Source organism: Xenia sp. Carnegie-2017, unplaced genomic scaffold (genome assembly GCF_021976095.1).
Source record: "Xenia sp. Carnegie-2017 unplaced genomic scaffold, XeniaSp_v1 HiC_scaffold_6, whole genome shotgun sequence".
NCBI classification, from domain to species: domain Eukaryota; kingdom Metazoa; phylum Cnidaria; class Anthozoa; order Malacalcyonacea; family Xeniidae; genus Xenia; species Xenia sp. Carnegie-2017.
In genome coordinates, this window is record NW_025813526.1 from 14,839,137 (window position 1) to 14,972,313 (window position 133,177).

General features: G+C 33.7%; 8 protein-coding genes and 1 long non-coding RNA gene across 12 annotated transcripts in view; 2 read left to right on the plus strand and 7 right to left on the minus strand.

Annotated features, from left to right (window-relative positions):
* Window positions 1-10,652, plus strand: part of LOC124457855 — a 13,772-nt gene extending 3,120 nt beyond the window's left edge. The window contains exon 3 of the long non-coding RNA XR_006952839.1: window positions 10,640-10,652. This is a non-coding gene — a long non-coding RNA (uncharacterized LOC124457855). The remainder of the gene's footprint in view (window positions 1-10,639) is intronic.
* Window positions 5,440-13,530, minus strand: LOC124457854. Its single transcript, XM_047008028.1, has 2 exons — window positions 13,237-13,530; window positions 5,440-6,610 (listed from the first exon to the last, which is right to left on the minus strand). Exons 1-2 carry the CDS (start codon window positions 13,528-13,530, stop codon window positions 5,804-5,806), a joined length of 1,101 nt encoding a protein of 366 aa, XP_046863984.1. The 3' UTR covers window positions 5,440-5,803.
* A 29,542-nt stretch (window positions 13,531-43,072) lies between these two features.
* Window positions 43,073-48,158, minus strand: LOC124457543. 2 transcript variants are annotated; one of them, XM_047007771.1, is made up of 3 exons: window positions 48,056-48,158; window positions 45,910-46,221; window positions 43,073-44,122 (listed from the first exon to the last, which is right to left on the minus strand). In XM_047007771.1, exons 2-3 carry the CDS (start codon window positions 46,201-46,203, stop codon window positions 43,325-43,327), a joined length of 1,092 nt encoding a protein of 363 aa, XP_046863727.1. In that variant the 5' UTR covers window positions 46,204-46,221; window positions 48,056-48,158; the 3' UTR covers window positions 43,073-43,324. The 2 variants fall into 2 exon arrangements, with proteins under 2 accessions (XP_046863727.1, XP_046863725.1); XM_047007769.1 differs by lacking the exon at window positions 48,056-48,158 and adding an exon at window positions 47,404-48,041.
* Window positions 48,159-57,311: 9,153 nt separating this feature from the next.
* On the minus strand, window positions 57,312-61,836 carry LOC124458196. Of its 2 annotated transcripts, none has more exons than XM_047008254.1 (3): window positions 61,705-61,836; window positions 59,216-59,525; window positions 57,312-58,349 (listed from the first exon to the last, which is right to left on the minus strand). In XM_047008254.1, exons 1-3 carry the CDS (start codon window positions 61,722-61,724, stop codon window positions 57,525-57,527), a joined length of 1,155 nt encoding a protein of 384 aa, XP_046864210.1. In that variant the 5' UTR covers window positions 61,725-61,836; the 3' UTR covers window positions 57,312-57,524. The 2 variants fall into 2 exon arrangements, with proteins under 2 accessions (XP_046864210.1, XP_046864211.1); XM_047008255.1 differs by having other exon boundaries at window positions 59,216-59,529.
* Window positions 61,837-68,601: 6,765 nt separating this feature from the next.
* LOC124457157 lies at window positions 68,602-69,315 on the minus strand. Its single transcript, XM_047007440.1, has one exon. The coding sequence runs from the start codon at window positions 69,313-69,315 to the stop codon at window positions 68,602-68,604; it is 714 nt and encodes a 237-aa protein (XP_046863396.1).
* A 10,415-nt stretch (window positions 69,316-79,730) lies between these two features.
* Window positions 79,731-84,310, minus strand: LOC124457558. Of its 2 annotated transcripts, none has more exons than XM_047007791.1 (3): window positions 84,246-84,310; window positions 81,625-81,934; window positions 79,731-80,762 (listed from the first exon to the last, which is right to left on the minus strand). In XM_047007791.1, exons 1-3 carry the CDS (start codon window positions 84,263-84,265, stop codon window positions 79,944-79,946), a joined length of 1,149 nt encoding a protein of 382 aa, XP_046863747.1. In that variant the 5' UTR covers window positions 84,266-84,310; the 3' UTR covers window positions 79,731-79,943. The 2 variants fall into 2 exon arrangements, with proteins under 2 accessions (XP_046863747.1, XP_046863748.1); XM_047007792.1 differs by having other exon boundaries at window positions 81,625-81,938; window positions 84,246-84,301.
* A 10,773-nt stretch (window positions 84,311-95,083) lies between these two features.
* Window positions 95,084-97,021, minus strand: LOC124457643. The gene is made up of 3 exons (XM_047007862.1): window positions 96,965-97,021; window positions 96,706-96,874; window positions 95,084-96,419 (listed from the first exon to the last, which is right to left on the minus strand). The coding sequence occupies exons 2-3, from the start codon at window positions 96,847-96,849 to the stop codon at window positions 95,451-95,453; spliced, it is 1,113 nt and encodes a 370-aa protein (XP_046863818.1). The 5' UTR covers window positions 96,850-96,874; window positions 96,965-97,021; the 3' UTR covers window positions 95,084-95,450.
* A 6,122-nt stretch (window positions 97,022-103,143) lies between these two features.
* Window positions 103,144-108,351, plus strand: LOC124457987. Its single transcript, XM_047008113.1, has 5 exons — window positions 103,144-103,354; window positions 105,235-105,291; window positions 105,357-105,471; window positions 107,332-107,474; window positions 108,020-108,351. Exons 1-5 carry the CDS (start codon window positions 103,205-103,207, stop codon window positions 108,134-108,136), a joined length of 582 nt encoding a protein of 193 aa, XP_046864069.1. The 5' UTR covers window positions 103,144-103,204; the 3' UTR covers window positions 108,137-108,351.
* Window positions 108,352-115,907: 7,556 nt separating this feature from the next.
* Window positions 115,908-123,699, minus strand: LOC124457986. Its single transcript, XM_047008112.1, has 5 exons — window positions 123,460-123,699; window positions 120,756-120,812; window positions 120,433-120,556; window positions 118,939-119,072; window positions 115,908-116,302 (listed from the first exon to the last, which is right to left on the minus strand). The coding sequence occupies exons 1-5, from the start codon at window positions 123,607-123,609 to the stop codon at window positions 116,135-116,137; spliced, it is 633 nt and encodes a 210-aa protein (XP_046864068.1). The 5' UTR covers window positions 123,610-123,699; the 3' UTR covers window positions 115,908-116,134.
* Window positions 123,700-133,177: the final 9,478 nt, after the last annotated feature.

Genomic DNA, 133,177 nt, shown 5'->3' on the forward strand with positions numbered 1-133,177 from the left:
TTGCGGAAGTTTGAAAAGCTTCAAACCAAACAACGGAAAGCAGAATTAGATGTTAAGTTTCTTAAAGATTGTCTTTCACTCGGCGTTTATCCAAAGTTTCTCTGCTTTCCACTACCAAATGTCAACAACCAAGATAGCTTTGCGATACGCAGACGACTATTACGCAGCGCAATCAAAAAGCGAACAAAGGAAGAAAGGAAGTTATCGAATGAAGTAACAAAAAATATCAGAAAAATTAAAGAATAATCTATCCTCTCTCGACTGGAATATTATAAACAAAGCTCTAGAAAAAAATATTACCAAATACCTACAAAAGGCAATTGCCACACACCGGAAAAAACTAAGTAATCTCACGAGGAACAGAACCCTATTATTCACACACAATGAGACGATAACCAATTTATCATCACACCAATTAAAAGACGAAGAACTAGAACTCCTGAAAAATGGCCTTGGCTTCAGCATTAAACCACTGCGACTCAACTCAACCGACATTCTGGCAACATTCGAAAAAATCCACCAAACTATAAAACACAACATTCGCAATCAAGAAGACTACACGCATCTCAAAACAGAGCTGGCACACATCGCTCACTCGTACATCTCATCTTATCACCCGACATCAGCTGACTTCAAAAAACATCACATTCTTAAAAACATTCGCAACAATCCAAACATTATCATTCTCAAACCGGACAAAGGCAACGGCGTTGTAATCATGGATCGTCAAATGTACCGTAACTCCTGCCTTAAAATCATTAACACTACAGCAAAGTTTACCCCACTCAAAGAAGACGTCACACTACCACGTGAAGCCAAACTACAACGACTGTTAAGGAAGCTTCTAAAGAAAGACTCTATTAGCAACAAAGTTTATAATGATATCTTCCCCAGAGGTTCTCAACCCTCACGCTTCTATGGCTTACCGAAACTTCACAAGAAACGAGAACCAGAACAATCGCCTCCACTACGACCGATAGTTTCATCAATCAACGCATACAATTATAATTTAGCTAAGTATCTTAGTTCTCTACTAACACCACTCATACCAGATGACCACTCCACTAAAGATTCTTTCACTTTCCTCGACGACTTCTCATCTTTCAACTCATCAACTTCTTGTCACGAATTCTTCATCTCCTACGACGTTGAAAGCCTATTTACTAACATACCACTTACTGAAACCATTAACCTAGCAATCGACTTAATATTCACTCACAACCCCACGTTCAGTATAAACAGGACTGACCTCACACAACTGTTTTTAATAGCAACAGCACAGACGCATTTTTTATTTAATGGAAAATTTTATGACCAGACGGACGGTGTTGCGATGGGCTCCCTTAGCACCCATACTTGCTAACATTTTCATGGGCTCACATGAACGAAACTGGCTAAACAACTACAACGACACTAAACCACTATTTTACCGCAGATACGTTGACGATATTTTTGTGTTTTACTAACGAAACTGAGGCCATGAAGTTTTATAATTACATTAACACACAGCACGCAAACATTAGATTTTCTTTCGAAACTGAACAACAAGATCAACTGCCATTTCTTGACATTTTACTAACAAAATCTCACGACAGCTGTACAACATCTACATACCACAAACCAACGTACACAGGACTTCTGACGAACTATTTTAGTTTCACACCACTTTCATACAAAACCGGACTTATACGCACACTAATCGACAGAGCATACAAACTTAACAATACGAACAATGGCTTTCAACGAGACATAAAAAACATCACATCCACTCTCTTACGAAACTCTTTCCCACTTCACTTTATTAACAGAACCGTAAAACGATATCTCGACAACAAACATAGCAACAACCTCAACCTAGACACCAAAACTCCTGACACGACGATCACAACCAACACAAATGAAAATTCCAAAATAACAACTCTATACTTCAAACTACCATACATCGGACATTACTCACGACACACACAACGCAGACTTACAAACATTATGAAACGCTTCTGTACAGATATTGACATTCGACTGATTTTCACATCATTCAAAATCAAAAACCTCTTTTTTCATTTAAAGACCCGATCCCTGATTCAATTAAATCTATGGTGGTATATGAATTCAATTGCGCGGGATGTAATTCCCGATACATTGGCGAAACTTCGCGCCATTTATCCACCAGAATCAGGGAACATACCACAACAGACAAAAACTCTCACATCTACCGACACCTTCTTAAATCACACTCATGCAAAACCAACTATTCACCCTCTTGTTTCAAAATCATCGACACTGCCGACACCTCATTCACCCTTAAAATCAAAGAAGCACTCCATATTAACAAAACTAACCCTGACCTCAATGTTCAAGTTTTTAAATTCAATACAATATTTAGTTTATAATACGCTCGGACGCTCCTCATTATATTATCTTATTTCCTTTTTATTGTTCTAATTTATGTATCATATTACTTTTATATAAACCCTGTATCACCTATTATTTCATTCATACTGAAGATGGCATCATGAGATGTCGAAACATGTTTATTTTCAAAAAAGTTGTCGTGTATATTAAATGTGTATTGGCAATAGTGCTTTTACGGAATAATAATGTTTAGTTACTCTCAAAAATTGTTATTTTAGCGTCATAAATATATGTAATCTTTCATTTTTTTACACAATGTAAGAATCTTCATTGTAAAAATCATCTAGTAATAATCTTCTCAAAGGGAATTCTAGTCGTACATTTTTACAATTACTTATGTAAACACTTTGTAATTTGATCTTTTATTGCGGCAAAGTGTAACTATACTATTAATAATGATAATGAAAATTTATTTAGTTTTTGTTTACATTATATACAATTGCAAGTCTCTCTTTTAAAGATAACGTGCATATGGCTATATGATTATATTGTAGTAATTAAAGTAAGTCTTCAGTATATACGTGTTTAATAAAAGTGTTTATTAAAATCTGATAAGATCTGCCATTGTCCATTCTTTTTTTGACAGCTAAAATGTAATACGTTTATCTTATGGGAATATTTTTCTCACACATTTACTTACATATTTTTCATGATTTTTATCAAAGCTCAAGCTATCGAGCAATTGCATAAAGTATTAAAATCCTTGTGGAAAACCCCAAATGACTGATAGAAAGGTTGACAAATATCAGTTTAAAAAAATTCTTATAACGAAGCTATTAAACATCTATGGAAATCTACAAACATGCACTCCATCATCCAATACGATCAATTTCCATTAACCAAAGAACCTACAATAATTGTGTATAGAGCTATAACATTTCTGTATAAAGCTATAATATTTGTGTATAAAACTAAATTTCTTTTTAAAATTAGTTGTAAGGCTTGTATATTTCTGGGCTTTACTGTTTATATTTTCTCTAAGGTTTGTCTCGTACCCAACATTAGTTTCGTAATATATATAAGTGATTGTCAGTGGTTAAGCCAAAGTCATCCGGACAAAAGTCTTTTCCTGAAATTAAATGAATTGGATATGATGGAAATCTCCATAAAATTTTGCACTAACTTAGAAGAAAGATTATTAACAAAAAAATTTGGTATTGAGTCATGTCTCCAGATAAATCAATCAATTAAGATATAAACTGCAGCCAGCAAATATTTGAAGTAATTATTCCGTGTGCAGACAAATCGGTCAGTCTAAGGTCGAAATCCCCCCATTTATTCATATTTTTACAGTTGAGAAAGAGTTGTTTATGTATCGTATGACAAAATTAAAATGTTTTTTGGTAGTTTAGATTGAGAAATACATCATTTTTCATTTGTTTGTGAATATTAAAACTTCGGTTTTCCGGCTTCGCGGTTTTGAAAAACTTTTATTGTTAAAATTTAAAATTTTAGAATTTCGTAGGGCTAAAACTCGCCTAAAACTTTGTGAAATTTATCTGCGACAGCTGTTGTTGCTATGTATAGTATCATAAAGATTCAGAATACGCAAAATCTTTTTTTGTGTTAATGGCACTTTAACAAGAAATACAGTGAGCTTTCATCAACAGCTGATTCCAAAAGGCTCTCGTATAATACAATTTAAAAATAGAAACATAAATCTGTTAAGTACAACGTAAGACAAAAATGTGTGTAAAGCGCGGGCCACACTACCGTCGAAATGCAACGAATTTCGTGACGAGTCGCTCGTCAACGAGCCGTCGTGACGAGTACATGTGCCACATTGTAAGGATTTTCCGTACAAGCATGGACGATTATCAGCGCAAAAAGAAACTTCTATTATTGAAGAGAAAAATTCTACTGCTTCTAATTTCTGCAAAACGACGTACATACAAAAGAAGGTACTGGGTACATCCCATAAATAAAAGGCAAGAAGAGAAGGGCTTGTATGACACGTTGTTGCAAGAGCTTCGTCAAGCTCAATTGGTCGCAACTTTCAGTTCCCGAGCAACATCCTTCCAATTATTTTTCTTTATATTGCGTGTATCTTTATAGTCAGGATAAATTTGTCCCACAAACATCGCCTCTCTCTCACTAGCTCAATTAAAATTTCTTGCCAATCCGCCATTTTGCCACAGCAAAGTGAAAGCAAACATTAGTCATGTGATTTTTTTTGTCCAATCAGAGTAGATATGCAACAATTACTCGTCACTCGTCGACGATTTCGGTGTGCATGCTCAACGGCGACGAATTCGTCCATATCGTCATATTTTCTCGTTGACGAGCGACTCGTCACGAAATTCGTTGCATTTCGACGATAGTGTGGCCCGCGCTTAAACTGTTATCATAAATTATGGATGAATTCATATCAGTCATAGCTGCAATGCAAATAGGTAAGGTAGTTCAAAATTGCTTTATTAGCTATCGTAGCTTAACTTCAATATCATGTTGCTTTTGGAATCTTTTATCTGCAATTCTTTGGACATGCGTGCTGTCACCATTACCTCAGAAAACAATTAATTGTTGTGCTGTCGCATTATCTGAGGATGAGCAAGGATGTTCTTCGTTATAACATATATAATATATAAAATTATTTTCTCCTCCATAACACCATCACTGCCAAAATCAGAATTTTAAAAATTGAGGGGTTATACGATTTTCCCGTACAACTTCATTCATATATAGTATACATTATATGTCCTACACTTTCTAATATGTAATTGGGTTGTTATTTTACAAACATGAAGAGCATCAAAAGTCCTTCTTTGACAAAGAGGATCTTTTAAAGAGCAGTCTAATCTTTTTCTACCAATAACCCTAGCACTTAGTTCTAAAGGCATATTATATGTTGTCCAAAACCTCTATGAATGAAGAACAATTTTGAGAAATTTCATATTTGATTTATGCGCTTCCTCTGATAAAAGGTGCTGGTTGAAAAAGTTTTGTGATTTAAACATACCGCTTACTCATGTTAAAAAATAAAATTGTGGGTTGTGACATTTTATGCACCTCTATATTAAATAACTGTGCAATTAGAGAGAATTTATTTGAAAAGGAAAGGATAAAATTATAGTGTTTTACTCTAAAGGTAATATATTTTTATTTTTGCAGATTTGCCTGTTTTTCTATCCCTATGTAGTTTATGAAATATTTATGTGTACATTGTAAATTAACACTAGCAACGATAAACTGACTATATGAAATCCTGGTATGAAATATAATTGATTAAACATTTAAAATGAATTTTCCTTAGTAAGTAGTTTTAACTCTTTCACGTTTTTATGTAAACAAAGTTTAGTTTGGTAAGCTCCTTGAAAAGGAAGTCATCATTTCTATTCATCAATATACTTCATTTTTTTTTGTAAGTTCTTTGAAAAGGAAGTCATCGTTTCTATTCATCAATATACTTCATTTGTTGGCCAAACCACAGTTGTGTTGTGGCATTATTTGATGATGAGCAACGCTGTTTTGCGTTATAACATTTATAATATCCAAAATTATCTTCTCCTCCTTCACCTGTACAGGAAGTTGATTTAAAATCTTTCTTATTGCAGTAATTTAAAGCTGATGAACTATCTAAATGGAGAATTTCGACATCATATTGCCAAAAAGGAACGCTACAGTCTTTGCAGTTGTAGCCTCTAATATTAATATAACTGACATTCAGGCAAACTGGTGGTGGTGTAATGAACGTTTGGAAAATTGGTGCATTTTTATGGGTTGCAATAACTAAATCTGTTTCATTCCAGCCGTTCTCACCATATGAGCACGTGACACGCCATAACGTGTTTCCGTCTTCTTTTATACTCTTCATTGCGTTGAAAGAAAGTCTGTGATCTTCCCATGTTTCATTCATTTCGTTACGAGGAAAATTTTTATAATAGGGACGATCTCTATACTGAGCACGGAACTTAAAGCTATGGGACATAACCAATGTCCAAACATTCATGGAATCAAACTGACAATAAACTTTGGCCATTTTAGTTTTATTTGTAAATATTGTATACCAGCCATCAGAAGGACCATGAAAATTTTGACAAGACATCGCTTTCTTTTCACAGCGTTTACCAACAAATCCTTCTTTACATTCACAATAGTTACATGTCTTAGGGTACGGAGCATCTGATTTTTGACACGTACCATTATTAGAGCAGTACGATGAAAACTGGAAGCTTTCTGTACAATATTTTGACTTGAACTAGCAAGAGAAACAAAAACATAAAACGACAATCTTACTTTAAAAGTAATTAATTTTTGTGTTTTGTTAAACATAAAACAAAGAAAAATCTAAAAGGGGAAATACCTGGAAAAAAGTACCTTTTTACTATAAATTTTCATGCGGCTGGTTAATTGCGATTACAAATCATGATAAAATTTTAAAAAATCTACGTTAACAACTACGTTTTTAGGTATGGTGATGTGTATTTACGTTGAAGTACATTGTCTCGGCTATATAATTGCCACAATTTATCACTAATATGTATAAATCAATTGTTTAACTTTGTTGATATTTTGAAATTTCAACGTAAATAACAAAATGCAGAATTTCAAAAAAGACTAGCATTTCTTCATAAATACAAGGTGTTAAAAACATGTTGATGAAATATGTGAATTTTGCATTAAGACGTTTGCAGCTTAGATATTTATTTGATTTTTTGGCGTCTTTCCTCTAATTCAGAAAGATAAAGGCTTTGCTACGTACAAGACAATAGCTCATCAACTTTACACTCGTCAAGGGTTGAATTTGCTTTTTCCATAATGCAAACGCACAATATTTGTTCTAACTGACTGACAAATTTTTTCCTATTCATTGTAATCGAGATATTTGTCGAACTAAGCTTACTACAGTTGGTTTTTCTACGTTAGAAAATCTTTGTTGCAGTAGACGCCACGCTTTTGCTCCGTCTCCGACACCATCTGGCGACAAGCAGTCATGTCGAATGTATAAAAGGCTGTTGTTGTCAAGAGCTAATGCAATATGACACCACACCGTGTTGTTCCTTTCTTTGATTTCGTCAATTTGTTGATTTCTCAATCGTACTTTCGTCTCCCATTCGGCCCTTTGCTCACTTGTAGCGTCGACTGTTAACGGTGTAACTTCTTGAGGTAAGATTTCTCTCCCAATGAGAGCTTTGTACAAACCTTTCGTTTGCATGTATGCAGTAAATCTTGTGCTCCATGCCGGGTAGTTCTCGGCTGTTCCATCGAACACAAGCCACCTAATTGTTTGACTATCCATAAATACGGTCTTGTACTATTTCTGTACTATTTCGGAGCTTTTTCTGGGCTATTCCTTTGCTATCTGGGCTACTTCTGAGCTTCCTGGGCCCATAACCTGTTAGATTATGAACTTTATTCAAAAAGAGGAGTCGTATTGATTTTACAACAACAATATATATATGTACATGTGTAGGAAGTATGTAAGATCGTACGATTGTCACGTGTCCACTGGTCTGTATCTAATGAACTGAATTGACATTAACTTTAACAAATGAAATACTTTATGTTATATTGTATCATGTTAACACCCCCACTCAGACTCAGCTTGCTCATGATGAGTCTGCTATGTGGTTAACTAAATTCCTAAAAGTGTTGCTCGATGTTTTTCTACTTTGACTCGAGATAATGACTTTGTAAGAATGTCTGCTGTCATTTCTTCGGTTGGAACGTAACTGATCTTTATTTCCTTGCTTTGTACTCTTTCTCGAATGAAATGTAGTTTCGTATCGATGTGCTTTGATCGTTTATGCATTACGGGATTGTGACACATCTTTATACAAGATTGGTTATCTTCTCCAATGTTGGTTGGTTTCTTCATTGGGTAACCTAAATCTTTCATTAGTGCTCGTAGATATATTGCTTCTTGTACAGCTGCCGCCATAGCTTGATATTCGGCTTCTGTTGACGAAAGTGCTACAGTTGCCTGTTTCTTCACTTCCCAGCTGATTGCACCTCCGTTCCCTTCAAATTTGAAGTAATATCCTGTAGTTGATTTTCGATCATTGAGATCACCACTCCAATCTGCGTCTGAATCACCAACGATATCGAGATTGGAATTCTTCAAGAATGTTAATTGTAAATCGATAGTTCCTTTAAGATATCTTAATACGTGCTTTGCTGCTTTCCAATGTGAAATATCTGGTTTATCTAGGAATCTCGATAGCTGATTAACAATGTGAAGGATATCTGGACGGGTTTGTTTACCAATAAATAGTAATGATCCAACTAAACTTCTGTATAACTTCGCATCGACTAACTTCTGATCGTCGTTGCTTTTGATTAGCTTCAGATTTACTTCTCCAGGCGTTGCTGCTGCTTTACAATCACTCATATTGAATTGTTGAAGAACAGATTCGATGTATTTCTTTTGGTCAACGGTAATCTTGTCGTGAGATCGTAGAATTCGCATTCCTAAGAACCAGTGCAGTTTGCCACGGTCGTCCATCTTGAAATTTTTGCTTAACATTGCTTTGATGTGATTAACTGCTTTTTCACTCGTACCAGCCACTATAATATCGTCTACCCAAACTAATACGTATGAGTATGTTCCATCTTCTTCTTTTCTCACAAATAAACAATAATCGTTGCAGCTACGTTTGAATTTTTCTTTAATAAGTAGACTAGCCAGTGCTTCATACCAATTCTTTGCCGCTTGTTTCAATCCATAGATTGATTTGTTTAGCTTGCAAACTTGCTTTCGTCCTGATTTTGCTTTCTTGGTAAAACCTTCTGGTTGTTCTAGATAAATTTCTTCTTCTATGTTGGAGTGAAGGTATGCTGATTTAACATCCATCTGGCCAATATGTAGACCTTTTTGTGCTGTCATTGCGAGCAGTATTCGAAAAGTTTCGGGTTTACATGTTGGAGCGTAAGTATCGAAAAAGTCTAAGCCTTCGACTTGAGCATAACCCTTGGCTACATATCTTGCTTTGTATTTGTCGATTTGACCATCTGCTCCATACTTTACTTTATATACCCATTTTCCTGGTAAGACTTGTACATTCTCTGGTTCGTTGACTATTGTCCATGTGTTATTGTCCATTAGTGAATCATATTCTGCTTTCATCGCTTTTCTCCAGTTTTCAGCATGCGGTGTATTAATTGCTTCATGATAAGGCTTGGGTTCTTGTACACTTTCTTCATTAGTTGTGTTGAACGTATAGTATAATCCATACCTTTCTGGTGGTCGCCGATTTCTGCTTTCTCTAGGAAGCCAAATTTCTTCCTCTGGATTTTCTTCATCTTCTTGCTGATGTTGAACAGCAGGTATCGGTGCATTATTTTCCCCCACTTCATCTTGAATCGGTTCCTTCGTTTTCTCATCTTTCGAACGATCATCGTCGAAATCCATGTTGGGGCTCATAAGATTTGGTTGTTCTGGATTTATCGTATCTTTTGCTGAAAAAGGTTGAATTTCACTTTCTTTGAAGACAACATTGCGTGCTTTGATGACTTTCATCGATTCGAATTCTTGCAGGATGTAAGCTGTGCTTTTGTCATCGTAACCAATAAATTTTGCTTTCACAGATCTTGAATCCAATTTCTTTAGGTTGATCTTCCGTTTCATGACGTATGCTGTGCAGCCAAAAGTGCGTAGATGATTTAATCTTGGCGTTTTTTCTGTGAATAGCTCGAAAGGACTTTTACCTTGTTCACTGTTGGCAGTAACGGTGAGATTTCTGATATGAGATGCTGTGGATAAGGCTCTTACCCAATAACGTTTTGGTAACTGTGCTTGGATTAATAGACATCGTCCCATTTCAACTAGAGTTCGATTATAGCGTTCGGCAACTCCATTTTGTTGCGGGGTTTCGGGTACTGTAAATTCCTGCTTTATTTTTGATTCTATGCAGTAAGCTTTGAATTGCTTCGATGTATACTCTGCTCCATTATCGCTTCTCAATTTTCGAGGTAATCCTGATTCTGCTACGTACTCTTTAAATTTTTCGAATGCTTGTGCTTTCTTGCTCATGAATTTAACGATTGCATACTTTGAGTATTCGTCTACAAAGGTAATTGCATATCTGCATCCACTGAGGCTAGGCACTTCAAATGGACCAAGAATATCTGTGTATACCAATTCCCGTGGTTTCTGGGACTTATTGTGGGCTTCTTTAGGTACAGGTTTGCATGATTGCTTTCCAAGTGCGCATGTTTCACACATTTTCTTTAATTTGTCTTCGCAGTTAACTGTGCGTTTGACATCATCTTTGTTCAAATGTCCGAGGCGTTGATGCCACAGTTGAAAATCTCCTTTCATTTCTCTTTTATTCTGGTTGCTTGTAATGGAATTACAGGAACTGGATCTTTGGAATACGATCTCTAGATAAAATAAACCTGCATTTTTGGTTAGGGCAATTTCTGGACCATGATTTAACATCAACTTTGCTTCACACTCTTTGAATACGAACTTATGTCCAAATTTGACAGCTCGGTTGACAGAGTAGGTTGACTTCATAATTTGGCACATAAAGGACGTTTCGCAGTACCATCTCTACTTCTTCTCCATCGTTCAATAAAGCTTTACTGGTACGTCACCAATACCTTCGATAGGTGTTAATTTTTCCTTTGGATCCTTAACATTTTAGTATTGCATGGTTTTAAGTTGTCGAATAGTTCCTTTTTTGTAATGATGTGATCTGTGCAACCGGTATCAATGATGATATAATTCAATCTTCTACTGTCACTATTTATTTCAGTGCCACTGTTCATGCATTGAGAGTATGATGAGAATGAATTTGGTCCTCTTGTTGGAGGTTCTTCGGTTTTATTCTGACTCCTACATGCTCTTGGTAGATGTCCCTTTTTCTTGCACTTTGAACAGAAAGCTGAACTTCTTTTACTACATTGCTTGGCAAAATGACCAGGAGTCCACAAACATAACAAGTTCCTTTTGCTTGATTGGGGCTTTGTTTTGCCTGATGCATTTCCAGAATGCATTGCTATTGCGCTATCTTCTCCTTGGTTTCTTTGGATCCGACTATCCTCGTAATTCTGTAGTCGAGTTCTCAGTTCTGAGAAGTTAGCTGCTGGGTTGAAACTTTCTTGAACCACGAAGTGTTCAAATTTTCTGGAAGTCCATTAATGACTAGAGCATTAAATAATGTTTCTGATATATTTTCTCCGGCTTCAGTGAGTCGAGACATTAATTCTTGTGATCGTATGAAATATTCGGATAACTTTTCACTTTCACCTAATTGTAATCGAGATATTTGTCGAACTAAGCTTACTACAGTTGGTTTTTCTACGTTAGAAAATCTTTGTTGCAGTAGACGCCACGCTTTTGCTCCGTCTCCGACACCATCTGGCGACAAGCAGTCATGTCGAATGTATAAAAGGCTGTTGTTGTCAAGAGCTAATGCAATATGACACCACACCGTGTTGTTCCTTTCTTTGATTTCGTCAATTCAGTTCATTAGATACAGACCAGTGGACACGTGACAATCGTACGATCTTACATACTTCCTACACATGTACATATATATATTGTTGTTGTAAAATCAATACGACTCCTCTTTTTGAATAAAGTTCATAATCTAACACATTCAACACTCAACCTCAATGCAATAGAAGTTAGTTGTAGTACTTTGCATAAATAAAGTCTGGAATATCATCAGCCCTATAAGAATGTTGAGGGAAACAGTGTAAAATTTAAGTACATGTCTACTGCTATAGCTATTAGCACTTGTGAAATTTTTCACATGTAAAGTGTATACATATGGGAATGTGTTTATACAAAAATTATGTTCATATGTGAAATATATTTGTTAGTAAAACAAGTTATATATGAACTCATTTCACGTAGAACGTGTTTCAATTTCATATATGAACTTGTTTCACGTGTGAACTTTTCTCTTGAGACATTAAATATTACGAAGTTGAACAGAATTCATTACGAAATTTAAATATACGTAAATGTAAATAAGTATGCCCATTATTTAAGGAGTCTTTGCATTAAGCCCCAGCAGTGTTGTGTAAAACCTCCTTAGGTTAGTATATAGAAGAGATAATAAATATTTAATAAAACTTTTACAACAGAAGTAAAAGTAAAAGTTTAAAGATATTTTCTTAAGAAAGCAACAAACGCACAAAACAGTATTTTACGTCAACGTTCGTTTATCCTAGTATCAATATTTTGTTAAGCAATATATTTGTTCACAAGATTTATATACATATCAGTGCCATGGCTAGATCACTAATCGGGGAGGTGTTTCTTCATATGTTTAATAATGCCTCTTGTTTTTTAGAAAGCCTAGTGGATTGCAAATGAAATCAATCCTTGCATTTCCTAAAATAATATACATACCCTAAAACCCAATCAACGTTCTACCGACGGTCCTATTAATATGACAAAAAAATCTAAAAAATAGCAACGCGAAATTCCTAAATTAAGGCTTGCAATGTTTGTAAGGACTTGTGGAACAAAAGTTGGGAATATTTTTTTCTAAAGAGTATATTTTTGTTTCCGAATGAACATTTTAAATTAATTCATGCATGCACATAAACAACATTACTAACAAGAAATTTTAACAAATAAAGCTAAAAAAATGAAAAATTTTGTTCAACTTAACAAAATTTTGGGATATTTGGCAGAGTAAGATACGCAAGTTTAAGCATCCAATATCATTGCAATTGCCTTTGAAAGTTTGAAAAGAAAAATTTTTCATTATCAGTCCCTTAATTAGATAGAAATATGAAGACGAATACTTAGAGTGATTTGATTTTCTACCATAATGGAAATATTATTAGAGAAATTGCTGAGTAACGTCGATTTTTTATTTTCAAAATGCCAGACGTAATAATATTTTTACCTCAAAAACTCACCTCGATACTAGACATGTTCATGGTAAAATGAATACATTGATCATCTTCTTCTAAAGATCTTTCATTTGTGTTAGTGGAAAGAAGTTGACAGGCTGTACCACAAATTTGAAAAGATAAACAGGAACTTTCTTCGAAACAGTTGTGCAGACACTGATGAATGCTGGAAGTACTGATATTTCTTAAAATGAAGTGAGATGACAGCCTTCCTAGGCGATTTTTTATATCCACTAGGTAGTTAGTAGAAATAAAGGGAAGAACGCAAAATAGTTGGAGTACAGCAATCCAATGATGCATTGTTACATAAATTTCAACCTAGAAATAAAAAGTTTATAAATGCTCAGTTATTATGAAATGAAAGACTGATTCCGATTTTTGACGTGTCATCAACGATTTTCATTTATATACTTTAAATGTTTTAAAAATGTGAACGGAATTTTTTTAATGAAATATTCATTAGCTACTTATGTTATACTTGCTTGTAGATTTATTAACCCAAAACAAATATTGATCATTTTTTTCAAGTTCATACTCTTTAACAGCATATAGATTTACTGTCACAGCAAAAATTTGCAAATAAACAATGTTTTATATTTCTGCAAAGACTTACAAACAATGTTCATGGTATTATGATTAACGTTTTCGGATTAAAAACTTAAATGAAACAAAATTTCAATTCTGATTGGTTAAGAGCAATGCACTTTCGTTAAATACTAGTGCTAAGATATGAAAACACCGGTGAAAAAACGAATGCAAATTATATATTAAAAAAATGCGCTCAACTGTTTTTCAAACAACCAATGATCTAAGAGCCCATCAAAATAAAACATTTGAAATGCGGGAGCGTTACTTCATTGTAAACAAAGCAATTTTAATGGCTTTAAGTATATTTTCTTTTTACGTTTATCCGTTGTAAGACGTTTCTGGACGAAAATATGAACACTGCTAAAAATAGATATCTTGTTCTAGCTGTGTGTGTATGGAAGCTGTGGTGTTGTGAAAAATAATATTGGGCGAATTGAAAAAATACGTGCCGGCCGATAACTTGCCGCTTGAAATGTACCTGCGCTGAAGTTAAAAATCCCTTAAATAAGCAGTCATATTTCTTTGAAAATATTAATAGTCTTTGTAAAACTTACTCGTGCATGTTTTTCCCAAATTGCACTCAAAACCATGCCATTAGGTATACAGACTAGTTTTAGTCACTTATGAGGCTCTCAAGCGGAGAAAACTGCTATAATGCAAATATTCATGCTAAGTGAAAAAATTCATGGTAAGTGCGAAATTCACGCTTTTTAAAATTCACAGGGTACCCGCAACAGACCTGTTGACTAGAAACTGATCTGACTGGGTATAGCTTCCATAGGTGTCAAAAGTGAAGCGTAATTATTCCTGGTACGCCAAGGGTATGCGGAGTTTTAAACTCGCCAGGGCTTTTTATTCGGTGTCGCAAGAGGGTAATACCACAGGGAGCCCACAGGTCGAGCATAACAAATATCTACATTAGCTATCCAGTACTGCTAAATTGCTATATTATATTAAAACATGTATTAAAATTACAGCATCATTGCGCTAAAAGCAGTAGATAGCTGTCAGATGTGTAATTTCTTTATCGAGTCAGGTACGAAGCAACAAAATAGACCATTGTGACAGCGAGATATCAATATAAATATAAAGTAATGTCAGAATTGGCCACTTCTTGTTGTCATACGATGAGCATGTGTGCTGCATTTTACAATATTGGAAAATTCACTAAATTTTGGCAAACATATTATGTTGATTTTTTAAAGACAATAAAAAATTTGCAATACAACAAAAGTGCCTATGACATGTTTTCAAGGAGACAATATTATAGTAGTTTATACGATTTAAACAAAATTTGCAACATATTTTATAAATGAAAAATTTTATGTTGATGGAGTATGAGCACCTTAAATTTGCAGGTTTTAAAGATATCTTCATATGGACCGCGAGTATAAAAAGACTGGTGATTAACGAAGAAAATGGCTTGCGTGAAGTCACATCGGGAGGGCATTTGTTATGGTCGATAACGTTTTTATTATAGCAACCCAAAGTTAAAATTTTTTAAACGTTTGCTAAAAATTTTTTTTGATAAGGTGCCACACAGATGTGTCGCGTTTACATGTAAAAACCCAATAAATTCGAAGAAAGACTTTGCTCTCCGTAGAATCCCATAGGCAAATGACACAGACCAGAAGCTAGTAAACGTAAAAATGCTTGGGTTGATTATGTAAAAAAAAAACGCAAAAAAATTGGGAACCTTCTGCGACTTTTCAAATTGCTTTAAGCATTTTATAAGGATGACTTTGTGTGCCACTTTACTTGTGAGATTAAAGTGGGTAATTTGGACAGCCCACTGCTTGTAGCTTCCAAACTTAAAAGGGTTATTTAATTAAATAGAAAAAGCGGTTAAGCTGGCTTTGAACACATTTAAAACCACATTAAACAAGATGAATTTGAATAAACGCGTCTGACAAAAACAAATTAGCAAAGGTTGGAAAAATGTTTTGTATTGATATGTTTTCATAATACTTCAATGAATAAAAAAAAACTATTGAATTCGTTTTTCGCATTATATCAAGAATTATTCAGACTTCGGACAATGTTATCCGCCTCAGTTTCGCTTCGAAAGATAACAATGACTTCGATCTGAATAATTCTAGACCGAAGTCATTGTTATCTTCATAAAATAATTGCTTATTAACCCTTTTATGAAAACTTCAAATTAAAAGACTCCCTAATATGTTATAGAATTGAAAAATGAGAGACATTTTAACTGACAATCACGTCGGTAATACTAATTAAATTTGCTGGAGATGAAACAACTATTAAAAAAAACAGATAGTAACACAGTGACAAACAAAATTAACGCATTCGTAGGTGGTTTGATAGTGGTTTCGCAGAAATATGAGAAAAAAATTTCACAATTTACAGATGAATCATGCACTAAATATTTTCTAAAATCAATCAGCAATTTTACACATACTAGTGCAATATTGGGCAGTGAAAAATATATTTGTGTAAATGATATTACCTTTGTACGTTTAATATCATATGCAATGCCTTCTTGATATGTTGTCTCCGTCTTCTCTTACTTTTCAATTGTTTCATGTCCTCACTGCCATTTTTATAAGCATCAGTGCGCTTATGTAAACAAACTTTTCTTTCCACCTGCGAATTGGGAATGTCTTAAATTTTGCTAATGGCCTTTTATTAAAAAATACGTGTCGCAAGTTACCACTCAAAAGCGGAAATGAAAAAGTAAAACATACGTGTGTTATTGTTGATAAGTTTTATTTCGTTTATGAGACATCATTTTAGAACTTTTGTGGATGACTATGCATAAGCTTTATAGAAGGATATTATTTAGCCAATGTCTTTATAGCAAAGATTGCATCACAGAATAAATGTATTAATATGTAGAGTGATATTGATCTATTTAAAATTAATTTGCTCTGACGCAGACGCTCCTTTATGACTTAAAAAGTCACTTATCTAAATGCAAATTTCTTTTTTCAATTAACGCGACAGTTCTATTAAAAGTTTATAGGTTATAGGCCCAGGATATTGAAAATGGACAGTCGAACAATTAAGTGGCTTAGTTTCAATGGGAATGCTAAACATTATACAGCATGGATCACAAAATTTCGTAACTAGTTACAACTCCAAACTTACGTTTTTTATTTATTCTTCGTTTTTTAAACATCTTGTATTAACCAACGAGTGGGAAATTTGGAAGAATTGAAAAAAAACAAAGCAGAGGCAGTTGTAACAATAAAACTCTCTGTTAAAACTTTGTTAGATAGTAAAATTGTCATTTATTGTTTAAAAAGCTCTCTCCAGGTCTATGCATTTAAAGCTATCTTTTTAATTTCGCTCAGTGCAATACAAAAAACATGTTTCCTTTTATTGGCGATGCATGCAAGGTTAAACAATCGATTTTCCTTCGATGTGCTACGCATATAGTTTTGACACGTTTTAAACAACTAAATGTCCTTTCGTTGGATGCGGAAAAAACAGACAAGGCTAAAATAAGCCTTTGCACGTATAGCTATTTATTACTGAACGCTTACACATTTGTGAGTTTGTTCTATTTACACTAGCAGGTGCAGTTAATGAAAGACGTACAAAGTTTAAACTTAAGTACATTAACATAACTATATATTGAGAAATGCGTAACTTCTGAAATGTGCAGCAGTCCAACAGAAAAGCTGGTCTGATTTTTGTAATCTTCATACACATGACATTAAAATCCGTAATTTTGAGGTTCTCGCATCAATTATGGCCATTTAAATTTCCGACAAACAATTTTTAATGAATAACTTTTATGAATAAATTTGCGTTACATTCCGACTTCTTTGTTATTAGTTTTTCTTTTGTTTAACATGACAAAGAGGTGAAAGATAGGTTCAAAGACTTATGTGCTGATTAAAGGTGAAGTTGTCTTGTTAATGAAAAATTTTACTTAAATTTCTAATGACAAACAATCACTATACAATTTATGTTAAATTAGCTTTAACAGGAATATTGGGTTTCTTTTTTGTTAATTGAACTTAATACTAAATGAAGATATGATCTTCGCACTTTGCTGGACTATTTAAGCAAAGTGCGAAGATCATATCTTCATTTAATTTCAAACACCGCACTGCATATTACATTCTTTATATGAACTTAATACGTTAATCAAACCATAGTTCTGGTTCTGTTGTTGCATTTCCTGACAGTGAGCAACGATGTTTTCTGTTACAACATTTAGATCACAATCACATTCTCAGTGGGGTAGCTAGCGAAAAACATTTGGTCGGGCTCACGAGGCCCACCATGGTTGGCGCCGAGCGAGAAAATTTTCCGAATTTAGACTCCCTAGAACGTCGGAAACGGCTATCTTAGAAAGCAAATGCGTGTTATTTATGCAGGAAATAGAAACATTTTGGTTAATTTAAATTGCCGAAGGATCTTATAGTAAAGCAAAGAGACAGTTCAAAAATAGTTGCAGATATGTGATTTACTTTCTCAACACCACATACATAAATAGATACCTATGTACATCTTGTAAAGAAACTTTGTCAAAAGAACCGAAAAAGGCTCTTTTCGATTTGTCATCAACAACTATCAAAAGTTGTGATGCCGTTGATTGTCGTGCTGAAATGACAATCATCATTACCTTAAAATGTTCCCGGAAAAATTCTCACATGCCATGGACGTAAGACATCATCGCTTGCTATCAGCCATATATGAATACCTATTTGTATAAGAAAGCAAGTCTTCGTGGTTTTTCAATGAACTTCTTTACTACCTCATCATGCAATGTGTTAGTGTCTTCTTTCTCTGACAGTATGTCTTTGTGAATGGAAATCCTGCAAAGAGAACTAAAACGTCCTTGGCTCATAGTATTTCTAAGATAATTTCTTACCGTCTTCAAACAAGAAAATGACCTCTCAAATGAAGCACTTGTAATTAAAAAAACCCCATTTATCTTTAACAGTTTTACAACTTCTGGAATACTAGATTGAAGATGGAACTGAAAAATATATTTCAATAGTTCATCGCATGAATCACGGTGAAATTCTTTATCTCTGTAAATAAAACAAAGTTGGCCAACTAGCATTGGTATGTCAAACATATCACCCTAACCTCGTTTAGAAGATTTATCTTTTCTGAGGGCAATTCAACTTTTCACATCTTAAACACCCTAGGGTTAACAAGGTCTAAAACTCTAAAACGTTCCATATCCTGAAATCGCTCAGTCAGCATAGTCACAATTGTGTCAAGAATTTCAAAATACATTTGTTTGTAATTATGCCGTTGGTCAAACCTGGTTACTGGTAGTCCCACTTTCTCAACAGCCAGGTTGTACACCTGACAATATTCTGTATCATTTCTCAGAGAAGCAACAAAGGCCTTGAATCTCTCAAGCCTACTCATTCCATAATGAAAGTCAGTGTCCTTGTCTTGCAAGATAGAATAAAGTATGGTTGACTGCTCAAGAATTCTCTGGAAAACAAGTACCAAGAAACAAAACAAGAAGCCATTAAGGTAGCCAAGTAAACCAGTAACCTTACTTAACGTTTCATCATCCCAACCTATTGTATTATCAGTAAGATTTTCAAATATGTCTATCAGTTTCTCATAGTTGGAATGCAAGACATTGATGGCATGAGCCCTATAATACCATCTTGTGTCACCAGGACTAGGAAACTCAAGCCTATGGGATGATAGTAAAGCTTTTCGTTTGGGGGAATTGCTAGTAAAGGTGCAGAAAGCACTAACATTAACAAAGAAAATCTTAACAGGTGAAATGGAGGATGCAGCTTGACATAATACTAGATTTAGTCTATTGGCAGCACAGTGAACAAATTGAGCATAAGGATAATCCTGCTGAACTTGAGCTTGAACACCATTGAGATGACCAGACATAACAGATGCACCATCATAAGTCTGTCCAATAAATTTCTCTTTCACATTATTATATTGACTTAACTTACCCTTAACCACTGATCATATTGCAGTTGCAGTCCTATAACAACTAACATCGACAAACCCAAGCTGTCTTTCATTGACACTTTCCCCTTTGTCCATTCGAACAATTACACTCAATTGTTCTTTGGTAGAAACATCAGTTGCCTCATCAACCTGTATACTTAAGAAAGTGCAGCAATCTATTTCCTTTAAAATCTCATCCTCTATTATCTTATAAAGACAATCAATCAAATCATTCTTAATATCAGGAGAGACTCCAGTAAGCTGCCCTCCCCCAGCAAGGTGGGTTTCAGCAAGCCTTCCATGTAATCGCCTTTCATAAACAGAATCCATCTTGGCAAAACTTTCAAGTAGCTCTCTATAATTTCCTCTATTCATGCTGCGACTAGATTCATCATGCCCCCTAAATGCAAGCTCTTGCCTAGACAAGTATAAAACAGCATCTGTTATGGTTTTCAACATTTCCCTAGTTTGCATTACCTCCTCGTTATGACGCTGAATCTCTTCACGTCTGGCTTGTGACATGAGACAGTCGACACGAGGCTGAAAAACATAGGTCTTTCAGGTCTTGTAAGCACCCATGTGCGATTTTGCCTTCTCATGCTTCTTGCAATCGGATAGGAAATTCGTTATGTTTTTGAATCTCGTCCGTTTTTGAATCGGGCCCGACCAGCCAGACCGCTAGCTACGCCACTGCACATTCTGTTTTATATATGATGTCCAAAATTATCTTCTTCTCCATAAACCCCATCATTGTTATAACCAGATTATTAAAATTGTTCAGATTCTCTCCATTTAAGCCATGGCTATTGTCTGTATAAAAAATATATTGGTTATTTTCAATAAATGGAATGATGTAATCTTTACAGTTGTAGTCTTGGATATCGACATAACTGAAATTTAGGCAAACTGGTACTGCAGTAAATTCTTTCAAAACTGGTGTATTTTCATCGTTTTCAATTACCAAATCTCTTTCATTCCAGCCTTTCTTACCGTATGAGCACGCGATAGGCCAGAACATGTTTCCATAATTTTTTTACAGATTATTGCATGAAATGAGACTCTGTGATCTTCCCATGTTTCGCACGATTTCATTTCGAGGGAATCTTTTATAGTATGGTTTGTATCTATGGTAAGAAGGGAATTTTAAGTTATACGGCGTAACCAATGTTCAAGCAATCACAAAATCAAACTGACAGGAGACTTTGACAATTTTGTTTTCTTTTCTAAATGATTTATTCCAGCCCTTGGAGCAAACGTAATAATTTTGACAAGATATTCTTTCTTTTGACAACGTTGACCAACGAATCAATCTTTACATTCAAAAAAGGAACAAGTCTTACTGTACGATGTGCTTGATTCTTGGCACGTACCATTATTTTAGCTATACGATGACCTCTGACAGTAATCCGTTTTCATATGGAAGCTTTCTATACAATAATTTGAATTTAACTAGCATGTGAAAGAAAATATATTTCCATAAAAGTGACATTCTCACGTTTAAAAGAATATAGTTTTTATTTCTGTATATAAATGTAAATGTATAGATAAAATGTTTAAATCCGTCGATTATTAATAAAATTTCAAATGGTGTTAAACATAAATTAATGAAAAATTGAAATATTGTTTTGAAAAACAAGCTGTTTAGTAATTTATTTGATTTTCTGGCGTTTGTCACCAATTCAGGGACATAAATATCTTGCCACAAGACCATAGTTCATAAATTTTTTACAGATAAAGAAGATAAAGCCAATTTTGCAGTAATGGACTTATATATTATTATAATATGTTCAGCTTAGTAATAATTTAGTATTAAAACTAGTTGAACTCATATTTTTGATAAAAAATTTGTGCATGTTTTTAGGTGTAAGAGTTCTTTATATAAAATTTATAAACTGATTTAGGGTATTTTATATAGTTGTGACTTCCAAAACCTTTTACATTGGTGTTTGTTTGATAACTCTCTTTTTACCACTTTGAGGTCAATGACCGCGCAATTGAGCTGTTTGCAATTGCTGATTGTCACTGTAGACATCTATGTCTTATTTTAATTTACGATATAGTCATGAAATTTTTCTTTTAGATCTATGTTTGCATCATTGATGTGAGTATCATTTAAGACTATAGACTCCCGATAATGGGCGTTTTTCTAAGTTTCTGCATGACAAACCTGTAGTTAGCTGTAGTGGTAATAGGCTGTGTAGTTTTAGTTGCTTATGGCATTAGGTTTTGTAACATCCAGCACCCTATATTTGTACTATTTGGACTTTAATTCCTGTTCAGATTAATTTAAGCTGTTATTTATCAAAAGGTTAAACAATAATCTACAATGTCAGCAGTGGCGTAGCTAGCGGTCCCGCTACTCCCGCCCGGCGGGAGTAGAAATTTCCAAAAAAAATAATAAATATTCTATTTGAACATAAGATATACATTATTTCACGAGCAATTTGTAATATTATGTTTTATTCGTTCATATTTACGCTTTTATTAGGTGGTTCGTAATCGTATAACAGCAAAATCTTAAGATTTGTTATGTAACCTAGCAACTGCCTTTTCTCGCACATTGCATACTCGCGCGATTCTCCACGTATTCCGCCCATCTTCAGAGGGCGGAACATACAATATAATTCTATATAAGAAGTTTTGAATTCTGGTTGGCTAAGGGACTTGACGCATGCTCAAATCTGCTGTTTTTATAGTCGAACTCCCGCTATTTTAAATTGGCGGAGGTTGTAATTAATTGACCTTTTAATACGAGTACAGCGATTAGTGATTATCAAATTACGTGTCATTGTCGGTATTAATTTTCCATTGTGTTTACTCTCAAATTGCTATTTTGTATTTGTGTATGACACAATGGCTTCAAGTGCGACTGCGATTTGCTCAACAGATGTTGATTTAGTAAATAGCTTATTAGCTAAACCGTTCTCTGCTCGATCGTCGGTCGAACAGAATGTTATCGTTCATGAACGGCCTACTCCTGATTTAACTATCCAAAATAAGGGAAGAGCATTTCAGAGAGATTGGTATGAGGCGAAGGACTGGCTGTGTGGCAGTACAACCTTGCAGAAAGTGTTTTGTTGGCCATGTCTAATGTTTCCCCCCAAAACATCGCCATCATGGACTAAGAATGGCTACAACGATATGCGGAGTATTATGTCTGATGCTAAGAAGCATGAAAAATCTAAATCGCATTTGACTGCATTTAAGACATGGAAAACGTATGGAGGTAGTGAACGAATTGATTGTCTTATGTCCCTCGCTAGAAGAAATGAGATTCAGCGTCACAATGAGGAGGTAAGACAAAATCGAGAAATTTTAAAAACTGTTACTGAGGCCGTGCTGTATTTGTCAAAGCAAGAGTTGCCATTTAGAGGTCACAATGAGTCCGAAGGTAGCTTGAACAAAGGTAATTATAGAGAGTTGCTCGAATGTTTTGCTAAGTTTGATTCTGTATTTGAGCGTCGACTGCACAGTAGACTAGCAGAATCTGATACAGTTGGTGACAGAAGATTTACTGGAGTCTCCCCAGAAATTCAAAATGGTCTTATCAGCTGTCTTGATTCAATTATTGAAGATGAAATCAGAAAGGAAATAAATGATTGCACATTTATGAGTATTCAGGTTGATGAAGCATCTGATGTCTCCACCAAAGAGCAGCTAAGTGTTATTGCTTGGTTTGACAAAGCAAGTGAAATTATGGAGAGGCAATTAGGATTTGTGGATGTAAGTATGAACAGAAATGCCACAGCAATATCACAAGTTGTCAAAGATAAACTTGGTGAGTATTCTAATATAAAAGAAAAACTGGTTTTACAAACATATGATGGTGCTTCTGTCATGTCTGGCCATATCAATGGTGTTCAAGCATTGGTTCGACAAGAGTATCCTTTTGCTCATTTTGTTCATTGTGCAGCTTATAGATTGAACCTGGTCCTATGCCAGTCAGCCTCATCAATTTCTCCTGTTAAAATCTTTTTTATTAATATAGCTACATTCAGCACATTTACAAGCAATGCCCCAAAAGAAAAGCTTTTCTCACATCTAACAACCTTGAGTTTCCTGCCCTGGTGAAACAAGATGGTATTATCGCTCTAGATTAATCAATGTATTGCACAAAACTATGAAAAACTTTTAGATATTTTTGAGGGGGTACTTGAACAACCAGCTGGGTGGGATGATGAGTCATTAAGTAAAATAAGTGGCTTACTGCAATATCTTGATAGCTTTCTCTTTTGTTTTCTAGTGTGCGTTTTTTACAGGATTTTAGAACAGTCTACAATTTTGTATTCCATTCTTCAAAATAGGGAAACCCATTTTAACTATGGCATAAGCAAGATTGACAATTTCAAGCAGTTTATTGTGTCACTTCGCACAGATCAAGCTTTCACCGAGTTTTACCAAACTGCACTAGAAAAAGTAGGCCCACCAGCAACCAGAGCAGATAGTAGATACAATTACAAACAGCTTTATTTTGAGATTATTGATTCCATTAAAGGCATGTTAAGTGAACGATTTCAAGATATTAATCAGTTCGAGTTTTAGACCTTGTAAATCCTAAACTATTTACTACATGGAAGGGCATAGTTCCACAGGAGAAGATCAATCTTCTCAAAGATAAGTATAGTCCTCTTTTGACATCCAAACTTTGGAGAGTCAACTTTCCTTCATTTACAACGACAAGGACTTTCACAAAGAGTGCAGTAATGAGGTTCTTAAATACATCTTCAAATATAATCTCCAGTCGAGTTTAGGTCAAGTGGTAAATTTGTTAAAATTGAATGGTGTGTTGGCAGTGGCAAGTGCTTCAGTAGAGATCGTTTTCTTGCTTAAAAGGGTAAAAGCTATTTAAGAAATAGAATGGGTCAAGGTCGGCTTAGCTCTTTGTGTAGAATATCTATTCACAAAGATATCATTGAAAAGAAAGAGGAATCAGAGGTGTTGCATAACGAGGTGGTTGAAAAATTTGTAGAAAAACCCAGGAGGCTGGCCTTTCTTTATAAATGATGAGCATAGTATGTGTTTTGATATTTTTTCGTATAATACATGGTACTTCATTGAGAAAATTAAGCATAACTTTAAAGAATAAAGCAATCCCTGTCTACTTGCCCCAATCTAAACAAGTTTAAACTAACAAGTAGAATGCTAAGAAAAATCTCTCTCTATGCACTTTAGAAGTGTCGTATACTATATTATTTTTTGTGCTAATACAAATTTCTTCTGTTTATGCAGGGGCAGTGATGAGTAAATTATGTTTTAGGGGACAATTGTCTCCTGCGTAACGTTTCTCTGAGCCACCTTTAGTACCTTTTTAACTAGTTGCAGTTTCAACGATTGCCACATTAAGAATGCAGCTAACAAAAATGGGTTTTTATAAATTATTGTACAACAAATAATTCGCCCTCAAAATCGCAGGAAATGCTTTTTCCAAGGCTCTGGATTTCAAAATTTTCCGGGGGAGCATGCCCCCGGACCCCCCTAGTGAGGTCGCGCCTCCGGCGAGAGATGGATTGGCGGGATTGACAATTTTTCCTAGCTACGCCACTGAATGTCAGCAGTAATAATTTCAGCTTGGTTAACAATTTTACTTTGTTATGAATGTTTACTAACTTTATTTTTTATCATTTAAGCACGAGATTAAGTGCATTGTTCTCTGTATTAAAAGATGTTAAGAGAAAATGTAGTCTCCAAATTTTTTAAAACATTTATAGCTGGGACTTGGTGCAAACTATTATTTTTACATTTTACTTATGTTTCTTTAATTACTCATCCAGGTTCTTCAAATGTAACCAGGAATGAAAAGTTCAATATGAACTATGCTACTGGCTATTGAGTTTCCTTGGCTCGTTGTATGGTCAATAAAGCTTATTCGCATTCTTAAAAGACAGATTTGGACATTTTTGTAAAGCCTATTAAGAAACTTCCAGTCGTAAAAGAATGTTGGCAGTCACTTGCTTCAAAACCATGCAATTTATTTGACTGGTGCCTTAAGCAAGCACTTAAGACCACTCGGCCACACTACCTTACTGTCAATCGCGATTTGATTGTAAAAAATTCGCCTATTTATTTTGGTCTAAACATGTGAATGCAAAAAATTTTCCTGCAGGTCTTGGTTTTTCATAATTAGGATGCTAGGTACTGCAAAAAAGTGCCAGCAGCTTATGCATTTACTACAGAATGACGAAAATCAACTTTGATGGCAGCATTATTGACAATATTCTGCAATGTCTTCCTTAAAAAAACATATAGAAACCACATGTATTTTACAGTACTGTTTTATGTGGACTTATACAGCTTATGTGTTATTACATGCTTCTTGAATGTATGGATATTTATATGCCACATGGTGTTCTGTGTGAAATAAAAAGTCACATGTATTTCATCTGAGTATTGATGTTTTACATGGGAAATATATTTGAGAAAATACAACCGACATGTTTCCACATAGTTTCATATGTGCGAAATTTCAATCATGTACAGTAAACATCTGAGTGTATGTTTTACACGCAGATCACATGTGAGAAAATACAGAACACATTTCTTCGATTCTCTATGTTAATATAAATATTACATAACCTGATTGTATTTTAAATAAAATATATCATTCGAGAACTGTTGGTATTGTAACAATAAGATATTGAGCTTTAAGATAGTTCATTAAAGAACTTGGAAACAACATCGATCTTTTACACGCTACTCGCATATGTAGAAAAAAACGAAAAAACCTCTTTTATTATTTGGCGAGCGTCACTTCCTGGATAATCGCTCCCTTTTATTACCTTGAAATTGATTTAGCCCCTCCATTAGTTTTCCGTAATGGACCACGGTCAAAAACGTGTTATTTTACAGTTAAATGTAAAAATACTTTGTAAAGAAAACAGAAAAGATAAAAAAAAACCCAAAAAAACTCATTTATGAATGCAAGTGGAAAGTAAAACACTAGAAAAAAAGTATAATTAACTAGACCATACAAAGTAAAACGACTTATTTTTATTGAGGAAAATTTAAAAGGAGAAAGCCAACCCATACAAAACAGAAAGGACGGGAAAAAAAAACAAGTTTTGTTCTTTGCTCTATGTTCTCGGTTTGTACAAAAATAATTCTGTTCGATATTTCTCAATAATAACCTCGTGCTGGTTTAATAAGGACATAATAATAAATTAACTTGTTTTTTGTAAATGCTTCTTATAATTTTAAAAGTTCATCAAAATTTATAATACACGCTTGTTATAAAAAATAATTAATGATTTATATGGCATTTAAAGAAGTTCGTTCAAAAAACCTGCAATTTAAATTTTTATTTAGTTTTTCATAAGAAAATAAATTGCGAAATTGGAATATTAATGGAAACTAACGCTAAAACATTTGACAAATTACGGGTACTATATAAAACAGAAAAATTAACAATTATATTTTTCTGACGGACAACTAACAAAAAGCTTACAGGCAATGTACTATGTAAAACAAAAAAAAAAAAAATTAAAAAGTCCGTGTTCCCAATGGAAAATTTAAAAAAATGCAACTTTTTTGAAATGAAACCTGATCTTTTCTACAAGAACCAGATCAAATCATTGGTAAGCAACTGTTTCCTGCACTTATTTTTTTCGGAAAATCTACCCAGTTTGCAAACTATATCACTGTTACATACGTCTACACAAGGTGAGTTATTTTGCTCATGATTTTGTCATTCAAGCTTATTTTCATACCTAAACAAGTTAGTTAAATATTTTTGCAAACCTAAATACAAAGCTTATATTTTTGACACGGATTTTTGTAGTTTGGGTTATTTTTGTAAATCTGAATAAAAAAATCGTAATCGGTTGAGGTTCTGGCAGTGATGGGATTCGAACCAATGCCAATTATATGACTGGTGCCTATAACCAGCGCCTTAGACCACTCGCCCACACTACCTTACTATGAATTTAGATTTTCACGATTTTCATTAGTAGGATGCTAGGTACTGCAAAAAAATTTGCAAGCAGATTATGCTTTTACTAACAAAATGACTAAAATCAACTTTGACTGCAGCATTATAGAAAATTGTCTGGAATAACTTCCATGAAAAAAAACATAAAGAAACCTCGTGTGTTTCACAAGTGGGTTTTACGTGGACATATGCTATTTATGTGTTATTACATGTGTTTTAACTATGGATACTTATCTCACAAATGATTCGATGTGTAAAATAGAAATTCACATGTAGTTCATAAGAGGATTAATCGTTGACATGCGAATTACACATGAGAAAATACAACCCGCATGAATCCACATTGTGTCACATGTGTGAAATAAATGTATGTTTTAAATGCAGATCACTTGTGAGAAATAACAGGTCTCCTGTTTTCTCTATGTGAACATAAATCTGATATACCTTGATCACATTTTTAAATAAAATACATCATTGGAAAACTGTTGGTACTGTTGGTACTGTAACCTTAAGAGACGAATCCTTAAGATGACGCATTAAAGAACGTGGAAACAAAACCCATCTCCAACTCGCTACACTTTTATTTAGAAAAAAACCCGAAAAAACTTATTCAAAACTTTATATTAGTTCCTAAATTTGTAAAACCTTCTGATATTGCATATTTATTTTGCAATGGCAGTTCACAATCACAAAATTTTGTCAAAACATTATGCCATAATTGTCATCCTTTTTATTCACGTAAATTTCCCACATTTGCCTAAGGTTTATTGCAATTTACGGAATAAAATCTTAAATTTAAGACTTGCTGGAAGCAATGGGATTAGAACCCATGCCACTTACATGACTGGTGCTTAAAACCAGCGCCTTAGACCACTCGGCCACGCTACCCCTTTGACCCCGAAGATGACTACCGCTAAGGTGTCGAAACGTCAGTCAACAACAACAAAAACAGTCCTTTTCAGGTCTATACCAACCTGGACGATCTACATTTACAAACATGTAACGATACTCCCGTGTTCAAACCATTTACTTTAATTAACAATATCTTGTGAAAAAAGCCCTCAAAATATAAAAAGCCTTTTAAAGACAATCAATCACGAACCAAAGTTTTGAAATAATCTTTTTTATTATATGGCTAGCTTCACTTCTAGCAAAATGGTGTGCTCTTATTGCCTCAGAAACGTTTTTGCTTGTCCATTATTTTCCGTTGTAGACCCACGTCAAAAACGCGAAAATTTACGTTCAAATGTAAACACATTTTGTAAATAAAACATAAAAAATAAAAAAAGACAAAAATCAATTATGAATTTAAGTCCAAGAAAAAGAACTAGGAATACAGTTTATTGATTCTGGCTATATATATTAAAAAGATTAATTTTTACATGCAAAAACTGGAAAAGGGAAAGCCAAGCAGTAAAAAAAAGCAAGGAAGACAAAGAAAACAAGCTTTGTCGCTCTTTCTACGCGCTCTGTTTTTACAGAAGTATCTCCTTGTGATATTTCTCGGTAACGAATTATTAAGTAATGAGTCATTTAATTATGTTACATTTTAAACGTGCAATATGCATTTTTGCTTAGTTATAAGAAAAAAATTTAACCCAATATTTGAATATTAGATAAGGTTGGAATAAACGATAAAAAATTTTATAATCTATCTTTTAAAACGACAATTAATAATAGTTTTAGAGGTCATATGTACTTTGTAAAACGAAAAAAATTCACCAGTCTGTTTTTACAAGAGATAGTTTTCAAAAAAATTGAACTTTTTTAAATTGAAATCTGATCGTTTGCAAGGCTTACATCACTATACAAAAGATATTTTTGTTTGTGCAAGGTGAGTATTTTGCTCGTGGTTTTGACTATTCTCATTTATAAACAAATCAGTTTTATATTTTTGTAAAGCTGATTAAAAAAATTCCATTTTGAAAGGATTTTTGGCAGTGATGGGATTCGAACCCATGCCATTTACAAGAATAGGGCCTTAAACCAGTGCCTTAGACCACTCGGCCACACTACCTTACATACTATGTGGATTTGTTAGTTAAAAAGATATCCTGATTATTTAATTCTAACTGGGGAATTAAAAAAAAATTGTCAGCAGATAATGTTTTTTTCAAGGTAAATTTTTAGGTACTATAGAAATGTGCAAGACACTTCTGCTTTTTCATAACAGATGGCAAAAATTATCTTTGATTGAAGCTTCATGGACAATATTTTAGAATGTTAGCCCTGGTGGAAAAAATTCATAGAGTCAGCATGTGCTTCACAAGTGGGGTTTTTGTGAATCTATGGGATTTACTTGTCGTTACATGCGTTTTGCGTTTGGATAATTATTTAACACTTATAGCAATAATTCCAAGTCATTTTCACTTTCACTACTTGTGTCTTCTAAGCTCGTCATATGATTCAACATAAGGTCAAAATTTGATTGAAGTCTTCTCTAAAAAACTGTTCGTAATAAATAAAGAACTTACTCACATGCTAACATTAAGTGTGTTTAAATAAAAACATAGAGAACAATTAAAAAATACAATTTATTTTAAGTAATGTCAAAGATGTTTGCTTTTTGGCCTCATTTATTATTTTTGTGCCAGGACAATACGTAGTTTGCGGTAAACATCAAACTAAACTATTTTTACATTTAGATGTCAAACTTCAAACTCTAATCTATAACTGTGGCTTGTGGTTTGAGGATTGACAACTGAACCCCAATCTGTAACTCTGTATTATTATATTTAAGATATGTTATTTTTTAAAATTGAATTGTGTACCCGTTTTGAGACGACTTCGTCATCAATTGAAAGTTTAAAAGAAACTAGCGTAACGCTTTCTTAGAATTGCCTAAATATATGTGATAAAGAGAGCATATTATGTAATAAATCACCCAACGTGGGTTTCGAACACACGACCATGAGGTTAAAAGTCTCATGCTTCACCGACTGAGCTAGCCGGGCTCTGTGAAAATGAAGGACAATCAAATAGTTAATACTTGTTGAGACAAATTTGAAAGAGAACTAAATCATCAAATTCATAATAGGAATAAAATGCAGCGATATCTTTTGTGACCTCTGTTCATAATTCGTTAACTTCGTATGGTTGTCTGAATTCATAGTGTTACGTCATCTATAAAACCTCGACATTGCTCAATTGGAGCGTCTCCGTTGTCGATTGCATGTGAGAAGATTTCCTGGTCCATGGAAAGATGATCTAAGGATGATGGCACATGGCTGTAAAAGTTCTAAATGTCATATGTAAGTTGCAGAAAAAATGGGTTGTTATTAAATATGCCTTGATGAGAGATCGCTTTTTATGGCTTTTTGTAAAGCAACTAGCAAAATTAATCACCTCGGCAAAAATATACTTAGTTCTTGTTCAGTCATTCCAAATAATATATCCAGATCACAAAATCTGCTTATATAAGTCATTCTTCTCAACATAATTATCAGAGCTTCAAAGTTCCTTGAACAACAATTAATAACACAAGCCGCCATTTTCGCGTCTCAGAAAATGGCCGCCACGCCGTGATCAACGCGCAATGCATCTTGGTTGACACACCTTCTTTAATGGTGAAATCAACGGTAAAACATTTGACAAATTATGGGTACTATATAAAAAACAACAACAAACTAACAGTTATATATCTCTGACGGACAATTAACAAAAAGCTCACATATCAATGCACTTGTAAAACAAAAAAAATTAATTAAAAAGTCAGTGTTTCCGATAGACAAATTAAAAAAATGCAACTTTTTTGAATTAAAACCTAATCTTTTCTGCAAGAATTACATCAGATCATTAGCAAGCAACTGTTATTCCTTTATTTATTTTTTTTCGGACAAAGTACCTGCTTTGTGAACTATTTCACTGATACCTACGTTTTCGCAAGGTGAGTTTATTTTGCTCGTTGTTTTGTCAGTCATGCTTTTTCTCTTTCTTATAAAAGACAGTTTTGGTTATTTTTGTAAATCTAAATACATTAATAATACCTGGTTTTGGTAGCGATGGTATTCAAACCCATGCCAATTACATGACTGGTGCCTAAAACCAGCGCCTTACACCGCTCGGCCACACTACCTTACTATCAATTTTGATTTGTTGTAAAGTAAATGCTTTGAACCCGGGAGTATCGTTACATGTTTGTAAATGTCGATTGTCCATGTTGGTATACCCATGGGAAGGACTGTTTTGTTGTTGTTGACTGACGTTTCGACAACCTTAGGGCTTGGTTCTGTCGGTAATGGCAGTACGTCCGTGGTGTTTGTAATGAGGGTTTTTGTACAAGTAAGTGCCAGATTAAGTGGAATACTGGTGAACAGTGATTTCACATCAAAAGACACTAGTATATAGTTGTCTGGTATTTGTATAGTGCACAGTTTTTTAATGAAAGTTTCAGAAGACATTATGGAGTTACTAGAGCTCTGCCTCACCTCGACTTACTTCCAATACAAAGGAACACACTACAAACAATTACATGGGACAGCAATGGGCTCGCCCGTTTCTGTTGTAGTTGCTGAAATTGTAATGCAATCTATAGAGGAACGGGCACTCATGACTTACAAACATGCACTACCTTTTTGGTTTCGCTACGTAGATGACACAATCACAGCACTACATGCAGACGAGATTGATGACTTCCATACTCACATCAACAAACAGAACAGCCACATACAATTTACCAAAGATGTCGAAGAAAACGGAACTCTTCCTTTTCTCGACTGTTTGGTGAAACATGACAATCAAAAACTAGGAACAACAGTTTATCGCAAGCCAACACATACTGACCGACTACTAGACCAATCATCTTACAACCCTACATCTCACAAAGCCACCACAATCAGAACATTAACAAGACGTGCACAAATCATATGTGATTCACCGGACGCTCTACAAAACGAAAACAGCTATCTCAAACGTGTTTTTGACAAAAACAACTATAACTCAGACTTTATCAAACGCAACACTTACAAACCCAACGAACCTAACGAAACGAACAACTCACTGACAACAGCAACGATACCTTACATCAAAGGTACGTCTGAGACTATCTCGCGTATCTTACGACCATACAACATACGTGTCGCACATAAACCAATCACAACATTACGACAAGTACTAACGAACATAAAGGACAAAGAACAACCCAACAAACGACAAGGTGCAGTTTACAAAATAAACTGCTCCGACTGCCACGCCTCCTATATCGGGGAAACTGGCAGGAACTTAAACATAAGACTTACTGAGCACAAACGAGCTACTAAGAAACAAGACAAAACTAATCACATTGCCGAACATCACCGAATCACAAAGCACAACATTGACTGGGACTCGGCAAAATGCATCACTTACAGTACTGACTATAGACAACGGCTTACATTAGAAAGTTGGTATACCAACTTGGAACAAACCCCCCTGAACAGATCACAGCAATTACCGGCACCTTACAAACGACTTATTCACAATACAAACAAACGATCAACTAAAAACATTACACTTCAAACTAATTCACAATGACAATACACAATTGACACCCACAAACTACAACTAAAAACGTCATACCTAAATCACACATCACAACTAAAAATAAAATATTTCACTTCACACTAATCCACAATGACAATACACATTTCCTGCACATTTCCTGTACACACAAGACAATGACGTAAGAACCAGACAACAAATACGGCTAACCTGACGTTTACTCCTCATTTGACTCTGAAGATGACTACCGCTAAGGTTGTCGAAACGTCAGTCAACAACATCAAAAACAGTCCTTCTCAGGACTTTATTAACCTGGACGATCATCATTTACAAACATATAATATTTTAGAATGTTACCCCTAATGGAAAAAACTCATAGAGTCAGCATGTGCTTCACAAGTGGGTTTTTTTAATTATGTGATTTACTTGTCATTATATGCAGTTTGCATTTGGATAATTTTCTCACACATGGTTAAATAAAAGAAATGTAAAGTCACATGTCATTTATATGTGGATTATTTTTGACATATGATTAATATTTGAGAATAATGTGGCCTGGATGATGGACAAGCCAGTGCAGCAGACAGCCGTTCCCAAGCCCGGATAAACACAGAAGGTGGACGCTGACTGGAAAGAGCAGAGAAATAGCAGACATGATGAAGAGGAGGAGGATCGACATACTATGCTTACAAGAGACAAGATGGACTGGTGGGAAATCAGGAGGGAAGGCAAGAAACATCAGAGAGAGCAACAAGCTGTACTACAGCGGAGGAGTAAAGCCAAAAAATGGAGTAGCTATATGCCTGAGTGAGGAATGGCAAGATAAAGTGATTGAGACCCAGAGAAAGTCCGATAGAATCATAACTATGAAATTGGCAACACCTGACAAGACGTTCAACATCGTGACTGCCTATGCACCTCAGCAAGGCTGTGAAGAAGACGAGAAGCAGAGATTTTGGAACCAACTTGAAGAAGTGACCACCAATGTGAAGGAAACAGAACAGCTGATTGTGGCAGGAGATCTCAATGGGCACATCGGAAGAGAGAGAGAGTAGAGGGATTTGAGAGATGGCATGGAAGAAAGTCAATCGGAACAAGAAATGAAGAGGGAGATAATATCTTAGACTATGCAAGGAGCAAGGACCTCGCAGTGGTAAACACATTCTTCACACAGAGGGATGGAAACACGTACACATACAAAAGTGGCCTTAGACAGACCGTGATAGATTTCATCATGATAAGGAGAGATGACCTAGGCGATGTTAAAAATTGTAAGGCTATCCCTGGTGAGGAAATTGCACTGCAGCATAGACTGGTTGTGATGGATTGTAAGATCAAGAAGAGGAGAATAATAAGAAGAGAGGGACCGAAGAAGACCAACTGGTGGAAACTACATAATGAGGAAGGAGATGAGCTGGAAAGTAATATCACAGAAATGCTAATGGAACAAAGCATGGTGGGAGATTGGAAATGGAATGAAACATACCCCAATATACTAGAAGCAGCAAAGGAGATACTGGGAGTTAGTAGAGGTGGGAAATACATAGAAAAAGAATCCAGGTGGTGAAGATCCTGGTGGTACAAGAGGCTGTGAAGAACAAGAAAGAAGCTTTTAAGAGATGGAAGAGATCTGGTTTGGAGGAAGACAGGGAGACTCTGAGAGAAATGAACAAGATCAGTAAAGAAAAGTGTGCGATTGTTAGAGAGAAAGGTCAGGAACAACTATACAAAGATCTGGAGCAAAACGGACCGAAAAGAATCTACAAGTTAGCTAAAACTCGACAGAGAAGAGCAAAGGACATTGACAAGATCACTTTTGTCAAGGATGAGCAGGGAAAGATCGTGAGCGAAGATGAGAAAATCAAAGAGCGATGGAGGGAATATTTTGATAGACTTTTGAGCACGAAGAACAACAGGAAAGAACTGGACCATCTTGAACAAGTCCATGGGCCAGTACCAGAGATTACGGAAGATGAAGTGAGAAAACAACTCAAGAAGATGAAGAGCATTAAAGCAAGAGGAACGGATGAACTCCCCATCGAACTAGTGAAGAAATTGGGAAACACAGGAACAGAGTGGATGACATCATGCTTCAGAGAGATAATGAAGACAGGAATACCAGAAGAATGGAGAACAAGCAGAATAGTGCCCCTTTACAAACAGAAAGGTGATCCCCTAAGCTGTGGAAACTATCGAGGCATTAAACTCCTCTGCCACTCACTTAAATTATTTGAGAGAGTGATAGAGGCGAGACTGAGAGAAATAGTGAAGATAAAGGACAACCAATATGGATTCCAACGCGGAAAATCAACTACTGAGCCGATGTTCTGTCTGCGGATGCTGCAAGAGAAGTATAGAGAATTCAACAAAGAGCTACATATGGTTTTCGTGGACCTTGAAAAGGCATATGATACAATCCCGAGGGAGCTAATATGGTACTGTCTAAGGAAGCGTCAAGTCCCGGAGGCCTATATTGAAACCATCAAAGATATGTATAAGCGCTCTACCACTAGTGTCGCAACGAACGTTGGTGAGACTGAGAAAATTCAAGTAGAGGTCGGGTTACATCAAGGCTCTGCACTAAGCCCCCTACTGTTAATTATCATTATGGATGTAATCTCGGATGACACGACAGAGGACACACCTTGGAGTATGCTGTTTGCAGATGATTTGGTCTTGTGTGATGAGAAGAGAGAACATCTGGAAGGAAGACTAGAAGATTGGAGAAGAATATTAGATGATAATGGCTTGAAAGTTAGAAGAGCCAAGACGGAGTACCTCCCACCGATTGGCTGCATAGGAAACATCAAGCTAAGAGAATATGTTGGACCCGGAATTACAGATCTACCAAAGTGCGAGACATTTAAGTACCTCGGGACCACCATCCATCAGGATGGCGGTTGCAAGACTGAGGTTGAACTACGGATTAGCAGGGCATGGAATAAATGGAGAGAGTTAACGGGAGTGCTCTGTGATAAGAAGATGCCGAAGAAACTGAAGATCCAAAAACGGTGATACGCCCAGTCTTCTGTATGGGAATGAAACATGGCCTGTTACAGACTACCTAGCAGAGAAGATCAGTGTATGCGAGATGAGAATGCTACGCTATTGTCTTGGAGTCAGCCTGGGGGAGCACAGAACAAATGAAAGCATAAGAGAAGAAGCGAATGTCATGAGTATACTGGAATTGATGAGAAGAAAAAGACTGCAGTGGTTCGGAAATGTGTGCCGGCGTGAAGAAGATGTAGACATTCGGAGAGTTTATGAGATGCAAGTGGAGGGGAGACAGAAACGAGGACGCCCAAAGCATCGATGGAAGGATACCATCAGGAGAGACATGCAGCTATGTGGTGTCAAAGAAGAGGATACCCAGGACAAAGCAGCCAGGAGAAGTCTGATAGAACTGGGTCTACGGCAAAGACCCGCTAACCGAGCAGGACACAGCGGAGAAAGGTGACCAAGGTGACCATTAATATTCGAGAATAAATAATGGCCTGTTTTAACATAATTTCACATATGTGAAATTCAAATCATTTACAGTCACATCTGAATATATGGTTTACACGAAGATCACATGTGAGAAAATAATGGTCACTTGTGTTACCTATTTTGATTTAAATCTGACATATCCTTATCACAATGTCAAAAAAATGTCTAAATGAAAAACTGTTGATGTTGTAACCATAAGACACCTATCCTTAAGATATTTTATCAGAGAACACAGAAACACCACCTAACTTTTACTTGCTAATTGCTTATTTAAAAAGATACGAAAAACCGTGTTGAAAATGACCATTTACTAGATAAACTAACAAAATATTCTGATATAGAACATCAATTTTAAAAAAGCAGTTCAAAATTTAAAAATTCTTCAAACTATGATGCCCTTAATGTACAAAAATTATGAAGTCATGTACTAATATTTTAATGTTTATTTGCGTTATGTCTTTTACGTTTTCTTAAATAAATTTCTAAAACCAAAACGTACTGGTAGCAATGGCAAAAGAACTAGAAAAACAGTTTTTTAATCCAGACAATATACTTTAAAAAGATTTAGTTTTTGCTGACGGAAACTTGAAAAGGGAAATTGATCGCGTAAAAAACAGCAAGAACGAAGAAGAAAACAAGCTTTGTTTCTCTTCTTACGCGCTCGGTTTATATAAAAGTATTTCTGTGTTATGTTTCTCTGTAATGATCTTGCGCTCGGTTAATAATACCATAATAATAGATTAACTCTTTTATTAAGGCTGCTTACACTCATATAATTAATAAAAAATGCAAGACACCATTTTAGTATAAAATGTCTTTTAATAAAATAAACCGAGAGTATATGAAGTACACGAAGTATATTTTGTATATTGAAGTATATAAAGTGTACTTATATATATGATGTTTTTTTACTTTTTCATCCCGTTTGGGGATAAACAATTATGTCATTTATATATCAATATATGAATAATTTGCTTTCAGAGTTCTTTCTCCCTTTTTTTCATTCGCTTGGGCTTGATGGATATATCTTGATATGTATTAGAAACAATGTGAAAACTTTTATATCCAAAAGGCAACAAATTTCCAAGTTAAATCTTTATAAGTCACTGAGTACACAGTTGTTATTTCAGGGCATTGCAATGAAATCAACTATATATGTTGCAACTGAACCATTTGGTAGTTAGCAATCCTTGAATGTTTTATTCGTCCACTGCATTTGTCTGCCATGATTTTCATTATAGTTTATATTTATAGCTGTAGTTTTCGGGAACCACCTGCTCTTGTTAAACTACACAGCATTGGGAATAATGGATATTCCAATGTGCATTTAAAATTTAGCAATCTTCCTTCTTGACATGAAAAGCAACGATCTTCTTGAAAATACCACTTATCGATTTATGATTGCACTACCTCTCAATAAAGCAAAGTATATGAAATTTGTTTATTAGAATTAAGTCTAGGAGTGGCATCGACTTCGTCTCCAAAACATTGTCTTCCTTTCTTTTGTTGTGTCTTAGACGCACGCGCATTTTGCGAGATAGAGTGACGTTGGGATTATTACTAAAATGGGAGGCGACAACGTAAATGGTTTGAACCCTGGATTATTATTACATGTTTGTTAGTGCTGATCGTCCAGGTTGGTATAGTCCTGAGAAGGACTGTTTTTGTTGTTGTTGACATTAATTACCGCTCATTTTGACTCTGAATATTACTACTACTCAGGGTGTCAAAACGTCAGTCAACAACAACAAATACAGTCCTTCTCAAGACTATACCAAATTGGACGATCGACATTTACAAACATGTAACGAAAGACGATGTTATTAAGATAATAGAGTAGAGATGTTGTAGTTCTTGTTGCATTGTGCAGTCGTTTTCTAGACAACTTTGTCATAAAATAAAAGATTCAGGCTAGCCAGGCTTGGTGAAAGTGCAAGACAATCAAAGACATAAAACTCGCAAATTGATAATTATGAGCAATGTCCAACGAGTAATAAGCAATGTCGTATTATTCTTGTTTTGTTAAGTCGTAGATGAACGCGCATTTTGCGTAATGGACCGACGTTGGGATTATCACTAAAAATTGAGGAACTGTTTTGGGATAATATCATTTTCGTAATGACTTTGCCATGAAATGAAAGTTTAAAAAAAACATAAAACGAAAGTCATTATTTTATTGAATCGCTCAAATAGATGTGCCAGAAAGCAGATAATATGGAATCAATCGTGCAACGTGGGGCTCAAACCCAAGACCAGGAAATTATGTGTCTTATGCTCTACCGACGGAGCTTGCCGGAATTGCGAAAATGTAAGACAATAAAATAGTGAAAACTCGTGTAGACACATTTAAACATGAACTAAGTCATAAAATGAAAACTTGGAATTTAATGTAGTGAGTTCATTTGTGACTTCTGCACATGATTCGTTGACTTCGTATGAGTCTGGGAATCGGCAGTGCTATGTCATTTTATAAGCCCAGCACTGGTTGAGTGGGTCACCTCCATTGTGCAGTGCATGTGAGAAGAGTTCTGTGTCCATCAAAAGAAGGTCTAAAGATGATAGCAGTCGGCTGTGGTGGTTGTAAATGTCATTGGTAATCGCATTTTTATGGGCTTTTTGTACAGCAAATAGCTAGTAAAATTAATAACCTTGGCAAAGATGCCACTTTGTTCTTGTTCAGTAATTCCAAACAATGTGACCAGATTGCACAATCTGCTGGTATATGTTATCTTTCTCAACATAGTTATTAGAGCTGTGAAACTGTTTGCAGTTTTCCACAGTAACAACGTATATTTTTAGTACTTTGAGAAAGAACAAATGTCACTCAAAACTCGTTTTGAAACCTAGAAATAGAAAATACTCAGGAAATTAACATTTAGTCTCTTGCTTTTAGTCTCTTTGCAACCTGCAAGTCTTCTCTGATAAAAATGTTGTAATAAATTAAGAGCTTTTTACATGCTATCTTTAAGTATGGTTAAATAGAAAAGAAAAAATAGAAAGCAATTAAAAACCAAACATTTCTTTTAAGAAATGTCATAAATGTTGGCCTTCTTGCCGCCATTTAGTAATTTTGTGCTAGGACAACATGTAATTTTTCTTTAAACATCAAACTAAAGTATTTTTTCATTGAGACGTCAAACTTTAATCCGCTAACCTATAATTGCCGCTTGGGTATGAGGTTTAAAAAGGGATAGCCAATCTGTAACTCTCTAATATTATATAGAGATGTTGTTTTTTCTAATTAAAATGCGCAGTCGCCTTGCAGACGATTCGTCATCAAATGAAAGATAAAAAAAACAAATACTATTATAGAATTTTTGCAGGTGTGTCTAAGAGAGCACAATAATATGGAATCATTTATGCGTGAATCATATGGAATCGTGAATAAAGTGTCACCCGACACGTAAATGAAGTGTAGCGTCGTCACTCAAACCCACGACCCTGAGATTAAGAGTCGCACCTCTGCCGACTGACCTAGCAGGGCTTTGGAAAAAGGATAATCTAGTAGTATATTTTTGGTACGTTGAGAAAAAGCAAAATCGCTCTTTGTCTGTTTTTTGAAATCTTGAAATAGAAAATATCGAAGAAATTAACATTCTTCTTGCTTTTAATCTTCTTGCCAAAGTCGTTAATATATAGCTTTTTAGCTTGCATACGTAAACCAATGCTCATTTTGAAATTCATTTATTCCCTGGACGTTGATATGGATACTCAATCGACGTTTTGGTATCAATACCGCGTCTAAAAGCAATAATTTAAGTCATCTTCACTTTCGCTACTCTTAAGCCGGTTTTCCACTAGCCACGTATCGTAACGTGTCGTAACAATACGTAACATGGCGCATGCGTACTTATGAATTTGATGGTCAATATGAACAAGCACGCATGCGTTATTTTACGTTTTGCTACGATACGTTATGATACGTGGCTAGTTGAGAACAGGCTTTAGCTCGTACTATGATTCAACATAACATCAAAAACTTGAAAGTCTTCTCTGATAAAAATGTTAGTAATAAATAAAGAGCTTTTTACATGCAAACTTTAAGTATGTTTAAATAGAAAAGAAAAAATAGAAAACAATAAAAAACACAGATTTGTTTTAAAAAATGTCAAATATGATTGCGTTCTTGCCGCCATTTTAAGTTTTTGTGCCAGGACAACGTTTGCGGTAAACATCAAAGTAAATTTTCTTTTAATTTAGACGTCAAACTTCAAACCGCTAGTCTATAACTACAGTTTGGGGTACGAGGTTTAAAAACAGAACGCCAGTCTGTAACTCTCTAATCTTATAGACATGTTGTCTTTTGTCTATGAATTGGAGACACATTTTGAGAGGAACTAAATCATTAAATGCATACTTGAAATTTATTGCGGTGAGTTCTTTTGTGATCTTTGTCAATGATTCGTCGACATCATATGGTTCTGAGAATTGGCAGTGCTGCGTCATCTATAAAACCTCGGCATTATTCAAGTATAGCACCTCTGTTGTGGATTGCATGTGAGAAGAGTTCTGGGTCCAACAACAGAAGGTCTAAGGATGATCGAGGACAAAAAAACCAACGAACAACAAAGTGCAGTTTACAAAATAATACGCTCCGACTGCCACGCTTCCTCTATCGGGAAGATAGGCAGGAACATAGGTAGAAGACTTAATAAACACAAACGAGCTACAAAGAAACAGGACAAAACCAATCATATCACCGACTGACCAAACACGATATTTACTGGGACTCGGTAAAATGTGTTACTTACAGCACTAACTATAAACAACGGCTTTCATTGGAAAGTTAGTATACCAACTTAGAACAAAACCCCCTGATCAAATCACAACATTTACAGCAAACTTACAAACCAATCATTCACAATACAAAAAAAAACCAAGCAACTAACACATTACTTTAGACTAATCCACATTATCAATAAACAATTGAAACCCGCACACTCACACATTTCCTTTATGCACAATAAGATGACGTAAGAATGAGATAACAAATTTTACTAACCTGACGTTTATTCCTCACTTGACCTGAAGATGACTACTGCTAAGGTTGTCAAAACGTCAGTCTATATCAATACTAACAGTCCTTCTCAGGACTCTTCTAACCTGGAAGATCCACATTTACAAACATGTAAAAGATATCATATTGTCATATAAGTTTTCAGTGAATACACTAAGAGATAGCAAAGACAACTTTTATTTGTTAATAAGGAACACTTATATGTGCCCAAGCACCTCAACTTTCTTTATATTATTTATGTTAAATTGCATTGTTGTTAAGTAACGGCATTGCAGGAAAGTTTCAATATTATTTGGAATCAGGTATCAATTCATTTTTTCTAAAAATTTAGCATTCACTCCCTCTCAGATTATAATAGTGTCATAAAAACACGTAAATATAATTTAAGAACAAACGTCTGAAAGAAGAAGTGCTGAATAGGTTGATATGAACAGAAAAAAGCTAGGTGATGTACAAACTTATAGAGGATTGTTGTTAATGCGGTTTCTAAGACAAGTGAAAAACACAAAGCATATTGCTGGAATAACGGCGACCATGGGATAGAGTGCACAATTCATTGCCCCTTCTGTGTAATCATTATTTTTTGATAATACTTTTTATTTTGCATTCGTAAACAGACAAGAAATAATGAGTTTCTACACAACAAAAATTAAAAAATTTCAAGTTATTTCTATTTAATTGATGGAAGATAAACTACGTCAAATAAATTGTATTTCAAAACATAAAAATCATTGATTTTCAGAAGAACACCTCTAAGCTCGTAGTGTCTACGTGCTTCACATTCCATTGTCGTACACGCATGCGCAGATCATATAAAGGAACAACTCAGACTGGGGGTTGCTCATACCATGACATGGGTTATTCAAGCTTAATTTCTAATACTGACCTATTAAAGTTGTGCAAGCACAGAATATTAATCATACGGAATGCTCTCTCAAAAATTACGTCGGCATTTATTCCAGCCGTTTAATTAGGGTTTGTCACTTGTTTGCAACCCTTGAATTTACATGACGTCATTTTTGAAAAATGAATTTTGGAATATTTTCGCTTAAGAAATGACTTCGTATTATTTTAAAGATTAGAAAGAAATGACGACTCTAACGACATGCTTCACCGATGTTTTCACCGTTTTGCGCAGCATAACCTGTGCCAGGCCAAAAACATTTAATGTTTCAGCACAAGAGAACCTTCTGTATTGTCTTTATTCTGTGCGATTCTGTGCGTGCAAGTATAAAGATCTATGGTTATCTTCCTCTTTGAAAAAAACAACTTATGATGTCAAAGATTTTTTTGAAACTATTAACTCATGCTTTTTGACAGGTACAATTCTCTAAAGAAAAAAACAAAAAACACAAAGCTTATTAATCAATTTATCTGAAGAAGCTTATCGGTCAGACAAAATTTTGTGTTTGACTTGGGAGGCAAAGTAGCTGTTCCATCGTTTATTTCAATTTTTTCAACATTCGTTTGTTCTTCAATCCGTATAATTAATTCAATATTTATGTCTACAGTAAACTTACACTAGCAAAGTAGAATTCTTGTCTCTAATAACATGATTGACTAAACATTTTAAATAATGCCTGTCTCTTCTATAAGTAGCTGTAAATACTTTTATGTCAACAACGTCCGATTAGAATTTTTATTAATTGGCTTAACTTAAAAGTCGTACATTGTACTTATCAGTTTGAATTCATGCGTTGACCAAACCATAATTGTGTTGTGGCATTATCTGACGATGCACAACGATGTGTAGTGTCATAGCAAACATAAAATCCAAAATTATCTTCTCCTGTCCCACCGCTACAGACTGATGATTGGAAATTCTTCAGATTGCACATAGTTTCATGTTGGGTATTGTCTGTATGAAAAATTTGTGCGTCATCTTGCCAGAAAGGAATGCTGCAATCTTTACAGTTGTAGCCTTTGATATCGATAAAACTGACATTTAGGCAAACGGCACCGTTATTATTCTGTTTCAAAATTGGTGCATTTTCATGGGTTGCAACAACCAAATCTGTTTTATTCCAGTCTTTGTCACCGTATGAGCACGTGATACGCCATAACGTGTTTCCGTCTTCTTTTATACTCATCATTGCGTTGAAAGAAAGTCTATGATCTTCCAATGTTTCATTCTTTTCGTTTCGAGAAAAACTTTTATAATAAGGTTGATATCTATATTGAGCACGTAATTTAAAGCTATAGGACGTGACCAATGTCCAAACATTCACGGAATCAAACTGACAGAAAACTTTAACCATTCTATTTTCATTTGTAAATATTGTATACCAGCCATCAGACTGACCATGAAAGTTTTGACAAGATTTTGCTTTCTTTTCACAGCGTTTGCCAACAAATCCTTCTTTACATTCACAAAAGTTACATGTCTCAGTGTACGGAGCGTCTGATTTTTGACACGTACCATTATTAAAGCAATACGATGAAAACTTGAAGCTTTCTGTACAATATTTTGACATGAACTAGCAAGAGAAATAAAAACATAAAACGACAATCTTACTTTAAAAGTAATTAATTTTTGTGTTTTAGACAAAAACAGAAAACAAAGAAAAATCTAAAAAGGGAAATACCTTAAAAAATGTACCTTTTTACTATAAATTTTATTGCGGCTGGTTAATTGCGATTAAAAATCATAATAAAATTTTTAAAAATCCTCGTTAACAAATACGTTTTTAGGTACGGTGATGTGTATTTACTTTGGAGTACATTTTCTCGGCTATTTAACTTCCACATTTTATCACTAATATGTATAAATCAGTTGCTTAACTTTGTTGATAATTTGAAATTTCAATGTAAATAACAAAATGCAGATTTTCAAAAAAGACTAGCATTCCGTCATAAATGCAAGATGTTAAGAACGTGTGGATGAAATATGTGAATTTTGCATTGAGACATTTGTAGCTTAGATATTTATTTGATTTTCTGGCGTCTTTCATCCAATTCAGAAAGATAAAGGCTTTGCTATGTACAAGACAATAGTTCATCAACTTTACAATTGTCAAATTTGACTAAAACAAATGATGTTTTTCTACCTCAGTTAATAATGTTATTTTAGGTTTGAATTTGCTTTTTCCATTATGCAAATGCATGATTTTTGTTTTAACTGACTGACAAACATTTTCCTATTCATTCAACACTCAACCTCAATGCAATAGAAGTTAGTTGTAGTTGTTTGCATGAGTAATGTCTGGAATATCATCAACCCACTAAGAGTGTTTAGGGAAATAGTGTAAAACTTAAGTACATGTATACTGCTATAGCTATTAGCATTTGTGAAATTTTCACGTAAAAAGTGTATACATATGGGAAAGTGTTCATAAGTAAATTATGTTCATATGTGAAATATATTTGTTAGTAAAACAAATCATATATGAACTCATTTCATATAAAACGTGTTTAAATTTCATATATGAACTTGTTTCACGTGTGAACTTTTCACTTGAGACATTTAACATTACGAAGTAAAAGTAAAAGTTTAAAGATATATTTTTAAGAAAGCAACGAACGCAAAAAACGGTCTTTTTAGTCAACGTTCGTTTATCCTACTATCACTGTTTTCTTAAGCAATATTTTTGTTACCAAGATTTATAAATATGTCAGTGCCATGGCTAGATCACTAATCTGGGAGGTGTTTCTTCATATGTTTAATAATGTCTCTGGTTTTTTAGAAAGGCTAGTGGATTTCAAATGAAATCAATCCGGTACAACTTCCTAAAGTAATAAAAATACCCTAAAACCCAATCAACGTTCTAGCGACGGTCCTATTAATATGACAAAAAAATTAAAAAATAGCAACGCTAAATTCCTCAATTAAGGCTTGCAAGGTTTGTAAGGACATGTGGAACAAAATTTGGAAATATTCTTTTCTAAAGTGTATATTTTTGTTTCCGAAAGAACATTTTAAACTAATTTACGCATGCCCATAAATAACATTACTAACAAGAAGTTTTAACAAATAAAGCTAAAAAGATGAAAATTATTGTTCAAGCTAACAAAATTTTGGGATATTTGGCACAGCATAGATACGCAAGTTTAAGCCTCCAATATCATTGCAATTGCCTTTGAAAGTTTGAAAAGAAACGTTTTTTCATTATCACTCCCTTAACTTAAATAGAAATATGAAGACGAATACTTAGAGTGATTTCATTTTTTACCATAGTGGAAATATTATTAGAGAAATTGCAGAGTAACGTCGATTTGTTATTTTCAAAATGACAGACGTAACAATATTTTTACCTCAAAAACTCACCCTTATACTAGACATGTTCGTGGTAAAATAAATACATTGATCATCTTCTTCTAAAGATCTTTCATTTGTGTTAGTGGAAAGAAGTTGACAGACTGTACCACAAATTTGAAAAGATAAACAGGAACTTTCCTCGAAACAGTTGTGAAGACAATGATGCATGCTGGAAGTACTGATATTTCTTAAAATGAAGTGAGATGACAGCCTTCCTAGGCGATTTTTTATTTCCGCTAGGTAGTTATTAGAAATAATGGGAAGAACGCAAAATAGTTGGAGTAGAGCAATCCAATAGTGCATTGTTACATAAATTTCAACCTAGAAATAAAAAGTTTATAAATGCTCAGTTATTATGAAATGAAAGACTGACTCCGATTTTTGACTTGTCATCAACGATTTTCATTTATATTTTTAATGCAGCAAAAGTTGAAAAACAGAAGAAAATTCTCAACATATAATGTACGCACTAAAAAATTATGTATATTTTGATTTTTCAAATCACTCATAAAATGCGTTGCATCTTGTACATTTTATAAGACGAAACTCTCATTGTTTATTTTTTTAAATGTTTTTAAAAATGTGCACCGAAGTTTTTTAATGAAATATTGATTACCTACTTAAGTTATACTTGCTTTTAGATTTATTAACCCAAAACAAATGTTGATGATTATTTTCAAGTTCATACTCTTTAACAGCATAAAAATTTACTGTCATAGCAAAAATTTGCAAATAAACCATGTTTTATATTTCTGCAAAGACTTACAAAAAATATTCATGGTATTATGATTAACGTTTTTTGATTAATAATTTACATGAAAAAAAATTCAATTCTGATTGGTTAGGACCAGTGCACTTTACGTTAAATACTAATGCAAAAATATGAAAACACCGGTGAAAAAACCAATACAAATTATTTTAAAAAAATGCGTTCATGACAGGTTTTTCATACAAACAAGTGATCTAAAAGCCAATCAAAATATTAGGTCAAAATAATCAAAATAAAACATTTCAAATGCGGGAGCGTTACATTATTGTAAACAAAGTAATTTCAATGACTTTAAGTATACTTTCTTTCTACGTTTATCGTTTGTAAGACGCTTCTGGACGAAAATATGAACACTGCTAAAAATAGATATTTTGTTCTTGCTGTGTGTATGTGGAAGCTGTGGTGTTGTGAAAAATAATATTGGACAAAATAAAAAATACGTTGCGGCCGATAACTTGCCGCTTGAAATGTACCTGCGCTGAAGTTAAAAATCCCTTAAATAAACAGTCATATTTCTTTGAAAATATTAATAGTCTTTGTAAAACTTACTCGTGCATGTTTTTCCCAAATTGCACTCAAAACCATGCCATTACGTACACATACTAGTTGTAGGCACTTATTAGGCGCTGAAGCGGACAAAAATGCTATATTGCAAATATTCATACTATGTGAAAAAATTCATGGTAAGTGCAAAATTCATGCTTATTAAAATTCATAGTCTACCCGCAACACACCTGTTGACTAGAAACTGATCTGCTAATAGACTGGGTATAGCTTTCATAGGTGTTAAAAGTGAAGCGTAATGATTCCTTGTACGCCAAAGGTATACGGAGTTTTAAACTCGCCAGGTCTTTTTCTTTGTTGTATAAGTGGGCAATACCACTGGGAGCCCACTGGTCGCGCATAACAAAATCCACATTAGCAATTCAGTATTGCTAAATTGCTATATCATATAACAGCATCTATTAAAAACGACGATTTTTTCGTAGCAAAAATGTTTCGACATTACGAACATGGCATCTTCAGTGCGAATAATAGTGTTACGAAATATGATACAGTATAGGAAAATATGAATAAAATATTTACATTGAATGGGAGTGTGATCTATTTAAAGGAAGTTTAAAACAGAAAAATATATATAAATAAATAAGTATTTACATTGGAAATGGAATAAATGAAATTAAAGATGTGCCAACCGATTGAGCTCAGAACGGTTTTATGTTCCTCCATTTTTTTCATCAAGTCCGTATCAATTTTCCTTAGTTGTTTTTTAACAACGCTGTTTGTAAAAATTTCTAAAGATTATTTAAGACTAAATAACTCTGAAATATGTTTAGCTCTAAATTAATTTAAAACGGGAATATATTTTCATTAACGTGTTCTGACCTAGCTTGAATCTGACACTATACAACGCACGCGACAAAGATACATGTTGAAAACTGCAGCGAGTTTGGAAACAAAACAAATGCGGCTGCCATCAACTTGTTTTGATATTATTCCTTTATTTTACAATGTATAGCAGATCTGCATCAATCAGCAAGGAAATTGCAGATATTCACACAAATCATTATAAGTAAGATAATCCACTGCATTATTTTGCGACCAGTGAGAAAAGTTGATAAACGTGCATCAGAAATTTGGCTTTGATGAGAAAAATTTAGTTATTGGGAAAATTTTTTTCTCAGATGACCTATATTGCAGTTAGATCTACCTAATCCATTAAAGGTTTTGCGGATCATGTGAACTGATCGTTTTAAAGACGTTTTCCTAACTGTTCAGTACTTTATTACTCCAGTATATTTTATACAATTTATTTTGCTTACATACCACGAAAAATGGACAAATAAGAGAAACTTTAACTTACAAACCCACCGGTATTAAAAACTGTACTGCTGGTGATGAAGGAACAAGTAAAAGCAGCTAATAACATAGTGTGACGAGCAAAATTAATGCATTTGAATGTTGTTTGACAGTGGTTTTTCATTAAACTGCGAAAAATATTTCACAATAGACAGATGAACCATGCACTAAATACTTTGTAAAATAAAACGTCAAATATATACACTCTAGCGCAATATTGAGCTATGAAAAAATGATTTATAAATATGATTTTACCTTTGTGAATTTGATAAATATATGTAATGTCTTCTTGATATGACGCCTCTGTCTTCTCTATCTTTCCAAGTGACTCGAGTCATCACTGCCATTTTTATTAGCAAGCCTTATGTAAACACAGTTTTCGTTCTAATTACGAATTAGGAATGTCTTTAATTTTGCTGATTGCTTTTTATTGAATGCTTTAAAGAATGATATAATGCAGAATATGTGTCTATGGCAAAGCTTGCGTCAGAGAATACGCGTACTTACATGAATACGAGTAATATATTGGTCTATTTGAAACAAATTTGCTTTGCGGGGGATACTTTTGTTGCTTATATAAATTATTGATAGTTTAATTTTTCACTGTACGTGCAGATAGTTTACCGACAACTATATAATCTGTTAAGTATTGCTTTATTGGCGTCTTCGTCTTATTAACGCGTACGTGCTTTTGTAAGAAAATATGCAATTTAGGAAAGTAATTAAAATTTATGTAAGCCAAATAACAATTATGTACATCATGAAATATTAAGAAACAACTTTCTTAGATCTATGTATGAATTTTTGTCATAGTTCTGAAGCACAGTAGCTAACACTATACCAACTTTACGACAATTATACATTAGCTATTAAGAAACTTTAAAAGGAACACCAAAGAGATATTTTTTCACAACCTTCTACTACTCGTAAATATTTTCATGAAATAAGCAAAATATTTGTATTTATATTCTCATTATCGAACTAATTCTTATCTTCATAATGAAACATAAGTCATGAATTATTAGCATTTTCGATTTTTACGTTTTCAAAATTTTGCACAAGTGATTGCGAAAGCAAAAAGTTGATATGATTTTAAACTACAAATATATCAAAAGTAAAACTTTAGCACAAAGGCAAATCTTTTGTTGGAAATCGACTTGGCCTTAGTTACCTTGTGCAGCTTGTTACACCTGGCGCATACTGTAGGTTTCTGCTTAGCAAAGTTTCATTTGTGGGGCGTGCTCTCGAGCAGGATTCTGTAATGTGAGGTGGACTTTTGTAAATTGTTTACTATTCAAGCTGCTCAACAAATTTTAACAAATATTTACATTGATTATCTTCTTTGCAGAGTTTGCTAGGTTTTAAACATTTTAGCTGATCTCTTCTTAGAGTTTAGACAGGCATCTATACAACAGTCTTACCATGTCAATATCGCAGTCATAATTTTATGCTATATTCAATATTTTATGAAAAAGCAGATTGTGCTTTTTTATGAAAAAACTACTACAGCATTAAAGGGCTGCCATATGATTATATGGATGGACAATTAAACAAATAGTCGGTGAGATAATGCTATATAAAGAAGACTTGGTAATTCAAAGTAAGAGATACAATTTAAACCAAAGTATCTGAAATAATTATCATATAAAGATTGCTACAAGTAAGTAGCAAGCTCGTCATTGTAGGTTAAGAGCGACCTTATTTCAGCAACGCAGCAAACTTTAGATGCCACATTTTATATGTATGTATAATTTGCCGAAGGCATAAAGAACAGCATTGGTCTATATGAAACAAATTTGCTCAGCGGGAGATACTTTTATTGCGTAAAGATACTTACATAAAGATCACGTCCACACTATAGAATATTTTTGCTTCAAAACGTATAAATTTTCGCGCTTTCTGTCTGCACTAATACCATCGAATATGCTTAGTATATTTACTAAACAGCTAAATATTCTCTTAAATGCGTTTTAGGATAAGGTACTAAAATGTGGATTTTTTAAAATGGAGACTTCTGAAAGCGATCATTTTATCTGCAGCGATTGCCACTTATTTCCCGGTTATAAACTGGCCAAATCGCGGAAATGCTTAATCAATTTGTGCTGACGCAAAAACAAAGGAGAGAATTGATACAAATGACTTCTGTTAAACGTGTACACGCAGTGTTGCCAGATCGTGAAAAAATTCACAGATTTGTGAACTTTTGCTCTTTTCGTGAACATTTTATGAACATTAAAAGTTTGTAAACTTTTTGTGAGCTTTTCAAAATTTCATAAATTTTTGTATTTTCATCATTTTCATCAAGTAAGCATAGGTAAATTATAGTTTAATGAAAGGGGGAAATCTTCATACCTCGACAATTCTTTCAAAACAACGACGATTTTTAAATTTCAAGATAATCCGATGTTTTCTGGTAATTTCCGACTGTTCTCGACAATTTTCCAGGTGTTTTGAGAATTTTCGGTTTAGTCCGTTAACTTTCGATTTTAAAGATTAGATGTAATATGAACTTTTTGCCATTTTTGTGAACTTTTGACGAAACCAAGCATGAATACTTTAAAATTTTATCTTGCAACACTGGGTACACGTCCATGCGTATGTGCATTTACATTGTGTTTATATTTTTTGTTGAGCTGTTTACAATTTAATAGGTCATCTTGATAGCTCGCTGTCTTTCATGCTGTTTTGGCAAGTGAGCAATGCATCGCAGAGTTTCGTTGCAATATTACCAGAAAGATAACCTGAGCATTTCCACATATTCACTTCAACAAGACTATAGCTTCAGGACAACATTATAGAGACTATATTTTAGTTAATCCATTTTCTCCATCCATAAAATTACATCACGATCAAAAATTTCTTGATAGGGAAGGCAATTAATCATTGTATGTTGAATCTAAGTTTATTGTTGTAAGACTTAGCCTGCTCAATAATATCTTCATATTTATATTCATATATGAAAGGATATTGGCACAGTGCCATGCTTAAGATGCTCTAGGCAACCATGTTGTCAGAAAATAAATCAGAACAAACACTGCTCCACATCATGGGTACTGTTTGGGGTGATCGATTCTTTGCAATCTACCGACTCAGTAAAATGTGTAAGCATAGTCGTTTGCAAATCGAAAAGATTGGCAAATTTACGATTTCATACAATAACAAATAAGTAGCAAACTAAGTTGAGTTTTTAACGGAGATCACATGAAGTCAATTTTAGTTTTCAATGTATTCAGTCATAAAGTTTCAAATGGCGATACAATACCAACCACCTCGTCTATCGGTTTTCTTGCCTCCATTATACCGGAACATTATGAGAAGCATGCAAACAGAGCTAAGTGCAAACAAATTGACGTCATATGGCTTCAAGGTGACATGAAGCGAATGGCTTTTGACATCAGTTTTATATGGAATTATCAAAATTTATCGTCTGTAAAAGTTAAAAAGTCTCTAAACTTTGTTTACGACCGTAATTTTACATTGAATTCTGTTCTCAAATGTAATCTGATTGCACCATTCGCACGCGGCAATATTGCATTACTTGAGCAATGTGACGTCAATTTGTTTGCACTTACAACTGTTTGAATGCTTCTCATAGCATTGTGGTATAATAGAGGCAAGAAAACTAACTAGACAAAGTATGACTGTATCACTGATACATACGTTTGCGCAAGGTGAGTTTATTTTGCTCGTGGTTTTTGTCAGTCAAGCTTATTCTCATTCTTATATAAGACAGTTTTGGTTATTTTTGTTAATCTGAATAAAAAATTCTAATGTAAGTAGGTTTTTGGAAACAATTGGATTTGATCCTGTGCCAATTACATGACTGGTGCCTAAAACCCGCGAATTAGACCACACGGACACACTACCTAAGATCTATTTATGGAATTAAAGAAGTTTGTCAGAAGATAATGTTCTTTAAAAGTAAATTGCAAGTAAAATTAAAAGAAAGTACTATAAATTGCGGAAGAAATTTATGCTTTTTCGTCACAGATTGCATAAATTATATTCGATTGAAGCTTCATGGACAATATTTCAGAATGATTTTTTTGAACGTATGTGATTTATGTGTTATCGTTAAATGTGTTGAACAATGTAATGTTTTCTTCTCTCATGAATTTCTTAAAGTCCCAATTAAAAAGTTCCGAGCCTTGATCCGTTTGAATGTGTATCGGCTTGCATCCTGATGATAATATCTTCTGAAAAGCGTTCACTAATGTATGATTTGTTTTTCAATGGAATAGCCCAAGCATACTTTGAAAAAACATTGAAGCTTCATGGACAATTTAAAGCTTCATGGACAATATTTTAGAATGTTACCTCTAATGGATAAAACTCATAGAGTCAGCATTTGCTTAACAAGTAGGTTTTTTGAATATATGTTATTTACTTGTTATTACATGCTTTTGGCATTTGGATAATTACCACACACATTGTTAAACAAAGGAAATAGAAAGTCACATGTTGTTTATATGTGGATTATTTTTGACATGTGACTTATATTTGATGATATACAACCTCATGTTGCAACATAATTTCACATATGTAAAATTCAAATCCTTTACAGTTCACATCTGAAAATGTGTTTTACACGCAGATCACATATGAGAAAATACTGGCCACATATGTTACCTAATTTGATAAAAATCTGACATGTCCTTATCACAATTCTAAATAAAATATCTAAATGAAAAACTGTTGATGTTGTAATCATTAGACACTTATCCTTAAGGTAGTTTCTTAGAGAACACGAAAACATCCCCTATCATTTACTTGCCACTTGTTTATGTAGAAAAATACAAAAAAAATGTTTAAAACGACCATTTATTGCATAAAGTGTCAAAATCTTCCAATACAGAGTATTTGTATTTGTAATTGCAGTTCACTATTTCAGAAGTCCCTCCAACTAAAATGCCCTAAATGTAAAAATTAAGAATTGTCATCGTTTTTATTTCACGTAAAGACTTAAATTTAAGACCTGGTGTTAGCGATGGGATTCAAACCCATACGGCCACGCTACCCACTTGTCAACAAAAACTTGTGAAAGAAAAACTCATGAAATTTAAAAGCATTTTAAAGACAAGCTATCACTAACCAAACTTGTAAGATAATCTCATTTATTATATTAAATAATCTTATTTATTATAGCGTCTCTTCTGGCAAAATGGCTGGCCTTTATTGCCTTAGAAAATATTTCACTTGTCCATTATTTTCCGTTATAAAAATTTACGTTCAATTTTAAACATACTTTGTAAATCAAAGATGAAAAATAAAAAAATTATAAATGCGAGTCAAACAGAAGAAGTGGGAAATGACTTTATTTATATAGAGTTTATAATTTAGAAATATTTAGTTTTACTGACGAAAACTAGAAAAAGGAAAGCCAATCCGTTTAAAAGAGCAAGGATGATTAAAAAACAAGACTTGTTTCTCTCTCTACGTGCTCAGTATATGCAAAATTCTTTCTGTTTAAAATTTCTAAGTAAGGACCTCGTGTTTGGTTACTAATTACCTACTAATAATTTAATTTTTTTCTAAATGCTGCTTACATTTATAAAGTTCATCAAAATATGCAAGACGCACTTCTTATATAAATTTTTATTTAATAACGACAAACAATTAAAAAGTAATGTGTCATTTACATACGTTAGGTTAAAATGTGCAATGTATGTTTTCATTTTGATATAATAAAAAATTTAATTCATTACTGGAATGTTAAATAATGGTGAAATAAACGATAAACAACTTGACAATCTAACTTTTAATACCACATTTAATTATAAAGTTACAGGCCATGTGTCATTTGTTAAACGAAAGAAATTTTAACAAGAGATATTTTTTCAAAAAAGTGAACTTTTTAAATTGAAATCTAATCGTTTTGCAAACAGTTATATCAATATATCAGTGATAATTACGTTTTTGCAAAGTAAGTATTTTGTTCATCATCAAATGAAAGATAAAAAAAAAAATTTCGTCACAGTATTATTGAATTACTTGCAAATGGATTCCACGACCCTAAGATTAAGAGTCTCATGCTCTACCGTCTGAGCTAGCCGGGCATTATGACAGTGAAAGATCATCAATTAGTATATTTTTGGTACGTTGAGACAAAGCGAAATCGCTCTTTGTCTCTTTTTTAAAATCTTGAAATAGAAAATACCGAAGAAGTCACCATTCTTCTCTTTTTTAGTCTCCTCGCCAAAGTCATTAATATATAGCTTTTTAGCTTGCAAACCTAAACCATTGCTCACATTTAAATTCATTTATATCGTCGAGGATGATATGGATACTCAATCGACGTTTTGGTGTCAACATCTTGTCGAAAAGCATTAATTTAAGTCATCTTCACTTTCGCTACTTGTGTCTTCTTAGCTCGTGCTATGACTCAGCATAAGGTCAAAAACTTTATTAAAGTCTTCTCCGATAAAAAATGTTTGTAACAAATAATGAGCTTTTACATGCTAATTTTAAGTATGTTTAAAATGATAAGAAAAAATAGAAAACAAAGAAAAAAACACAGATTTGTTGTAAAAAATGTCAAATATGTTTGCGTTCTTGACGCCATTTTAAATTTTTATGCCAGGACAACTTTTGCGGTAAACATCAAACTAATTTTTTTTTAATTTAGACTTCAAACGTCAAACTCCTAGTCTATAACTACAGTTTGGGATATGAGGTTTACAAACTGAAAGCCAATCTGTAACTGTCCAATATTATAGAGATGTTCTCCTTTGTCATTAAATTGGACACAAATTTGAACGGAACTAAAACATTAAGTGCATACTTGGAATTTACTGTAGTGAGTTCTATTAAGATCTTTGTACATGATTTATGGACATCGTATGGTTCTGAGAATTGGCAGGGTTATGTCGTCTATACAATCCAAGCATTTGTTAAGTGAAGCATCTCTGTTGTGGAGTGCATGTGAGAAGAGTTCTGTGTCCATCAAAAGAAGGTCTAAGGATGATCAAGGATAAAGGAAAACCCAACGAATGACTGCAACAATTCCTATATCGGGGAGACTAGCACGAAAATAGATATAAGACTTAATGAACACAAACGAGCTATAAAGAAACAGGACAAAACCAATCACATCACCGACTGACAAACCACAACATTGACTGGGACTATAAAAAAATGTATTACTTACAGCACTGACTGCAGACAACGACAAGCAACTAACACTACTTTAGACTAAACCACAATAACAATAAGCAATTGAATTCCGCACACTCACACATTTCCTGTTCACACAATACGATGACGTAAGAATCAGATAATAAATTTTACTAACCTAACGTTCATTCCTCACTTGACTCTGAAGAGGACTACTACTATGGTTGTCGAAACGTCAGTCTACATCAATACCAACAGTCCTTCTCAGGACTCTTCTAACCTGGGCGATCTACATTTACAAACATGTAAAATATATCATACTGTCATATAACTTTTCAGCGAATACACTAAGAGATAACAAAGACTACCCTTATATGTTAATAAGAAATACTTATATGTGCCAAAGCACCTCAACTTTCTTTATATTATTTATGTTAAACTGCATTGTGTTAAGTAGCGGCACTGCAGAAAAGTTTCAATGTTATTTGGAATCAGGTATCAATTCATTTTTTCCCAAAATTTAGCATTCACTCCCACTCAGATTATAATAGTGTCATAAAAACACGTAAATATAATTTAAGAACAAACGTCCGAAATAAGAAGTTCTGAATAGTTTGATATGAGCAGAAAAAAGCTAAGTGATGTACAAAGTTATAAAGGATTGTTGTTAATGCAGTTGCTAAGACAAGTGAAAAACCCAAAGCATCTTGCTGGAATGATGGCGACCATAGGATAGAGTGCACAATTCATTACCCCTTCTGTATAATCATTATTTTTTAATACTTTTTATTTTGCATTCGTAAATAGACAAGAAATAATGAGTTTCTACACGACAAAAATTAAAAAATTTCAAGTAATTTCTATTTAATTGATGGAAGATAAACTACGTCAAATAAATTGTATTTCAAAACATAAAAATCATTGATTTTCAGTAGAACACCTCTAAGCTCGTAGTGTCTTCGTGCTCAACATTCCATTGTCGTATACGCATGCGCAGATCATATAAAGGAACAACTCAGACTGGGGGTTGCTCATACCATGAAATGGGTTATTCAAGCTTACTTTTTAATGCTGACTATTATAAATTACGAGCACAGAATATTTATTATACGTAATGCTCTCTTAAAAGTTACATCGGCAATTATTCCAGCCGTTTAATTAGTGTTTGTCATTTGTTTCCAACCCTTAAATTTACATGACGTCATTTTTGAAAAATGAACTCTGGAATATTTTCGCTTAAGAAATGACTTCGTATCATTCTAAAGACTAGAAAGAAGTGACGACTCTAACGACATGCTTCACCAATATTGCCAACCGTTGTGCGCAGCATAACCTGTGCCAATCCAAAAACATTTAATGTTTCAGCACAAGAGACCCTTGTGTTTAATCCTTATTCTGTGCGATTCTGTGCGTGCAAGTATAAAGATCTATGGTTATCTTCCTCTTTGAAAAACCAACTTATGATGTCAAAGATTTTTTTGAAACTATTAAACTCGTGCTTTTTGACAGGTACAATTTGATTTTGCTAAAGAAAAAAACAAAAAAAACAGAAAGCTTATTAATCAATTTATCTGAAGAAGCTTATGGGTCAGACAAAATTGTGTGTTTGACTTGAGAGCCAGAGTAGCTGTTCGATCTTTTATTTCAATTTTTCAAAACTCGTCCGTTCTTCAATCCGTATAATTTATTAAATATTTATGTCTACAGTAAACTTACACTGGCAAAGTAGAATTCTTAGCTCTAATAATATGACTGACTAAATATTTTAAATAATGCCTGTCTCTTCTAAAAGTAGCTGTAGTTACTTGAAATTTTTATGTGATTAACGTCCAATTAACTTTTTTATTAATTTGCTTAACTTAAGAATCATACATTGTACTTATCAGTTTGAATTCATGCGTTGACCAAACCATAATTGTGTTGTGGCATTATCTGATGATGCACAACGATGTGCAGTGTTATAGCAATCATAAAATCCAAAATTATCTTCTCCTCCACTAACACCATTGCTACAGCCCGATGATTGGAAATTCTTCAGATTGCACATAGGTTCATTTTGGGTATTGTCTGTATGCAAGATATATTCGTCATTTTGCCAGAAAGGAATGCTGCAATTTGTACAGTTGTAGCCTTTGATATCGACAAAACTGACATTTAGGCAAACGGCATCGCTGTTATTCTGTTTCAAAATTGGTGCATTTTCATGGGTTGCAACAACCAAATCAGTTTTATTCCAGTCTTTGTCACCGTATGAGCACGTGATACGCCATAACGTGTTTCCGCCTTCTTTTATACTCATCATTGCGTTGAAAGAAAGTCTGTGATCTTCCCATGTTTCATTTGTTTCATTTCGAGGAAAGTTTTTAAAATATGGTTGATCTTTATACTGAGCACGTAATTTAAAGCTGTAAGACATAACCAATGTCCAAACATGCCCAGAATCAAACTGACAGAAAACTTTGACCATTTTACTTTCATTTGCAAATATTTGATACCAGCCATTTGAACGACCAAGAAAATTTTGACAAGACTTTGCTTTCTTTTCACAACGTTTACCTACAAATCCTTCTTTACATTCGCAAAAGGCGCGCACTTTACTCGAACTTGAGGTTGATAGTTGACATTTTCCGTTGGTATTGCAATAATTTGATGTAAGACAGCAATCTATTTTCACATGACATGTGCCGTGAGGGTAGCTTGAACTATCCTAAAAAGAGAGAAAACATATACATGCTATAATTTTGCAGATATAGGTTACCATTTTTAGTGTTTATGTACCTTAACGTGACAATGAGATGTAAACAACTGTAGTTACCATTTGTACGTGTATATTTACATATATAAAGAAAGAAATATAATTTTAGCGACGTTCACCACTTATCTATATAATCACTTTGATTGGCGGATATATAGGATACCTAAAAATTAATTATTGCAGTGCAATTTAGACTCTATTTACATTCCTAAGCACGTAATAAACAAGTTCATTGGTTAATTTATATTCTTTTGAAATCGAAAACCTATATATCGCCTTTTTTTGAAAGTAATTTTAATTCAAATGTGAACAGTTATAATTTCTTTCGAGGTACGCTGGATCCGCTAATGAATCACTTTGCTTTTGTTAATGATGACTGGAAAGAAGCAGCAATACCTCTACCTTAATACTATATTGTCTACGTTTGTTGATGTATGTACTTGGTAACACGCAGTTCCATGACAACAATGCTACATATATTTTCTAATGAAAAAAGGAAGATTTAGCTCATGTCATAATTTGAGAAGCAGTGTAGGAAATTCCTAATAAATTCAAAGCTTATGCAATCCTTAATAACTTTTTAATTGAAGATCGGGCTATAATTTTGCTCACAGCATTTTAAATAAGTTGTTTCTGAGATTGCAATGCTCACAGTTGTTTTTTCCAAACTTAGTTTCAAGTAATTGATTTGGATGCTAGTCTTTACAGCTCAACAGCAAAAATAAAACAAAATAACAAGAGCTCCTCATTTAACTATTTTATCATCCAGCAATAACTCTTACGCGTGAACATTTTTTATCTTAATGTAATATTTTTACCTTTTTATTCAATATTTTCATTGTGAAATGTTGACATTGACTTTTCTCATTGTTACTTGTCTCGTCAGTTATCGTTGTTGAAAGAAGTTGACACGCCGTACCACAAATTTGAAATGATAAACATGAACAATCTGTTAAACATTGTTCTAGACATTCATCAATCTTTGAAGTAGTGATGTTCCTCATAATGAAGTTTGATGGCAGCGACCCAATGCGAGCATAAAGTTGGACATTGCCATTCATAGAGACAACATCAGGTAGACATAAAAATTCGATAAAGAGAATCCAAAAAAACATTTCGTATGAATGTCTATCTAAAGGAAAAAATAGTAAATGCTGCGATTTATACAATACATAAATTACTGATATGTCAAGAAAACGTTTTAAAAATTTCTATTCACTATAAATTTCATTTACATATAAATGAACGTGAAAGTTGCTAAATGGATAGCGCGAGAATAACTTTTTTTAAAGACAGAGTTCCGTGAATATGGAGGTTTAGAATAATCATACTAACACACAGATAAAACACGCTCATTAAAATGAATAAATACATTAATAAAATGACATTAAAGAAAGTATGTGAGAGAGGGTGAATGCATGGCAGCATGTGACATGTAGTTTTTAATACTTAATTGAAGGCATTATGCGAGCCCGTATTTTGATGGCACGTTTTAAAATCATAAAAAATTTCTGTTATTGCGCTCAATTTTCTATTCTCTCGTTATTTTTACACGCAAATGTTGATGACATATGTTTTGTTTAGAATCAACTGCAAATAACTTCATTGCCTGTTTATATCAATTGCAATTGTATATGGGAAGGAATGAAGGGACGATTCAGTAGACGGGATGATGAATAGGATTTCGGCATTTATCAGTTAACACGGCACGTTTTTTTGACATGTTAAGACTCCATCCCACTTTACCAAACATTATTATTCTGACCTGCAATATTCAGATTCAAAATCTGCCAAAAATCTGATGTAAATGTTCATTAGAACGTGGTATTAAAATTGCAGGAGCCTGACGCCTAAAGCAGTAGATAGCTGTCAGAGTTTTGTACCAACATGTGTAATTTCTTAATCGAGTCAGGTACAAAGCATCAAATTGGGGCATTGTGACAGCGAGATATCAATATAAATATCAAGTACTGTCGGAATTGGCTACTTATTGCTGTCATACGATGCGTACGTGAGCTGCATTTTACAATCTTGGAAAATTCAGTAAATTTTTTCAGACATATTATGTTGATTTTTTAAAGACAACAAAAATTTGCAAGACAACAAAAGTGCCCATGACACGTTTTTAAGCAAACAATATTATAGTAATCTTTAGAAAATTTACAACATATTTTATAAATGCAAAATTTCATGTTGATGGAGTATGAGCACCTAAAATTTGCGGCTTTTAAACATATCTTCCTATTGACCGTGAGTATAAAAAGACTGGCGAGTAACGAAGAAAATGGCTTACATGAAGTCACATCAGGAGGGTATTTGTGATAGTCGACAACGTTTTTATTATAGCAACCCATAGGCATATATTTTTTTAACATTTGCGAAAATTTTTTTCTGATAAAATGCCACACAGATATGTCGTGTTTACATTTTCAAACCCAATAAATTCGAAGTAAGAGTTTGCTCTCTGTAAAATCCCATATGCAAGTGACACAGACCAGAAGCTAATAAACGTAAAAATGCTTGGGTTAATTATCTAAAAAAACGCAAAAAAATTGGGAACCTTCTGCGTCTTTTAAAATTGCTCTAAGAATTTGATAAGGATGACTTTGTGTGCCACTTTACTTGTGAGATTAAAGTGGGAAATTTGGACAGCCCGCTCCTTGTATCTTTTAAATTTAAAGGGCATGAAATTGACATAAGTGTCTGACATTAAATAGAAAAGCGGTGAAGCTTGCTTTGAACACACTTAAAACAACTTTAAACGAGACGAACTTGAATAAACGCGTCTGACAAAAACAAATTAGCAAAGATTTGAAAAATGTTTTGTATTTATATGTTTTGATAATACTTCAATGAATAAAAAAAATTATGAATTTGTGTTTTGGATGGTATATAGCTCAGCTTCGCTTCGAAAGATAACATTGACATCGGTGCGAAAAATTCTTGGTATCATGCTCAACCTCGTCCAATAATTGCTTATTAACTCTTTTATGAAAACTTCAAATTAAAAGACTCCCCAATATGTTATAGAATTGAAAAATGAGAGACTTTTAAACTGACAATCACGTCGGTAATACAAATTAAAATGCTGGAGATGAAACAACTATTGAAAAAAACAGTAACACAGTGACAAACAAGATTAACGCATTTGTAGGGGTTCGATAGTGGTTTCACAGAAATATGAGAAAAAAATTTCCCAATTTACAGATGAATCATGCACTAAATATTTTGCAAAATAAATCAGCAATTTTGTACATACTAGTGCAATATTGGGCTGTGAAAAATATATTTGTGTAAATGATATTACCTTTGTACATTTGATATCATATGTAATGCTCTCTTGATATGTTATCTCCGTCTTCTCTTACTTTCCAATTGTTTCATGTCCTCACTGCCATTTTTATAAGCATCAGTGCGCTTATGTAAACAAACTTTTCCTTTCCACCTGCGAATTGGGAATGTCTTAAATTTTGCTAATGGCCTTTTATTAAAAAATACGTGTCGCAAGTTACCACTCAAAAGCGGAAATGAAAAAGTAAAACATACGTGTGTTATTGTTGATAAGTTTTATTTCGTTTGTGAGACATCATTTTAGAACTTTTGTGGATGACTATGCATAATCTTTATAGAAGGATATTATGTAGCCAATGTCTTTATAGCAAAGATTGCATCAAAGAATAAATGTGTTTATATGTAGAGTGATATTGATCAATTTGAACTTAATTTTCTCGGACGCAGATACCTGTATTGCCTTTATCAAATATTAATACTCAAAGTTTTGCGCTGTATGTGCAGAGAGATCACCGACAACTATATGATATGTTAAGGATTGTTCTGTCTTCATTTTATTCTTTTGAACGTGCTTCAGTAGGAAAATGTACGATTTACGAAAATGTATGAAAATATAATTGATATATAATTATAATTTATAATTAATGTACGATTTATAATTGATATAAGCAAACGTCAGTTTTATACGTCATTAAATATTAATTGTTTTATTTCTAAAGTCAGAAGCACTATACAAAATAATAAGACGATAATCATATATCAGCGATAAGAAAACTTGAAATAATTGGTAAATCGATATATTTGTATATTCAAGGCATACATATTTATGATTGATACATAAGGATATAAAGCCCGCCACACACTGGTGAACTTGTCGCGCGTAGTTCTTCGTGACAGGTGTGATTTTAAACCCGCCGCACACTGCTGAGCTTGCCGCGCGTACTTGTTTTTCGTGACAAGTGTGACCGACAAAATTTCCTAGTGTGCGCGGAAGTTTTGAACAACATTTGTCATTCGTGACAGATGAGTCAAATATCAAACGCGTTTAATAAACCTGTCACGAATAACAAGTACGCGCGGCAAGTTAACCATTGTGCGGCGGGCTTAAGAGAACATTAGTTAATTAGCACTTGACCAAAACATTCATCGAACAATCTCTAGTTATTATTGAGTCTGCCACTTATTGTCTATTATCTAAAACAAATTTCTTTTTTCCATTAACGCAATAGTTCCATTAAAACTTTTACAGGTTGTAGGCCCAGGATATTGAAAATGGACAGTCGAACAATTAAGTGGCTTAGTTTCAGTGGAAATGCTAAAGATTATACAGCATGGAGCACAAAATTTCGTAACTAGCTACAACTCCAAATTTGCGTTTCTTACTTATTTATTCTTCGTTTTTTAAACATCTTGTATTAACCAAAGAGTCGGAAATTTTGGAATAATTAAAAAAAAACAAAGCGGAGGCAGTTGTGACAAAAAACTCTCAGTGAAAACTTTGTTAGATAAGAAATTTGTACTTATGGGTTAAAAAGTTCTCTCCAGGTCCCTGCAATTAAAGATAGTTTTTTAAGTTCCCTCAGTGCAATAGAAAAAACATGTTCCCTTTTATTGGCGATGCATGCAAGGTTGGACAATCGATTTTCTTTCGATGTGCTACACATATAGGTTTGACACGTTTTATACAAGGAAATGACCTTTCCTTTGATGCGGAAGAAACAGGCAAGGTTAAAATAAGTCTTAGCAACGTATAGCTATTTATTACTGAACGCTTACACATTTGCGAGTTTTGTTCTGTTTACTTTAGTAGGTGCAGTTAATGAAAGACGTACAAAGTTTAAACTTAAGTACATTAACATAACTATATATTGAGAAATGCGTAACTTCTGAAATGTGCAACAGTCCAACAGAAAAGCTTGTCTCACTTCTGTAATCTTCATACAGCTGACACTTTAAAATCCGTAATTTTGAGGTGCTCGCATCAATTATGGCCATTTAATTTTCCGACAAACAATTTTTGATGAATAACTTTAATGAATAAATTTGCGTTACTTTCCGACTTCTTTGTTAACAGTTTTTCTTTTGTTTAACATGACAAAGAGGTGAAAGATAGAAAAGTTTGCACTTAATGAAAACTTTTACTTAAATTTCTAATGACAAACGATGAATATACAATTTATGTTGAATTAGCTTTAACAGGAATATTGGGTTTCTTTTTTGTTAATTTGAACTAAATACGTTAATCAAACCATAGTTGTGTTGTTGCATTTCCTGACGATGAGCAACGATGTTTCTGTTATATCATTTAGATCACAATCACATTCTGTTTTATATATGATATCCAAAATTATCTTCTACTCCATAAACCCCATCATTGTTATAACCAGATGATTAAAATTCTTCAGATTCTCTCCATATAAGCCATGGCTATGGTCTGTATAAAAAATATATTGGTTATTTTCAATAAATGGAATGATGTAATCTTTACAGTTGTAGTCTTGGATATCGATATAACTGAAATTTAGGCAAACTGGTACTGTAGTAAACTCATTCAAAACTGGTGCATTTTCTTTGTTTTCAATAACTAAATGTCTTTCATTCCAGCCTTTCTCACCGTATGAGCACGTGACACGCCAGAACAAGTTTCCATCATTTTTTATACTGATCATTGCATTAAATGAGACTCTGTGATCTTCCCATATTTTGAACGATTCATTTCGAGGGAATCTTTTATAGTATAGTTTATATCTATGGTAAGCAGGGTAATTTAAGTTTACGGCATAACCAATGTTCAAGCAATCACAGAAACTAACTGACAGGAGACTTTGCCAATTTTGTTTTCTTTTCTAAATGATTTATACCAGTCATTTGAACATACGAATTAATTTTGAAAAGACATTCTTTCTTTTCACAACGTTGACCAACAAATCTATCTTTACATTCAAAAAAGGAACAAGTCTTACTGTATGATGTTCTTCATTATTGGCACGTACCATTGTTATAGCTATACGATGACCTTCGACAGTAATCCGTTTTCATATGGAAACTTTCTGTTCAATAATTTGACTTTAACTGAAATGAGAATGAAATATATGTCCACAAATATGACATTCTCACTTTTAAAAGAAATTAATGTTATTGCTATATACATATTTAAATTTGAAAATTGGTAACCCAGGCATATATATAATAATATTAAGGATTCTCTGGATATTTATTTTGTATTTTTATTAAGCTTTCAACTCGGTGCCTTCGTCAGAATGTAAGAATATATTATTTACAAAGATTTTGTAGGCGTTTGGGGCGTCTGATTGGTTGGTTAGTAGTTGAGTTGATATTATTGGATGGTATAAGATGCGTTGTCATGGTTTCGGGTGTATGGATTGCGTTAATGAAATTTGAGTGTTTTATTTTAGTCGTTGTGTTATTAGTTTGCTGTTTTGGTTTTTTCTTTAGTTGTGAATAGATGATGGAGATGTAATTATGTCTGTTTATTGTGCTTTGTCTTTGCTGTACCATGCCTCTTTGAATTCTCGTGCGTGTTTTATATGTGCGCATCCAAGAAGTTGTGTTTTTGTCCAGTCAAATGTGTGGTTGGTATCGTAGGTATGTTCTGTCGGTAGTGATTTTGGGTCGCGTCGTTTGATGGTATTCTTGTGTTCAGTGAGTCTTGTTTCAATTTTCTTCGATATTTGTCCTATGTGCTGTTTGGGGCAATCTTTACACGGTATGATGTAGATGGCGTTGGTTGTGTCAAATGTCGTTGCTCGGTCTTTATGTTTAGTGAAGTATGGTTTGAGTTGGTGTGTTGGTTTATGTGCGATGTTCATTTTGAGTGGTCGGAGTACTCCTGATGTAATTTCTGATGTTCCGTTTATATATGGTAATGTCACTATTTTTACTGGTTCGTCTGTATCTTCGTTAGGTTTTTCAGTTTGCGGTTTGTTGTGTATTTTGTTTAATACTTTTTTGATAAAGTCTCGTGGGTAATTGTTGTTTATGAATATAGAGAATAAGTAGTTACGCTCATTCTTCTTGGCTTCTTCTGTATTGCAGTGAGTTTTAATCCTGTTAAAGAGAGTTCGTATGCAACTCATTTTGTTTTGTGTTGGGTGATTGCTTTTAAAATTGAGTATTTGGTCTGTGTGTGTAATTCTGCGGTATACTTGTGTGTTTAATGTGCCTTCATGTGATCTGGTAAGTAGAATATCTAGGAAGGTAAGTTGTTTGTTCTGTTCTTTGTCCTTGGTAAAAGCTATGTTCTGTGTGGTGTTGTTTATTGTGTGTAGAATGTGTTCTGTTTTGTCTTTTTCGACGATAGCAAAGATGTCGTCGACAAATCTTCTCCATAGTCTGATGTGTGTTGTTGGTGACTGACCGCTTTTCAAGGTGTTGCATAACAGCTTCTGCAAGGAAGGTGGATAAAGGAGAACCCATTGGTGTTCCTGAGATTTGTCGGTAATATGAATTTTGGAAGGACAATTCAGTGGAAAGGCAGAGATCGTTGACATCGTAAGGTTCTGAGAATTGACAGTGTTATGTCATCTATACAATCCCAGCATTGGTTAAGTGGAGCACATCTGTTGTGGAGTTTATGTGAGAAGAGTTCTGTGTCCATCAAAAGAAGGTCTAAGGATGATCAAGGATATAGAAAAACATAACGAACGACAAGGTGCAGTTTACAAAATAAACTGCTCCGACTGCAACAATTCCTATATGGGGGAGACTGGCAGGAACAAAAATAAGACTTAATGAACACAAACGAGCTACAAAGAAACAGGACAAGACTAATCACATTATCAACTGACAAACCACAACATTGACTGGGACTCGGCAAAAAGTATTACTTACAGCACTGACTATAGACAACGGCTTACATTAGAAAGTTAATATACCAACTTAGAACAAAAACCCCTGACTAGATCACAACAATTACCATCACCTTAAAAACTATACATTCACAATACAAAAAAGAAACAAGCATCTAACACTACTTTAGACTAATCCACGATAACAATACACAATCGAAACCCAGACACTCAAAAATTTCCTGTTCACACAATACGATGACGTAAGAGCCAGATAACAAATTTGGTTAATAAAGTAAATGGTTTGAACCGAGAGTATGGTTACATTTTGTAAATGTATGTCGTCCAGGTTAATATAGTCCTTATAAAGACTATTTTTGTTGTTGTTGACTGACGTTTCGACAACCTGAAGATTTTTGACTCTGAAGATGACTACCGCTAAGGTTGTCGAAGTATCAGTCAATAACAAAAAAAACAATCCTTCTCAAGACTCTACTAACATTGACGATCTACATCTACAAACATGTAAAATATAGTATGTTGCATTATAAATTTTCAGTTTCAGTGCATACACTAAGCGATAACAAAGACCAGTCTTATATGTTAATAAGAAACACTTATATGTGCTAAAGCACCTCAACTTTCTTCATATTATTTATGTTAATTGATTGTTGTTGAGTTACGGCACTGCAGGACAATTTCAATATTATTTCGAATAAGGTAACAATTCATTTTTTTTCCAAAATTTAACATTCACTCCCTCTCAGATTATAATAGTGTCTTAAAAAAACGTAAATATAATTTAAGAACAAACTTCTAAAAGATGAAGTGCTGAATAGGTTGTACTGGATATGAATAAAAAAAGCTAGGTGATGTGCAGAGTTATACAGGATTGATGTTATTACACATGCTAAAACAAGTGAAAAACCCAAAGAATTATGCTGAAATAAGGGCTACCGTGGGATAGAGTGCACAATTCAGTGCCCCTCCTGTATAGTCGTTATTCTTTGATAATCTTTTTATTTTGCATTCGTAAATAGATCAGAAATAATGAGTTTCTACACGACGAAAATTAAAAAAAATTCAAATAATTTCTATTTAATCAATGGAAGATAAACTATGTCAAATAAAATTGTATTTCAAAACATAAAAATCCTTGATTTTCAACAAAATACCTCTTAGCTCGTAGTTTCATCGTGCTCAACATTAAGTCATCTTATACGCTTGCACAGAATATAAAAAGAACAATTCAGACTCGGGGATTGCTCATACCATGACATTGGTTATTTAAGCTTAGTTTCTAATACTGACTTATTAAAGTTGTGCAAGCATAAAATATTTATTACACAGAATGCTCTTTCAAAACTTACGTCAGTAATTATTCCAGCCGTTTAATTAGAATTTGTCACTTGTTTCTAACTTTTAGATTTACATGACGTCATTTTTGAACATAGAATTCTAGAATATTTTTGCTTAAGCATTGACTTTGTACCATTCTAAAGGTTCGGAAGAAGTAACTACTCTAACGACATGCTCCACCAATATTGCCAACCGTTGTGCGCAGCAGAGATCAAAAACACCATTAGTTTCAACACAAGAGACCCTTCTGTATAATCTTTATTTTGTGCGATTCTGTGAGTGCAAGTATAAAGATCTATGGTTAACTTCCTTTGTGAAAAAATCCAACTTATGATGTCAAAGATTGTTTTGAAACTATTAACACATGCTTTTTGACAGGTACATTTCGCTAAAGAAAAAAACAAAAAACACAAAGCTTATTAATCAATTTATCTGAAGAAGCTTATGGGTCACACAAAATTTTTGTGTTTGACTTGAGAGGCAAAGTAGCTGTTCGATCTTTTATTTCAATTTTTTTCAAAATTCGTCTGTTCTTCAATCCCTATAATTTATTAAATATTTATGTCTACAATAAACTTATATTGGCAAAGTAGAATTCTTGGCTCTAATAATATGATTGACTAAATATTTTAAATAATGCCTGTCTCTTCTAAACGTAGCTGTAGTTACTTGAAATTTTTATGTCAACAACGTCCAATTAACCTTTTTATCAATTCGCTTAACTTAAGAATCATACATTGTACTTATCAGTTCAAATTCATGCGTTCACCAAACCATAATTGTGTTGTGGCATTATCTGATGATGCACAACGATGTGTAGTGTTATAGCAAACATAATATCCAAAATTATCTTCTCCTCTTTTACCATCACTATTGCTACAGCCTGATGATTTGAAATTCTTCAGATTGCATATAATTGAACCATGGATATTGCCTGTATGAAAAATATGTTTGTCATTTTGCAAGAAAGGAATTCTGCAATTTGTACAGTTGTAGCCTTTGATATCGATAAAACTGACATGTAGGCAAACAAACTCCTTCCTGTTCAGCTTCAAAATTGGTGCATTTTCATGGGTTGCAACAACCAAATCTGTTTTATTCCAGTCTTTGTCACCGTATGAGCACGTGATACGCCATAACGTGTTTCCGTCATCCTTTATACTCATCATTGCATCAAATGAAAGTCTGTGATCTTTCCATGTTTCATACTTTTCATTTCGAGAAAAACTTTTATAATATGGTTGAAGTCTATATTGAGCACGTAGTTTAAAGCTATAGGACATAACCAATGTCCAAATATTCACGGAATCAAACTGACAATAAACTTTGGCCACATTGTTTTCTTTTGTAAATATTGTATACCAGCCATCAGACTGACCAAGAAAATTTTGACATGACTTTGCTTTCTTTTCACAACGTTTACCAACAAATCCTTTACATTCACAAAAGTTACATGTCATAGGGTACGGAGAGGCTGATTTTTGACACGTACCATTATTAGAGCAATACGATGATAACCGGAAGCTTTCTGTACAATATTTTGACTTGAACTAGCAAGAGAAACAAAAAATTAAAACGACATTCTTAATTTAAGAAGTAATAAATTTTTTATTGGTTCGAATCCCGTTGAGTCACCTGAATTTTTCAGGCTCATGAGAAAATTGCTTAAATTGTCCAGCAAAGTGCGAAGACCATATCTTCATTAAATTTCAAAACACGGTACTGCATAAAACATTCTTTTGTGTTTTAGATAGAAACATAAAACAAAGAAAAATCTAAAAAGGGAAATACCTGACAAAAAGTACCTTTTTACTATAAATTTCATTGCGGCTGGTTAATTGCGATTAAAAATCATAATAAAATTTTTAAAAATCCTCGTTAACAACTACGTTTTGAGGTATGGTGACGTGTATTTACTTTGGAGTACATTGTCTCGGCTATTTAACTGCCACACTTTATCACTAAAATGTATAAATCAATTGTTTAACTTTGTTGATAATTTGAAATTTCAAAGTAAATAACAAAATGTAAATTTTCAAAAAAATACTAGCATTCCGTCATAAATGCAAAGCGTTAGAAACATATTGATGAAATATGTGAATTTTGCATTGAGACATGTGCAGCTTAGATATTTATTTGATTTTCTGGCGTTTTTCCTCTAATTCAGAAAGATAAAGGCTTTCCTACGTACAAGACAATAGTTCATCAACTTTACACCCGTCAAATTTGACTAAAACAAATGATGTTTTTCTACCTCAGTTAATAATGTTATTTTAGGATTGAATTTGCTTTTTCCATAATGCAAACGCGCGATTTTTGTTTTAACTCACTGACAAACATTTTCTTATTCATTCAACAGTCAAACTCAATGCAATAGAAGTTAGTTGTAGTACTTTGCATGAGTAACATCTAGAATATCATCTGCCCGCTAAGAATGTTCAGGGAAACAGTGTAACATTTAAGTACATGTATATTTCTATAGCTATTAGCATTTGTGAAATTTTTCACATGAAAAGTGTATACATATGGGAATGTGTTTATACAAAAATTATGTTCATATGTGAAATATATTTGTTAGTCAAACAAATCATATATGAACTCATTTCACATAGAACGTGTTTAAATTTCACATATGAACTTGTTTCACGTGTGAACTTTTCTCTTGAGACATTTAACATTACGAAGTAAAAGTAAAAGTTTAAAGATATTTTTTTAAGAAAGCAACGAACGCAAAAAACGGTGTTTTTCGTCAACGTTTGTTTATTCTACTATCAATATTTGTTAAGCAATATTTTTGTTCGCAAGATTTATATAGATGTCAGTGCCATGGTTAGATCACTAATCGGGGAGGTGTTTCTTCATATGTTTAATAATGCCTCTTGTTTTTTAGAAAGGCTAGTGGATTGCAAATGAAATCAATCCAGTACAACTTCCTGAAGTAATATAAATACCCTAAAACCCAATCAACGTCCTAGCGACGGTACTATTAATATAAAAAAAAATTAAATATATAGCAACCCTAAATTTCTCAATTAAGGCTTGCAAGGTTTGTAAGGACTTGTGGAACAAAAGTTGGAAATATTTTTTTCTAAAGTGTATAGTTTTGTTTCCGAAAGAACATTTTAAACTAATTTACGCATGCCCATAAATAACATTACTAACAAGAAGTTTTAACAAATAAAGCTAAAAAGATGAAAATTATTGTTCAAGCTAACAAAATTTTGGGATATTTGGCACAGCATAGATACGCAAGTTTAAGCCTCCAATATCATTGCAATTGCCTTTGAAAGTTTGAAAACAAAAGTTTTTTCATTATCAGTCCCTTAACTTAAATAGAAATATGAATACAAATACTTAGAGTGATTTCATTTTTACCATAATGGAAATATTATTAGAGAAATAGCTGAGTAACGTCGATTTTTTATTTTCAAAATGCCAGACGTAACAATATTTTTACCTCAAAAACTCACCTCGATACTAGACATGTTCATGGTAAAATAAATACATTGATCATCTTCTTCTAAAGATCTTTCATTTGTGTTAGTGGAAAGAAGTTGACAGACTGAACCACAAATTTGAAAAGATAAACAGGAACTTTCATCGAAACAGTTGTGCAGACAATGATGAATGCTGGAAGTAGTGATGTTTCTTAAAATGAAGTGAGATGACAGCCTTCCTAGGCGATTTTTTATTTCCACTTGGTAGTTAGTAGAAATAATGGGAAGAACGCAAAATAGTTTGAGTACAGCAATCCAATAGTTTATTGTTACATAAATTTCAACCTAGAAATAAAAAGTTTATAAATGCTCAGTTATTATGAAATGAAAGACTGACTCCGATTTTTAACTTGTCATCAACGATTTTCATTTATATTTTTAATACAGCAAAAGTTGAAAAACAGAAGAAAATTCTCAACATATAATGTCCGCACTAAAAAATTATGTATATTTTGATTTTTCAAATCACTCATAAAATGCGTTGCATCTTGTACATTTTATAAGACGAAACTCTCATTGTTTATTTTTTTAAATGCTTTTAAAAATGTGCACGGAAGTTTTTTAATGAAATATTGATTACCTAATTAAGTTATACTCGCTTTTAGATTTATTAACCCAAAACAAATGTTGATCATTATTTTCAAGTTCATGCTCTTTAACAGCATATAAATTTCTGTAAATATTCTACTACTCGTAAAATATTTTCATGAAAGAAGCAAAACATTTGTATTTATATTCTCATTATCTAACTAATTCTTATCTTCATAATGAAACATAAGTCATGAATTATTACCATTTTCGATTTTTACGTTTTCAACATTTCGCACAAGTGATTGCGAAAGCAAAAAGTTGATATGATTTTAAACTACAAATATATCAAAAGTAAAACTTTAGCACAAAGGCAAATCTTTTGTTGGAAATCGACTTGGCCTTAGTTACCTTGTGCAGCTTGTTACACCTGGCGCATACTGTAGGTTTCTGCTTAGCAAAGTTTCATTTGTGGGCCGTGCTCCCGAGCAGGATTCTGTAATGTGAGGTGGATTATTGTAAATTGTTTACTATTCAAGCTGCTCAACAAATTTTAACAATTATTTACATTGATTAGCTTCTTTGCAGAGTTTGCTAGGTTTTAAACATTTTAGCTGATCTCTTCTTAGAGTTTAGACAGGCATCCATACAACAGTCTTACCATGTCAATATCGCAGTCATAATTTTATGCTATATTCAATATTTATGAAAAAGCGGATTGTGCTTTTTTATGAAAAAACTACTACAGCATTAAAGGGCTGCCATATGATTATATGGATGGACAATTAAACAAATAGTCGGTGAGATAATGCTATATAAAGAAGACTTGGTAATTCAAAGTAAGAGATACAATTTAAACCAAAGTATCTGAAATAATTATCATATAAAGATTGCTACAAGTAAGTAGCAAGCTCGTCATTGTAGGTTAAGAGCGACCTTATTTCAGCAACGCAGCAAACTTTAGATGCCACATTTTATATGTATGTATAATTTGCCGAAGGCATAAAGAACAGCATTGGTCTATATGAAACAAATTTGCTCAGCGGGAGATACTTTTATTGCGTAAAGATACTTACATAAAGATCACGTCCACACTATAGAATATTTTTGCTTCAAAACGTATAAATTTTCGCGCTTTCTGTCTGCACTAATACCATCGAATATGCTTAGTATATTTACTAAACAGCTAAATATTCTCTTAAATGCGTTTTAGGATAAGGTACTAAAATGTGGATTTTTTAAAATGGAGACTTCTGAAAGCGATCGTTTTATCTGCAGCGATTGCCACTTATTTCCCGGTTATAAACTGGCCAAATCGCGGAAATGCTTAATCAATTTGTGCTGACGCAAAAACAAAGGAGAGAATTGATAAAAATGACTTCTGTTAAACGTGTACACGCAGTGTTGCCAGATCGTGAAAAAATTCACAGATTTGTGAACTTTTGCTCTTTTCGTGAACATTTTATGAACATTAAAAGTTTGTAAACTTTTTGTGAGCTTTTCAAAATTTCATAAATTTTTGTATTTTCATCATTTTCATCAAGTAAGCATAGGTAAAATATAGTTTAATGAAAGGGGAAAATCTTCATACCTCGACAATTCTTTCAAAACAACGACGATTTTTAAATTTCAAGGTAATCCGATGTTTTCTGGTAATTTCCGACTGTTCTCGACAATTTTCCAGGTGTTTTGAGAATTTTCGGTTTAGTCCGTTAACTTTCGATCTTAAAGATTAGATGTAATATGAGCTTTTTGCCATTTTTGTGAACTTTTGACGAAAGCAAGCATGAATACTTTAAAATTTTATCTGGCAACACTGGGTACACGCCATGCGTATGTGCATTTACATTGTGTTTATATCCATAAAATTACATCCGATCAAAAATAACTTGATGGGGAAGGCAATTAATAATTGTATGTTGAACCTAAGTTTATTGTTGTAAGACTTAGCCTGCTCAATAATATCTTCATATTTATATTCATATATGAAAGGATATTGGCACAGTGCCATGCTTCAGATCCTCTGTGCAACCATGTTGTCAGAAAATAAATCAGAACAAACACTGCTCCACATCATGGGTACTGTTTGGGGTGATCGTTTCTTTGTTATCTACCGACTCAGTAAAATGTGTAAGCATAGTCGTTTTTCGTCCAGGAAACAATTTTGCGAAAAGATTGGCAAATTTACGATTTCATACAATAACAAATAAGTAGCAAACTAAGTTGAGTTTTTAAAGGAGATCACATGAAGTCAATTTTAGTTTTCATTGTATTCAGTCATAAAGTTTCAAATGGCGATACAATACCAACCACCTCGTCTATCAGTTTTCTTGCCTCCATTATACCGGAAAATTATGAGAAGCATGCAAACAGAGCTAAGTGCAAACAAATTGACGTCATATGGCTTCAAGGTGACATGAAGCGAATGGCTTTTGACATCAGTTTTATATGGAATTATCAAAATTTATCGTCTGTAAAAGTTAAAAAGTCTCTAAACTTTGTTTACGACCGTAATTTTACATTGAATTCTGCTCTCAAATGTAATCTGATTGCACCATTTGCACGCGGCAATATTGCATTACTTGAGCAATGTGACGTCAATTTGTTTGCACTTACAACTGTTTGAATGGTTCTCATAGCATTGTGGTATAATGGAGGCAAGAAAACTAACTAGACAAAGTATGACTGTATCACTGATACATACGTTTGCGCAAGGTGAGTTTATTTTTCTCGTGGTTTTTGTCAGTCAAGCTTATTCTCATTCTTATATAAGACAGTTTTGGTTATTTTTGTTAATCTGAATAAAAAATTCTAATGTAAGTAGGTTTTTGGAAGCAATTGGATTTGATCCGGTGCCAATTATATGACTGGTGCTTAAAACCCGTGAATTAGACCACACGGACACACTACCTAAGATCTAATTATGAAATTAAAGAAGTTTGTCGGAAGATAATGTTCTTTAAAAGTAAATTGCTAGTAAAATTAAAAGAAAGTACTATAAAATGCGAAAGAAATTTATGCTTTTTCGTCACAGATGGAAAAAATTATATGCGATTGAAGCTTCATGGACAATATTTCAGAATGTTACCCCTAATGAAAAAAACTCATAGAAACGGCATGTGTTTCACAAGTGGATTTTTTTGAACGTATGTGATTTATGTGTTATTACATGCTTTTGGCATTTGGATAATTACCACACACATGGTTAAACAAAAGAAATAGAAAGTTACATGTTGTTTATATGTGGATTATTTTTGACATGTGACTTATATTTGATAATATACAACCTCATGTTGCAACATAATTTCACATATGTAAAATTCAAATCATTTACAGTTCACATCTGAAAATATATTTTACACGCAGGTCACATATGAGAAAATACTGTCCACATATGTTACCTAATTTGATAAAAATCTGACATGTCCTTATCACCATTCTAAATAAAATATCTAAATGAAAAACTGTTTATGTTGTAATCATTAGACACTTATCCTTAAGGTAGTTTCTTAGAGAACACGAAAACATCCCCTAAAATTTACTTGCCACTTGTTTATGTAGAAAAATACAAAAAAAAGTGTTTAAAACGACCATTTATTGCATAAAGTGTCAAAATCTTCCAATACAGAATATTTGTATTTGTAATTGCAGTTCACTATTTCAGAAGTTCCTCCAACTAAAATGCTCTAAATGTGCAAAATTAAGAATTGTCATCCTTTTTATTTCACGTAAAGACTTAAATTTAAGACGTGGTGTTAGCGATGGGATTCAAACCCATACGGCCACGCTACCCACTTATCAACAAAAACTTGTGAAAGAAAAACTCAAGAAATTTAAAAGCATTTTAAAGACAAGCTATCACTAACCAAACTTGTAAAATAATCTTATTTATTATAGCGTCTCTTCTGGCAAAATGTCTGGCCTTTATTGCCTTAGAAAATATTTCACTTGTCCATTATTTTCCGTTATAGAAATTTACGTTTAATTTTAAACATACTTTGTAAATCAAAGATGAAAAGTAAAAAAAAAAATTCCAATGCAAGTTGAAGCAGAAGAAGTAGAAATCACTTTATTTATGTAGAATTTATAATTTAGGATGATTTAGTTCTACTGACGAAAACTAGAAAAAGGAAAGCCAACCCGTTCAAAGGAGCAAGGAGGATTAAAAAAACAAAATTTGTTTCTCTCTCTACGTGCTCAGTATATGCAAAATTCTTTCTGTTTCAAATTTATAAGTAAAGACCTCGTGTTTGTTTATAAATTGCTTATTAATAATTTAACTTTTTTTCTAAAAGCTGCTTACATTTATAAAATTCATCAAAATTTGCAAGACGTACCTCTTATATAAATTTTTATTTAATAACGACAAACAATTAAAAAGTAATTTGTCATTTACATACGTTAGGTTAAAATGTGCAATATACGTTTTTATTTTGATATAATAAAAAGTTAATTCATTACTGGAATGTTAAATAATGGTGAAAGGAACGATAAACAATTTGACAATCTAACTTTTAATACCACATTTAATTATAAAGTTACAGGCCATGTGTCATTTGTTAAACGAAAGAAATTTTAATAAGAGATATTTTTTCAAAAAAGTGAACTTTCTAAATTGAAATCTAATCGTTTTGCAAACAGTTATATCAATATATCAGTGATATTTACGTTTTTGCAAAGTAACTATTTTGCTCGTCATCAAATGAAAGATAAAATAACAGAATTTCGTCACAGTATTATTGAATTTCTTGCAAATGGATCCCACGACCCTGAGATTAAAAGTCTCATGCTCTACCGTCTGAGCTAGCCGGGCTTTATGACAGTAAAAGATCATGAATTAGTATATTTTTGGTTCGTTGAGACAAAGCAAAATCGCTGTTTGTCTGTTTTCTAAAATCTTGAAATAGAAAATACCGAAGAAATTACCATTCTTCTCTCTTTTAGTCTCCTAGCCAAAGTCATTAATATATAGCTTTTTAGTTGGCAAACCTAAACCATTGCTCACTTTTAAATTCATTTAAATCGTCGACGATGATATGGATACTCAATCGACGTTTTGGTGTCAACATCTTGTCTAAAAGCAATAATTTAAGTCATCTTCACTTTCGCTACTTGTGTCTTCTTAGCTCGTACTATGATTCAGCATAAGGTCAAAAACTTTATTGAAGTCTGCTCTGATAAAAAATGTTTGTAATAAATAAAGAGCTTTTTACATGCTAATTTTAATTATGTTTAAAATGATAAGAAAAAATAGAAAACAAAAAAACACACACAGATTTGTCTTAGAAATGGTCAAATATGTTTGCGTTCTTGACGCCATTTTAAATTTTTATGCCAGGGCAACTTTTACGGTAAACACCAAACTAATTTTTTTTAATTTAGACGTCAAACTTCAAACTGCTAGTCTATAACTACAGTTTGGGGTATGAGGTTTACAAACTGAAAGCCAATCTGTAACTGTCCAATCTTATAGACATGTTGTCCTTTGTCATTAAATTGGACACACATTTGAACGGAGCTAAAACATTAAGTGCATACTTGGAATTTACTGTAATGAGTTCTATTAAGATCTCTGTACATGATTCATGGATATCGTATGGTTCTGAGAATTGGCAGTGTTATGTCGTCTATACAATCCCAGCATTGGTTAAGTGAAGCACCTCTGTTGTGGAATATATGTGAGAAGAGTTCCGTGTCCATCAAAAGAAGGTCTAAGGATGATCAAGGATAAAGAAAAACCCGACGAACGACTGCAGCAATTCCTATGTCTGGAGACTACCACGAACATAGATATAAGACTTAATGAACACAAACGAGCTATAAAGAAACAGGACAAGACCAATCATATCACCGACTGACAAACCACAACATTGACTGGGACTCGTAAAAATGTATTACTTACAGCACTGACTACAGACAACGACATTCATTAGAAAGTTACTATACCAAACTAGAACAAAAACCCCTGATCAGATCACAACAATTACCGCCACCTTAAAAAGGACTCACTCTCAATACCAAAAAAAAACAATTAACTAACACTACTTTAGACTAACCACACTAACAATAAACAATTGAAACCCACACACTCACACATTTCCCGTTGACACAATACGATGACGTAAGAATCAGATAATAAATTTTACTAAACTGACGTTCATTCCACACTTGACTCTGAAAAGGACTACTACTATGGCTGTCGAAACGTCAGTCTACATCAATACCAACAGTCCTTCTCAGGACTCTTCTAACCTTGACGATCTACATTTACAAATATGTAAAAGATATCATATTGTCATAAAAATTTTCAGTGAAACATTAAGAGATAACAAAGACCACCCTTATATGTTAATAAGAAACACTTATATGTGCCAAAGCTCCTCAACTTTCTTCATATTATTTATGTTAAATTGCATTGTTGTTAAGTAACGGCACTGCAGAAAATTTTCAATATTACTTGGAATCAGGTATCAATTCATTTTTTCCCAAAATTTTGCATTCATTCCCACTCAGATTATAATAGTGTCATAAAAACACGTAAATATAATTTAAGAACAAACGTCCGAAAGAAGAAATGCTGAATAGGTTGATATGAACAGAAAAAAGCTAAGTGGTGTACAAAGTTATAAAGGATTGTTGTTAATGCAGTTGCTAAGACAAGTGAAAAACCCAAAGCATCTTGCTGGAATAATGGTGACCATGGGATGGAGTGCACAATTCATTGCCCCTTCTGTATAATCATTATTCTTTAATACTTTTTCTTTTGCATTCGTAAATAGACAAGAAATAAAGTGTTTCTACACGACAAAAATTAAAAAAATTTCAAGTAATTTCTACTTAATTGATGGAAGATAAACTACGTCAAATAAATTGTATTTCAAAACATAAAAATCATTGATTTTCAGTAGAACACCTCTAAGCTCGTAGTGTCTTCGTGCTCAACACTCCATTGTCGTACACGCATGCGCAGATCATATAAAGGAACAACTTAGACTGGGGGTTGCGCATACCATGACATGGGTTATTCAAGCTTACTTTCTAATACTGACCTATCAAATTTTCAATATGAACATAATAGCCCAATGTAATTTATAAATTAACTCAATTAATCTGAAGATGTCTTAAGTTAAAGACGAAACGTTATTATTAAATCCTTCTCTATTTTATTATTGTGATGGCTTTTTTAAAAGTCTTATGTTGGGCTATTATGTTCATATTGAAAATTTGCTTTCCGCCTGACAAATCTCTGACCTATTAAAGTTGTGCAAGAACAGAATATTTATTATACGGAACACTCTCTCAAAAATTACATCGGCAATTATTCCAGCCGTTTAATTAGGGTTTGTCATTTGCTTCCAACCCTTAAATTTACATGACGTCATTTTTAAAAAATGAATTCTGGAATATTTTCGCTTAAGAAATGACTTCGTATTATTCTAAAGATTAGAAAGAAATGACGACTCTAACGACATGCTTCACCAATATTGTCAACCGTTGTGCGCAGCATAACCTGTGCTAAGCCAAAAACATTTAATGTTTCAGCAAAAGAGACCCTTGTGTTTAATCTTTATTCTGTGCGATTCTGTGCGTGCAAGTATAAAGAACTATGGTTATCTTCCTCTTTGAAAAACCAACTTATGATGTCAAAGATTTTTTTGAAACTATTAACTCATGCTTTTTGACAGGTACAATTCGAATTCGCTAAAGAAAAAATAAACAAAAAAACACAAAGCTTCTTAATCAATTTATCTGTAGAAGCTTATGGGTCAGACAAAATTTTTGTGTTTGACTTAAAAGCCAGAGTAGCTGTTCGATCTTTTATTTCAATTTTTTTCAAAATTCGTCTGTTCTTCAATCCGTATAATTTATTAAATATTTATGTCTACAGTAAACTTACACTGGCAAAGTAGAATTCTTAGCTCTAATAATATGATTGACTAAATATTTTAAATAATGCCTGTCTCTTCTAAAAGTAGATGTAGTTACTTGAAATTTTTATGTGAACAACGTCCAATTAACTTTTTTATTTATTTGCTTAACTTAAGAATCGTACATTGTACTTATCAGTTCAAATTCATGCGTTTACCAAACCATAATTGTGTTGTGGCATTATCTGACGATGCACAACGATGTGTAGTGTCATAGCAAACATAATATCCAAAATTATCTTCTCCTCCCTTACCGCTACAAACTGATGATTGAAAATTCTTCAGAATCGTATTACACAAATTATGGCTAAGGTCTGTATGAAAAATTTGTGCGTCATCTTGCCAGAAAGGAATGCTGCAATCTTTACAGTTGTAGCCTTTGATATCGATAAAACTGACATTTTGGCAAACGGCTTTGCTGTTATTCTGTTTCGAAATTGGTGCATTTTCATGGGTTGCAACAACCAAATCGGTTTTATTCCAGTCTCTGTCACCGTATGAGCACGTGATACGCCATAACGTGTTTCCGCCTTCTTTTATACTCATTATTGCGTTGAAAGAAAGTCTGTAATCTTCCCATGTTTCATTTGTTTCATTTCGAGGAAAGTTTTTATAATATGGTTGATATCTATATTGAACACGTAATTTAAAGCTGTAAGACATAACCAATGTCCAAACATGCGCAGAATCAAACTGACAGTAAACTTTAACCATTTTATTTTCATTTGCAAATATTTGATACCAGCCATTTGAACGACCAAGAAAATTTTGACAAGACTTTGCTTTCTCTTCACAACGTTTACCTACAAATCCTTCTTTACATTCGCAAAAGGCGCGCATTTTACTCGAACTTGAGGTAGATAGTTGACATTCTCCGTTGTTATTGCAGTAATTTGATGTAAAACAGCAATCTATTTTCACATGACATATGCCGTCGGGGTAGCTTGAATTATCCTCGAAAGAGAAAAAACATACACATGTTATAATTTTGCAGATAGGTTACTATTTTTAGTATTTAAGTACCTGAACGTGACAATGAGATGTAAACAACTGTAGTTACCATTTGCACGTGTATATTTACATATATAAAGAAAGAAATATACTTTTAATGACGTTCAGGTCTAATCTATATAATCTCTTTGAGTGGCGGATATATAGGGTACCTAAAAATTAATTATTGCAGTGCTATTTAGACTCTATTTACATTCCTAAGCACGTAATAAACAAGTTCATTGGTTAATTTATATTCTTTTGAAATTGAAAACCTATATATAGCATTTTTTTGAAAGTAATTTTAATTCAAATGTGACCAGCTATAATTTCTTTCGAGGTACGCTGGATCCGCTAATGCATCACTTTGCTTTTGTTACTGATGACTGGAAAGAAGCAGCAATACCTCTACCTTAATACTATATTGTTTACGTTTGTTGATGTATGTACTTAGCAACACGCAGTTCCATGACAACAATGCTACATATATTTTCTAATGAAAAACGGAAGATTTAGCTCATGTCATAATTTGAGAGGCAATGTAGGAAATTTCTAATAAATTCAAAGCTTTTGAAATCCTTAATAACTTTTTTAATTGAAGATCGGGCTATAATTTTGCTCACAGCATTTTAAATAAGTTGTTTCTAAGATTGCAATGCTCACAGTTGTTTTTTCCAAACTTAGTTGCAAGTAATTGATTTGGATGCTAGTCTTTACAGCCATACAGCAAAAAACAACATAACAAGAACTCCTCATTTAACTATTTTATCATCCAGCAACAACTCTTACACGTGAACATTTTTTTATCTTAATGTAATATTTTCACCTTTTCATTCAATATTTTCATTGTGAAATGTTGACATTGACTTTTCTCATTGTTACTTGTCTCGTCAGTTATCGTTGTTGAAAGAAGTTGACACGCCGTACCACAAATTTGAAATGATAAACATGAACAATTTTTTAAACATTGTTGTAGACATTCATCAATCTTTGAAGTAGTGATGTTTCTCATAATGAAGTTTGATGGCAGCGACCCATGGCGAGCATAAAGTTGGACATTGCCATTCATAAAGACAACATCAGGTAGACGTAAAAAGTTGATGAAAAGAATCCAAAAAAACATTTCATATGAATGTCTATCTAAAGAAAAAATGAGTATAAGTGCTTCGTTTTATACAATAGATAAATTACTGTTATGTCAAGAAAACGTTTTAAAAAATTCCATACACTATAATGTACAATTACATCAAAATGAAGTTAGAATAAACGAATAGCGCGAAAATAACTTTTTTCAAAGGTGGTTTACAAGAATCACACATACATACAAATAAAAATACGCTCATCAAATTGTATAAACGCATTAATAAAATGAGATTAAAGAAAGTATGTGAGAGCGTGTGAATGCTTGGCAGCATGTCTTTGTTAATACTTAATACCGGCCATCATACGAGCGTGTATTTTGATGGTGCGTTGTAAAATCGTAAATTTTTTTATTGTTGTTCTCAAGTTCAATTTTTAAACCTGTTTATATCAATGGCAATTGTGCCTGACCGGAGGATTCAGTAGTCGTGATGACGAATGGGATTTCGCATTTATCATTCAAAACGGCACGTTTTTTGAAATTATAGGATTCCATACCACTTTACGGGATAATTTTTTTGACTTGTTATATTCAGATTCAAAACCTGCAAAAAATCCGATATATAAATAATCATTACAACCTCGTATCAAAATTACAGCAACATGGCGCCTAAAGCAGTAGATAGCTGTCAGAGTTTTGTACCAACATGTGTAACTTCTTTATCAAATCAGGTTCGAAGCATTAAAACGGGCCATTGTCACATTGAGATATCAAAATAAATATAAAGTACTGTTGGAATTACCTACTTATTACTGTCATACGATGAGCACGTGGGCAGTCTTTGATAATCTTGGAAATTCACTAAGCCTTGGGAGACATATTATGTTGATTTTTTAAAGACAACAAAAAAATATAAAGTGCCCATGACATAATTTTAATCAGATAATATTATAATAGTTTACAGGTTTTTAAGAAAATTTACAGTATATTTCATAACTGAAAAATTTCATGTTCATGGAGTTTGAGCGAATTTTAATTTGCGGATTTTAAACAATTTTTCCTAATGACCGTGAAAATGAGAAGGTTGGTAATTCACGAATGGCATGCGTGAAGTCACATCGGGGGCGCATTTGTGTTATTCGATAACGTTTGCATTATATCAACGCTATAAGATATAAATTTTTTAAGCGTCTGAAAAAAAAATTTTCTGATAAGATGCCACACAGACTTGTCGTGTTTACATGTTCAAACCATTAAATTCGAAGAAAGAGTTTGCTCTTCGTAGAATCCCTTATGCAAATAACATAGACCAAAAGCTACGAAACGTAAAAAGGCTTGGGTTGATTTTTTAAGAAAAAACGCGAAAAAATTGGAAACCTTCTTTGTCTTTTCGAAGTTTGACTTAAGCATTTTGATAAGAAGAACTTTGTTTGCCTCTGTACTTTTGCAAGTATCAAACCTAGACGTCCTCTGTTAGAGGATCTTAATTCAAATTTAAATTCCTTTTTAACAATACTATTGATAAGAAATTTCTAAAGAACATTTAACGCTAAGTAACTGAAAAAAAAGTATATTTTTATCGATAAATACTGACATAGCCTGACTACGACAATTCAAAATGCTCCTGTGAAGTTTGCAAACTAAAGCTGATGCAGCTGCCAGCAAAATTTGTTGGATATAAGTCTTTAAATCTGAAAGTGTAGCACATCCATGCATCAAACAACAAAGAAAATGGCGTTCAATTTTTGAAAAGATTTGCTACCTAAAGAGTTAATAAGACTTGCAGATGGCCACCTACTTCTTAGGTACATTACAAAACATCATCATAAGTAGTATATTTCACTGCATTATTATGTGTTCAGTGGGAAAAGATGGTAAACGAGCACTAAATATATTGTTTTGATGAGAGAAATTTAGTCATTTGCCAAAATTTACCGTCAGACAAGCTATTAGAAATTCAACTACCTAATACACTAAAAGTTATTTGCAGATCTTGCGTGCTGATAGCTTCAGACACGTTTTTCTAATTGTTCAGGATTTTATACTAACCATGTTTATGAAAATAATAAACAGAAAGACTCCTCAATATGTTATAGAATTGAAAAATGAGAGACGTTTTAACTGACAATCTTTTTGGTAGTACAAATTGAATTGCTGGAGATGGAAAAAAAAGCTAGTAACACAGTGACAAACAAAATAAACGCATTTGGATGTGGTTTGATAGTGACTTTTAAGAAATATGCGAAAAAAATTTCACAATTTACAGATGAACCATGCACTAAATATTTTGCAAAATAAATCGGCAATTTTATACATACTAGTGCAATATTGGGCTGTGAAAAATATATTTGTACAAATGATATTACCTTTGTACATTTGATATCATATGCAATGCCTTCTTGATATGTTGTCTCCGTCTTCTCTTACTTTTCAATTGTTTCATGTCCTCACTGCCGTTTTTATAAGCATCATTGCGCTTATGTAAACAAACTTTTCTTTCCACCTGCGAATTGAGAATGTCTTAAATTTTGCTAATGTTCTTTTATTAAAAAATACGTGTCGCAAGTTACCACTCAAAAGCGGAAATGAAAAAGTAAAACATACGTGTGTAATTGTTGATAAGTTTTATTTCGTTTATGAGACATCATTTTAGAACTTTTGTGGATGACTATGCATAAGCTTTATAAAAGGATATTATGTAGCAAATGTCTTTATAGCAAAGATTGCATCAAAGAATAAATGTATTTATTGGTAGAGTTATATTTATCTATTTAAAATGAATTGCTCTGATGCAGATAACTGTATTGCCTTTATAAAATATTAATACTTAAAGTTCACGCTGTATGTGCAGAGATCGCCGACAACTATATGATCTGTCAAGGATTGTTCTATCTTTATCTTAGTCTTTTGTACGTGCTTTTGTAGAAAAATGTACAAATTACGAAAATATTTGAAAATATAACAGATGTTAACCAAACGTATATTATTATATTTCTGACGCTCAGTCAAACTATACAAAAAAAACAAGATGATAATCATACATAAGCGGTAATAAAACTTGAAATACTTTACATATTGATGTATTAGTATATTCAAGGTATGCATTGTTATTGTTGATACATAACGACATAAGAGTGACACGTAACCAAAACGTATATCGAAAAATCTCCAGTTATTTGTGAGTCTTATATCGAACAGCACCTAGTTATTAGTTAATCCGCATAGTTGTATTGTCACTTATCTAAATGCAAATTTCTTTTTTCAATTAACACAACTGTTCCATTTCAGTTTACAGGTTACAGGCCCGGAATATGGAAGATGGACAGTCGAACAATTAAGTTTCAATGCTAAAGATTATACAGCATGGATCACAAAATTTCATAACTAGCTACAACTCCAAAATTATGTTTTTTATTTATTCTTCGTTTTTTAAGCATCTTATATTAAACAATGAGTCGGAAATTTGGGAAGAATTGAAAAAAACAAAGCAGAGCCAGTTGTAACTAAAAACTCTCTGTGAAAACTTTGCTCGATAATATAATTTTCACTCATGGTTTAAAAAGTTCTCTCCAGGTCCCTGCATTTAAAAATGGTTTTTGAAGTTCCCTCAGTGCTACAGACGAAACATGTTCCCTTTTGATGGTTTTACATGCAAGGTTGGACAATCGATTTTCTTTCGATGTGCTACGCCAATAGTTTTGATACGTTATAAACAACAAACTGACCCTTTGTCGTGTGCGGAAGAAACAGGCAAGGTTAAAATAAGTTTTAGCCACGTATATTTATTTATTACTGAACGCTTACACCGTTTGTGAATATGTTCTATTTATAGTACTAGATGCAATTAATGAAAGACGTGCAACGTTGAAACTTAGGTACCTTAACGTAACAATATAATGAGAAATGCGTGACTTCCGGAATGTGTAACAGCTCAGCAGAAAAGCTTGTCTGATTTTCGTAATCTTCATACACATTACACTAAATCAGTACTTTTGAGGTGCTTTCATCAAATATAGCTATTTAAATTTCCGACAACCATCCAAAATTTCCTACGGACACATATCCAAGCGTGTCGGAGGGGGGAAGGCACTGCCGGGAGGGCACAGTTTTATATATTGTTATGTAAATATTTCTATGCTATACCATGCCCCCGCCCATCTCAACAGCAAACAAAGATTTTCAAATTCAACACAATAGTGTGAGTTGATAATTTATTGAGTATTGCTCAAAAGCGAAATTAAATTTAAAATGTTGTGCATGAAACAAATTTTGAGTGTGTATTAGCAGATTAAATTTTTTAGGTGGGAGTGAATTCTACTATTTATTGATCTCATCTTTTTTCTTTAAGCTTTGGGGGGGGGCTATGTAGCGCTTAACGATTTTTGATTTTTGGACAAACATGGCACCTAAAATATTGTTCTTTAGTAAAGCAATTAGTATATTAGACAAAATAAGGAATTTATTTAGTAATCAGAATAATTTAACATGCTCATTGCATGCTATGCAATCTACTATTATATAAGTAAGTAATAAATTTTCAGAACGTAAAAATTTTTTTGAGGTTTCATCTCTCATGACATTATTTGTGTGGCTTGGGATGAGTTAAGCATCCTCAAGCCCCCTTTCTTCACTTTTTTTGCTAATTGAAATTAATATGTTGACCAAACCATATTTCTGTCGTTACATTTCCTGACGATGAGCATTGATGTTTACTGTTATAACATTTAGTTCACAATCCCATTCTGTTTTATAGATAATATTCAAAATTATCTTCTCCTTAATAGACACCATCATTGCCATTACTAGATAATTGAGAACTCTTCAGATTCTCTTCACATTAGACCTGGCTGTTGCCTTTATTAAAATATTTTGGTTATTTTAAAAAAAGAGAATGTGCAATCTTTACACATGTAGTCTCTGATATCGATAGAACTGACAATTAGTGAAACTGCTACTGTAGTGAACTCTTTCAAAACTAGTGCATTTTCATGGGCTGCATTAACTAAATCTGCTTCATTCCAGCCTTTCTTACCGTATGAAAACGTGATACGACATAACGTGTTTTCATCGTTTTTTATACCGACAATTGCTTCAAATGACAGTCTGTGATCTTCCTATGTTCCGATCGTTTCATTTCTAGGGGATTTTTAATAGTATAGTTTCTATCAGTAGCGAGGAAAGAATTTAAAGCTATAGGACATAACCAATGTCCTAGCATTCACAGAAGCAAATCGACAGTCGACTTTGATAATTTCGTTTTCTTTTGTAAGTGATTTATACAAGCCATTAAAATATACCGAATAACTATGGCAAGACATTGCTTTCTTTTCACAACGTTGACCAACAAATCCTTCTTAACATTCAACAAAGGAGCAAGTCTTACTGTATGATGTGCTTGATTATTGACACGTACCATTGTTATAGCTATACGATGACCTCTGACAGTAATCTGTTTTCATATGGAGCCTTTCTAAGCAATAATTTGACTTTAACTAGAAAGTGAAAGAAAATATATGTCCATAAAACTGACATTCTCGCGTTTAATAGAATTTAGTGCAGTATGTAAATATAAATGTATTAATAAAATGTTTAAATCTGTTGGTTATTAGAAATTACAAATGGTGTTAATTGTAAATTAGTAAAAAATGGAAATATTGTTTTAAAAACAAGCTGGTTAGTTATTGTTGAGATATGCTCTCATATTGTTGAGATATGCTCTCTTCCTGTAATTAGTAAATAATCAAGTCAAGTGTAACTAACTAAAGGATTATTTTAAGAGATACTTATGTGCAATAATCACAATATTTTTTATAGTTCCTAATAGCTTTCCGTTGATTTTAAATTAACCTTATTTAGTAAAATGGTAGATGGCTACATCAAAAAAACACAACAGTTACTTTTTTGATTTCCTGGGGTTTTTCCTCTAATTTGGAAACATAAATAGCTTCCCACAATTAATACCATAGTTCAAAAATTTTATACACGTAAAAGTTGATAAAGCCATATGATATTTTTCTACTTCAATTTAAAACGTTATTTAATTTTGATTTTATTTTTTAAAAAACGCAAACGCACGAGATTGTTTGAAATTGATTGAAAAACACTTTCTCATTTATTTAACACTCTTGGGGAGGATCTGGGGTAAGTTAAATAAATGACGTGACTTACGTACAATTTGCAAAGAAAGCACAAGTACTTAAATGAATTTCGAACTTTGATAGTTAATGTTCTAAGAGCTTGCCCCACTATAGCAGATTTTTCTGTAAGCGTATAAAGTTAGTTTTCTCTGATGTTTTGTATAAATTCATGTTTTGCATTAAAAAAAGAAACAAAATTTTAACATAAGCCTATATATTACTAAATCTTGTGGGTTGACTCAAAAGTTGAGACGTTGGGTAGTCTGACTTACGTAAGCTTCTTAATGGAGTCCAAAATGTTCTGTTTACCAATTACAAACAAGTGGGTTGACTTATAAGCGGGATGACCTTATTTATTTAAACTTCTTAAAAGCCTATGACCATCAATTACAATATCAAGTGGAGTTGGCTGAGCTACTGCGGTATTTTCCTTTTTAAAATTTACTTTGCGCTATATTGGACAAGGGATACATACAACTTTAAAAAGTAGAATACTGTAATCGTTCAGCTAATTCTACGTCATATTGTAATTGAGTGGTCCCAGGAATAATGGATTCATACGTAAAAGCTCCATCTAGGTACTAATTTTTCAGGTCAATGCCTTTGATCAACCAACTGAACTATGATAGATGGAAGGCTACCTGTAATAAAAAAGCCGAACAATTTCTTAAAGCCAAATTTGACATCCAGACACTGATAGTAGAAATGATGGAATGTTGTTAATGTTAGTCATGGTTAAATTTTGTTAAAATACATGTCAAAAGTCATTTTTTGTGAAGAAAATGTTGCAATCAACTATATTCGGATTAATTTTGTTCAGTCTTTAGTTCATGATGTGTGCATTTTAATAATGTTTTTCCATGTTTATGGTTTTACATGACAAATTTCAGCGGCTGATGAGCTTTAATGTTTGAAAGAGCAGTCTATTTATGCAATTGTATATCAACAGCAAACATTTTGAAGCTTTACTTTGGGAAACCCACAACATGTTCTGAATATGTTTCATCACGTTTGACGTCATCAATGACATCATGTTTCACTTTTTTATGACGTGATAATATTTTGACTTAGGTATGAAAATTTCTAAATTCGCTCTTGGGTGACGAGTAACTAGTTTCATGTAAATGTGATGTCATGGCAACATTATGCAGAAGTTACGTAGTCATCAAAATGGACTTTATATAATATTTCATTTGGCTGTTATTTTGTTAGAGTTTAATTTCATTATGGTTCTCATGATGCATGAACATTTGTCAAATCATGCAGTTTAGATTTTTCGAAAACTTATATAAATCTTGCTATAAAAGCTTTCTAGCAAAAAAGATTCCCCATCGGGGAAGGACTATAGAATTTCTTTGCAAACAATGATTGGCATAAAGCAAGACAAAAATGAAAGATGGCGCTTAAAATGAAATTATGTATACACTAGTTATAACGTCGATAATCACCTTAAATCTTTCATGCAAATATTTTTATACTCTATAAAGAGTCTTCTGTTTATAGAGTGCCTTACCAAGTGAATTTGTTGGCATTTTAAAAACAGTGTCTTTCCAACTTCAATTCTAATAATAAATAAGTAATAATTTTTAGTTACTTTTAAAAATTTTTATTTTAGCTTCATAAATATATGCAATCTTTCATTTTTTTATACAATGTAATAATCTTCATTGTAAAAATCATAAAGTAATAATCTCCTCATACGGAATTCTAGACGTACATTTTTACAATTACTCGTGTAAACACTTTGTGATTTAATCCTTGATGGCGATAAAGTGTAAGTATACTATTAATAATGTTAATGAAAACTTTATTCAGTTTTTGTTTATATTATATACAATTGCAAGTCTTTCTTTTTAAGGTAATATGCATATGGCTACATGATTATATTCTAGTGACTAAAGTAAGTCTACAGTATATACGTGTTTAATAAAAAATTTTTTATTAAAATCTAATAAGATCTACCATTGTCTATTGTTTTTTTGACAGGAAAAATGTAATACGTTTATTTTATGGGTATATTTTTCTCATACTTTAACTTTTAAAAGCACAAGTTACCAAATATTTTTCGTTGGTAACAATAACAGCAGCTAAAATATTAACATTATTATATGGATGGACAATTAAACAAAATAGCGGGTGAGATTGTGCTATATAAAGAAGACTTGGTAATTCAAAGTAAGATATACAATTCAAACCAAAGTATCGGAATGATTTATCATGTAGAGATTGCTACAAGTAAGTAGCAAGTTCATCATTGTAGTGTGATTTTTAGTTGTTTACGCTTAAAAATTGACGTTTCACGGTTAAGTAGTCTTTATCTTGGATTAAAAACAATAAATTTTCAACCTGTAGGGCACTTTTGCACGCCCTGCCCATCTCCAGAAAAGGCAAGGGAGGCCGTTGCCCCCCTTGTGCCCTCAGTTCCTGCGTCCCTGCCAAGAGATACAATTCAAACCTAAGTATCTGAATAAATTATCACGTAAAGATTGCTACAAGTAACTAGCAAGTAGGTTAAGAGCGACCTTAGTTCTGCAACGCAGCAATCTTTAGGTACAACATTTTATATGTATGCATAATATGCCGAAGGCATAAAAAATAGGTTTAGATCACGTCCACAGTATAGAATATTTTTACTTCAAAGCGTATAAATTTGTTGAGTTCACGCTTTCTGTCTGCACTAATACCCTCGAATACGCTTAGTATATTCTCTTAAATGCATTTTGGGATAAGTTACTAAAGTGTAGATTTTTTAAAATGGAGACTTCTAAAAACTATCATTTTATCTGCAGCAATTGCCACTTATTTCCCTGTTATAAATTGGCCAAATTGCGGAAATGCATAATTAATTTGTGCTGAGGCAGAAACAAAGGAGACAATCTGTACGAATGACTTCTGTTACTCGGGTACACGCAGTGCTGCCAAATCGTGAAAAAATTTACAGATTTGTGAACTTTTGCTCTTTTCGTGAATATTTTATGAACATTACAAGTTTGTAAACTTTTTGTGAACTTTTTAAAATTTTATGAATTTTTGTATTTTCATCATTTTCATCAAGTAAGCATAGATAAATTATAGTTCAATGAAAGGGGGAAATCTTCATATCTCGACAATTCTTTCAAAACAACGACGATTTTTAAATTTCAAGGTAATCCGATGTTTACGGTGATTCCCGAAGGTTCTCGACAATTTTCCAGGTGTTTTGGGAATTTTCGGTTTAGTCCGTTAACTTCCGATCTTAACGATTAGCTTTAATATGAACTTTTTGCCCTTTTTGTGAAATTTTGACGCAAGGAAGCATGAATACTTTAAAATTTCATCTGGCGACACTGGGTACACGTCCATGCGTATGTGCATTTACATTGTGTTTATAGTTTTTTGTTGAGCCGTTTACAATTTAATAGGTCATCTTGATAGCTCGCTGTCTTTCATGCTGTTTCGGCAACTGAGCAATGCATCGCAGAGTTTCGTTGCAATATTACCAGAAAGATAACCTGAGCATTTCCACATATTCACTTCAACAAGACTATAGATTCAGGACAACATTATAGAGTCTATATTTTAGTTAATCCATTGTCTCCATCCATAAAATTACATCCGATCAAACAGTTCTTGGACATGAAAGGCAATAAATCATTGTATCTTGAACGTATGTTTATTGTTGCAAGACTTAGCCTGGTCAATAATATCTTCATATTTATATTTATATATGAAAGGATATTGGCACTGCGCCATGTTCCAGATGCTCTTTGTAACCATGTTGTTAGAAAATAAATCAGAACAAACACCGCTCCACATCATGGGTACTGTTTGGGGTGATCGTTTCTTTGTTATCTATTGACTCAGTAAAATGTGTAAGCATAGTCGCTTTTTGTCAAGGAAACTATTTTGCAAAATGGGAATTAACACGCATTTTTAATAATGAATAAGATAATAAATAATTGGTTTCCAATCGCTGAGCTTTAGCTGTTCACTAAGCCAAGCACTTCCCTAAGAAATCCTCGCTGGATCCACCACTGGACAGTCGCATAATAGAAATGCTATCACGTGGTAACGAATGTTTACGATTGTATACGATCTCGCTCAGCGCAGTAACCTTTTCGTTGCTAATAATAAAAGACCATAATTAATGGCTTCATATTTAAAAAACCAAAAGCATAGTACATAAAACAAAACATCATGAAAAGGATATATTCCATAAAAAAATACTATACAGCAAACGTCATAGATTTTGTTGCCATGGCTATACCAATCGCCATTAAATTAGATTTGATATCGTAACTATAAAATAATCTGAAACAGAAAGCCTTCTGGTATAGTTTTTCATATACACAAAAAATGAATACGTTAGAATAAAACTAATACGCAACATGTACTGACCAAAGGGATGTTTATTCAGACTGTTCTTCGAATATAATATTTGCTATATAATAGTAATGGACTATACGTACATAATAAGCAAACTCTTTGCACGTAAAAAATGATGAAATACGACTTTATAAGAATCTCTAGCAATGTGGATGTTGGTATAAAGGCTGAACGACTTTTATTATAAACAGTCAGAGCATGGTACGTAGCCATAACAATAATTGGAGGACCAAACAACATTAATACATGCATGCATGACACACCGTATTACGTAAGTTATTTTGAAATTTATTGCTTTCCTCAGATTATAAGATGCATAGATAAATATAGTCTTAACAATTTTATGTTCAAGGTAGCAACTCCCCTTTATAATATATTTAAAATAAAAAGTCGATATAATTCAAATATGCAATAATAAATCAGGTTCACAAATGAATGCCAATGTACCTAACTGATCCCCAAGTGATAAGAAATGTTGACGTAAGAAAAGCCGTACATTCTCATCCTTTCATCCACTCCAAAACGGCAACGATTGAGAAAAGTGTGAAGAAAGGCAAAAAAAGCATTATACGATAAAAGAATACCTGCAAAAAAGATAAAACTTTCTTTGAAAATTTCATTGCTTAAAAACATGTATAAAGACACGATGTTGGTTGGAAAAACGAAGAGCTCCACGCATCTTGTTATACGAAACTTGGGAGGTGAGAAAAATAACGTGAAGACATAGCAACAAGGATATGATGTGTATTCTTTTCGAATTTCAACCAAACAGTGCGCGGTCATTTAATTAAAAGTGTGGCTAGTTATTGTAATTTAAATATTTTCCAAGAAATAATGTTTGTGCTCCCGTTATATTTTTTATCAAACACCATTTTTAGCTGTGTGTTCAGGTGAAACTTTGCATATTTTTAGGCCAGCATGATAACAAATACATTTATAATATAAGAAACACGTTTGCGCAGGGTTGTGTTACCATTGATAATGAGTTATTTAACAATTTCAAAAAAAATACTGTATATTTAATTTTGCATCAACGATAATTAACACATCAAACGTCAGCGCAGATTAGTGCACGTCCTCGTGCCTTTTTTTAATACGGTAACTCACAAAAACAAGGATTTCACACATTGTTCAGTACTTTTTCACAAATGAAATGGACGTAGCATTTCTAAAATTAAATCGTATCAATAATGATTTCTAGGACATTGATTCTCAGAGACACGAAGGCAGGAGCATTCGCGGTCGATTTCCGAATTTTAATTTTTAAATAACCGAACACTTCACAGAAAACCAAAATGTGATTACTCACCCAAAAGATCGATAAGCTGCCCACATTAGACGAGTCATTCCATCAATGCTTATCAGCATCCTTCGACAATAAAGAATGCAAAACATTACGATTTTCAATTCTTTAAGACTTGACATCCACTTCAATTTAAATGGCTATTTTGCAGTCTTTGCTCTAATCCACTGTGTTAGGACGTTGCGTACGTAGCAAAACGTGTAATAGTGCTTCATTTCAACTCTAATACAAGTTCTCCAGTCTGTCGATGTCTGCTCTTACGAGATTATCACAGAAAAAAATTAGCAAGAATAAACAGTTACATGGAAAATGAATAATCCTATGATTCAAATATCACGCCTGGCATTTTTGCATGCCAAAACGCTAGTTTGTAAGTCATTGTGTCCAGCGGTTTTTGCACAAAATACTTGATTAAAATAATTAATTAATGAAGATGGCGGCTGTTTCTAATGTGCGATTTTCAGCAGAAGAAAAATTACATCAAGAAGACATATACAACAGCACCGTTCAACAGCCACCTTCCTCCTTAACAAAAGTTGAAGAGGCAATTTTCGCATTGCAAGTGACATGCAATGCGAAAATGTGGAAATTGTCTCAAAGCGGTGTGTTGGGCAAGTGCAAGCTACGCTTCAACTTGCAGAGGTCGACTTCGACACACAACAATAGTTCGCTGAGATTGATGGGACTTTCTATCAATCCAGCTAAGCTCTTAAAGGAGGAGTCACGAATTTGGCTAATGGGGATTCATCGACAACTTGGTGGCAAAAAAAGCATCAGAAACCCATATTATGGGGAAATTACGAGTGTTACTCTGCATGCTTTTTTTGCTACCATACCATGCGTACTGTTTGCACTTTGGATAGTTTTGTGGCTTCTTTCTGTTACCAGGTTGAAAACAAGAAGGCTGAGGTGATATCCTTCACCTCCATGCGCCTTTTGAATGAGTTGCTTGTTTTGTTGTCTGGCTTGTCCAAGGAAGATGTTGCTGCTTACCTAAGGCGAAGTTTTAGCGGACGTCGCAAGGGTCAAACAGCAGCAGTTATTGTAACCGAGGTGAAAGACTTTGTTAATTCAATGATGAGCCTTCCAGTTTCTTATTTTGTACATAAAGACAAACAACCATAAAATTTGCCAAACAGCAAAAGAAGCAACTCATTCAAAAATTAAGAAAAAAGATGAAAAAATTCAACCTAATTCATGTCATCCCTCTAAAAACAAAGAGATCTACAAATACCTTTTAAATTTATTTCAAATAAAAAAGTTGAAACCTGACTAACAACTGAGCCATTTATTAGCTCTTGGTAATTGTTGCATTGCCTGCTTTAAAAACAAAAATAGGGAAAACTAGCACATTGCCTGCGAATTCTAGACAGTAAATTTTTCAATGAGGACACAACACTCTGGCTTCTTTGAGTTTTTATTAAAGTTGACAAAGGTTTTAAAAATTAGTTAAACTACACAAATATCAGTCAATGTAAAATTCAGATAAGTATAATATATGCAAATTTGATTGTATCCACATGTAAAGCTTGCATGCTTTAACATGTACATATTCTGGTAAGATTAAGTTGCACAGATTATACTTGTCGAAACGTGATAAAAGACTAAATAGTTTTGTTACATTATATATATACAATTACAATATTACAACTTACCCAAACAATATACTTATTTTAATATCTTTGTCTTCATTCAGCTTGTACATAAAATTACTTTGCTTTGTAACAAATCACAAAGAAAGCAAATGCCAAATCAAAAAGCAATTGTTAAATAATTGTTTTTTTGTAGAATGATTGTTTTTTTGTAGAATGATTGCTATAAGCAATTACAGGGAGACAGTTCTCTGAAAAATTAGCCCCAAAGAGCAGGAAATTTTCATTGCGGCTCAACATGCCATGTCCAATGTTTAGAAAACTTACCAGCCAAGAGCATGCTGAATCATCTTTTCCAAAAGGGGCCCCATCTCCACCAATAGCAACATGAAATGAGTTTGGCTGATTAAAGTTGAAAAGTTTATACTTACCAATGTTCAAATAAAATTCTGCAAGCCTAACAAGAATATCTTCTATATCTCTGTAAAAACCATTGACCTTCTCACACTCATCCAACCCATTGCACAGATGTTCACGAATACTAAATAACTTACCAATATCAATAGATTTAATGTATTGCATTAATCTATCATAGGGAACCAGCCGAGTGGTGGGACATTTAGCAACACTAACACGTTTAGCCCTCTTACTACCACATATCTGCTCATATGAGCTAGCCTTATAAACTCTTCTATACTTTTCTTTGCCCATAACTCCTTTGCCATAATACACAGCAATCGATCTTAACATATTCTCATCTGATCTTTCGAACTTCTTCAAATATTCTTTGTAAATTTTTGGAAAAACCTTGCTCTTAAACTTACTGCACTTTTCTAATCCTTTTACTATATCACCCACTTTGCACTTATTTTCTAATGTCTCCAACATTCCAATGGCACCAGGCTTTGTATCATCTTTATTACCTCCATGAATGGCATTAGCCGCCAACATAGTCTCCATCCTGCGTGTTCGACCAGTGGACTCCACACAAGCTTGCCCAGTTGGTTTGTTTCTTCGCCTAACAACTGCCTTCATGCCTATGCTAAAACCTTTCTCCTCTTGTTCCTCCTGCCTACTTCCACCTTCAATGAACTCTGTCCTGATGCTATCTAACTCTTCTACTTCATTCACCAATTTCTTTACCTGTAAAATTTATGAATACAGTTCCAGCACAAAAATGGCATACATATTCTGATATAAAATACAAGCACAAACAGTTCACACTAAAAATACAATTAAACTGAAATAGTACGCCTTAGCGCTAAATATGTCGATTCTGTATAAAACAATCTTTCATTAAAAAATAAGCCTATCAATACAAAATTCGACACATCATGTCAAAATATTGCATATGTTATTGACTTATTGACATAAGAAAAGATCGAGTAAGCAAAGATCATTTCAAATAAAACTACTAAACATTTTTTACCTTATCATCAAGACGTTTAAGTTTCTTAGACACACATTTTGCTTTCTTTTGCTTGCTCATATTTCCTTCCCATGCCAATATTTTGTTGCGCATGTATTCCCCAACATTGAATCGTTTGTAATTCGTTACCTTGCGGAACGGCATGATTGACGCTAAATTATCCCATTTTCTTCAAAACAAAAAACATACGATTGTAAGAAGACTATTTATCTTACCAAATATCCAAAATTTAAACAAAAGAATGATCGGATAAAGAAACCTATACAAGCCGAAGTTAGAGTAAATTATCAAATTTCGCCAACCGACGCCATTTTGCCAAAAACCCTCGAGCAACCATTGAGCTCTAAAAGACCTGGAGGGGCAAAGGGGCCTGGACCCCGTGGTCAAAAACATGGCGGTAATGGCGGATTTTGGTTGTCAAAACTTCCACTTTGAGAAAAATTTTTAACATTCGCTCCCTCCCGAAACAAATCTCTATTACTGCTCATAGTAATGACAACCAGCGAAAACAACCACGATACCGTAAGCATAAAATATTGAAAATAATGCTTCAGGTTTTTGTGAAATAGACACACACATTTAAATGAGGTAAATCTACTGTAAAATAACGTATATTTTTTCAAGTAATGCTTTAGCTATATTAGAAATAAATATCAAACGGCAATCTTTACACTGTCAATGTGTTGTTAAGCTTTAATGCATAATCCCATGCGCATTACTTGTGTTTTTGACTGTTTGTGAACAGCTTAGTGCAACTGTCTTTCTTGAATAGATGGGTAAATCTTAGTTAAAATGTCCAAAAAGGAGTTAGAAAAAGTTAGCTTACCCCTACGACTTAAGTCGACTGGAAATATATTATAAGTAGGTATGTAATTGTTTTGAGTTTTTTTTGGTAGGATTGATTCTGGGTGTCTTATAAAGTATTATGATATTCTGATAAATCTACTGAGAACTTATGAGGAAAATATCTTGAACTAGGAGAGCAAAAGAACGAAATTCAGAAATTCTATAATCATGTTGCTGATTCTGTTTTAAGCCAAGATATTAGAAACTGGATTGTTATTGACAACCATGGATCTACTACTGAACAGAACTACATTAATTTCCCATTGAAAATACTATTTCTTAAATCAAAGTGCATTGGTTTCTCTGACATAACACTTTTCTTATTGCTGCATGAAGGCAAACCTGTTTAAATAATTATAATGTAGGTGAAGATATTTAGCATGTTGTATAATTGTTATTATACAGACATTATTTATAATATTATGGCCTTGTGTAATGTATGTCAAGAACTTATTAATTCTCAAAAATGCTAACCTTCTTGCACTACTTTTCTTTTGTGTCCTTACAAATTACAGTTACCTATACTAATTTTTTCTAGGTTCAAACAACTTGACAAATTTTTGAATTTTACATTATGCCTTTGAATTTTTCTTTTTGTCTTTTGGTAAAAATATCAGTGAATGACTTAAAAATCAAGTTTATCTAAAATAGTATTTTGTACAAAGTAACTATACATAATTGGAAAAGTCTCATGTTGAAGGCAGATGTGGCTTCTTTTACTAGATTGCTACTCTTATTCTTTTAAATGATATCGTAATTCTTCAAAAGACATAAAAAGTTCTTTGCCATCAATTTTTGCTTCTTCCACATTCAACTTCATTGCAACCAATGCATCTTATGTGAATTTTTAATCACCTGGAATTGAAAAACGTATGGATTTTGTCAGATGATGCAGTACTGTATTTAATGTTTCATGCATGTCATGATAAGCTTTTCTTGAGCAAATATTTCAAGGTAGGAGCATAATTTGGCACATTATTGAACAAAGTAGTTTTTATCTTGATTTTGATGTACTAACCTGTTTACTACACTGTATAACAAGCAATTCATTTACAGAAACACCAGATGGCATTTATAAAACTTTTAGCATAAAGCAAACCTTTACACACCATCATCATGGTTGTCCAAATCTGTCAAATTGTCCAGGCTAGCTGTTTAATACAGGTATTTTTTATTGTACGACTTGTACCAAAGAGCTCATTAATTAATCTTGCACTGCATTTGATTTCAATACAGCTCTGTCCTTAATATTTGCTTCATATTTTCAGAAAAATATCGTGAAAAAATCCTCCATTTCAACTCAGTTGAAACAAGGAGTTTTAAAATATGTATATCTCGATAAGAACTGGTTGCTTTGCCTCGTCTAGCAATCGATTAAGTAAAGAACAAATAAGACTGAACTTAATTTATAACTTAGGAGTAAAAACATTCACAAAATATATGCCATCACACTTCAAGTATTGACTTAAAACAAAACACTGAACACTTTAAATAGTAAACAATCTTACGTTGCTTACCGGTGTCATGAAATGTTTCCTTTTCTGGCATTACTTCAGCATCCGTATACCAAACAAGTTTGCAGCATGTTTTAAAGATAAAATTTCTAAAGTTTTTGTGCTTGGCATTGATATTTTATATAATCGCAATTGTGGTTGTCAAATCCGGGTGGGCGAAAAAAATTTCATTTTATGAGCCCGCGTCTTTCCGCTGACTTTGACAACCAAAATCCGCCATGTTTTTGACCACGCGGCCGCGCGCTGATAATTTATAGTAATTTGGTTGACGTTTCCCCTCCAGGTCTTATAGAACTCAATGCGAGCAACAAGCTCGTCTGTTGAAAAACTATATGTGTAACCATAGCAAATGAGATATCAAAATGATCCTCTAGCTATCCTCTATAACACTCTTGTGTTCCCAAGTAGCTAAAGGAAAACGTTTGCTGGAAAATCATCGACAAAAATAAAGAATTTGCTGTTCGATAAATTCGTTACCAAGCTTCGAAAAATGTTGCGCGCCGGCAATAAAATTTGGCACATTCTAATTCTCTAATTTTGCGCACAAAAATGCCAAGCGTGTATTCTTACCATTCTCTTGGCGATCAAGTAAGCGAAAGTTGGTGTCTTGTTAAGCTGCTAGCAAAATGAAGACAGGAACAACCTAAAGATGGAACACAAAATGAGTAAGCAATGATGTATGAAAAAAGGAAATTACGTATTCCATACCGTGTATTTCAAAGAGAAAATCAGCTGTAATTATAATTTAAGCTAATTTCCCGTGCTATACTTTTGAAGTTTTTGGAGTGTTGTGCTACTTGCGAATTAATAAATATAATTGGCTATGTGAAACAAGCTAGGTGAAACCTTTCTTAATTCTCCTTTAAACAGCATCGTATAGTCTAAACACATAGTACCACAAAACCTGAGAACATGTCTGAGATGGCGTAACTGTTATGAGCTCTGGGTAAGCAGAGCCACGGGCACCCTGAATGATGTTGTTTAGGAAAATAGCAATGAAAAAGTAGGTTTGTGTTAAGGGAAAATGATGCACTGGATTTTTCTCTATGAAGATCGTTCGTGAATTCGATTATCAATTTTTGAGAAAATGTTTATGTTGTTCGACTTTGGTGCGGGGGGTCCTGTATAAGTGCGGGGGGCCTCCTTAAAGTATCACGGGCAGCTTCGCTCAAACTTACGCCACTAGGTGTGACGATAAAAATTGGAGCTCGGTAAAGCAATGCTGCAGTATAAATCACAATGAAATAATTTTCCTAAAACACATATAATTAAAGACGAAGAACGCTTTCCATTTCACTGGTTCGTGTAATCATCTTGATGTTATTTCAGAAAGTACTCTTCAAATTCTGATGATTCGGTTTAAAAACAACTAAGTCTATTAGATTACAAAGGATAAAAGCAACTGCATTGAATACACTTACCTCCAAACGCCTGTACATTAAACATTTTTACTTTAGTAAGGATAAATATACACGACAATCAAGAGCATTTCCAAATGAAGGCATTTACTCAAACATTAAGCAAGCTAAACGAGTTTTTAATTATGACTCAACTACATCCATCAGGAGTAGTCAAGGCATGATCTATGGTTTTATTACTGACGAAGTAAAACATCAGGTAAATGTAGTCGGTTTATTTTTATGGATTTCGTATTTAATCAAAACGTTCATTTGAATTCGACTACTTTTTAAGTTTCTCGATGTTGTCTGTCATTGGAGAGTCTCTTTAGATAAATACTAATAAGTACTATCCAAACGTTTTGTGTGTAAAAGAAAAATTATTTTATTTTTGTTTGTTAATAGAACGCAATAGAGTGTGGCTTTCATCTAGAGTGTTTATTTTTCGATTCTCGGCATTTAAAACATGTAGCTCATAATCTTCTTTATCGGAAAGATGATTGCAAAAAAGATCATTTGTGATATTTGCTCTAGTTTGTTTTTCCAGGTACTATAGTACGGGTAATGTAAAAATTCACAATATTAGATTCGGAACTAGTGCGCTTGAATGGATAATTATCGGAAATAGGAAGAAATCGTTTGTAGATTTGCAGCCAATTTCATACTGCAAAATTCAACGTTAGAACCGGTCAATCAAAGTGCAACTATGAAATAGCTCCTCCATTTTTATTCAGGCAGCAAAAATTTCATCTCAACAAAAGAAAAGTGATTCAAACTAAGGGCTAAAATATTGCCATGGGAAACACGGAATAAAAATACATTAGAATATAAGAAGTTTAGCCGATACAATAGAAAGAACATTCTGAACTTTTTAAGAGAATTAAATTAGTATGACTTAATTTATCAAATTAATAGCTATACATTGTACTTTTATTTTTATTGTTTGTCCCTACAAATTCGTTGAGTAATATTGTTCTCTTAGTCATGCACGTCAAAAAATAATTATATTGCAAAATTTTTATTAACCAGCTTTTTGAGCAATTTCTGAGCAACCTTTTGTAAATTTACTGAAGCAATCTTCAACGCGGCAGTGTACGATATTCAAGAATGTTATAACTAAAATCTTGTGACGATCAACAACTCGCATTTACTTATCATTTATTAAAATTTGATGAAATTGACCTTTTTGTGGTTTAAAATTAGCTGGAAGTCCTTGACATTAATCAGGCTGGACTCAAATGCATTTTAGTAGTCTGTGACCAGTTATCAAAACTACTCCTTTTTGAGTATGACTTCTTGAGAGTTGAGACATTGGTAACGTTCGGATAATTGATGTATGTATTTCCAGTTAAAACTAACGTCAATGTGTGCAGGGAAAAATAACTTGGATCCTAACCGATCCTAACCATTAGGGCATTTTTGATCTAACATGTTCCCAATTTGAGTGGATGTTTAATTTGATATCTGTTAATACGATCAATAACCAAATACTTTGCACTGTATTGGGAGAGACTATAGATATTCTCAACAAGTATATTAGAGTTCTATAAGGTAAAAAGCCTTCGAACAAAGCTATTCTTACTGTTGCAACAGTACTGTTTGACTAGTGTTTGTAGCAGGCTTGCTACCATTATAAAGTTTTGATTATGGAAGATATAGAATCTTGCAATTCGGGATCTTATCAGGACAACAAGCTGCTTTATACTACGTTGAATGTATGCGACAAATTTAAAAGCTTCCTTGTTCTTTTTGTTATCAAAAGAAAATTACACTCACCACAAATTAAATTATCATAATCTTTTGAAGGTTTAAAAATTTACATTTTAAAAGCATTACCTTGAAACAGCAAACTCTCTAAGCAAAACTCATTACACTGACAAAAACAATTTAAACAACAAGCTCAACAATTCATTTGTCCCAGCTTTCATGCATGCTACTAGTTATATATTTAGCTTTGTCTCCATCGATTTATTCAACGTAAGTAAAGAAAGTAAAGCGTGATTTACAATTAGAACCTGTTGAGGTAATAAGCTTGTATAGTAACTTACCTGTTTTTAGATTTTTTAATTTTATAAAGCAATTTCGCATTTCTCGCGCTCGGGCAGCAGAATACATCTAACATCTTCTTGCTTTTACCCAGTAATATACTATGTCTTTTCTTTAATAAACAAAATACTAACACCAACATGTAGTAAACGTAAATAAAAAGAACATCTAAGAAAGATGATGCAATATATGCGTGCAGCTACTGTTATGATAATCTGACTGCTTTTCTTGTGCAGATGGGTGGGAGGTGCACAAGACTGTAATAAAGAATTATTCACGTTCTGCAGAATTGAGATCTTTCAAATCGACTTTTTCGTTCCTATTTATAGCATGCATGAAAGAACATGTTTGGCCGCACGTTAAATAATCGTTTAGATCTTGTTATTTCACTGCCACTCCACACTGTAGCTCATGGCCATCGGTGTAAAAATTCCTTGTACATTATAGATTACAGGTAAAGAAAGAAACTGTTCGAAATTAAGTAATAACTTATCTTTTTCCGCTTTCAATTTTCCGCATTCTAGAAATTGTATATGTTGGGAATACAAAAAGATGCAGCCAAGTATTAAATCTTATGACGTCGTGAGCTAGAGCAAATGAGCTTGCGTGAAAGTGCTTGCATTGCATTTCAATAATTAATTTCTCTTCTTCATTTCATTTGTCTGCCATATCACAATAATACGGCTCGTCAGTAAAATGGCACAAAGCACGAATAGATCACATTTTTTTGTTAGTATAGGTTCTGCAATGTTGTTCTTTACAACATCAACTTTGATATGTGGATTTATTCGAAAAGAAACTGCGTGGAATAATTTTGGAATTCAAGCAATTGCGTATTCTCTTTATGTATGTATACCTATACGTAACTAAATAGAAACTCGACGTGTAGTGTGTGTATTTATGTTTCTTTACCAAATAAGCTTATTGCTAAACTTTTGACAAAGCAGCACAAGACGAGCACTGTTAATAGGTTTATTCAGCATAATTTATGGCATCATACTAATTGCAACAAAATAAATAACGCAATTATTTATGAAGTTACGTCGTCAATTATATGTCGTTTGTCATTTATATGTTACGGTTTGAAACAGCTACAATTTTAAGACTATACATACAGAACCAATCGACGACTGCGGATGAGAATCTTAAAATCTTCAGGAATATTAAATGTTCATGTTGTGTATATTTCATTAGAACAGCTCATACGTTAGATATATTATGATCTTTTGATACATTACTTGCGTTTCCTGTTTTGTAATCAACTCAAATTTTGCCATATTATAAGTTATGTCCAGTTTAACTAAAAATATTGTAATATGGTTTCGCTTATGATCAGTCCTACTTGTAATGTTATGAAGATTATAATTGTATGTACACCAAGCTATTCGCTACGCCATGATAACATCAGTTAGTATCTGAAAAACGAGCTCTATGTGGGCTACACTTGTTTTCCTTTTAATTTTTAAGGCATGAATAATTCTTTTTATCTCAAAAAAGAATGTCTCTGACATTAATTTTTAAATGGATATCTTTTCGGTACGTAAATCGCGCAGTCTATAAAGTATGTAAGCGGCATACACATAATAACATTTGCATAATACGTATGCAAATATTTATGTGAAAGTATAAACGGATATAAAATAAAGTGGTGCATATGAATTTTAATTGACCAGAACCGATTGTCACAAGGGCAATGAATTAGGATAAGTGCATATACGGACTGGAGATGAGCTCAAGGATTTGAATGGCGAATGAGTGCATAAAATTCGAATATAGGGATAGACGCAGATAAAACGAAATATTGCAAATACGAGGATGAAATACGGAAGAGAAAGTAAAATGAGGATTTCAGTGGAATGTGTGTGTCAGCGCCATTGCGCTAAAATAGATGGAAGGCTACGTCCGTCGAAATTTTGTTGCAAATAGAGCCCAATCTTTCTACGCAATTTAAATACACGGCCAATATAGACAGATGCGAAAGCTAACTTGTACAAATCAGCTCCTTAAACAAAACACAAGTTCTTTTTTCTTCTAATTTGGCATAAACTAACATGAAGTATAGACAACTTTCCACATTCAGATTTTTGTAACGTAAGCCACCATAGCCAACTATAGCAAGAACGCATTTTGCTATAGTTGTTTGTATTGGTTTGACTGTAAATGTGACAGAAACTAAACGTTTTTCTTCCAAAGTCGAAACTATTATTTACAAGATACTATGAACTTCGTAAAACATATAAACGCACATACAATTGGAAAGAAACATCATTTTTGTAAATTTATTTGAGCCCAAACAGTTATTATTAGTGTGTCTCCGTGGACGTACGAATTTAAAGAAAAACACAATTTTTAGTTCAAAAGATTTAGTTTTGAATAATAAATTCAATAATACTCGCCACATGTTAGATGAATGATTCACCTGAATGAATTTTGTGAGGAATTTTTCTATAGGTGCTCAAATATATTAATGAACATACCTGAGATTCTTATTAAATTCTATTCAGTTTTTTGAAATTTGTTTACTGTGGGTAGATCCACGTAATCTGCATTCTCAAAAGTAGAAAACTACTAAATGATGGTTTGCTATAGAAATTTCACAGCTTCATAGACTAAATAAATGCACAGACCTCATTACTATAATACACATTCCCTTGCATGTGCATTAGCTGTATATTCTCTCGTAGCAGAAAATTGCCAGTTGAAAGTTTTATTCATTTTTTTCTAAGATGATTGCACCTGGTGTATTATGCGTTATTTCTGGATTTATGAAAAGGTCAGCCTTGGTAAGTTGTTGTATGTTGATGTGATTACGTGATGATGTATGTTTTTTGATTGCATTTCTTCTCAGTTAGGGGCAACTCTTGCTTTAAATGTCATTGCTGTTATCGCATCATCTTTATGTCTGTATGTATCTGCTAAGGAATGGAAATCAATGGACAATTGTTATGACGGTTATTACCAGGGTAAGAAATAGAAGGTTATTTGCACAATTTCTCACTTTATGGTAGTGAAGAGACATTAAATATATGTTGGCAATAGCGTTGTCAGCTAGATAAGTAAGGGTGATTTCATTTATATACGCTTGTTGGCCTTATAAAGTTCTTTTGAAATCACTATGTAGCTGACATTTTACTAAATGGCTGCCAAATTGGTGGTGAAATAGAAAAGAATATTTTATCATAGTAATTAGGTGCACCAGCTCGTGTGGGTTATAGCAGTATTTATAGTAGATTTTTACATGAAACAGGTACCAAAAAAAAACTCAAATCTTTCTGAAGACTGCTGAACCAATACGTAGGACTAAGTTCAGAGCGGTATAAATTAAAACCGGCATCAACGCAACTCAAATTAACGTTCAGACCGTTTTTAAATAGCAACAACGCATGCGTACAGACGTAAATACATAAACAAAATTACTGGCAAGTGTAAAACTTGTATGCAAAGGAGGAATCACGTGAATGATACTTTTTCTTGATTACCTGTCGGTCCCGTGTAAACATGCAACAAATTCCAATTTCATTCCAGTTTCGTGTAAACAAAGCCTTAAATGTGGTATACCTTTGAAGTTGAAACGTAGTTTACATGGTGCGTTTTTTCGCTTTTTCAAAGTTTTTATGACATTTGCGATTTCTCATGTAAAGAAACCTTTAAACAAATGATGGATGGGGCACAGTGAATTTTCATAAATTCACAAGTCATAATTCATAAATAGTGTGCAAACACATGTCTAATTTATGAAGGGTTAACAGTTTAAAGGTAATATATTGAGCGAAGCTTCATGTTGATCTGAGAAGTCATATAAGTGCAGTCCTGAGCATGAATGTTGGAGCATGTTACTGTTTCTGTTCATTGATGTTTCAACAAACTTGGCAATAGCCCCAATACGTATTTAAAAAATGCACATCTTTGAAATCATCCGAGGATTATTTTTCGCATGATTTAGTAGTGCATTCTTCTAATGAGGTCTAAAGGCATTTAAAAAGATTTCATTGTTTTGTTTTGAAATTCAAAGTAGCTGAAATGTGCACGCACGTATCTTGTCTTCGACTTCTTTTACAGCTACATCAGGCTTGCCATATTTATTAGGTGCATAAACACTACGATAGGACATTGTTTCCAAAGGAAACGCATGGCTGTATGAGTGTCTATAATTCTATGGTGTACTCCACTTACGAACAATTTCAATGTTGGGTGCTTTTTATTTTTTCGTTTTTCAAGGTTGTTATTATAGGTTGTTTGTATTTTGCTGTTTAAATACTCAGAGAACAAGCAGACAGACGACAACGTGCAATTTCCGAAATAAATTGTTCTGATTGCCAAACCACTTACATTATTATTGCTGGCAGAATGAAAACACTACTCTTTGAACACAAAAGGCCCACAAAGAATTATAAAAAAGTAAACCAAACTTCAAAACATCACTGAAAAACACTTATACATAACATTGACTGCAGTGCAATAAAATGATCGTTGACTTTACATATAGCAGCGACCAGAGATGATGACATACTTTAAAGAGTTGATTCAGCAACTTACAACAAAACCTATTAGTTCGATTTATTACTTAGCTTTAATAGCTAAAAACTGAGCAACAAGTACGGTATGAATCTGATTTTTGCTCTTCACATATGACTGTGAAAATCTCTACTGCTATAAATACATCAAAACGTCTCCTGGGAAACGCCAGTCAACATAAACTAATGTCCTAATATGGTGTATCAACTTTAAATTTTTTTTAGTTATACATTAGCTACGATATTTTGTTTAATTAAAAAACACCAGCATAGTAAGTCAACTTTTTTTTATGTATTACTTTGATATAGGTTATTGTAAACAAGTCGCAAGTCAGGGTCAGCACTTTGCTGTCGGTATCATTACAATTTCCTCGACTTTAATGGCAATTATGAGTCTTATTGGATCAATTTATGGATGCGTCAGGATGTGTCCATGCTGCTATACAAATCAGGTATCATTAAAATATAAGAGAATGGTTTCTTCTTGGTTAGCTATAATATCGACAAGATCAAATATTTACACTTTTCTTTATTGTAATATGTCGAATGTTAATATATCCTATTTTTGGCAACTCAATATATTTTTCTGGCTTTTTTAACTGGTTTAAGACAACAGCCAAAGCAAGAGGGATTTGAACAAAAATGCTACTTTAAGATGCATTTCAAATTCTTAAATATTATCGATATATTATGTAATTTAAAATGTGTTCAAAATAAAGCAAAGTTTTATTCTCTGTACAAAAACTCATCGTGTCAGTCTGCACCTCCGAGAAAATTTTTGAAAAGTTTTTGAGATTAATCTGAAGGTAAATCTACATCAGTGCGAAATCATTCAAATTGTTGCTATGTCTTTTATTGCTGGTTATGCCTCAATATAAGCAACGCCTTTCCAATTTATTATTTCCATCTCTAAACTACAAATTTGGTTTTGGTTTAAATCTTTTTTATCACAAAAACTTTTTTCGTCAATATCCAACTACAAGTTTACTTTTTATAGACTTACGCACACATACAGGACGACTTCTCGGAGCCTTTGCAGGTCTTTCAAGTCGAAACAGGTCAACAAGTTCCTGGACCACCTCCTTACGTTGAACCATCCACATCACGAATATAGATTGAGGAATGACGCAGTTTCAATAAATTCTGCATCAAATTTTGCACATAATTTTAGTTACGCTTCATACCAGTCTATTTTCTTGCACTTGCAGCTAAAATGTTCAGTACGTCAAATTGTTTTTACAACTATAGTTACATATTAAATTAATTATAGCGTAACTTAAATTGTAATTAGTCTAAACATGTAAAATCTCAATAATTGACAGACGTAAATTTATTTGTTTTCAAATATGTGTTTTCCACAGTGAACAACATCTGTCTTTTGAAGTACTCAAAGATACCAGCTGTACAGGCTGCATAAAAAAACCGAAAAGTTTGGATTACGTCGCTAAATTCATCGACACGCAAGAATTGCAAATACCTTTGATGGAAATATAGTAGGACTTCCAATGTTAAATCTGACAGCAGAGTTTTTGTTGAAAATAACCATTTTTAATGAGTGAAAATTGTGTTTCTGAGAAGCACTTTTGAAATAGCTTGTGCAAGAAAATGACACGTCTAAAAAGCAATTGGAACACATAGGGGAAAATTATGTATAAGTTCGAGAGTAAATTATCATAAATATAATTACTTGATAAAGGTTTTGAAAAGATGGGCGAAGCTAGAGCAATAAGGGGGGAGTGATTATTCATACATTCACCTCTGCCCTGCTACTTTCGTTTGAAATTACAGTCGCAATCAAAACAAATTAGTCACGCAGTCATGAATATATGAATACACCGCCCCACTTAGGGGCTGTTTACATTAGCCCTGCTACCCGGACTACTTTTTAGCCCGCCCGGCTTTTTATGGCAATAATTGCGGCAATAATTTTTGGTCATCAATACATTAAAAAATACATTTGTCTGACACCACTAAACAAAAGAACGAAGAATGACCGTAGCTAGTTTCCATGGTAACTCTACTTTAAGCCCCGTCAGCCGGGCTGACATGTTTACATCGGAAAATTTACTCCGTTTAACTGGGCTCCTTTGCTTGCCCAAATGGGATCTCGCTAAACCTGGCTCATGTAAACTAAATTTTATTTTATTAGGAAGTTCCTAGCCCGGCTTTTAGCCTGGGTAGCAAGGTTAGCCCGGCTTCCAGGGCTCATGTAAACAGTGCCTTAATGTTCTAGTTTCGCCAATGATCTACGGTGAGTCAAAATAAATTATTGCAGCTCATTTTGGCATATTTTTAACATTCTAAAAAGTAAGTACCTAAAAGACAAATCTATTTGTAAAATTATGTTCTTTTAAAATTCCAAACCAAGAGTGTTTTTCTATAAGTACTTTAAACTCAAAAGTGAGCGGCTATAATTTATTTTGACGAATGCTGGATCGGCAGCTGTTTTTGAGCGCAAAATATATCAAATGTACTTCTAAGTAACACACTTCTCATTTAGAAAATGGTTATTTTATGCGAAAATTTTCTTGACGGATGAGCCATCACAAGTCCAACGACCTATTCCATTCAAAGTTTTTACAGACCGTTGAGAGCATAATTCATATCTATACATTTCTTTTTGATACACAATGTATACTATAATATTTTAATCCTAACACGGTTTTTAATAAGCACATGAAAAGCATGTGACTTGGACGAGATTTGAACTAACTTCGGGATACTAGTCCGCCGCTCTACCTGTTAAGCTACCAAGCCCACAGGGATTGGAGACGAGTCAAATCTCTTGTAAACTGCGTATGGACGAGAGATTCTCGCCACTGTAGCACTTTACTGGATGGCACCGTGTTTCGACTTTACTCCAAAGCCGTCATCAGTTTTTAAAACCGTGTTAGGATCAATATAATATATATATATATAAAGTAAATGGTTAAAACCCGGGAGTATCGTTACGTGTTTGTAAATGTAGATCGTCCAGGTTGGTATAGTCCTGAGAGGGACTGTTTTTGTTGTTGTTGACTGACGTTTCGACAACCTTAGCGGTAGTCATCTTCAGAGTCAAATGAGGATTAAACGTCAGGTTAGCCGTATTTGTTAACTGGTTCTTACGTCATTGTATTGTGTGTACAGGAAATGTGTATTGTAATTGTGAATAAGTGTGAAGTGAAATATTTTTAGTTGATTGTTTGTTTGTATTGTGAATAAGTCGTTTGTAAGGTGCCGGTAATTGCTCTGATCTGCTCAGGGGGGTTTGTTCCAAGTTGGTATACCAACTTTCTAATGTAAGCCGTTGTCTATAGTCAGTACTGTAAATAATGCATTTTTCGGAGTCCCAGTCAATGTAGTGCTTTGTGATTCGGTGATGTTCGACAGTGTGATTAGTTTTGTCTTGTTTCTTAGTAGCTCGTTTGTGTTCAGTAAGTCTTATGTTTAAGTTCCTGCCAGTTTCCTGATATAGGAGGCGTGGCAGTAGGAGCAGTTTATTTTGTAAACTGCATCTTGTCGTTCGTTGGGTTGTTCTTTGTCCTTTATGTTCGTTAGTACTTGTCGTAACGTTGTGATTGGTTTATGTGCGACACGTATGTTGTATGGTCGTAAGATACGCGAGATAATCTCAGACGTACCTTTGATGTAACGTATCGTTGCTTTTGTCACTGAGTTGTTCGTTTCGTTGGGTTCGTTGGGTTTGTAAGTGTTGCGTTTGATAAAGTCAGAGTTTTAGTTCTTTTTGTCAAAAACACGTTTAAAAAACATCCCAACTAAAAATATTTCACTTCACACTTATTCACAAGGACAATACACATTTCCTGTACACACAATAAAATGACGTAAGAACCAGATAACAAATACGGCTAACCTGACGTTTACTCCTCATTTGACTTTGAAGATGACTACCGCTAAGGTTGTCGTAACGTCAGTCAACAACAACAAAAACAGTCCTTCTCAGGACTATACAAACCTGGACGATCTACATTTACAAACATATTATATATATACTCTAATGATGGCCATGTATACTATACATGCCATTCTTTTCATGCACGGCTTTATTATGTTATTACATTCACCACGAGAAATTATAAATCTATATGAAATTATTTTTCAACCAACATCTTTTATTATACGTTTAAAAATTAACAACGTAATATAAATTGCAATTTTTTCACAACATGTAACTTACCATTTAACTTTAAAGCCATAAATAGTTAAGTGAAATTTGTGTAGGTACATATGTGTTCTTTATCGGCTTGGAGATCTGTACGGAAAAAATATTTTCTTGAGGTCTCAAAAGTGGCCCGAGCCAAGCTCTATATATGTTTTATTTTTTTATGAAGTAATTGGCGTTTTAAAATGACCTTGGCTCGACGTAGCTTGATGTTGACACTAAAATTGGACAGTAAAATTTATTCTTGCTATGATAACTTTCAACTGAATGCACTTTGCTTTCTCGGTGAACAATTTAAAACGCTTTTAAATCAATTTTAAAAATTAGCATTTCACTTCGTAAAGAAATGCATTGCGAAAAAATATGTTAAGACTTAAATTGGATTGTCTTCTACAAACTTCGATTTGATAGTAAAATTCACTCTTGCTATGATAACTTTCTTAAAAATACACTTTGCCCACTCGCTCACCAATTTACATCGCTTTTAAATCAGTTTTAGAAACTTACATTTTACTTCTTAAACAAATACATTGCTAAAAGTATTTGTTCACGAGGTAAACGAAAAAAAAAGCGAAAAAATATCCCTTCTGCCTACGGGCAGATATAGTAAAAAGCTACGCGCTAAGGCAGCCAATCAAATCGCTGGAAATCAAAAAAATATTGCTTTGGAGGAATAAATAAAAAATAGATACATATATTTTTAAATTAGATCACGGGCTTGAGATTTCTATGATGCGATAGTTGATGAGGTTTGTAGAATCGCATACTACTTACAATGATGTCATATTTCAATGATGAATACATCTTGCAGTTTTCACGACTGAATACATGTATAATACACCATTATCATATATAGATACAGTAATACAATTATTTACAAGCATTAAGATCAATAATAATAAAACTGAAATAAGGACTAAATAAAGGATATACATAAGCAGATCGAATATACAACGTATGGTTAACCTACAATTTAAGAGACATGTTCCTTCGAGAAATTTGGAGTATAAGAGTTTTTAGAACGATTTGTGCAATAATTAGTTGCATAAAATGTTTTATTTGTCTTTAGCTGATTTTAAATGCAATCAGTTCTTTGAGGTAATAAATTGTAAAGTTTGTGATTCTTATCCTTCACTATATCATTAAAGAATCTGCTACTGAGAGATTCACATCTGTCGAATAGGGTCGGAATATCAGCTTTTGTTAATGCATCTTTATAATGTACTCCAGGAAATATGATGCCCATGGCTCTCTTTTTTTTATACGCTCTAAACCATCAGATAGATATTATGGTAGAGCAGAGCGAAATACTTGGAAAGAATACTGAAGAATTTGTCTTATTATAGCGCAGTAGAAACAAACAAGGTCTTTTTTGTTTACATCAGCCCGCTTCAACTGCTTAATGACGTATAGACGTTTTGCTGCCCTTTTAGTGATAACATTTATGTGGTCGTTCCATTTCAAATAATTTCTTATTGTGAGTACCAAAATTTTAACATTTGAACTCTTTCGAAAAGTTGATCATCGATTTTGATTTCATCAAACGCTGGAGTAGTTTTTCTGAAACATATGATATTTTTTTTACCATTATTTGGATTAAGGGTGAATTTAATTTCTATCGACGACTTAGCAATGTGGTTGATTTGTTGTTGTAGATAAGTTCTCGATCATATGAAATTAATTCTGAAGTAGTGGTGTCATCTGCAAATTTGCACATTAGTGATTCCGTTTTTCCAGATATTTCTAAGTCGTTGATCATGGCTAAAGATAGCCATGGTCCTAGACAGGTTCCTTGAGGCACTCCTGCAGGCACGTTTTTCAATCGGACACACACTGATTGAGTTTCACGGCTCTAAGAAAATCAATAAGCCAGTTGATGGTGGAAGGGTTAATCCCAAGACTTAAAACCATGTCAGTTAAGAGATTATGATCCATCGTATCAAATGCTTTTTTAAAGTTTAGGAAAACAGCTCAAACTGCGTCTATTTTCCGTCAGTCATTTGTAACCAATGATGAATCATCGATATGAGAGCATGGGTAGTTGATGATTTGGGCATAAAACCATATTGAGGCTTATCGATGCATCTTAACATGACTAGTTCATATCTTTTTCAATAACAAATTCTTCTGCAATTTTTGGATAGAGTGGAAGTAAGTGATATCGATCTCAAATCCTGGGTAAAAACTTTAATAATTGATGCTTTAGACAGTGGGACGGCTTTGGCAATTTTCCACATCCTAGGAACTTGACAGTTTAAGAAAAACAAATTTAAAATTAGTATGATTGGTAGCGTGAGAATATCTGCATAGTCTTTCAGTATCCAATTAAGGAGACCATCAGGACCGCCAGCCTTTGAGCGACTAATTTTTCTTAACTCTTTAACAACCTTGATTTCGTCGAGGTTAAGCAATAATATTATGCAATAATAATGGCAAATATGCTTAATAATTTTGTCACGTGTCATCTGATATCAATAAAAGAGAAAAGTTTCCTTCAATTTGTCAAAAGCAGTTCGTTGCCGAAACGAATATTTCAGATTTAGTCATGTCGATTACATTTTATACTCAAGGTGGAAGTACACTGATTGTTGATAGCAATAATTTAGTAAATGGAGGTTATGCCGATTTCACTGATGGTGATTACGTTGCCGCAGAGTCTGGTGCCGGTTCACGGATAGTTTACAGAAATAAAAACTACAGCCCTGAAGGAAAACTTGACATCATTATTGCACCAGAAAAAAAGGGAAAGATAACGTTAAATCGGTGTCAATGGATAAACAAGACTCGTTCCTACTGAGAATTCTCGTTTGATGCTGTTTGAGCATGCCAATAATTGCGAGCATAAAAACGTAACAAGCATTTTTCATGTTTATTCACATTAATTAATGCATTTAAGACACGCATAAAAATATATTCAATTGCTGTCTTTATGTTTCAATTAACAAAGCACTGTTACTAGAATGTACATAACTGGATCAGTATTAGTACTTGTCTTCAAGTTTCTCGTATTATTCGACCGAAGAAAATTTAATTCATGGGTGTAATGGCTTGCGATTCTAACAATTCTCTCAATTCCTGTGATATTTTTAAATATTGCCATTCTAAACAAATGACCGAATTATACAATTATAGGCGCAAACGAAACCATTTTACAAAAATACATTATTTATGCAATATATGCTGTCCTAATACAGAGATCAATTATGTTACTGCACATTTACTATACTTACAGCATTGAACTAACATGTACAGAATTTTCCAAAATTATTTCGTATGTACTCCCCTGTTTCAGAGGCTTGTTCGGATCGGTAATTCGACTGATAATTAAATTAATAGCACATTTTCGCAATCTGTAGTATTTTTCAAAGTTCCATTTTTACTGCCGTCTATTTGTGGCTAAACACATGTACGCTCTACGTACCTATTTTTAATATACTGTATCTTTTGTAATCATTTGGTTAAAAAACAATGTGCATAAAGGCTCATCTCTGCAATATAACTGTCAAGTAACGTATATATATGGTAGCACATTATACTGAATATTTCTGAAATAAATTGAATTAGTATATGACTTGCATGCAACAGCATTGAGTAATCAATTTAAAAATGCAACTGGTTTTATAGCTTTGCCATGTCATAAAAGGAGCCAAGCGTTTTTACTAAGGCCAGTGCCAATTATGTGAATATGAATACCAATAGTTATATGAATGTGTCAATAGTAATGACTATATAAATAAACGACAGCACCAAAACAGTATGAATTTCAATAGACATGATTGTATGAATCTTAATACCAATGACTATATGAATGTCCACACAAATAATTACATGGTGTTAATACCAATCATTTCATACAACGTAAATGGAAATACCAACGTATAGTTGTACAAATTCCACTACTAAGACCATATGAAAGACAATTCAATTCACCAAAGATCATATGAATTTTACAAATGACTGTCATACCGATGTTTAAATGAATATAATAACATTGACTATATGAAATTCAATGCCAGTTATTACATGAATGCCAAATTGCTTTATATTGAACACAATACCTTGAAAAACTGTTATTAAAATTGTTACACAACATAAGGGTGGCTTGTCATGCAGTGTCGCAAAAAGGTTTGATAAACTTTTTTGGAGGGCTTTAGCTTTTGCTAGAACATGTATATCAATTAATTAACTCCCCTCCTTTAATACTCTGAAATACCTCTGCAATCGTATTTTGCTACTTCACTGTGACACAACGTAATAGCATAATGTAAGTAATAACAAAGATGCACGTATGCATATATTTCCTTTTAGTATTTTCTGTATCCCTTGAAGCAAAAGAGCAATTTAGGAACGAAATTGACACTGAGGTCTAGGTTTTGTACTGGAATTTCACAAACACTTTTGTACCAGGTGTTAATATCGGAGCTTGCCTACTTTTTAAATTATTATTTACTATGCATTATTCATTTACTTTTAATGCCAGATTCGGTTGATCAACTAAGGGAAAAATTAATGGGTGGGGTGTCAAAGCGGCCGCGGAAAAAAACCGACAAATTGAATAATAATAAAAAATGGCCAGCATGTTTCAGTTTTCAAACTATTTCAAAGAGTTTGGCCCCTCTTTCTTAATCTGTTGTGTCAAATCATTAGTGAGATAGGTATTTGCACTGCCAATGGTTCATCGAACTTTGGGAGAAAACGTCCAATTATAAAGTAAGAAATATTTTACCAAGAAAGGAATTTTGAAATATCTTGGCACAAAAATGACACAGCTTAAAACTACAGGTTAAATTATGGCACATGTTTCATACTTAACAATATTTTAGGTAATTAACTTATGTATATGAGAATTTATCAAGTCCATTTTGTTTCATGCCTCATAAAATAATAATAATCCGCAAATTTGATGCCTAGCTCTCACATATGGTGTATCTAAATTTCCATTGTGATTTAACTGAACTCGTTTTGAGGCAGGCTTTCTTTAATTTGCGTCATTCCCAAATCTATGTGTGACGTCGTTGGCTCATTGTAGAGATGAAGCTGAGGATTTGGTTGAACTGTTTCGAGTTTAACGACTGGAAAAGCTTGGGAAAGGCCATTGTTTACGTTCACGCCATCCTATAATTCAACAAGAAAATTTAAAATACTAAAAATCACAATCATTTTAAGAAAATTACCGAGTGCAATGGTAAACAGTCGACAAAAATAAACTTGATAAAACATGGTGCGTGAAAAAAATAGACTCTTCAACAAAGTTCTTGAAAACATTGCGTGAGTTGGATAAGCACTTAGTGATGATAAGGCCTAGTTGAAACGTCGAACTTTACATGAACCGAACGCTCTTAAAACAAATTAGGTCGTTTGAAACAGGCCTAATTACTTTAACGCTCTGTCGGATCTAGGGTAAGTCAAAATAAACCACTACAGCACAGTTTGGCATAAACTTACATTTTAAGCACCTTAGATGTCTATTCATTAATGAAATTACATTCTTTAGGAGTTCAAAACCAAATAGTGTTTTTCTCACAGTACTTTGAATTTAAAATAAAGGAGTTATAATTTTATTTTGACGAACGCTGGATCCGCTGCTGCTTTAACGTTATCTGGCACGGCTGGCAGTGAACTTTTGGGAAATGAGGGATATTTTACAAGAGAAACAACCGATGTTCAAAGTTTTTTGTAAAAAAGGCATTTCGCAGTGGTGGATATAGGGTTAGTCAAAATAAATTACTGCAGCATATTTTAGAATATATTTAAATTTCTAAGCCCGTCAGAGACAAGTTCATTGGTAAAATGATCCTCCTTAGAAATTTAAAACCAATAGCGTTTTTCTAAAAGTACTCTGATTTTAAAATTAAGCAGCTTTAATTTATTTTGCTCGCTGCTACTCACTGTGACAACCCCTATGTCCGATATTGGCCTTTTGCATGACGAATGCTTATTAAAAATAGAATTTGATCACTGTCAAATAGAGACTGCGTTTTACAATCTATTAAAATTTGAAGGAAATTGAAGAGAGCGCTGCGCCGTAAAAACGTTTTTAACAGGCCTAAATCTACTTCATGCAGTAGCTATACATACTTGACAGGCTTCCAACACTACGCATTTCATATCTATTTTTACTTATTTTATAGACTCAAAATATTTCACGCCTTGTTGAATCCCGGTCACCCGTCTTATGTGAGCAGACTAAAAATGTCCCGCAAAACCAATGGAAGTTTAATAAAAATCCAAGGGCGCGCAGGACGTTTACAAAATTTCTCAAGGCTTAAGTAGGCATTTAATCACTACCATCCCTTAAAACATGCGTTTACTTTGTAATAACATGGATGAGGATGAATAAATAAATGCGTTAGACTTTTCTTTTTGACAATAATTTGATTAAATCTTGAGCTCACTTATTGTAATATTGACAACCATTGATGTTGTTTGAAACGTACAATGTTCACAGTCATGGCGTAGGAGTATCAAAAATTTGTGGGGCACATATTCATTTATGCATGCTATAATCTTTAGAAAATAATTGATTTCAAACTAAAAGAGCTTAACACTGCATATCATGAATGCATAAATATGAGCTCCCTCCTAATTATCAATCTTCTTACGACAATGTTCACAGTAGAGTCGCCAGCCTGACTTTTTACTGCCGCTATGCAAACATCTTAGTATTCACTGACAGTGAGAACAATAGATTTCTAAATAAAGAATTGTAATCTTTCAGAATTTACCAAGCGGGAGTGAATCTTCTGTTTGTTCATGGTCAAGATGTAATAAAAATCTAGCTATTTGATTGGACATACTTTTTGCGAATTTGTTCAGTGAACCTGTGCATGAATTTGCTTTGCAAATACGTATTGTATTTTAATTATTGTTAAAGTTATTTATGGTCATCACTGGTTTTCCAAAGTTAGACCATGTTTGTGATCAATGAAAGCTGTAATTAAAATTCAGACTGGTCTGAAATGGTAACAACGAATGCGGACAAAAGCAAATTACAAAAACAAAATGGCCAGCAAGTGTAAAAGTAATCTGCGAAGGAGGAATTACACGACTGAGGATTTTTGGTGATTTTGTGCTGGTCCCATGTAAACATGCAAACAAATTAATTCCGATTTTCATTCCGGTTTGACTTCGTTCCTTAGTGTCATAAGAGTTTCTGACGCAAGGGAAAGACGATTTCTGTTGTCACTAGACTATATAAGTTGTGAGGCACTAAGGCTTGTAATAATGTAAATTTAGCAATTTTGAAATATAGGGTAAATTACCGGCGAAACATTTATTCCTGTCTGACTCTAAGGAATCAACGATGCAAGAACAGTAGAGCAAGAGGACTTTGACCAACTTTAGACCTTTTAAACTTGCCTTTAAAGTATTTTTTCAAAGATTCAAAGACATCATGCTATTAACTTTTTCATTCAGCAGAATTGAAAATTATTCATACGTGGCAAAGTAAAAATGCGAGCAAAAACAATTTCTAATGGACGAAAATAAAATGTGAAATAGAGGCTTATTGTTTTCTGATAACAAAAGATCCCGAGGCAACCATGTTATTACAATATATTGATTTGAGTTGTGATCAACCTTTCTAATAAATATGAAATATATGCATGCAGAATTACAACTTGGATGTATAATGAAACACAAACTGCGCACTTATACAAACTTTAAAGGTTTTTTTCAGTGTGATATTTTACATTTTAAATGACAATATCATTTAGTTAAGCTTAAAAGCAGGTGTCTTGTAGTTTAGATACCTCATTTGTTAAACAGCATGGACAAGTGATAATGCATCCATAAATTGATCCAACAAGACTTATAATCCCCATCAAAGCTGAGGGAATTGTGATCAAACCAAGAACAGCACGCTCATCTGTGTCATCACAATCGTCTATATAACAGTTATAAAAGTTTTTTCAACGAAAGTTTGCTTGCCTTCGTGGCATTCTTTCGAGGAGGGATTTGTTGGTGGAATAAAATCATAAATCATTACTCGTAATTTGTTTACTAAAAATAAATCTGACAAGCCAACGGGGCTCAAAATAACGGCCAGTCAACAAAAATTGACCAGCTGAAAATGCTTCTTCACTTGCCAACTTTTTACCACCGCTAATTTTAACTTGTCATCGTTTTCATGTATTCCCAAAAAAGCAAGTTAGTAAGGCGATGCATGGTAACATACGGGACGCTTAGAACGTCATATAGAAACACGTGATGGGTTTTAGCGAATGGTAAAAAAGGCAACTTTCACCTAGGTAAAATGAAGTTGACGGGTCGTTGATTGAACATATTTGGCGGCTATTTTGAGCCATGGGCAGCTGTTTTTAATTCATTATATAAATGGATTGATTACATATTTCAGCTAAACTAAATGTTTTTTCAAGCATTGTCTAAGGAGCGGATCTGAAGGTAAGGAATTTGTCTCTTGATATCGTCAGAAATATTAACTTTTGCATTATCTCACTACAGCGCTTGTGTTGATAAATATTACGATAAAGACTAAATAATTAAATAATACGAGAAAGACTGAAATAACTTACTTAAACGTAGATAAATTTCTAGTTTCTTACATTCAAACCACATTAGTTCAACAGAATCCTTATTAAACAGTAATAAAATTTTATCTAATAGATAACAGTATAAAGATTTCAACTAGACTCTACATGATCCATTATCAATAACAAATTATGACTTACAAAGTTTTCGATGATTTAATTACATTTCTCCGAAGTTTACATCGGATTTACACATAAATAAGCATTCATCATTGCAGTTAGAATGTTGTGCAATTTGAAATTTTATTGCACATAATGAAACGGGTGCCAAGCCAAATAAAATGCTGCTTTTTTGTGCAAGCGACAATACGAAATTTTGATCGACACCTTAGGGTTGATTTCGTAACGCTGTGACTCTGACATCGCTGCAGATGAGAGATGGTAGAAAAGTCACACAGCAAAAATAAAAATATGCAAAATATTTTAAATCTCTGCTAGTGTATAAGTTATTGATAACTCTAATACTATGTTTTTATTAGAAACCTTAAATAGCGTTTTCGCAATTAATTGAACACTAAACTTAGTATAACACCACCAACCCAATCCCTCATTTAAATTAAGATCCATTAAAATATGCAACGTCTTTTTTGGCTTTGGAAGGGTAACGAGAGTTGCATCACTTTAGTAGCTACTAAATTGGTATAAAGGTGCAACGTAAAATTTAAAATTGGTATTATACTGATTTTTCATTCTTACCGTAATAATAATGATAGTAATAATCAGAGCATCTGTCTAAAGATTTCCATTTCCTAGCAGATACATAAAGGCAAACAAAAGACGTGACAGCACCAATGACATTTAGAGCAAGAGTAGCTCCCAACTAAAAAATAATTTTCACATTTTGTTTTGGTTGGAAGTTTTCAAAGGATTTTTCATTCGGAAAATCTTGACCAAAACTGCAGGCTGACACAATAGCAAATAGCATACCACACGAGTAAGTAGAAAAATCAGTTTACAACAAGTGTTATTAACAAAAAAATAACAACATCATTACTATAACATACATAACCACAACTTACCAATGCTCGTCCCTTCTTGAATCCACATATAACACACAGTACACCGGGTGCAATCATCTTATAACAAAATGTATGAAAATTAAAAATCTCTTTTGCGTGCTACCATTGTTTGCTGGTCATTTGTACTTTGTTAAACCAATGTGGGCAAAACATATTCTTTCTTAAAAGTATTCTAAATTTTTGAGAAGCACTATTTGTATTTGTAAACGTCATTTGAATGTTGTAGCTCAGGGTGACCAAAGTCAAAAATTTCATACTTTATAGAATATCTCTATTTTGCAAGACAATTTTTATGCAGGATTTGATTGAATTCTTATTTAAACCTATTTAATATAACACCCTTATTTACTCCTTTATACGGTGCCCACAAATGATTTTAACGTTCACAGTTAGAAGATCATACAAAAAAAGAGGGTCTCAAAGGATTGAGCGCTGCGTCCAAATGAGTGCTGAATCTACAATTCTAAAACTTTGAACAGCGCTGCGTTGCCCAAACAAGTAAATACATAAGCAAATACAATTTGAATATTGACACAAACAAAAACCATGCTCACTGTGCAGCTTATATGATTGCAGAATAGCGTTAATGCAGTTAGAACTCATAAGATGTTTTTTCTACAGACACGCGTATCTAGAGCTCAAAAATCGACCACAATGAACAGGAAGAATCATAAAAAACACGGCGGCTAAATTTTCCATGTGGCGCATGCGTGTTTTATCGTTTTTAAATTCATAACGGCTAATGTCATAGTCTTGCATCACAAATGATAAATTATTGTTTTCAAAGCAACTTATTTTATATAAAGGTGTGTACGACAAATGACAAACTTTATTATATATAAATGTGTTTTTTGCAATTTTGGCGTTTGAAAAGCATTTGACTAAACAAAATTACATACTACAATCAGTGGAGGATTATTCAGAAGGCTAAATTTACCGAATACTACAGGCCGTCTTCCCGGGAGGGCCGTTGTATTTAGACATAGTGTTTACTCTTTGACATACTCCAGACATACTCTTTGGGATTCCGGAATTCGCTAAATGTCCTAAAGTTTGACCATGATGTTAGAAATTGTACGATCTACTGTTTTAATGCACGTGAGTTTACCACGTTTGAACTTTAAACTTTATTCCTTATTGTTTACACTGTGAGTTACAAACTGAAACCGGGAAAGGGGCAAAAGCAAAGGAGCCAGGGATGGCGCCAGAGTAGGCAGGAGGTTGTAGAGGAGGGCATGGGTTAGCTAACATCTGTTTTTCGTCTTAAAAATGTTAACACTGTGGGAAAGTGTGGCATACTCTTATCCTTATATTATTTCTTTGAGCCCTTCCTAATCTCCTTCAAATGTACTTTTTTCTATTTTTATCACAAAACTTGATGTATCACCCTTTCTGATAATAAAAATCGGCTACAGGTTTATATATATGTCAGCAAAACAATGACACTCTTGCACAAAAACTGGGTATTCATTGCAATTGAAAGGTGACTTTAAAACGTAAGAAAAAGTGTTTAAAATTTTCACTTCGAGAATGACACTCAGAGGCGTAATTAGAACGTCAATTGAGGGAGCGGTGTATGAATAATCATGTGCTCTGTTGTGCTTCGACTAATTTCCTTTGAAAGCCAATTCACTTTCAAAAGAAATCAGTAGGGCACAAATGAATATATGAATATACACCCCCTGCCTCTAGTTACGCCTCTGGTGGAACATTTGTATTTCTAGAAGCAATATTGTACTTCATAGGTTGTCACTTCAAATCATAGATTTTCCATTGTAAACGAATTTTTGAATTGTTCAAAAATGTTCCTATGTTTGTCAAATTGTGAAACATGTACACGCATGGCAAAACGTCATGTAAAATTAAAATAAGAGTAAATGAAGACAATGCACATAGCAAATGGCCTGCAAAAGGCAAATTTCAATGACAAAATACTTCAAGAATGTAGGTTTTGTTGTTTGAAAACAAAAAAATTTGAGTTCAGCGTATCAAAAACTATAAGATTCCGTAAATTTATATTAGTAACGGGATGATAACGACGGAACTTAAATGATTTCCAGCCAATTTTCTGGTACACAGCCACGACCTACATGCTCAATGAACTGCTAAACACATATATTAAAAAACATTTAATCCAAAGTGCATTTACTTTAAAATAAAGCAATGGAAAAGTTCAAAACCATTTCAACCTTACAAGAAACGACGCTTTTGGACTCGACCTGGCCGGAAAAATGCTTGGTGGGACAACTCTGTTCACGAAAAATACTATAGACTTATAGTTCATGACGAGTATGACGAGACTTTGTAAACAACAACAGAAGTTGGCGGCCTTTGGTGAGAATGTAATTAGTGCAGGCTTTTCCTCATGCTTTACAGTGAGCATGCTCTAAGCCAAATCGAGGAATTAGCTATAATATACCGTATTAGTGTGGACGCAAAACATTTGTTTTGTTTTTACAACCAAAGTTGCGTTTTTCGAATTTATTCGGCATAGTGTGGACGAGGCCTCAGACAAGTACAATATACTGTACGTGTCAACAACGCCACGATATTGACACGATGGCAAAATCTTACATTTTCCTTCATGTTTCGTTAAAATTTGTTGTTAGAATGTACATATTTCGTCTGTTTTCAAAGTTTAAACAATATTTGGCATAAAAATATTTTTAAATTGAACAAGAACATTGTAATTAAGCACACATACATAAAAAGAATACGTTACTGCTCCAACTCTATAAGTACTGCTCCCCTGTTCTATTCGTACAAATTCACATGTCAATGCTATTGTGGTTAAAATCAACATTGTACATCCCATTCCAAAAAACCATTTCGAGCAAAGTGGTCTAAATGCCATTTTAGCGAGCAAAATATGATTTTGATAAACCAGATGGATACAAAGCTAAAGCGAAATTGATCTCTTTGTGTGAGTCATGTGACGTCTCACGTGAACGGAACAATGATTTTGGGGTCAGTTAACGGCCAATATTCATTTTCATGCTTCAGTGCCATGTTTCCATGGGAACTTTGCTTGCGACAACGCTCGCTTAAATTTATGAGGCATGATTATTTAGTGATGGACCATCAATGCTTTACTTTCGATAGCCTAAAGGACAAACTGTATCTTTTAAAGGCTTTCTGGGAGAAGTTGGTATAAATAATCGTTACAGTTTGTCTCGAAGGCTGCCATTATTTTTTAAGCTCTCATGATTTTTATAGTAATTTGACAGGTTGTTTTTTTAACTATTGTAACATCATGTCAGATGCCCATGTATTCGCTAGGCGATATACTAATTTGCAAGGACAGATGCAAATAAAACACTGTCCTCTAACTTTGTATCATATTTTGCATTTTCTAATAAATCTGAATATGATGTTTCCGACCCAGATGAGGACATTTCGAAAAAAAAAGAAATTACTCGAAATATTGGCGAAAATATTGATTATTTTACAAGATAAATAACTTTTTTGAATAGAGCCTACGAAACTGTGTTACGTACACGACGTCACAACATGTACAGGATACCAGACCCCATTGGGGAACAAACATAGTGAAAATCTGGACTTATAAACTGCAATTGTGAAGAAAGCTTTGATCTCCATTCATTTGTTTTTTTAAACTTGTAGTTTTGAAGAACTGCTGTTTCAAACTACATTAAAATTTTATAAGATTTATATGCACTTTAAATTAGGCATAGTGTATACAAAATAAATATTCGCGGGATTCGAGTTCAAATAATGCAAATACTTTTTTCCTTTTATCGTATAACCAAATATATAATATGAAATTAGACATTAAAAACGTGTGATTTCGCACTTTATGCGTACTTTGGCAATAATTTCGTTTTCAACAATATGGAAAATTACTCTACAATCCAAATTTAGTCGAAATGTCTGCAATATACTGAATATTATTTTCAAATCAATTTTACATAGCTATTTCTACTAAAACATAAAATCATTAGTCAATAAAATATCATTACTGATAACTGCTTTGCAATAAATTATTAGATCATCATTAGAGCACAATGCATGGTATCGCGCAACTTAAGCGTTCTCCTTTGCTGTCTTAAATCTTTGAACTTAGAACACCTCTGAATTATCTGATATGAGACCCCTTTATTTAGAAAGTTGTTAAATATATTGTAGGTAAGTAAAATGTAAAAACTACTTATCTACTAACAGACTGGATATAGCTTCTATATGGAGCAAAACATTGATCTGAAAAGTTATTATCTGGATAAAGCTTCTACGTATGAAAATTGAAGCCAGACACACCCGATTCTTGGGACCACTCAATTACAACATGGCGTGGAGTTAGTTGAGCGATTGCGGCGATGCTTTGTCCAAAATTATTTGTACATCAACAGCAGCAGTTTTGGGAATAACAATCAGTGTAGCATGGACAAAACATCATCACGATCGCTCAGGTAACACTACGCCATATTATAATTTAGAGGTCCCAAGAATCTGGTGTGTCTGGCTTCAATTTTCATAATGGTTTTATACGTAGAAACTCTATCAGGTACTACTTTTCAGATCAATGGAGCAAAAGTGAAGCCTAATTATACATGCTATCACAAGAGATGGATATTACCATAAAAATTTATTACATGTTTGTAGATGTAGATCGTCCAGGCTCGTCGAGTCCTGAGATGGACTTTTGCTGTCGTTATTGACTGACATTTCGACAACCTACAAACATGGACGATCTACATCTACAAATATGTAACGATACTCAAGGGTTCAAACAATTTACTTCATAGAAATTTTTGGCGGATAACGTCTACAAACAATGATTTTTGAATTTTTAATGCACATAGTGATCTTTAACTAATCTCAAATTCCCTCTTAGATTAAACAAGTTATGTAAATCAGTTTAACATTTCGTAATCATTTGACAATTGCAAGAATCGAATTTGCCCCATCGTTGCCAAGGCACAATAATTCACAGCTCGCTTTCCAAGCTCAGAGGCAGTTATGATCTAGAAAGAGTTTCAATGCTTGAAAAATGCCATTCGTACCAATTCTTCAGCAATATTTATAATCTAAAGATTGCTGTATGCTACATTTTCTATGAAGCTTGTTATCGACAAACGTATCTAACATGTATCGACTGCATTCTATACAAAGCGGTATCATCAGGAATTGACTGTTGAAGCTTTATTTACAGAGCAATGTAAATATTATACACTTTGTCTGAAAATAACAATTGGTCTCAGTATTAACGTTAATTAATATAAAAATGGATAAGCATTATTTACAAAAAGTTCTAACTTAATTTCCATAACGGAAACTGAACCCGCGCCTTGTGGTGAATACCATAAATCCTATAACACTAGACCATATGGAAGCGGTGATACAGCTAAAAGTTCTATCAAATTTGTTACATAAAAATTATTTGAACAGTTTTACCTTCAGAATGAACGATGAAATTATTTGTTAATTACTAAATCATCTTTAAATCTGATCGATAATATATTTTATCACAAATAATTTTACATTTTAAGGTTTTACATTTTTTTGTCGCTTTAATATTAAAAAGCAAATTGTTTTGTGGGAAAAATTTACTGTAGCTTAAAAGAGGTCTATGAACTCATGGTAGAACAATTTGGTGTAAATGCAAAATATATGTAGCAACTCAAAAAAGACAATGCTCTAAGATGATATGGAGTTACCTTAATCGTTTTAGTTTTTCATTCGCATGTGGAAAGCAGTGAAATGAATGACCACATCTTCAAATCAAAGTTTGACAGTTAATAGCCTTTTCTAAACAATTACCTAGAATCAAATGGGCGAGCTGGGCTGAAAATTTATATATCTAACTAAAAGTTGCAGTATACATAATGATAATTCGTTATAAATTAATCACACTTGAACAACAAACAATCAAAGGGCAAAACAAGTAAAGCAAAATAATATTTTTGTTGGACTAGATAAGCCAAGCACCTGACGTGGGATTTGAATCCATGACCCTGAGATAAAGAGTCTCACGCTCTACCATAGTTATGTTTAATAAGCTAGATAGCGCATTGCAATACACCGCCCAAACAAAAGTTGATGCCATAGTAATCAGGTGCCTCTATTGTTAACACGCAATTACTTGGTTCCACTCGAGGAGAAAAAACAAACTTTAGTAAACGACAGAGCTTAATGACGACGTATTTTTGTTATTTTGGAACTTAAAGCCATGCCTACACATAGCAGATAAAAAACAACTTTTTGCAGTATAATTACTGCTTGAACAAGCTTATTGCTGTAAAAACACCTTTTTCTGCAAGATGACGAGAAAATTGAGAGCTTTACTAAAAGATATGTATTTAGTAATGATATTACTTTGAACAACAAAAAATATTTCTTCTATTTAGACCAGGTACTCAGCCTTATGTGACAGAAATTAAACCTCTTGACCTCTGGGTTACAAGACCAATGCTCCATCCTCCAAGTGTTATAGGCGGCATTAAATGCATGTAAATAGTTTTGACACACGCGGTAATAAATTTCTTTTAAATCCTTTTACACGTTAAATGTTTTCTAGGTATTTTAAAGGTATTTTTATGGAGTCAAAAATTTAGCCATACTAAAGAATTTAACTCTGGATTCTTGTTATTTTAAGTGTTTATGAAACGGAATTTCACCTATAGATATTTTGATATAGATATAGATTTGTACATAACTAAGAAGCCAAACGAATAAATTTACAGTTGTTGTTGCACACTGATTGTCTTTTCTAACTTGTCATGCAAATGCATTCCAAAATCATGGCAACTTAATTATATCAGCTCTAATAGTTATCATGATTTTCATAATTTTAAAGAACGAGGACTTGTAGTATTTAACTAAGTCATAAGGCAGAAAGAACTAGCTATTGTTGGCAAGTGTATAATGAGCAGAGCTGTAACAAAATACTTCTCGAACATATGAAAATGACATTTCAGTTAAATTTCCATCAAATTAGTACATAAAATTTTTCGAGATCATTAACTTGATATTGAATGATCAAATTATGACTCGATCGTTAAGTGGGGTTAGTTTAAACGATATAGTCTTATCTAGCATGTAGAAGGAAGTGGCGTCAATAACTCCATTCTCTATTCTCAATTAGCCAAATAAAGCCTTTGTAAAAAGAATTACATATATTGACGAGCTAGGATAGCAGAATGTTTAAATTTTTTTTACGAAATAATCAACTTAAACAACGAAATATCGGAAAGCAAAAGAAATAAAGCCAAAATATTATTGCTAGACTAGTAAAACCAAACATCTGACGTGAGATAATCACCCACGATCTTGAGATTAGGAGTCTCTTGCTCTACCAACTAAGCTAGCCATACTCGCAAAACGGTGCCGGAAAAGATTTGGTTAAAAATATTACAGTCTAAAGGAAACAAAAATGATTGCTAAACACATAAAAATCAACTATTTGCATTATACTTATCACGAAAACAAGGTTTTTGCTGTAAAAACAAGGTAGGTATGTGTTTTATTTTTTTTTCACCCTGTAGTTTAAGCAAATGTAAATGATTTCAAAGTAAACCTGCCATGTAAATGGCTTTTGCAATGTACAATACGTTGCATATTAATGTATATATTACATTGTCATTTGTTATTGTAAATTTTATCAACAAAGTTGTACTCTGCATATCTCATAATTACCATATCTCATACTTAAGATAGCGAATGAAAGACTTTAGATATCTATGTTAAAATAATTACGCTTTACGACTTCCGAAGTGTAAATTTTCACATCACATAAAAAGGAAACATTTTTGCAATTTGATTATTAGAAATTTGTCTAAAGCAATTAGTATATGCATCAAAAATTCTAAATTAGGTTGAAAATGTAAGGATAGAGTGAATTTGACTGAAAAGTACCTGGAGATTATCTTATTTTATAACACATGCAGAAGAGCTTATATGTTGTTTTTGTTGTTGTTGTTCGTCCATCGCAAGCGATGATGACCTTGAAAAGTTAGCTCAAGTGCTAGAAGAAGGGTACGGTGAGTTGTGAGGTGGTTAATAAGCCAAATCTTGGCACGGAATGATCTCAAACACGAAGGGTAAACCAGAGATGCATCTGATGTTGAAGCACTGGCTGCTCTTGATTTCCGCAGATCACGTTTCTGTTTGGCTTAAAAAGTCCACCTTTCTTCTGATGGTTGACAGCCCTTGACGATGAGATCACTCCAGGTTGATCGTTTCTCTGCAAGTTTGTTCCATGTTGCGGTGTTGATATTGAAGGACCTCAGTGAGGTCTTTAATGTGTAGTTGAACCGCTTCTTCTGGCCTCTGACTGATCTTTTGCCGTTGAAGAGCTCACCATAAAGCAGTTGCTTAGGTATCCGCTTATCTGGCATGCGAGCATTGTGGCCTGCCCATCAGATCTTTGCTCTCATCAGCAAGGTGTAGATGGATGGCTGATTGCATCGAGAGAGGACATCTGTGTCTGGCACCTTGTCTTGCCACTTGATTCTCAATATCCGATGGAGACAGGTTGTGCGGAATTGATTCAGCTGTCTCGCATGCCTCTTGTAGACAGTCCAGGATTCACATGCAAACAGGAGAGTTGGTAATACTATGGCAGAGTAGACCTTCAGTTTCGTTGCAGTGGTAATCGCTCTACGCTACCAAACGTTTGTGCGCAACCTGCTAACTGCGGAGCTGGCTTTGGCGATCCGGTTGTTCACCTCTGTATCAATAGTCACAGCTCTGGAAAGAGTTCTCACTAAATATGTGAATTTGTCAACTGTCTGCAGACGCTGTCCATTCACCAGTATGGTAGACTTAGTGTAGTGTGTATGAGGAGAAGGCTGATGCATGACCTCTGTCTTCTTGGTACTGATGGTTAGACCAAAGTTGTCATAGGCTGCGGAAAACTTATTCATGCTGATCTGCAACTCCGATTCTGAAGACGCGTTGAGGGCGCAGTCATAAGCAAACAGGAAGTCACGAATGATGGTCTCCTTAACTTTGGTGATAGCTTGCAGTCTACGTATGTTGAATACGCTCCCATCCATTCTATATTTGATGCTGATACCATCTAAACCATCGTCATAGGCATCAGTTAGCATGGCAGTGAAAACCATGCTGAACAATGTTGGAGCCAGTACGCAGCCCTGTTTGACACCATTTGTGACTGGGAAGGGTTCAGAGTATTCACCATAAACTAGTACTCTGGCCTTCATGCCATCGTGGAATTGACGAACCATCAAGATGAATTTCTCCGGACAGCCAAACGTGGGCATAATTGTCAACAGGCCCTGACGGGGGACTGTGTCAAAAGTTTTTGTCAAATCGAAAAACGTGGTGTACAGATCTTGGTTCTGCTCTTGACACTATTACTGGAGTTGTCGTGCTGCGAAAATCATATCAACAGTTCCACGGCCCTTACGAAAACCACACTGTGATTCTGGTAGCAGTCCTTCTTCAAGGTGGTATATTAGCCGGTTTAGTAACGCTCGGGCAACAACTTTCCCAGGTATTGAAATGAGTGATATGCCACGATGATTAATACGGGACTGACGATTACCCTTCCTCTTGTATAGGTAAATAATCGAGGCATCTTTCAATTCCTGGGTGATGGATCCTTCAGTCCAGAAGGATTGGAAGCGGTCAGTGAGCTTCTGGATAAATGTGGGACCACCAACTTTATATATCTCTGATGGAAGAGCATCTGCACCAGGGGCTTTGCAACTACAGAGCTTGCTTATTGCCTCTCTGACTTCTGATTCAATAGGTGGAACATCCATGGTCGTGTTAACGTTGACATGGGGCAACCTGTCTATTGCCTCATCATAGATGGAAGAAGGACGGTGGAGGAGAGCTTCAAAATGTTCAGCCCACCTATGCAAGATCTTTTTCCTCTCGGTAATGAGTGTAGTCCCATCGGTGCTCAAGAGAGGGGAATTTTCTGACGATCGAGGTCCATATATGGTGTTGAGACTTTCATAAAACCGCTTTGTATCATTTCTTTCGGCATAGGCTTGAATTTTATTAGCCTTAGCACTGAGCCAGGAATCTCTCATCACCCGCAGCTTACTCTAAACTGTTCTCCGTGAACTGACAAAGGCATTCTTCTTGTAGACTGAAGTTGGATCATCTTGGTAAGCACGATGAAGTCTTTGCTTTTCATCAAGTAAGGCCTGAATCTCCTCATCATTCTCATCAAACAAATCATGCTGATATCGGGTATGGTAGCCCAACACTTGCACTGCAGTTGAGTGAACTGTGTCCCTAAAGTATTCCCAGTCTTCTTCGACGTTACCTCTAGGATTGAAGTTGGCATTTTGGGATTCTAGGTCTGTTGATAGAGCTGCACTTGTTTGACGGTTTTTCAGTTTGGCAACATTTATCCTCTTTTTTGTCATGCATCCCTGTGGACGTCTCTTTGGTATGCTGCGGATATTCATTTTAGAGATGATGAGTCTGTGGTCGGTCCAGCACTCTGCACAACACATAGCCTTGGTAATTCTGACATCCTGCCTGTATTTCTTCCTGACAATGAGGTAGTCGATGAGATGCCATTGTTTCGATCGGGGATGCATCCATGATGTTTTGTTCCTGTTGGGCAGCCGGAATATTGTGTTGGTTATAAGGGGACAATACGATGAGCATAACTCCAGCAGGCGCAGGCCATTGCTGTTGCACTTGCCTACCCTACACTTTCCAATGACTCCATCCCAGGCGGCAGAATCACGGCGTACCCTTGAGTTGAAATCCCCAAGTAGGATCAACTTATCAATACTGCACACGGATGAAAGCATAGTATCCAGATCTACGTAGAATGACAAATCCTGAAGATGTCTTTCACATCTTCAGGATTTGTCATTGTAGGTGCACAGGCACAGAAGGGTGTAGCCCGTTTACCATCATGTAGATGAATCTGCATTGACATGAGACGATCGTTTGTACCTTTAGGGAGATTGGCAAGCTTTTGGACAAGATGGTTCCTGATGGCAAAACCTACCCCAGACTCCCGGCGCTCATCGGCAGAACGGCCACTCCAGAAGAAATTGTAGCCACCTCCATATTCAGTCAGTTACCTCTCATTAGCGAAACGAGTCTCACTCAGTGCTGCAATGTCGATGTTATATCTTGCAAGTTCTTTGGCAATTAGGGCAGTTTTCCTCTCTGGTCTTCCTGTGCCTAAGGTTATCGGTGTCACCTTAATTTTTTTCTTTCCTTTATTTCGACCGCAGGTGTGGGATTCCCGCCAACCACGGCTTGATAGCCAGGATGTAGGTTGAAGCAGGCTTTTTAAGGAGACCTTTTCTAGTCCCTTCCTCATGTGAGGTGAGCAGTGTATCCCTAAAGAGGGCTGCTCAGACACACAGGTAGACGTCGAGTTCACTGCTGCTTCAGTCTGTACGAAAGCGACCATTAGACCTGGGCCGCCTGTGTGCAGGTTTGCAACTACAGCTCCCAGTGTATCCATACCTGCTGCTTCGTCGCTCGCCAATTAACACAGGGCTTAAAGCTTAGCTTTTAGGTTAGGTGGCGTTGTCAAGACGTATGCAAGAATTTATTATAGTGAGGAAAAGCTGGCAGACATCAACCTCACTCTTCTCTGAAATCACATGGATCTAGTGGCAAGACAGTGTCGAGACGACTGGTGGTGACCTCAGATGCAGGGAGTATTCGGTTACTGCTAGATGTTATGCAGTTCATCAACGGAGTTTTTTACTTATGAGTTTCAGTTAGTAAAGAACCAGAATTCTTAACTTGATTATATAAGATTATATCAAGCCCTTTTGAATCATCCAATTTTCTCCGTGTTTTTTAATATTCCCATTTTGTGCACTCTCCTTTTTACTCTTTTTTATTTTTGTGAACTCCCAATTTTGCATTTGTTTAATATAATTTAAAAATTCGTAATATGCAAATGTTTTTCTGCTTTGTAGTTTTTTACTTATAGGCCTTTGTTTGCAAAAAGAATTTTTGACTTAAATGATATAAGATTATAATACGCATTTCAGAGCAATCTATATTTGTCAATGATTTTCTACTACTTACTTTTTATGTGCAATTGCTAGATTTTGAATAAATTTTGGACAATATAATTATGTGTAATGTGAAGAAAATTAAAAAAAATCTATCGAGTTGTTTTTTACTTGTAGGATTTTGTTTTCAAAATACATGGATATAGGAAATTAATTATATATATAATATTTTTTCGCATTTTTGAGTCACCCAAGATTCTCTCAATGATTTTCTGCCATTTGTTTCTTTGTGGACAATACGGATTTTAAACATATATTAAACAAGATAAATATGTGTCTTCAGTAGAAGTTTACAATGTCGTTAGAATTATACGGATTTATACAGTGTAGTTCAAGATAAACTAGCAGTTTTTTACTTATAAGCCTTGGTTAGCTAAAGAATCAGAATTCTTAATTGTATAAGATTATATCACGCATTTCTGAGGC

What these genes read in the sequence shown, in the direction of transcription:
- LOC124457157 (XM_047007440.1), bottom strand. Translation starts at nt 69,315, where the DNA reads ATGACATGTAACTTTTGTGAATGTAAAGGATTTGTTGGTAAACGTTGT.
- LOC124457854 (XM_047008028.1), bottom strand. Translation starts at nt 13,530, where the DNA reads ATGCATCATTGGATTGCTGTACTCCAACTATTTTGCGTTCTTCCCTTT. An exon ending in TGAACATGTCTAGTATCGAG is followed by an intron (nt 6,611 to 13,236) that starts GTGAGTTTTTGA and finishes TTCTCTTGCTAG; the next exon opens with TTCAAGTCAAAATATTGTAC.
- LOC124457558 (XM_047007791.1), bottom strand. Translation starts at nt 84,265, where the DNA reads ATGATATCAAATGTACAAAG. An exon ending in ATGATATCAAATGTACAAAG is followed by an intron (nt 81,935 to 84,245) that starts GTAATATCATTT and finishes TTCTTTAGATAG; the next exon opens with ACATTCATATGAAATGTTTT. An exon ending in TGAAAATATTGAATGAAAAG is followed by an intron (nt 80,763 to 81,624) that starts GTGAAAATATTA and finishes TTCTCTTTCGAG; the next exon opens with GATAATTCAAGCTACCCCGA.
- LOC124457986 (XM_047008112.1), bottom strand. Translation starts at nt 123,609, where the DNA reads ATGGCATTTAGACCACTTTGCTCGAAATGGTTTTTTGGAATGGGATGT. An exon ending in TCAAGAAGGGACGAGCATTG is followed by an intron (nt 120,557 to 120,755) that starts GTAAGTTGTGGT and finishes ATTATTTTTTAG; the next exon opens with TTGGGAGCTACTCTTGCTCT. An exon ending in CATGCTGTTTAACAAATGAG is followed by an intron (nt 116,303 to 118,938) that starts GTATCTAAACTA and finishes GTTGAATTATAG; the next exon opens with GATGGCGTGAACGTAAACAA.
- LOC124457987 (XM_047008113.1), top strand. Translation starts at nt 103,205, where the DNA reads ATGGCACAAAGCACGAATAGATCACATTTTTTTGTTAGTATAGGTTCT. An exon ending in CAATTGCGTATTCTCTTTAT is followed by an intron (nt 103,355 to 105,234) that starts GTATGTATACCT and finishes TTTTTTTCTAAG; the next exon opens with ATGATTGCACCTGGTGTATT. An exon ending in TTATGACGGTTATTACCAGG is followed by an intron (nt 105,472 to 107,331) that starts GTAAGAAATAGA and finishes ACTTTGATATAG; the next exon opens with GTTATTGTAAACAAGTCGCA.
- LOC124457643 (XM_047007862.1), bottom strand. Translation starts at nt 96,849, where the DNA reads ATGCCGTTCCGCAAGGTAACGAATTACAAACGATTCAATGTTGGGGAA. An exon ending in TTAAACGTCTTGATGATAAG is followed by an intron (nt 96,420 to 96,705) that starts GTAAAAAATGTT and finishes TAAATTTTACAG; the next exon opens with GTAAAGAAATTGGTGAATGA.
- LOC124458196 (XM_047008254.1), bottom strand. Translation starts at nt 61,724, where the DNA reads ATGATATCAAATGTACAAAG. An exon ending in ATGATATCAAATGTACAAAG is followed by an intron (nt 59,526 to 61,704) that starts GTAATATCATTT and finishes TCCTTTAGATAG; the next exon opens with ACATTCATACGAAATGTTTT. An exon ending in TGAAAATATTGAATAAAAAG is followed by an intron (nt 58,350 to 59,215) that starts GTAAAAATATTA and finishes CTCTCTTTTTAG; the next exon opens with GATAGTTCAAGCTACCCTCA.
- LOC124457543 (XM_047007769.1), bottom strand. Translation starts at nt 47,574, where the DNA reads ATGCGCGACCAGTGGGCTCCCAGTGGTATTGCCCACTTATACAACAAA. An exon ending in GATCAGTTTCTAGTCAACAG is followed by an intron (nt 46,222 to 47,403) that starts GTGTGTTGCGGG and finishes TTTTATTTCTAG; the next exon opens with GTTGAAATTTATGTAACAAT. An exon ending in CGAACATGTCTAGTATAAGG is followed by an intron (nt 44,123 to 45,909) that starts GTGAGTTTTTGA and finishes TTCTCTTGCTAG; the next exon opens with TTCATGTCAAAATATTGTAC.